This window comes from Cyprinodon tularosa, unplaced genomic scaffold (assembly GCF_016077235.1).
Source record: "Cyprinodon tularosa strain WSP-4 unplaced genomic scaffold, ASM1607723v1 ctg330, whole genome shotgun sequence".
Taxonomy (NCBI): domain Eukaryota; kingdom Metazoa; phylum Chordata; class Actinopteri; order Cyprinodontiformes; family Cyprinodontidae; genus Cyprinodon; species Cyprinodon tularosa.
Window position 1 is genome coordinate 75,216 of NW_024039042.1, and position 133,903 is coordinate 209,118.

The 133,903-nt window shown below is 37.5% G+C and overlaps 3 protein-coding genes across 6 annotated transcripts; all 3 read left to right on the top strand.

Annotated features, from left to right (window-relative positions):
- Nucleotides 1-5,355: 5,355 nt before the first annotated feature.
- Nucleotides 5,356-88,310, top strand: LOC119789080 (helicase ARIP4-like). Of its 4 annotated transcripts, XM_038293842.1 has the most exons (24): nt 5,356-5,488; nt 13,976-14,181; nt 25,882-26,017; nt 69,449-69,692; nt 72,427-72,560; nt 72,664-72,825; nt 77,702-77,910; nt 78,083-78,265; nt 79,406-79,539; nt 79,709-79,905; nt 79,991-80,194; nt 80,284-80,422; nt 80,501-80,678; nt 80,764-80,985; nt 81,068-81,186; nt 81,312-81,436; nt 82,216-82,315; nt 82,400-82,605; nt 83,247-83,422; nt 85,485-85,681; nt 85,800-85,999; nt 86,100-86,189; nt 86,415-86,510; nt 87,100-88,310. In XM_038293842.1, exons 3-24 carry the CDS (start codon nt 25,930-25,932, stop codon nt 88,161-88,163), a joined length of 4,467 nt encoding a protein of 1,488 aa, XP_038149770.1. In that variant the 5' UTR covers nt 5,356-5,488; nt 13,976-14,181; nt 25,882-25,929; the 3' UTR covers nt 88,164-88,310. The 4 variants fall into 4 exon arrangements, with proteins under 4 accessions (XP_038149770.1, XP_038149773.1, XP_038149772.1 ...); XM_038293844.1 differs by lacking the exons at nt 5,356-5,488; nt 13,976-14,181; nt 25,882-26,017 and adding exons at nt 54,864-55,136; nt 63,341-63,526; XM_038293845.1 differs by lacking the exons at nt 5,356-5,488; nt 13,976-14,181; nt 25,882-26,017 and adding an exon at nt 52,827-53,018.
- A 7,865-nt stretch (nt 88,311-96,175) lies between these two features.
- On the top strand, nt 96,176-102,226 carry tmem115 (transmembrane protein 115). The gene is made up of 3 exons (XM_038293851.1): nt 96,176-97,622; nt 99,062-99,426; nt 100,822-102,226. The coding sequence occupies exons 1-3, from the start codon at nt 97,131-97,133 to the stop codon at nt 101,126-101,128; spliced, it is 1,164 nt and encodes a 387-aa protein (XP_038149779.1). The 5' UTR covers nt 96,176-97,130; the 3' UTR covers nt 101,129-102,226.
- Nucleotides 102,227-107,304: 5,078 nt separating this feature from the next.
- rhoab (ras homolog gene family, member Ab) lies at nt 107,305-115,641 on the top strand. The gene is made up of 5 exons (XM_038293852.1): nt 107,305-107,461; nt 111,585-111,742; nt 112,083-112,203; nt 112,658-112,788; nt 113,368-115,641. Exons 2-5 carry the CDS (start codon nt 111,587-111,589, stop codon nt 113,539-113,541), a joined length of 582 nt encoding a protein of 193 aa, XP_038149780.1. The 5' UTR covers nt 107,305-107,461; nt 111,585-111,586; the 3' UTR covers nt 113,542-115,641.
- The last annotated feature ends 18,262 nt before the right edge of the window (nt 115,642-133,903 follow it).

Below are 133,903 nucleotides of genomic sequence, written 5' to 3' on the forward strand. Positions count from 1 at the left end.
TTGCACCTATTGGGATAACATCTATCCCCTGACCACAGCTGAGAAAAAGAAACCAATCTTTTTGAAAAAAGTAGCTGTGGCAAATTTCACCTGTGTAAACAGGACCGGAGCGGGCCCGAAACTAGGCACACTAAATGAAACACAATGTGCAAGTATTTTACTGGTATCCACCTTTTTTAAACCTCAATCCCGCAGCGACATCTGGTGGTGGTGTGGAGATGACAAATTGTTTGACAAACTTCCATGTAACACCACTGGATTATGTGCTGCTGTCACTTTGATTTTACCTGTTTCTGTTACATCACTCACAACGGATGAATTATTGACAACTGCAAACAGCATTTTACCTCACACAGAGCATACTAGAAGGAGGAGGGCATCTGAAAATGCATGGAGTGGAGATGATCCTACTTATATTGATAGCATTGGTGTACCCAGAGGTGTTCCTGATGAGTATAAACTAGCCAATCAGGTTTCTGCAGGATTTGAATCTTTTTTATGCTGGTGGTGTACTCTAAATAAAAATGTAGACAGAATCAACTACATCCATTATAACGTCCAGAGGCTGGGAAATAAAACAGAACAAGGCTTCTCCGCCGTCCATGAACAATTGTCAGCTACCTCTCTGATGGCTTTCCAGAACCGTATTGCTGTTGACATGTTGTTAGCTGAAAAAGGTGGTGTGTGCTCTATTTTTGGAGATCAGTGTTGCACCTTTATTCCCAACAACACCGCTGCAGATGGCAGCCTCACAAAGGCCCTTGAAGGCCTTCGCTCTCTTAACAGCAAAATGAAAGACCATTCTGGAGTTGACACAAAAATGTGGGATGGATTTGGAGACATTTTTGGTAAATACAAACAATTGGTGCTTTCTATTTTAATGTCTATAGCTGTATTTGCCGCCATCTTGACCTTATGTGGATGTTGTTGTATTCCATGTATTAGAGCACTGTTAAATAGACTAATTACCACAGCAATACAACCCATGAAAGCAGAAATGCATGCCCTCATGCCCACTGAAAAATACCCATCTGATGATGAAGACAGCGCAGAGGATGAAATCTCTTTGCATTTTCCTGCTTAATTCCAATGACATTAACAGTAACCCACAAGCTTAAAGTACCTCTGAGTGTACCCTTTACAGCTAAAACGTGATTTCATAGTTGAAAATCTGAAAAGAAGTGACTACTGAATGATAAAATAAATAGCTTAAAGTGAATAAACAGGGGGGAAATGTTGGATTAATTGTACAAGTTATTCTACTTTTAATCATATTACTTTAATCATATTATTATGCTTACACACTGAGATCATATTATTATGCTCACACATTTTGTTATCCTTATTTCACTTATATCATAAAGAGTGTTGAAGTATTTTACTTGTTTGTTCTGTACTAATGTTTTAAGTCTGTGCAGAAGGAGTGCTGATTATGAGAATTGGCTGCTGAAGGCCAGCCCCGGTTCAAGGAGAGAACACGGGGAACTGCACGTACTAACACCAGAGAAAGGAGTGAAAGTTCTTATCTCATGATAATGTATGATGTGATGCAGACTTCTGGTTCTGACTGGTTTTCACCCCTCCCTTAGCAGTCGGAACCAGCATTGTAGTTAGGGAGTTCCTTAATAAAAAGGCTTGGTAGAGCGGAGACTTTTTCAGAGTGGTTTGGAGAATTGTAACTGAACAGTCTCTGATCACTCTCCTTGCAAGTGAATCATACTAAAATTCTCTGTGTCATTCTTTGTACAGGTTACTGCATAAAATGTTTGGTGTTTAAACCTAACACATATCTCTCCTCTGCTATTGAGCCCACAGTTTCACATACACACACAGACGCTTCTGCACTAATAACAAATACACCCACTTCATCTGTACTGACATCTATTTTCTGGTCGGCAATCCTTCGATGACTTAGACTGAAGCTTCCATCTTCAGAGATATATGAAAATGGAACAAAATGCTGTCAGAATCAAAGCTAAAAACAAAGGCATGTCATGGATAATGGAATAGGAGTTTGTAAAAGGAGGGAATTAAGAAAAAAGACCGATACTTTTATACCTTTACACAGGCTACATCTAACATCAAACACTCAATTATAGAAAATCAACAGAAAGATGAGCTTCAGAGGAAGTTAAGATTATAGAGGCCTTCTGAAAACATCTTCCTGTTGATCAGTATAACAGCTGGTAAATACAAAAAAGGTTGAATTGTATAAAATGTTAGAAACAATTTCTAAACATCAGGTTGAGCAATCTTAACTTTGCTTGATGCACATTTTTCAATTAAACCTCAATCAGAAGCACTTATAAACTTTGCCAGTAAACCTCAGTACCATTCTAGAATTTCACTGCTAAAGGAGACTAAATGTTTTAGCTGCTCTTGTAGTTTTATTCTGGTATTTTTACGAATCATGTCGATGCATCACAAATGAACCACTTCAACCAGTTGTTTTTATTCTAAAACCTGTAGCAGCTAATAATATTACATGTATATTAAAATACAGAACAGAAAGATATTGCTCATACTGTTCACAATTATATAACCACATAGAAGATGGGAAACTATTAATTAGAGCTGAATCAAAGACATAACATATAAAAAAAGCACAGACAAGTTAAACAGGTGCATGTTTGCTGCCAAACTAACTTAGTCTTGATAAATTTCCTAAGAAGATGAAACTTTACAATGCAATTCTCAGATCTAATTATTTTCATTAAATCCATGCTGCAAAAAAATCAACAAAAAAGAGGACAGTAACAGGAATATAGTTAAGAAATTATACAAAAATCTTGAAAAGTAAAAATGATGTTTAAAACCTCAATAAGGACAATAAAATATGTCTTATATGATGTATTGGTCTACCATACATATTTACAGTATTAAACTAGTATTTATATGTAAAGGTTGAGGGTATTCTGTTTTTATATACCAAAGTTCAGCCTTTCATGAATAGAATAAAACCCCTTTCATTTTTCAGGAGAGATTCAATCTATAAAGCAGAGTAGATTTTGGTACTAAATGTTTTTTTTAGCAAACATGTTACGACGAGAATCTTCACACCTACAGAACCGCTCATTAACTTGTAGAGGAGTTTGCTATGTCATCGTTTGGCCAATAGAGGACAGAGTTTGAACGAGTAAGAGGGATACATCCCTCACTTGCTCACCTGTTCTATAAATATGTTATGTATTTCACTTTATTTTCACGAAATTAAATAGGCTACCTTCCACACAAAAATAAATAAATAAACTTGAAGGACTTCTGGAAAATATGAGAGTTTCTAGATAGAAAGGAGACACTGTCTTAGTTATGGTGCAGAGTCTATAAAGAAAATAATCAATTATTGTATGTTCTTATTTCATTCAGCACTTATTTTTACAACCTGTCCAACAAAATAAAATATTTAATAATATTTTCACTCATCAAGGCCCTTAAGAAAGCAACTTCCCCATATTAAGAAACAAAATTATGTGTCTAATTTAGTTCAGGTTGATTTAAATATTAACAAAATAAATTTACACACACAAAGAAAGGCAATAATAAATTCATAATGTCGGTAGAGACAATGTCCGGCCAAGAAGTGTCCTTATAATTTCATTTTAACGGAGTTCACAACCCTATGTAAGATATGAAAAAAAAACAATAAATACATCAGACTTCATGAACACAAGATACATCAAAGATTTTTCTTACATCAACTTTGGTATATTTCCCATTTCACAGTTTAGCTGGTACTCAACTCCTCTAATTTTTCGGGATAGGCCTACTATCACACTTCTTTAGAAGTTACCTGATTTTTAAATAAAATTTCTGTTTAATATTGGAAAAAAGGTCAGAATTCTGACTTTAATCTCAGAATTCTGATGTTAATCTCAGAATTCTGACTTTTTTCTCTTAATTCTGACTGTATTCTGACAGCTAACAAACATGTTAGCATCCAGCTGTAGCCATGTCTGTTTTAGAGACTAAACTAGCTCTCTTGTTTTAATCACCTTCTGCTCTTCCATTAATAATGCACTATCACCGGGGAATCCTGGGGTACGTAAAAAGTCACCTTATTCTGTAATTTTCCACCAATGAGTTACTAGCCTTCCCAAAAAACTCACATCTTAGTCAGTGAAGCTGAGTCCTCCCACATCTCTTCCTTCATGTTGCCCATCTACATTAAAATCCAAAATTCTGACATTAAAGTCAGAATTCTGAGAATAAAAATCAGAATTCTGAGATTAAAGTCTGAATTCTGAGATTAAAGTCAGAATTCTGAGGAAAAAAAAAACAAAATTCTGAGATTAAAGTCAGAATTCTAAGATTAAAGTTGGAATTCTGAGAAAGACATGTCAGAATTCTGAGATTAAAGTCAGAATTCTGAGAAAGAAAAGTCAGAATTATGGGATTAAAATCAGAATTCTGAGATTAAAGTCAGAATTCTGAGAAAAAAGTCAGAATTCTAAGATTAAAGTCAGAATTCTGAGATTAACGTCAGAATTCTGAGGGAAAAAAAAATTCTGAGATTAAAGTCAGAATTCTAAGATTAAAGTTGGAATTCTTAGATTAAAGTCTGAATTCTGAGAAAGACATGTCAGAATTCTGAGATTAAAGTCTGAATTCTGAGATTAAAGTCAGAATTCTGAGAAAAAAAAAACAAAATTTTGAGATTAAAGTCAGAATTCTAAGATTAAAGTTGGAATTCTGAGAAAGACATGTCAGAATTCTGAGATTAAAATCAGAATTCTGAGAAAAAAAAAGTCAGAATTATGGGATTAAAATCAGAATTCTGAGATTAAAGTCAGAATTCTGAGAAAAAAGTCAGAATTCTAAGATTAAAGTCAGAATTCTGAGATTAACGTCAGAATTCTGAGGAAAAAAAAAATTCTGAGATTAAAGTCAGAATTCTAAGATTAAAGTTGGAATTCTTAGATTAAAGTCTGAATTCTGAGAAAGACATGTCAGAATTCTGAGATTAAAGTCAGAATTCTCAGGAAAAAAAAGTCAGAATTATGGGATTAAAATCAGAATTCTGAGATTAAAGTCAGAATTCTGAGATTAACGTTAGAATTCTGAGAAAAAAGTCAGAGTTCTGAGATTAACGTCAGAATTCTGACATTTTTCCATATTAAACTAAAAATATATTTAAAAATCCGTTTTTTTGTTTTTGTTTGTTTGTTTGTTTTGTTTTTCAGTGGCCCTAATCCTCTTCCGAATATTTATGTTTGTTTTAGTTGCAGCTAAATAATCTCCGCGTTTCCTCTCTTCACCTCCATGCATGGCGAGGGACGCACATCACTTTGGATGCTCGTGCACTTCCGGGACTTTCGTAATATTGTGAGCAGGGCGCGTGCACGGCGGCAGGAGCGACCCTCCTCTTTTCAGGCAGAAACCGGTGAATCAGAGAAAGCGGCCAAGCCCTCTCTGCATCTCATTAGCGCTTTGAGCTTCTTGTATTTGTCTTTAAACTTGCAGAGTCTGACGGAAGAAACGCGGACGGAAGGTGAGAGATTCAGAGCGGCTGCTTATCTGTTGGTTTTTATCCATTTAAAAGTATTTTTTTGTGTGTTGATGTGAGAGTGCGGATGGTTATGAATTGCTCCCCCCCACAGCCACACAATGGAAGCATGCTGCACTCCGCTTCCTTCCTCCTGTCTGCATTGCTGCGTTTCAGCCTCCTTTCCTTTTTTATGTGACACCAGCTGTGACACATCTGTAGGGTTAGATATCCTCACCGATGACTCTGCTGACTCCTGACTGATTAAACTTGGAACTAAGTCATATATAAAGATATATCTCTATATATACTTTAATCTGGCTTATGCTGATTTGTACTTGGAGTGTCCTTATAGCCTCAGTGAACTCTAAGTGAGTGGATCTGGTTTCACTGAAGGTCAGAGGTTAAAGATCAGGTGGGGCTCACAGATGGAGCTGCTCTGTTCTAGACAGCCTCTGTGTTTTTTGAGGCAACCCGTTGAACCACCAACTGCTGGTTTAAAAAAAACATCACAGTCTGCCGAAATCACTTACATCCAATCTGGGATTCTGCAGGTTGAAGCAGTCCATTGAGAACACTGGAGTTCAGTTAAAGTTGGGTTCAAAATAGCAGCAGCATTAAGATCTGTTGTGGCTTTGCAAATTTTGTTATGTTTTAACGAAAAATAAACAGATGTGAAGTTTGGGTTAAGCTTTGACATAATGTAGTGTATGTTTATTTGTGTGTGAAAGATATAGATATAGCCAGATGCAAGACTTGGCATAAAATAGATTAGTTTATGAAACATTCATTCCAAATATGAATCTTTTTTGTTGATGTAAAACCCAATTGATACATGGCATTTGTTTTGACTATAAAAATGTAAAAAAAGGATCATGCCACTGATACTTTTAGTAAAGTCCTAGAGCAAATTAACTCCAAATGCACAAACCATTTTAATTCAGTTTATTTCTATAGCTCTAATTCACAACACATCATCTCAAGGCACTTTACAGTTCAACAGATCATACAGTCAAATTGATTCAAAGTTTTCTATCTAAGGAAAACCAGTTGAAGGCATTGACTCATTGACTCAGATGCAATCCCTCACACTAAGCATGTTTGTAGCGACAGTGGAGAGGAAAAACTCCCTTTTAACAAGAAGAAACCTCCATCAGAATCAGGCCATCTGCCGAGGCCGACTGGGGTTCAAGGATACAGAAGCAGGGATACAAAAAGCAGCTGTAAAAGGCGGCCCCGTCCAGGAAACACACAGCCAGGCCAGACAAGCTCTGAGCCAGCTCCCGTGTCAGAGGATGAAGAGAGCACATCCAGCCAGTCACAATCAGAGAAACAGGACTTCACTGAAAAACAGGCAGATCTCGAACATCTATAAACAAAGGTGTTGATGGCAGCAGCAAAGCTGATATTTCTCTCCAGGATGGTAGCAAACCAAACCAAATGCACTGTTGTTGTGCACTGCCGGTCAGCTGGAAGGTAGCAGACCAATACTCCTTCCCCCTAGCCTAAAAGAAAGGCCAATTAGACAGTTTGTTGTGATTTTCGGCTATCCAATATAATATCGAGGTCAGTTTTGGGTATTGCAGGCCAACAACAACCTCAACAACTCTCCATTACTAAGGGGTGGATCTGTATTTTTCGGTTCAATTTGCATGTTTTCTTAGCCATAACAAGACTTTGATTGGCTACTCTATAAAGCTTGGAACTCAATACTAATCCAGACATTTTGAATTGAGAAAGCTTCCTGGATGGGAAGTGAAACGTCTTCAAACTTGGAAAACAAAGTCCAGTGGATTGTTTTTTTTAAACTTTTTTTTTTTTAACTTTTTTTGGAATGACTATGACCTGCATGACTGAGAATGTTCACCAGCAATATTAAGCTTTCACTTCAATATATCTATTAGAAAACATTTTTTTTTTTTATCAAAACAAAGAGGGTAAAGGGGCTACATCTGCACCACCACTCTGGTAGATAGCGCAGTGGAGCCCTTCTGCTGTGCGCCGCAGCACCATTTCTTTAGTTAAGGGGGTGATAGTAGTAGATGTGCACTGATTCAAACCCCACAAAACATGGATTCTGGTGAACATATACAGCACTTGCTTTTTTATCTATGTATTTCATTTTTATACCTGGGTAAATTATCACAATATATAGTGATATTGCAATATCATGGTAATATCATATTGAGACATGCCAAAACTCACCCCTAATAATTCTAGGGAGAAAAAAAGCATGAGGAGTTTTTTAAACAGAAAGATTATCACTATCATGTACAATGGCTGAACATATGAATTGGAAAAGTTCTTGTTTCAAGGTGCTGTTTATTTTTATATCTGAACTGGAAAATGACACTTATGCATCAGGATTTCCCGTAGATCCTTTTGAAGATAATCCAGCAGTGTTTTTGAGTTTGAGTTGAAGAAAAGCATCATAGTTCTTCCAAAACAGGTTAGATTATTTTCTCTGATGTGTGTTAGCTATTGTTTAGATATAAATATGTGTTTAAAAAACATCCAGTTTTTTTATTTTAATAAACATTTTTTACCATTTAAAATATTTCCTTTACAAACGTTATAACTTATCATTATTAAACATAAACATCTGATACTAATCAGAGTGATGTTTCTCTTTAATAATTATAAACAATTTAAAAATCTGATTAACTATTGGTTTCATTAAGATCTTTACTCAGTTGCACAGTAGGAGCTGAGCACCAATACAAAAATAATACAATTCTAATGCTGGATCTTTATGTTTATTTGCCTTTTTCTTAGAAATTTGTAGAGCTAAACAAGTAGTTTTCTTTTAAGCTCTATTCTATTATTATGTTCTATCTTCTCCCTTTCAGTCTGGATAACCAGTTCTGTGTGGGCTTTTTTTTCATTGTTTATTTTTTTTAAAAGAGGATTTTCCATAAGCCTCTGACAATTTTTGTCTGTAAAGTTCTACATCTTGCCGTCCTCAGACTTGATTTGATAATTTTAATTTCCTATTTTTTTGCTAAAATAATGTGTTTGGTTTCAGGAAACCTAAGACGTAGACAACTTTTATTGTCATTTTCTAGAAACAGAGTGTATACAAATGGAAATTTCTTTTTGTACAGCTTTCAGACAGTAAAGGAGCAGCAGCTTAGCTAACCTGTCTAACCCTCTAGGTTTTATAGAAATGAACAACAATGTCATTACAAATATCTTGCATGTATTTATGATTTCGTTTAGTAGATTTTAATATAATTTATTCCTTTCTCTTTTATCTAATGTATGTTCCATCGGCAGTCTTGCTTAGCATGATGGTTGTCTGCAAACTCCTCTCTAGATCCTTTAGACCTAAATTGTAATTTCTGATCTTAATCAGGGACAGTTTTGTTTCCCTTTTTTACCACATGGGGAAAAAAGTTAAGCACCAGTACTTGGTTCTGCTTCATTAAATCATTTATTTCTTGGTGGTTTAGAGGCATTGTTTAGACATGCCTCTTTAAGTTTAAACTCTTGTGACCTTCTTTATAAGACAATCAATCGACAGCGAAAACATGCTAGAATGTGAAGGATAAAATTCATTCTCATTTTTAATATGTTTATTCTGCCATTTAAAAAAAATTAATCTTGTGCCTGAAGCATTTAATTGTATTTAAGTTATTTTTATCCAAAAATAAAACTTGTATTTAAGCACATAATCCAGCCTCATTATCAGAGGCAAAGCAAATATGTTTGTTTTACTCAAGAGCTCACAGTTATTTTTTTAAATCCTGGTCCAGTTTTACTAAAGTAATTTTTTTAACAAATAGGTTTTATTAAACCTGCTTTGCCATCTCACAGAATCCAAACTGTGCTCATAGGAATTTAACCCTACTCTTCTCAGATGCAGATTAAATATTAGTATTTTTGAGTGTGATACCAATTTCTTTAATTAAATTCAAATTACTAATCTTAAAGGAGAAGTCCTCATCTCCATATTAATCTAAACTTTAATGTTTATCTAAAAGTCTCTGTGACCTTTTGAAAAAAGGAGGAAGGATGAGATCATTTTGGTCTGACTTAGTAAATATTTAACTATACATTTTTGGCCTATGAGCACAACTGTTAAAAGTTCCCGCTGGTCGATGAGGGAAACAGTAATTTCTATGTAATAAAAAAAAACACACAGTAAAGTGATTTAAATTCAGCGCTTCAGACTGACAGATCAAAGTCAGTGCATGCATTTTGCAATTAACCCAGTTATCAAACAATGATGTCAAGTTCAACTTGCCATTCAAATTGTTTGCAAGTTTTCTATCTTAGGAAACCCAGCAGTTTGCATCGAGTTGTTGACTTGCAGGATGTTCTGCTCCTGGAAAAGCATGTATTGACAGTAGACAGTCACTTGATTTATGTCACTGCCTTTCAGCAGTCTGCTATACTTAGCATGCATGTAAAAAACAGAGGAAATAGCATTCAACAACAATAACAGGTAGAAATCTCCAGCATAAACCATGTTCAAGAAAAATAACCTTTAGCCATGACTGACCATGGGTTTGAGAAGAAAGAATCTACATGCAGGAAAAAATAGAAACACAGTTGATCTGATCCATGCTTTCTATAGGGAAGGAAAACATAAACGGTTAATGGTAGTTGTAGCTTCTATAGTGGCTTTATCTACAGGAGAAAAATGCTAAACAGATTTCTTTTAAACAGATGAGCTCTGAGCGAGTTTTCAAGTCTAGAAGATGAAATTTAGGCACAATAAAAGCTCAACTAAAAGCTCTTTCTACAAGAGCAACAGTGATGACCAATAAAAGAAAGCCTAGTGTGTCATATAGAAGTAGAGTGTAAAGTTGCTGACAGCAGTAGCTCCGCATGTCTCCCCCTCTAGGAAGGTGTCACAACTAAACAAAACATTGAGCTATATGTAGCTATTTTGAAGAGAAAAATATAGATAGAATATAAGATTAAAAGTGTGAGGGTAATAGGAAAGTGTAGCAGAGTAAGGAATAGAGTTTTGGACTCTTAGAAATAAAAGTAGAATAAAAGATTTCTGTGCAGCCTGTCACATAGTCACGCAGCTTGGAGGCATTCTAGGTGCAATCAAACCAAGACAACAAACTTTATGATTGAACTGAATTATTGTGGCATTAATAGAGTATGAAATAGAAAACAACCAATATTTACTTTTGTTGTAGCAATCTGAGATACAAAACTTTCTTGTTTTTCAAAATATATTCTCAATCTCAGAAGCCACAATTGCCACCTGGTCTCAAAGGGAGCATTTGTGATATTTATTTTTCATTTTTTTTTTGCTGATTTTACATAGTCTTAAATGCTATTCAAGAATTATATGAATGCAGCCTGCCAGAATGGGTGGTTAATGCATTTGGGGAGTATTTCATTGGAGCTGAATTGCTGCTAATTAGAATCCTCTTCCTGCCGTCTTGATGTTTTACCCACATTTTCATTAATAAGGTTGTAACTGTTCAAGAGTCTGATTTGATTCAAATCATAAATGCATCCCTTATGTCGTTTGTTTCCCCCCGAGCCTTAAAAACAGATATTATCAAACAATTGTTATTAAAAAAAAACTTGGACAAATTGGTCCTGCAGAACTACAGACCCATCTCAAACCTCCCCTACATCAGTAAGATTATTGAAAAGTTTAAATGCCTTCTTAACAAAGACCAACTGCTTTGATGTCAGAAATGGGGGATCTGTTGTCGACAAGTCATCTCTCTGTAATGTTTTTGTTCTACACAGCCACTGAGCCAGGTGAGTCCATCTACAAAGGATAAACCAGATTGGACTCACCGGGCTCAGTACCTGTATAGAACAAAAACATGACATAGAGATGATTTGTTGACCCTAGATCCCCCATCTCTGTTTGATGTCTTCCAGTTAGGTTTCCGTGCCAACCACAGTACAGAGAATGTCCTGATTAAGGTGTTCAATGACACCTGTTTAAATTCAGACTCTGGAAGAAGGACAGTGCTGGTATTATTGTAACCTCAGTGCAGCGTTTGATATTGTTGTTCCCTCAATTGTATACGAGCATCTGGAAAACTGGGTCGGCCTTTCTGGTACAGCACTGGACTGGTTTATATCCTACCTGAAGGACAGGGACTTTTATGGGTCAGTGGGGAACTATAAATCAGAGACCAGAAAAATCACATTTGGTGTTCCTCAAGGCTCAATTCTGAGAATTGAATTCTCAGATTATAGCAAACAAAAAGATAATTTACCATAACTATGCAGACGACACACAGCTTTAAATCACAATGTGACCAGGTGACTATAAAACCCATTATAGGGTTTGCTAAACGCTTAACACAGATCAATGTATGGATGCATCATAGTTTCCTTCAACTGAATAAAAACAGAAGTGAGGTTATAATCTTCGGGGCTGATTATGGCCGAAATGTTGGTGTTATGATGGACTCAGACCTGAAACTTGACGCCCCTGTCACACCTTGACGACTTTAAAAAATCCGGCAAAAACGCTGGTACAGTATACGTTGGATAACTTATGGGTCAGTTTTGTATCATTTATGAGCACACTGAAAGACACTGGCACATGTCAACATATGCTAAGAAATTTCGTAGAGCATGCTTAAAATTTCTTGACGTATTCCAGCGTATGCTCATACATGGGCGATAGGTAACAGGTATGCTATCTGATCGCTGAGATAAGTTACTCATAAGGTAGTGTCCAGCTTATCCAAAACCTATGAGTAGCCTGTGCATAACTTATGTGTAACTTATGAAGAACTTATCTCCAAGGCATATCAACGTATTTGAAGTGTTCCAGACGACCGTTGAATATGTTTCTAACTTACAGCTACTGTTTAATCCTCCAGACTTCATCCCCATCATAGGGTGAACGTGAAGGTAAGGTGTGATGGATCCTTCCTGCGTTTACACCCACGGTCACAACCAACAAACTGCCTAACAGACATGACACTGAATCTGCTGTGACTGCAAAATCTACTTCTTTCTTTTTCTGTTTTTATTTATGTATATATATTTTTTTTGTTGGCAGGCGCTAAACAGGAGCTAGGTTAATACCGTGATCAAAGAAATCTTTTTATGAAGGCCAGGCGCCTCCAGGCACATTGCTGCCCCCCTCAGGACACTGGCTTTATGCATAAGTTAGGCTGTCATTGGACATAGGTTCTGGACTTGAACTGAATACTCTATGTATACGTCCAAAATTGAAAAAAATACATAGAAAGTTCAGCATATGCCAGCGTTTTAGGAGATTCTGGGACATCAGGCATACGCTGTCTAAATCCTCAAGGTGTGACAGGGGCTTAAGTCAGCCTTTTATCACCTGAAGATCATCTCCAGGATTTAAGGACTAATGTCCAAGCAGGATCTAGAAAAACTCCTTCATGCATTTATCTTTAGTAGAATTGATTATTGTAACAGTTTCTCCACAGGCTTGTCTAAAAATCCATCAGACAGCTGCAGCTAAACCAAGAGCACATCTTAGAGCACATCAGCCTGGTTGTGGTCCAACTGTTTTAATTGCTTTGCAACCTCTTTTTAGCATGTTTTTATCTTTATTTTCTTTTATTCTGCTTTTATTTTTCTTCTATTTCAGTGTAAAGCACTGAATTGCCCTTGTAATGAATTTATCTATACAAATAAACTTGCTTTGCCTTGGAACAGAAATTTTTTGATACTTTTTTCTTGTAGTAAAACTTTTTATATTTAGTTTCATAGTAAATAGAACCAGATCTATCCAGAGCATCTAAATTAGGTTTTAAATATTTCATTAAACTTGGCCAAATAAAGCTTTTTTTTTTTCAAATCCTGCTCTAATTGCTGAAACCAGAATACTAATTTATCTTCATCCCCAAAATTTCATTTTTCTTCCTCCAAAAATACAAAACACAACTAAATACTTAATGTACTTAATGAAAATAGTCCATGCATTGTTTATATATAAAAATACCCATATAACGTTTTGTTATTTCAGTTTTTAGAAGGGTTGATTTCCGTACTTTTGACTGACAGATTTTGACCAATGTGAGGCAGCTGTTAGACAACTGAGGTTTATTTTAAATAAACCCAAAATCCCTGTGCTGAGGAAAAAAACCTGATAAGACAAGAACTTAATTTATAAAGATGAATATTGTAATTGGATTTCAGCACAGTGCAGCTATTTCAGAAAAAGTACAGCTATCTTGATTCATGCTCCAGTTATCAGATAAAACAAATTTAGAAATTAGCTTTTCAAAATGGATTTTCCACACATTTAACAAAACATGTTCTGTGTTTAAAAAACCAAACATCTCATTGCGAGGAAAAGGATTTCTGTGTAGAAACCGGATTGGATTTTATTTTGCTCCAAAGCAAAGTGCAGTTGATCAAACTCCTGCAACATCTCACCATCCTGGATTGTTTTAGAAGTGTTTCACCATTTGACCTGAACAGTTTTCCTACACTTGTTGTCTCTTCAGTCAAGGCAGATATGTCGCCCTCATGCTAAAACATCTCTCGTTTTGTTTTTCTGTTTTTATGAAGGTCGTTAGAAGAAAATGGTGTCAACACAGATAGCCGACAGAGGTGACCTTTCCCCTGCAGTCCCTGGTGAACCTAAACAACCCGAGTGAACCTGTTTAACCCTTTCTGATTGGCTGGACAGCTGCCAGCAACATCCAATTGGCGTTGGTCTTAGGTGGTGGAATTTGATCCTACTCCTGCTGCATCCCAGCACTTCCCCTTCTGAGGTACAAATCCCCATAATATAAAGGATAAGGAACATCAACAAAAACTTTTCATTGTTTTCTCTAACATTTGAGAAGTTGTATTAGTTTTTCGCACTGCATTGAACTATTTTGCAGATATATTGTTTTATTTTTATTTCTGTTAACCCAGGTGGGTGAGCATTACACTTCAGAAAGTTGGGATTAGCTCAGGATTGTATGTGTAACAATATCTGAGTTGTTGAAAGCAACCTGTTTCCGGTCAACAGTGTTTTCTTTTTGAGGTCGCCTACTTTTGTGTTTGTGTGACCTCTGGGCGAGTGATTGGAAGCACGGGCTAAATCATGTTTACTCTGTAGGGTTAATAAGCTCAAAGACATATGAATAATGCTCTGTATGACTGAGCTATAATTTTGTGGGGGTTTTCAAATACCAAATTAACTTTGACGCTGATTTCTCTTGGAGTAAATTAACTGATGTTTATATTTAAAAGTTATTCACCTTTTTTTGTCACAAATGCTTTAAAAAGATCTCTAATATACAACAGGCATTTTAAAAGATGTATCATTCTTTAGATGAGATACCATAGATACATTAAGCATCAAAAATATACATAATCGAATCAGGACGACTTTGCTATTTTTTTAACCCCTTAAATATTACCATTGTAATTAAGTCTCTATTGTATTTTGAAGCCAAAAATCAAATCTAAGTTTTATTTGTTTTAATTATTATCAACTTTGTGAATTAATATATGTTTAGAATTGAATAGAAATACTTTTGTTACCTTTGAAATTGAAATACCTCTGAGCCTTTGTTTTTCCACAATGGAGAGATTCTCGTGTGACATTGGCAAAAATATAGATGGAATACACCAATACTTCACAGTAGACATAATAGAAATATATATATTTAATCAAAAGTTAAGCTGTAAAGCAGAAGTGAAAAAATGCAGTTCAATGATTAGGCAAGGTTCAGATAATAATTCAGTGTTCAAGTTAAATAGAAGAAAGACAGCAGCCTGTTCCCAGAATATTGTAAAAAGGCAAGAAACAAGCAAAAAAAAAAGCTGTGTAACATACATGATTTTACAATTTAGAAGCCAAAGAAGAGGAACCTGTGGAACCAGCACTATGATGGTAAACACTTGCTGAATTTGTTGACATTATGAAGTCTAGCTGGAAGGGAGGACCTGAAGAAGCGCTCCTTATAGCATCTAGGATGCAGCACTCTATAACTGAAAGAGCTCTCTGCTCTGCAACAGCTCTATGCAACAGGAGAGACACTTTTTTTTCTTAAATTTTTTAAATTCAGCCATTTGTCTCCCATCGCATGCACCGTTTCCGGGGAGCTTCTTAGGACAGAGCCGGTCCTCCTGATGAGCTTATCCCTCCCCTTCCTCTCAGCTACAGATGTGGTTGAAATCTTTAACTTTATTTTGAACTTCTTTGCACTGGATTTTTTAACAGAGTAAAGGTTTTCTGTCACATAGAATCCTAATAAAAAAGTTCAATTGGTCTGAATACTAACTGTATATAAATACTTTTAAGAAGCACTTTATATCACAATTAAAATAAATGCAACTATGAGACTCAACACAGTAGTTTTCTTAAACATGTTAAGTAAAAATAGAAACACTTCAGTCTGTCAATAATACTGAGTTTCGTGTTAAATGAGAAAGTTCTCTTGTTGAAATGATCTCAGATCTCATTTAATACTTGTTTAAATGTTCCTTGAGGTTGCATATCTTGTAATCATTTTGTTTTTCACAATTTCACAACTTTCGGCATTAGGAAAACGCCTACAGTACTACATAAGAAAATAATTTCCATGCATGCAGTGAGGTTTTTTTTCTAACTGTTATGCTAAGAATTTGGAGATTTAATTAGCCAGACCTCCACATATTTAAAAGACTGTTAAGTATTTCAACAAGTAGACTCCCTGTTGGCAGATCTGTCTTTTATGTGGATTAAGAAAGTTGTTTTTAATCAGCTTCTCTTTTTTCTGTTTTTATTGTGTTGACATTATATCACATTTTTTAAAACATCTTGTATAACTTTTTCTATTCTGACTGAACTCTGGAAAGGCATTATTAGCCAGATATTATGTAAAGCAGCTTATATAAGCTGCTGCTTTTTCACTGACCTCTACTTTTATAATCAGTTTTGTCATTCTTTTCTTTTTCTCTGAGGGTTGCTAAGATGTAATTACATGTTTTTCTAGGTGCATATTTTTCCTGCATAGCAGTGATTTAGTCAGTGTGTAGGCAGAAAACGTTTTAAGTTAATCCAAAATCGGTCTTTTTAAAGGGAGGCCTACCAAACCCACCAAACACTTGACTGGAGATTTGATTTAAGGAAGCAATAAGCCCAACATATTGAGAAATGCATTTCACAAGAGATAACAATATCCATAGTAGTTTTATAGTTGATGTACTTTTTGTTTGTTCTTGTTTAGAAAACAATAGTATTGGTCTGAATAATAATGGAAATTAAAATAGAAAAAAGATTAAAGATAAAGGTTATAATAGCCCAAATTACGGCTTTTCTTTGTTCAGCAGTGCAGCAATAGCAGAGACAGTCAGTCCCTTCCTTCCTTCACCTGAATAAAACAATGAGCTGCTGTTGGAAGTTTTAAACTCTGCTAACATGAGAAGTAGTGCCTGAAAAAACACCTTTCAGCCTCTATGACGGACACAGAAGTATTAATTAGAGAAACATTCCCTTAAAGGCAGATGGACAGGAAAAAAAATTAAATGCAAGAAAACTAGAAGTTAATTAAATTATCAATGGAATTTTATTAAGAATTTATTCTGGGTTTTAACACTCCACTTTTCTTTTCATCTTATAACTCTTGCTAATTACCCATTTAGCTCATTTAATATGACTTTGAGAAATAAAATTGATAAAGGTGGCGTAATTAATTCATTAGTAATACTGAACTGTAATTTCTTAATAAAAGGTCTGGGCTAGCAGCAAAGAAAGTACTGCAACAATACTTGACTAAGAGTGTGTCAACAGAACTGTCTCAGACATCCATATTATATACCTGTACAGAAAATAAGAGCAATGGAGGCCAGTCTGCTTAAAGATGGGGTGACGAGTTAATTACTTAGATAAATAGAGCATTATTTTTTTCCATAATAAGGACTGGACGGTTATTAAAAAATGGCAATAAAAAAATATTCACTCTTTCTGATGCTAGTGACGTCTTCCACAAATGAGCGTAGCGCTGTGACTCTATACCATTTCTCTGCCACACTTACACTCACCGGCCACTTTATTAGGTACACCTGTCCAACTGCTCGTTAACACTTAATTTCTAAGCAGCCAATCACATGGCGGCAACTCAGTGCATTTAGGCATGTAGACATGGTCAAGACAATCTCCTGCAGTTCAAACCGAGCATCAGTATGGGGAAGAAAGGTGATTTGAGTGACTTTGAACGTGGCATGATTGTTTGTGCCAGAAGGGCTGGTCTGAGTATTTCAGAAACTGCTGATCTACTGGGATTTTCACGCACAACCATCTCTAGGGTTTACAGAGAATGGTCCGAAAAAGAAAAAACATCCAGTGAGCGGCAGTTCTGTGGGCGGAAATGCCTTGTTGATGCCAGAGGTCAGAGGAGAATGGCCAGACTGGTTCGAGCTGATAGAAGGGCAACAGTGACACAAATAACCACCCGTTACAACCAAGGTGGGCAGAAGAACATCTCTGAACGCACAGTACGTCGAACTTTAAGGCAGATGGGCTACAGCAGCAGAAGACCACACCGGGTGCCACTCCTTTCAGCTAAGAACAGGAAACTGAGGCTACAATTTGCACAAGCTCATCGCAATTGGACAATAGAAGATTGGAAAAACGTTGCCTGGTCTGATGAGTCTCGATTTCTGCTGCGACATTCGGATGGTAGGGTCAGAATTTGCCGTCTACAACATGAAAGCATGGATCCATCCTGCCTTGTATCAACGGTTCAGGCTGGTGGTGGTGGTGTCATGGTGTGGGGAATATTTTCTTGGCACTCTTTGGGCCCCTTGGTACCAATTGAGCATCTTTGCAACGCCACAGCCTACCTCAGTATTGTTGCTGACCATGTCCATCCCTTTATGACCACAATGTACCCAACTTCTGATGGCTACTTTCAGCAGGATAATGCGCCATGTCATAAAGCTGGAATCATCTCAGACTGGTTTCTTGAACATGACAATGAGTTCACAATGAGTTCACTCAAATGGCCTCCACAGTCACCAGATATCAATCCAATAGAGCATCTTTGGGATGTGGTGGAACGGGAGATTCGCATCATGGATGTGCAGCCAACAAATCTGCGGCAACTGTGTGATGCCATCATGTCAATATGGACCAAACTCCCTGAGGAATGCTTCCAGCACCTTGTTGAATCTATGTCACAAAGAATTGAGGCAGTTCTGAAGGCAAAAGGGGTCCAACCCGTTACTAGCATGGGGTACCTAATAAAGTGGCCGGTGAGTGTAGATTACATGTGTTAAAGTTGAGGTTCTGTTTGAGAGTCATTTTTATAAGAGGAAGTGTAATTTAAAGAGGGTATTCTGTGCACTGATCATCTCTAAATACAGTTTTGTACAACCCTTTGCCTTAAAAATTCAGTGTCAGAATCCACCTGTTTATAAGTTTATTTCAATAGAAATAAATACTTTCATTGAAGGCCATCTTTAAAGCATAAATCATGCACTAGTTTTTGTGGGGCAATAGCTTATTTTAGACGGTGTAGTAGTTACATCCACTTCTTTCAGATGACTAAATCTGAACTAATGCACTTTGTTCTTCATTCACAACATTTCTTCTTGATTATACTCAAGAAGTTATTTGATATCCATAAACCAAATAATATTTAAAGACTTCCATTCATCCATCCATTATCTGACACGCTTGTCCCAATTGGGGTCGCGAGGGGTGCTGGTGCCTATCTCCGGCTGTCAATGGGCGAGAGGCGGGGTACACCCTGGACAGGTTGTCAGTCCATCGCAGGGCAACACACAGACAAACAGGACATACAATTCTAAGGAGAATTTAGAATTAACCTCCATGCAGAGAGAACCCGGGCGGGGAATCAAACCTGCAAGCTAGCAGTGCTACCCACCGTGCCACTGAGCAGCCCATAAGAAAGACTTCTTACTTCTTAAGTTGTAGTACAAACCTGTCTCAATACAATGGAAACCATTTCCTTTAAAAAAACATTAGTAACTAAACCAAATTTCTTTCTTGTCTTAAAGGTATTAGGAAGGATTTTTGTGATGTTTTTAAAAGACCTGCCCACTTTAAAAAAAACGCACAACCCGGTACCCACTCCTGAGAGGGAATGCCTATTAAATGCGTGCGAGAGCAACCCATTTCTTCTAGTGCAGGCAGTTGCTGTGATCATAGCTCATACAAGCTTACTGTGTCCGAAAGTCCGCCCTAACCCCTAAATCCCTAAGTCACTAAATATAGAGCAGGGAATGTATAGTGGAGTCTATAGAAAACTCGGCTAACTTACCATTCGGCGAAATGATCACTCCTTTTTGCCCCCCGTTGGTCACGTAACTCCTTCTCCACCGCGCGGTGCCTGTGCCATCTTTGTTATTAGTTGTCACAGTCGGGTAGGGACAGCCATGGTGACAGCGGGTCGCTGTGACAGCAAATCCCATAATGCTCTGCAAGGAGAGCTCTCCGCGCAAAGCATTCTGGGATATATCTGTCTCTTCTGAGGCCTTCCTTTTCTTTTCATGCACTTCGTAGACACTTTTTCTCTTATGCGATCAAAGAACCACTGTGAGAAAGGTGAGCTTCAATGACTGTTTAAAACCGTAGCTGACCACACACAAATGCCTGAAAGTGTGCATGCGCAGAAAAAGATAGTAATCTGGGGACAAGCATGTAGGACGGCCTTACTTAAACATATCACCAGAATGATTGACAGTTAGGAGGACCGCTTTTTTAGATGATCCACCTTGAAATAAAAGATTGTTCTCTAAACCAGTTTGCACATGGTGAGTTTCACAGCAGCATTGCAGACTTTGGTTTGGGGCATTAAACTGTCATGAGTAACATCACTGTACCACAGATGGAGACATTTTTAAGTGTTACCTTCCCACTCCTACAGTCTTTTAGAGAAGCAGGATGGGCTGCATTGGCTGATATAAAACTGTGTTTCTGAGACATGTTTGTGAGAGAAAATTACTGCATGTCCTTAAATCATCATCTAAAACTATTATTTACAATGTAATATACAGTAGCATTGAAATAGTTCTCTATTTGCCTTTGATATTACAACAGGTTTGTCACAAGTCATAAATTCCATTTTGCAATTAAAATAGGAAAATGTTCATCTAAAATGCAGCTGTCTCTGTTTGTGTACGTTCAGTTGCATAAAGATAAATTTTTATGTATAGTTAAAGTTCAAGGTTTTTGAAAAATGTAGAAACTTTATGTTCATTTTTTTACTTTTGTTTTATTTTTTATATAGATTTTTCTTTTTTTATGGTGTCTAATGATTTCAAAGGCATCAGGGCTCTTAGCTTTTATTTAACAGATGAAATTTAGGTTATTCCCCCCCCCCCCACCTCCTGTGGTATTAGTACAATGTTATCTGGGACATTAGGGGGACAGGGTGCTACCCTCCCCCTGCCTCTTCCTAACCCATCATGTCCTTTTCTCTGTCATTTCCCCTACTCTCCATTACATTTTATTTCATCTTATATCTAACAAAATTTTCCCTTCTAAAGTGTATGTTTTACAGTTTTGTTTCAAAAAATATGCTTTTATTTTATCTGCCTTGTTAGTCCTTGGCCTTGTTAGATACAATGCAAGTGTGATAAACCAAGACTTAAATGAAAATCATTCACACATTCAATTTCAAATGAAGGGTTTTTTAATTTAAGCCACAGAAAAACAAAAACTAAAAAAATAAATAAAAGAACTCTACTTAAAAGAACTAGTAAAAAATAAAACCTTCAAAACAACAAACCAATTAAATGAGACAAAAGGGGAAACCAAAAGGAGATAGATACAAATTTAGCTGCTTCGGATCAGTAGGCGATTGACTCTCACTCTGTGTTCTTGTTCCAACCTTCAGTTCTCCTGCATCAGTGCCTGGTTTGCCAATGCTACTGCTTACAAAAGATTAGCATTAGCAAACATGTAAATTACCTGCCCAAGTGCCTGGCTTCTGAACCCCTTTGCTTCCTTAAGTCGGCACCAAGCTCACAAGCTTTTTTGTCTTAAACCTGAGATATGCAGCACAGAGAAGAAACCATTTCTCAGCACCATCACCGAGCTACTAGAATTTGGCAAAGCCTGAGCTCCATCTCCTGTGACTTCAACCAACTATTCCTATTGGTGCAAAATGCTTTTGTGTCGACATTGCAACCAGAGATCAAAATATATACCGGTACATTTATATACGTTTTTAGGCATTACAAAAAAAGTTAACTCCATTATTTATGTAAATTCGATTATTTATAGGCAATGTTTTATCAGTAAAGTACTTAACTCTAGCCAGCAGCTATACAGTCTGTAGCTGTATTTTGTTATAAATAATTTTGATGAAAACCTTTAAATATGAACTGATTAGTATATGGAGAGGTGTCAAACACAGAAAAACTTACCCCCTCAAAGCTGAAAATTTTTTGCATTCATTCCTCAAGATGCAATTTTTTATATTATATAAGCTTTCTTTTGACTACAAAGAAAAAGCCACTTGACTAGTCAAATGGCTTTTTGATGCAAAACTGTTGTGATCAATGCAATAACCTCGGTGAAATTGATGGGTTTAAGTTTCTTCTCCTCCGAATATGAGCCATTTTCTAATGACAAGGTTTCCCAAGTCATATTTTCAAAAAAATGTCCAAACGTACACTCAGCCAATCTCTGCTTTATTTGTCATATTTGTTTGTAGTTTTTTTTTTTTTTTACCCATATGCAGAATCACTCAGAACCAGTGGATTTTAACATTTAGTTACAAAAAGCAAAAAAAATCTGGAAGCGGAGAACTGCAGGAAGTCAGTTGAACTCTGGTTGATGCACACAGGTAAGACCTTTTCCATGAAGACTGGAGATGAACTGAGGTTCACTGGTTGCCATCGTGGGTAATCATCCAGCAAAGAGAGATTATCCCTCACCTCCTTATATCCAGCTAGTCCTCTTTATTTAGAAATGTTCTCTCTGTGACAGGAAGCTCACTGACACCAGAAAAACACAGAAAGAGACCCTAACAAGAACTGGGACCAAACAGCAGTCACAACATACCCATGGCTTTCTCTTTACCACGGACAGCTTCTCCAGTTCCTCCGAAGAAGGCCCAAGGTGTTCCAAGAGTGTTTGACTGTTAATGCTTTGCTTATAGATTACTTATTTGACCAGATGTGTGTAACATAACTCTTTGCAACATTTTTGATTTACTACAGGATTAACAAAATAATACATCTTTTAATTGATTTTAATTAGACTGTACTTAATTATAACCAAATTTGTATCTGTTTGGATATAACTTGAATCACAACTATCACAAGTGCAGAACATTTATATGTATGGCTTGCTACTTTAAGAAAAATCAATCCCTTGTTTCTCAGCAACAACCAAGCAGAAGTTCCAGAAAGATGATCTTCTTTTAAGTGAACACAAAACCAAAATGTTCTGCATAGCAATTACCAGAAGCCACTCTAAACTGACCCTGCAACATGTCCCCTTGAGGCTATACTGATTTGAATAGAAGCATCAAATTAAAACCACCTGCAGCTGAAGCAAATAATGAATTACAGTATATATCTCAATTTTGTGAGATGGAAAAATGTACCTTTAGGTAATGTATTATATAATGACTATGGGTCTCTCACTGAATGTGCAAGTATAAAAACAAGGAAGAAACTGTAATTAAACAAGTTCTTAACCCATAGCTGAAAAAACTACCTGTTCAATGTCCTAAAAACTGAAATGGGCTTTTGGGATATTGGGTAGATTAATATTGGGAGTGTTAAAGAGGTCATGTTTAAGAAGAAGGATTTATCCCGTGCTTAAGGAAATCACAGAGCTCCTCAGATCATCAACTGTACGCAGAATGCTATATGGCTGTGTTAAGAAATGGGTCGTTTAATGTCTCTCATGTACAAAATAGTTTTGCTGTCTTTTCTTTGAAGCATAAGGTCACATAAAGCTTCATTGCAGTGAGTCATGCGGTTTCTAACTGCTAATTACAAGCTATACTATATATCTGCCAGACTTGTTTGTGCCTTGCTTTTAAACATAAAAATTTTAGAGTCGGGTTGCTGTAAAATTTAACAGAATTTCTTCTCAGTACATTTGATGTTGTCTTGTTTCTTAATTCATACAACATCTGGTTATGTCATTGCAGTACTTTGCAATACATTTTGCATTAGACTGAAGTATTCTGCAATTTCAAGTGCCGTTAGTACTGTCTTTAGTATTTTCTAAGTCAAATAGTTTATAAATTGCCCCGTTGCATGGACGATTTGTAAATAGATACATTATTCACACTGGCAGTGAACACATCATCTTACATAGTACATTATTTATACTGCCACATTCCATTAATTAGAATGTGGCAGTATAAAAGTCCAACACATTCAACATGTATTACAAAATCTTAAAAATAAAAAAACTTTGATTTGGTGAAAGTTATGTAATCTGCTGCATAAAGTTATGCAAGGTGGTCAAGAATGACCCTGCCTGCGATACTGTCTATGCTTCTGTTAATCATTTTAATAAAGCAAAACCCTGAATCGATCATAAATGACACAAGATTAACAAAAATGTTGAGAATTTGTATTTTTTTTCAGAAATCAGTTTCTCTAAACACTTCATAATTCATTATTATTCCAACCTTGGTGCCTTTAAAGTGGTTGCAACTGCTTAATGGGTAAGATTTGTGATTTATGTATGACTTAGTTTTAATTCTATCTAAAATGAGCAATTTTTTTTTTTTTTACCAAGGCACACTTTAGTGTACATCTTGCTAAAATGTCCTTAAATATGGGTCCACTGTCTTTTATTACTTGCAGGAGTTCAAAGGAAATCTTAGTACTAAACTCAGTGTAATTTTCTATTGCTGAGGGTGAAGCTTTTATGCATCCTTAAACGAGAGCTCATTGCCTGGCTCTTTATGCCTCTTCCTGGAGTATTATTTTTTTTTTCTATCTACTCTGTAGCAGCGCCCTCAATATGTGGGTCATCTTGACCTTTTTTATTCTCCTTCAGAAACGGTCTTTCAAATCTTTCTCCAGGTCTGTTTATCTATGAATTTCTTCCTAAGCTGCAGAAGGCAAATTGAGATTAAGTTAAAGAAGAATAATTTTATTTCAGCTACTGATTGTTTGCTTTTAAAGTTGTAAATCGGTGTATGAAGGTTTGTCTCCGTGTTTTTGCTTCTTCCAGTTTTCTACCTCACATACAGTCCTTAAGGGGAAGAAACATTTGGATCATTAGTTCCAGCCATTATTTTTTGTAAAGAAAATCTGAGGATAATCAGACAGATATGGCAGCTGGTCTTTTTAGCCTTGAGTTGAAGCGACAGGCTTCATGTCAGGCTCACACATGCATGGTCACATGAGTTCAGCTGCTTATGATTGCACCCAAAATAAAATGTCTGTCCATATGTCTGATGCAAGTATAAACTTTAAACTTAAGTACAACTTTCATCTTCATTTGACGATAGCTTGTTAACTATCTAGTCTTTTGTAATGTGGTTCTTCTGGTTCCATTAGTCTGAAAGGCCCAGGACATTTACTTAATCAGCCTAGGAAAAAAACTGCACTACAGTATACCTTCAGTCCAGTGGGAAGCGGTTCAGAAGAACTCCCTTTAAATTGCACTGATCTTTTTTAAGTTTTTGTTGTTTCCACTAATAAATAATAGTTTCTTACCAGCTTCAATGTTATGCAGTTGATTAATTAAGTCACTCTGCATCCATATGCAGGAAATGTTTACAAAATTATTTTAACTTAATGTTTTATCGATCTGCATACGGATAGAGTTGTGGGGTTTGCATATGCAAGAATAATTGCATTGACTACTAAGTACTGTTGGCACACTTATTTTTCTTTTATTATAAAAACAACAAGGTACATTTTGTATCAAATCTTCAGCTTAAACAAAATAAGTAGTTTTTAGTTGAAATTGTAATTATTAGAGTTAAAACCTGGGTAAAAGGAAAATAGCATTCAGCCAGTTGGTTAACTAGTGAATCATCTGATCTGTCTGTTGGACTACACCACTTTGAAAACTAAGATCATATTTGAAAGTAGGCTCACAATCTTGATAATCAGCCTACATGTGAAGTTTTGAGGTGTACTTTCTCTCTTAAAACATCTTAAAACTTTGTTTTTTTCAAGAAATTCACAGCAAATGAATGAACGGCCAAACTTAAAGTAGCAGTGAAACACCACTCCCTACACCTGGCTAAAGCAGCAGCCAGTACAGAGCTCTGCAACTCTGCAAACTCTGAAAGCAGGCATCAATAAGAAGGCAAATTCTTGATAAACTGACTACACAGATGAGATTCTGAGGTCTATTTTCTCAATTAAAAGTAACCTATTTTTGTGACAAATTAAATGTGTGGAAAAAAACATTTGTACTTTGACTTTCTTCAATTACGGCCTCTGCTGGTGGCACAAAGCAACACAGCATACAGTAGTAGTTATTTAACAGATTTCACCCCGTACTACTCATGCTGCTTGTGATCTCTGTGTTGCAGGCGCATGCAGTGTGGCCATGCTGAGACAGCAGCCACCGCGGGGTTAGGATGTCTGACAGGAAAAAGAGTGAAAGCGAGCTCGGCTTCATCAGTGATGACGGTGAGGATTATGATAGTGATGAAGAAGGAATGCACGGTGAGTCAACATGATGGGTTAGATTTTTCTCATCTGGTCTTACAACTGTTAATAGGTTTAACTGAAAAAAAAAATAAGGTTTAAAGAAATAGTAAATGTTGCAAATATTAGACTGCAACGTTTAAAGTTTCATAAATTACCACAATAATTGTTTCCCCAAGGGTTTCTATCTTGTAGGATGTTTACAATAGAACGTTGCTAAACTCAAACAATTAAAAATGTTCCCTTTACTTTATTTTATGTATTTAAACGCCTCTATGCATTTATGTAATTATAGAATAAAAAATTTTGCAGCTTATAAGGTTTAGTAACTCATAAAAATCAAAGCCAGTATTTACCAACAAAAAAGTCATAGATACATGGTATCTATCTGTGGTTTAGTGGCATTAATGACCCACACTTTTTTTTTTTTTTTACAATTGTTTGAGGTTTGAGTCCTGGCCTCTCAACCTTTGCCCCAAGGCTTCCCCCCTTCTCTCTCAACCCTGTTTCCTGTCGGATTGTGATTGATTTGCGTTCATTCCGATTCATTTTTGCTTATGCCTTTTTTTTATTTCTTAAATTTAAATATATCATACAGAAAGCCCATATTCTGATCTTCAGCTACCGCAGTATACATGGTAGATTCAATTATACTACTTATACCTCAGCGATAGAATCAAGGTGTTAATTTATTGTATCTCTTATACTATATCTGTTGGTTGTGCTGTTCTTTTTACATCTCTTTACAGGTGATGAAGCACATTGCAGATCATTATCTCCCTTTTATCACCTCTTTCTTTCATCTTTTCTCCTTTTTTTCTGTTTTTCCTTACTGTTCTAATTACATTGCAGTGTCCATATAATCTGTAATACTCCCTGCATGAATTATAATAAAGATTTATATGCATAAATCAAGCGGAACACTATGGCGATAGCCGTACTGCTCCACTTGTGAATGCAAAATCTGTTGGGCTCTTTTTGGCATTAGGACAATTATTCTTATCGCCACATTGCCAAAAAAATGTAAATATTTCTTACCTTGATGCTTTTTCCCTGTTATGGTTTGGAAAGAATGTGATGCTTCTTTATTCCTTGATGCTCTGCTTGTGGACTCTTGAAAAAGATTCACTAGAACATCTGCTGCTGTAGATCGAATTGGTCTTGGACAATGCCAGCTGTCTCTTTGCTTTTGTTGTTGATACTGGAATTTTTCTGACAGAAGATGTCAGCAGAAACTTGTAGACATCAGGAGCTGGCTTTATTGTAACCAGACAGGCAGCAAATATAATCTTGTGTCAGTGCATGCATGGCACTGTACTAAAACAAGAGGCATTGCAGGACAGTTGGTCTCTATGAAGTAGCTGTGTCAATACTGCCAGCAGATGCAGCATAGGTTTTTTTTTTATGTTTGCTCATTGTGTAGGAATTCTATTCAGGCTGAAAAATGACTGAAAGCACACAGGGAATCTTAGTGTTTATTACCTTATTTTATCCGGATTGTAATTTTTTTATAGTCACAAACTAAACTATTACAATGTCCCTTTAACTTTGAGCACAATCCTGTCAGTGAATTGGCTGTGGTCTTAAAAGGGCAGCGGCCTTGTTGGTTTGGGAGGCACGGACCTCTTGAATAATGCACTACCAGCTAAGCAACAAAGTAAACACCCACCCAAAACATTAGGTTTGGGTTATATTTATTCAAAAGTGTGGTTTAAAATATATTGCATTCAGAATCCTCTCTTTTTTTAATTAAAAGACCAGATTCCAGCAGATGTAGCCACAACCAGTGTGTCCTTCCCCAGCAGACTGTGAGGGTTTGTCCTCACCTGTAAGAAAGCTAACTCTCATGTTGCATAACCACATGAGTCATCTCCACTATTAAGTAAATTATATATATATGTGCATTTGCATGTATGTGTTGAGTCTAAAGCTTTTTGTCTTAGAAAACAGATAAGATTTAAATTTTGAGTTGTTAATATAAATGTAAGTCATTAGATAACGAGAAGGAAAACTGATTTTTTAAAAGGCTTTATTCTTGTTAGGATCAGCAGATGGACCTCATAGTACATTATGAACATCTTCAGTTTATACAGTAAACTCACTTTTTTTTATTGTACTTTCCAGAAGAATGGCCAGCACAGGCAGTCAATTAAAGAGGCAGTGCAATGCACTAACATCTGTCCTTGAATTTCTTTATAACAATTCGATTCATTTTTAAAAACCATTTTTTACTTATTTTTCTCATTAAACATGTTCATTATGTTGGTTAACAGGAGGTTTGCTCCCACAGGGCTTTAATTGAAAAAAAAAAGTGCCAGTACTTCCCTTGATAATCTTTTCCATCTCCTGGTTGTATGTTTTCTCACAGCTGTTGTTAGGGATAGCTTTCTTTTGTATTTTCAAGCCACGATGAGAGATATTACAGAGGTATTTAAAAAAAAAAAAAACAATATGAACACTGGGCCTCTGAAATAACCGTTTGTATGTACAATTCGTTTCTAGATTGTTCATACAAGTGATTTAGGAGAAAATGTCGCATTCATCATTTTGTTCCTATTTCTAATTTTCTCTTCATTTTCTAGATTTCATCTAGGAGTCTTGCTCAATCAGTCAGCTGTTATCCAAATCCAGTTTTTAACCAAATTAAAATGTTTGTTGTACTTAGAAGTGTTGACTATTTTTAGCCTGCATAATTAAATGTTATGTTAATCCACAATTCTAAATATTTAATTTATCAGCGTATGATGTTGAAATGTTGGTCACTACGCCTGCAGCTTACATGTCAGTATCCAGGGGACACTGGTTTAGTTTTTGGTATTTTGTCAAAAGAACGAACCAGAGCTAGAGATCAAGCTACTAATGAACTAACATCTGGAACAGAAAACGGATGGAAAGTTTAGCAAAGCTCCGCTTACGGTGAGACTAATTAATTTCACTCCATATCAGCTCCTTGGTTTTGTTATTAAACTAAATACCGAAGGTTTGGGACTAACAGACTTTGGTAAATTACAGATTTAATAGTTTTTCGATTTATGTAAAAAAATCAACAGTTACAATTTGTGAGAATAGGTTAAATTACATCATACTGTTGCTGTATTATTACTCAACCTCCAAATGACACTGCAGACTCACCAGATGGAAAATAACATTTATCTTTGAGCACAAAAAAGAAGAAAGTCTGTTTCTCAATGATGCATATTTGTTTAAAACAACCTTGTTAACGCTAAGTGAAGTTACTCACAATAGAGGAGGTATACAGAAATTTTACTTAAGTAAAAGTAGTGATACATTAAATTATTTTTACTGAAGTAAAGGTAAAAAAACATAAGTTGCTGTAAAACTCTCCTAAAAGTTAATTTTATTACTGAAGTAAATGTAAATGTGACCCACGTCTGCTTATATGAGACCTAATATGGCATTATCAAGACAGTTATTTTATACATTTCCATTTTTTGGAAGGCCCACTGACTTATGCTACGTTCAGACTGCACGCTGCAGAAGCAGCACATGCAGCTGATTTACATGGAAAGTCAATGGTTGACACTCATCAAAAGTTCCTGCAGCGCAGGAGTAACGCATCTTGATGCATTTGAGCAGCTGAAGCAGCAACTCTTCAGCTTCTAAGCTTCTGAGGCGCTGGAGATGTTTTAGAAGCAGCAGCTGCTGGAGTAGGATTAACTTTTGCTGCTCGACGCGCCACGACCAATTAGAGAAGCTGTTGTGGGAGCTGGCAGGGAGACAGACACAGCACTGCTGATGCAGATCAATATGATCACTCCCCTGAAACAGTTTATTAAAGCCTAAATTAACTTGAAATGTTGAAACCTGCCAGCATAATATGTTCTCTTTTATTATTCTGGTGCCTGTAGTTTGAAATGCATACATGAAAAATGCCTTCCAGCACAGTAATGGTAGCGGAAAACCCACAAGAGGTGACCGGGACAGAGGCTGTCATTGAAGGGGATTTACAGGAACAGAGCACCGCCGGTGTACAGGGGTCTAAGCGGCTCAGACAGCAAAATAATATTTGAAGACAGGATCGTAATCTTGATGAACTGACTCCACAGATTAAGTTTTCAGGTGGACTTTTTATTAAAACTTGTTTTTATCCACTTATAACAGCAAATATAGGAAAGCCGCTCTCTGCCATTGCACACAGGAGCAGCAGAAGACGCATCTGAACACACTTTACTGGACGTGCTTCAGGAGCGTTAAAGATGCACTTTAGGAGCATCAGACCTTAAAGTGTACAAGCATAAAAAATTAAGCAACAGAAGCTTTTTTGCTGCTTCCAGCACTTGAGGCCTGAACATAGCATAACTCACAGGCGGACTCCGTCCCATTTAAGAGAATCAGTTACAATCATTTACTGACGTTAAGAACGTCTGTTGAATCTGATGTGGCGTGTACAAATGTTGCATGAGGCCAACTGTTTAGGTGTTTATTGGTATTTGTTTTGCTTATGATGTGATAGCAGAAACATGATGAACACAAGTCAGTGTATTGATAGTGATTACATTAATAATCAGAGGCCTCTATGTCACTATTGGTATTACATTTTCCAAGATAAATTTGTAATACAATTTTTCCCCATCACCACCTAATTGTATAATAGTAGTTTTTCGCAGATTGTCTTTTCTTCCATTTTGGATATCTGAGTAGTAAAATGTTTTGTTTATTTGCCAGTTTAAGAGCTGTTGGTTTCTTTTAGAGCTGCTTTACACCACTGGCCAACAGCTCACAGCAAACATTGTGGTAAACCCCATTTAGTCCTGGTGTTTACATAGCTGACTCAGACCTTATAATGACCATTCATCTTTGACATTAAAATCCATTCTGAGCGACCATGTCACAACCATCGTGCTTAAAATAAATACACACACAGCCCTGTCATTTAATGAGCTGGCAGCTGAGTAACTACCAGGACAGAAGCAGGTCTGCTGATGTTTCAACCACAGCTGCACTGATCCATTTTCTCCCAATCCAATCCGATACCTGTGCTGAGTGTATCAGCCCATATCCGATATGATGCAATTTAACAGTCGAATTAATGAACCATATATTATATAATCCAGCAAATTAGTCGATATCAGAGCCGATATCCAATACAGGTATCGGATCTGTTCATCTTTAGTATCAATTTACTGAAATAATGTTTTTGTCCCATTTATAAAGTGTTGCCTGTAAAAAATGGTCAGTTTATTGACCGTTTCATCCACTATTTTTATTTAATGAATACAGCTTAATGCAAAATAGACATTTAGAGAGATAATGTCAGTGGCAGTTCTAGACCAAATCTACTAGAAGAGCCAGGGTAGGTCTAGTGTTTTTTTCATGGGGGCAACAAAACAGTAACACAGATAACACACACACACACACACACACACACACACATATATATATATATATATATATATATATATATATACACACCGACTGAAGCTCTTTTGCTATAATATTAATCTTATAGCTGACTAATGCTGAGACTAACACACACTTATCATATGTCCAGATCTTCATCTGAGACTCCTCTAAAAGACTATCTACTTCATTGTAATATCCACTGACCACAGCTCCAACACAATGCCAAAAAGCACTCAGATAGCCAAAATGCAATTTCTGACGCAGTTTTGTTTCGGAGTGCCTCATGTCAACAACCTACGTAGCAGCGCTTAATGATGCATTGCTAATGAAATGAGGGCATTAGTAAAATTTGGATAATTTGGAGCTAAACACTGAACAAAGTTCTCCAAAAACACCAGCAAAACCAAGCAAAGCACATAAAATCTGTGCCATCTTTGCTTTATTTTCATCATAAGATATTTCCATCCCAATAAAAGTCTGTTTCTGGCATAAATCCAACCGCAGCTCATTATTCAGCTAAATGCATCTTATTCTCGCTCTATTACGGTACTGCAGCATGCTCATATTTGGAAATTGTAGTTGCGCGTAAGTCAGGAAGACCTTTGCTAGTCTTGCGTGTGATTCGCTGGAGGTTCTGTCTGTCTCAAATTTGTGCGTATCATTTGCTTCTGTAGAATGCGACCTTTTCTATCAAGCTCCCTTATTGGACAAACGGTTATTTATATACACCTGTGCATCTTCATGCATTTGCCTGCCACTTAGCTTTGTATAAATAGTGAATAATTAGAGTGTTGAAAAAAAAAATTAGTTGTTTTTTGATGGAATTTTAATAGCCAAATATATAAAGGCATTTCATATTTTAAATTTCAAAAATAAATTCCAAATTTCTGATCTTATGCCAAACTTTTTTAAAATGGAGACTGCCTTGATTTTTTTGCTTGATACGTAAATGTGTGTCCGAGATATTGTAGTTACAGTTTATTACGTTTATTTCCTCCGTTACAGGAAAAGTGAGAAGTTGTGTTGGCCTTTGTAAACATCTGTTGTTCTTTTAGGCTGAAGTTACTTTATTGGCCTTTAGATCTAATTAACTCAGGCCCAGAATAATTAACCTTAAAATTTTCACTTCCACTTTATCCTCCAGAACCTTTGTGTCAGTTGACTAGCTGTTTAGATAATGTACAAGCAAAGAAAGACCTTACAAAGTATGAGTATGTCTTTTATTTGGAGGTTTTAATAAAGAGAGGAATCTCTTAACATACACCATCATGGTATCCAGTGACCAATAAAATCCTAATTTGTTAAAATGAATTTTATAAATAATATAAAGGTACCTTGTATTCTGAAAGAGCCTGTGTTTAGAGTTTTCCACACAGATTTTAAACTTCTTTAGTTTAGATGTGCTATATTTTTTCACTTGCAGGAGGAAACGGCACTCTGCAGCATTATGATAGCTTTTGAAACTAACATACATTTTAGTGTGTGTCCTGAATGTGTCTTAAGTGCAGTAACGTCTGCTGATCAGAGTTAATCAGATTGCTCAGGATGAATAATACTTCTAGGTGTGAAGGCTGTTACAGAAACAAAGATTTAAAATGGATTAATGATTTGGTAAAACTTTGTGTGGTTTGGATAAAGTGACCTAGAAATTTACTCTGACACAATAAAGACCCAACACATATAGTGAATAAAATAGTGGGTTAATCAAAAGCACATTAACAAAAATTAATGTAGTGTTCAATCTTAATCATTTCCTTGTAATTTTAAGGTATTTATCAATAGTACCTCTACAATCATAAGCCATTCTTGATTAGATAGTTGTTTGCCTAGGTTGTAATAATGATCTAAAAGGTTACGGAAATTTAATAGATCTAGTTTACAGACTACTGAGACCTCCAGGCTTTAGATCATTATGAGTCAGAATTAGATAACCCTTTTAAAATCTGCAGATTGGTTGTATGTTTTCACCCAGGCTGAAGAGACCTGTGAACATCTCAAGTACTCCTAACACACCTCCTTTTTTCTCACTGTTCTCTCTCTCTCACATACAACCAGACCGGCATCCGTGCTCACACTGAGATCGTACATGTTGTCCTAATTACAGCAGTGCTCTGGAAGATGTCAAGTTGATGTGGTTGGGGATGTGATTACATGACCCTGAAACTATGTTAGTTTATGAGAAAGAGAAACTTAATTACGATGATTTGAAATAATGAAACATTAATTAAGTCCTTGAACTTTCCAGCTTGCTGTGTAGAGTTATTAAGCACTTCTGCAACAATTGTGCATCAATTTGTAAAACTGATCTGTTAAAAGAGCAGAAATAAGAGCAGCAATTTTTATTTTATATTGAAGATTTAAACGGCAACTGGCAGGTTAAGAGTTTGATTAATGGATGGCATGATCATATCAATAAGGGAGTGTTGGCCTAGTGGTTGGAGCAGCGCTCTGAGAAGGTTATGTGAGGTTTGATCCCCACAGCTGCACTCTGGGTCCCTGAGCAAGACCCTTAACCCCACACTGCTCCCCGGGCGCTGCACAGTGGCAACCCAGTGCCCCCCAAGGGGATGGATTAAATGCAGAGGTGAATTTCTCCAGTGTGAGAACAATAAAGTTCAATCATTCCATTATTATTATTTTGGTTTTTTAGAAGTCTGTGAATGAAAAAATGAAGAAATCAGTAATGGAATATTAAAAAAGGCTTAAATGATTGTAAAAACCTGTTTTGCCAGAAATTTCATCATGTAAGAAGGGATGTACAGATATGAGGAACACACCTGCATGATCAGGCCATGATGCATTCTCTTAGCTTAAAACCATTGGGCTCTTTGGTAACGATCAGTGGTGCTACCTGAGGATCTGGAGGATTCAGGTCGCTAAGCAGACTGAAGCGCAGATCTTTCCTACAGATGTTCGTGTGGAATCGGTCCCCTTTAGGTGCTGTGAAAGCTTTGTTCATGTTTTAACCCGCAGTCCTTGAAAAGCCTATAAAACGTTGACCGCTAAGAGCTCAGAGAGGGTTAGGAGGGGAGAGTGTGCTGAATCTGTAGCATAGGTCTTATTCTATCATTTTGTGCCATTTTGTCCACCTTAAACACCTCTAATGGACATCGTAGCGGTCCCACAACGTGGTCAAAACTTAGTATTTACAAAAATCATCAACACATCTGCCATTATGTGATTGAAATGTTGCCAAATAAGTGGCATTTATCCTGTTTGCCTCTTGTTTTTGATACACAGTTTGCAGCTTCCCCAGTGACTGCAGAAAAGATTGCAAATAGAATCTCAAACCACCTTCTGGTTGCATGCTAACCGTGGCATAAAGAGTAGACACTGCATTAGTCTTTAAATGCACTGTCAAAATACCTTTTTACCCCATCTTAAATGATGTTATGTCACCTGCTACATAGTTGATAGCCTCAAAGTGGACGCTGCAGCTCACAGAGTTTCTGTGATGAATGGACTGAGAAGTGAAGTCCTGGTGCTTAACTGCCATAAACTGATCCGACAACCATTGGCTCTCAGAGTAGTTTACCTTAAGTGACATCACAAGTGGTTCAGAGAGTCGCGTTTCTTAAGGAATGGAAATGCTACTATATTAAGTCTAAAAAGATCAAATGGAAAAAATTATTTGCAAAAACATTTATGTTGTTATGGCGGCATCTATCAGACTTTTTAAACCAACTTATTGCAGAAAATTCTACCTGAAGTTTGCTCTTTTAGCTCTACACTTTTAGAAAGAGATGAATCACTGCAAGTGAAGGGAAAAAATACTGTTTTGATCATTCAAAGTAATCAATTCATTGTTTTTATTACAAGTTAAATGGAAGAAGTTACTAATGGAAATCTAATTAGCATGATCAAGGCAGTTATTGTAATGGGACATTAATTGGTGTACAGTAGGATACTTCTTTGTGTTTTGTACTTCATTGGGCTGATTGGTGACAGATCAGCTTAATGAATCCCTGAAGCCTCAAGCGCCAACAGACTGCACCCTGGAAACAAAAGAGCTTAGACCCTTCGCAAATATAACTGAACTGCTCGGTTTGGTAGAACCCAGGAAAGGAGAAGAAAAACTTTAATAACTTTGCTTCTGCATCTTGATAAATGAACACGCCTACGTTACCTGCTCCTTTTAAAGGGCTCCTCAGAACCTGCACAAAATTTTGTTTTGTAACAATTTATTGCTTTATCTTCCACAGCTACTCTGGAGGCTCTGAAAGAGTTATAATTATTTCTACTTATGGAACCTATTAGAAATAATTTAACCATCATAGACTCATCCGGGGCTGCACGGTGGCACAGTTTGTAGCGCCGTCTGGGTACTCCAGCTGCCTTCTGCAGTCCAAAAAACATGACATTAGGTTAATTAGCATAAGTTGGGCTAAGGCATGAGTGCGTGGTTGTGTGTGTCTGTGTTGCCCTGTGGCAGGCTGGTGACCTGTCCATGGTGTACCCTGCTTCTCACCCTGCTGTAGATAAGCACTGGCCGCACCGCGATGGATGGATGGATGGATGGACTCATCTGTCCTTAAAAACAGATGAGATGGGAAAAAAAACAGTATTATGTATTTTAAACTAACCAATTGTGGATGGATCTGCCATCAGTGCTATCTCAGCTCAGTAAGTTAAACTGCAAGTTTTTTGGATGACAGTTTTCATTGCTGAAGGATTTTTATAACAATTCCTTCTGCCTCAAGTTTTTTCACATGCAAAGCTGTGGCTACTGGGATAGATAATTATGTTCCTAACCAGCTCCACATGTTCTGATTAGGCAGCTGCTCCACTTAGCAGCCAAGATAGGGGAGGACTTGTTACGTCATGCTATATAATGGAGGCTGCAGATATCATATAAGGACTTTTTAAATGGTAAGATTAATTTTGAAAAATAAATAAATGAATGAATTCTTGTGGTTAAAAAGCAGTGGCACCTTTTAACAACAACTTTATTCCTCTTATTTATGAGTCCCAGCTGTGTTGGCCTAGTCAAAGTCCTGACCTAAATCTCATTAAGAATTTGTGACAAGACTTGACAACTGAAGCTAGTAAATGCTTTTACTTGATAAGCTTGATCTCCTTACAAAAACCACTGCTGCACTTTTTGTATTTTTCTATAACTCGTGCCATTTGAAATATCAATGCAACGTTCATAAGCTGTATGTAACGCAATTTCGTTCTGTATGCACCCTGTGCATACAAAATGACAAATAAAGAAGTCTAAGTCTAAAAAGAAAATGCTAACATGTCCATCTGTGGATGCAAAGAAATGACCTGCAGCTTCTCCTGCAGTGCAATAGACCAACACAATGGCACTTAAAATCTAGCTGTGCAAAGCTAAGCTTTTGGCTTTATAAGCCATAAGAAAGCTCTTATTCCAGAGTCAAATGTCCTGAATGTTTAGAGGCCTCCTGCTACAACACCTAATTAAAATATAGATTTTCATTAACATGTAATCCAGTTTAGTAGATCTATGAATATAACTCCTTTTTTTACATTAAGTATATTGGAACGACATAAAGCGTGCAGAATAAACTGACTGATATTTGACATTACTGGAGTTAAAAGTAAACTGAATCATTTCAGGGAAAGTTTTCATAAAAGGTTTTGTCTTTAAAAAATCCACTTTCAGACTACTTTAAACTTCCTTTGAGTGACATTTTAGGGGTTATCCTTAGAGTGTCAAAAGACTGTGTACATGTTTATCCTCCTCCCTTTGAAAGTCTATTTTATTCCCATGACGTCATCCGCCCCTCACACGCTCCTACGTCTGTCCCATAGTTGCCATAACAACTGTCACCAGGATGGCTCCCCGCCTCATGGCAGTCTCCTCCTTCAGGTTGTATACCCCATTTCTATCTATGATCCCCTGTTTGTTTCTTCTTTTAATCTTACAACTTTAATTCTTCCAGTTCTTTATTATAAATATGCCTTCATGCTTCCGATAAGTGGTGTTCCAATCTATATTATTATGCTGAACTAATTAGGATTTCCAAATTTTCAAGTTTCTCTCAGTTTACGGTTAAAATGAAAACCAAAATAATTATATTTCAGAAAGTGTAGACTATGAACGTGAAAATTTAGCATTGTGAAATATAAAACTGCTGTGATAAAATGGTATTTAGTTGCCGAATTTTGAGAATGTTTAAAGTATTTATCATTTCGTCACTATATTTAATATCCAGTATTACTCTGATACACACTAAATAATCTGCTCTTTATGTTTTTAGTTTAGATTTACTTAAAACTACCAAAACACTCATTTTCATTGCATGATTAGTTTTTCCAAAGATGTTTGGGTCGTCATGGTTATTATTTGCACAAAAGCAGGTATTTTTCTTTTTTTTTAGCTTCTTTGTCACAAAAGCAACTAAAATTATTCAACCCACTAAAAGTTAGTTTATTGGCAAATAATACAAACTGCCTTCTGTTTAAATGTAGTAATATTTAGTTTAAAGACTGAGTTACACTTTTAATGACTGTAACATTATTAATCCTTTTCATTGTAAGCAAATATAGTATTTAGTAGAGCAGCTTTCTGCTGTCATTAACTGCTGCAAGCATGATTTCAGAGCAGACAATAGGCTCTGGCAGCATTGGTTTGGATTCGTTGTCCACTTCTTATGGACAAATGACCTCCATCCTTTTAGATCCAGCCCTAGTTTTTTTAAAGAAAGTAAGTCAGCTTTGATGAACACTCTAGCATCTTCCAGAGGTTCTTCTCAAACTAAGATCTTATTGCCTGGGATGTTGGAGATAAATGTCCTTTTGGAAGATCCAGTGATGTCCAAGCTTTGGCTAATATACTTTTCAGTTTACTATGATTATTATTTGTCCTTTGAACATTTTGGAAAATTCTCTGAACTTAGCCTTACTTCTAAAACCTGAAAAAATTCAAGCTTAAGATATCAGTAGATTAAACTAATAAGCCATTGATTTGCTGTATCGGGGCTGCAGAGACCACTCCTGATGCTCAAGTGCAAATCTCTCTCTTTTTTTTTTTTTTTTTTTACTATTGCAGCAGTGGGATACTTTTTAGATATTTATTGAAAGCAGGACTAAATATCGCATTTCTATAATTCTCTCCTAATTTTCTTTTGTTATCTATTATTTGCATTAAAAAGTGTCAAGCAATTCAAAATGCTGCTAATAAACCTATGATTTAATGATTTCAGGAGCAATTGTACATCTAGGTATGGGTTTGTAGAACAAATAAAAGGGATTAATAGTTGTTGGAAAAATCATGATGTTTCAGCGTCTTAAAAAATATATGGACTAAAAACCGTATCAACAAGTCTTTCCCCAAACAAGTGAGATGGAATCTATTTTTTTCCTTCACCTTTTGTGGTAATTTGCCTTTTTTTAATCTTCCATTTGTTCATGCTTCACTGATTATCTGCTTGTTTTGTATAAAGTTTGTTTCACTTCTTTCAGAAGCTAAGGTCCAACTGAAGATGTGATTAGCAGTTTCTCAGGAAAACATAACTTCCTATATCCACATTTTCCTTCCAATCATTTATCAAATATGTTGTTCTTTAATGTTTTGTTTATTTCTTAAATTCAGGTGATTTTTTTTCCTGCATAGGCATTTTTAGCCCATTTCTGGGAGGGCTGAAGCCCCTAAAAATAAACTAATTGAATCCAAGCACCCAAGTGTTTTTTAGACAGTCTCATCGTGGAGATTAGATTGTTTTTTGTGGAAAAAAGACTCAGATTGTGGTAAGAGTAGCCCAAATCATTGTTTATACCTCTTAATGAATTTGAAACACATTGTTTCGATGATTGCCCCCTTATTAAATGCTTTCCAGAACATCAAAAGCACTTAACATATCAGCAGACTTCTGCCTTAACAACACAACTTTATTACATTTTCCTAACCATCTTTATGCTTTACTACTTGCTTAGTTCCAGTAAAGTATCAAGGAGATGAGGCAGAACAGGGAAAGAGAAGAGGGGACAGAGAAAGAGCAGCATACAAGCCACCAAACCAAAGGATCTCAAAATCTACCTTTAGATTTAGGGGATACAACTGCTGGTCACAAACAGTTAGAACTGTTCTAGTTCGCACTGAGTTTGGCATGCAAAAGAGCCTTTCATGAAAACTGGTTGAAAAACTTTAAATGGTTGGAATATTCCTGTCAGAAAAATGCTGCTTTCTGCTTTGCTTGTCAGGTGTTTGGCAAAAATCTGATCTGATGCATTAGTGAATTATGGAGTTAGTCATTTTTTAAAGGCACTAAGAAAGATTTAAAATATGTAAAAATAAAAAAGAGTGAAAATTATCATGCCTTGCCAGACAGCTCTGAGGGTGCTAAGCACCCCTAAGCCTCTGATCCTTCAATCGCCCCTGGTTTTGCATTTTTCTTATGTACACTATATTGCCAAAAGTATTTGCTCACCCATCCAAATTATTGGAATCAGGTGTTCCAATCACTTCCATGGCCACAGGTGTATAAATTCAAGCACCTAGGCATGCAGACTGTTTTTACAAACATTTGTGAAAGAATGGGTCGCTCTCAGGAGCTCAGTGAATTCCAGCGTGGAACTGTGATAGGATGCCACCTGTGCAACAAATCCAGTCGTGAAATTTCCTCGCTCCTAAATATTCCACAGTCAACTGTCAGCTGTATTATAAGAAAATGGAAGTGTTTGGGAACGACAGCAACTCAGCCACGAAGTGGTAGGCCACGTAAACTGACGGAGCGGGGTCAGCGGATGCTGACGCGCATAGTGCGAAGAGGTCGCCAACTTTCTGCAGAGTCAATCACTACAGACCTCCAAACTTCATGTGGCCTTCAGATTAGCTCAAGAACAGTGCGCAGAGAGCTTCATGGAATGGGTTTCCATGGTCGAGCAGCTGCATCCAAGCCATACATCACCAAGTGCAATGCAAAGCGTCGGATGCGGTGGTGTAAAGCACGCCGCCACTGGACTCTAGAGCAGTGGAGACGCGTTCTCTGGAGTGACGAATCGCGCTTCTCCATCTGGCAATCTGATGGACGGGTCTGGGTTTGGCGGTTGCCAGGAGAACGGTACTTGTCTGACTGCATTGTGCCAAGTGTAAAGTTTGGTGGAGGGGGGATTATGGTGTGAGGTTGTTTTTCAGGAGCTGGGCTTGGCCCCTTAGTTCCAGTGAAAGGAACTCTGAATGCTTCAGCATACCAAGACATTTTGGACAATTCCATGCTCCCAACTTTGTGGGAACAGTTTGGAGCTGGCCCCTTCCTCTTCCAACATGACTGTGCACCAGTGCACAAAGCAAGGTCCATAAAGACATGGATGACAGAGTCTGGTGTGGATGAACTTGACTGGCCTGCACAGAGTCCTGACCTCAACCCGATAGAACACCTTTGGGATGAATTAGAGCGGAGACTGAGAGCCAGGCCTTCTCGTCCAACATCAGTGTGCGACCTCACAAATGCGCTTCTGGAAGAATGGTCAAAAATTCCCATAAACACACTCCTAAACCTTGTGGACAGCCTTCCCAGAAGAGTTGAAGCTGTTCTAGCTGCAAAGGGTGGACCGACGTCATATTGAACCCTATGGATTAGGAACGGGATGTCACTTAAGCTCATATGTGAGTCAAGGCAGGTGAGCAAATACTTTTGGCAATATAGTGTATATCCATCCATTATTCTACAGTTTATCTACCAAGAGAACAACTTACTTTCCCCATTACTTGTTTAAACCAGTCTGCTATCTTGGCATAAGGGTCTGCCCTTGAACCCCTGTCCTCCTCCACATCACAAAGCCAGTGCTCGACAGTTAAAGAAGAAAAACAAACTAAATCTTTGAATCAGGCAAAAATGCTGAACTGTAAGCTACATTTCAAAATCATTGAAAACGTGCGTCTAGCAGACATCCTTACAGATTTTTCTTTTTCTTTCTGCCCAAACAAAATTGAAATTTTTGTGCCATTTTACTTTATTTTCGAGGTTAGTCTTCTTAACTTCTGGGCTTGTAATAAAAACCATGTCTTTTTATTTATTGTTTATTTTCTGGATTTTTATAAAGTATGTTTTTTTCCCAGATTAACTGTAGCCTCTCTGAACTTCTAATGATCCTTGTACTAACTGATCAAAATGTAAAACAGTACTTTCCTTTCTAGAACTCTAAATATCTGAAAAAGTATCATGGGGATCTTGGTAGAATTGAATATGTTCTTTCTCTGTAGATATATATGTTAAATCTATCTATCCCTCTCTCTGTATGTATATATATATATATATATATATATATATATATATATATATATATATATATATATATATATATATATATATATTTATTTATTTACTGCAAAGCATAAAGAAAAAGAATCTAACAGATGAGGAAAAGTGTTGTAAGCACTGTTTCTCACGAGAGTCTGCTAATAATAGAGTGATGCTTAAATATTACAAAAATTATATTGTATAAAATAAAAAAAATGATGTTTTTTTTCTGTTTAAAACCATGTTATTTTACTTTCAAAGTACTGCGTCTGTGTACTTTAGACATAAACTGATAACCAAACCAGAGCATGATAGTTCAGGGAATTCATGCAAACTCTCAGCCTGCATTGATGAGGTAGCACTGTTTGCCCTTAGAAGGGAGGCCATTTGCCAAAAAAGTGACACTGAGAAATGGGCACTGGGAGATGGGACTTCTAAAATAAAATTACCTTTGCAACCTGCAACTTGATGCTGCTGTGATACTGGGTCAGATGGATGTGTCATACTGAGGGGGGGTGGTACTGCCTTCTGTTGTCTCTGTACAGCTAAAGATTGTCGTGAGGTTTTGTGTCTGCGCACATACTCGCATTGACTCCAGAGAACAGGACAGTAATAGTCTGTTAATTAGCCTGTTGCTCCCCAGCCTGCATGTGTGGGCGTCAATAAGCAGAGCACATTCACAATCGCTTCAGCTGAAGAAAAACAACTAAACATGTTTCCTCCCACGAATGCTAACGACACCCGGTTGTTTAATCAGCTCCGAATGCATCACCTTGTCAGTTTTACTTAAAAGTGGGAAAGCTGCTTCACAGAAACTTATTTTTGCAAAAGAATCTTATGAAACAATATCAGACTAATTTCTTTATCTGTCTTTAATTGATTTTAGCATTTTCTCTCACAGGTTTTAGCACTCCATGCCATTAATGGCATTAAATTAGTTGTCCCTTCTATCTGTTCATGTACTTTAAGCTGACATGGGGCTAACATAATATAAAGCTGATATCGTGGAACAACATGAGACATGGACCAGAACTCAGTGGTGTTAATTCACTTATGTTTTTATAAATTTTTACAGAGCTCTCTGTATTCCGATTAGTGGTTTAAAGGAGAGCAAGCAGCAGGTGGACTTCGACATCCTTTGCTCCCTCGGTCCTGTCATCATCTTATATAGATTATCATTTTAAATAGAGGCTTGCAGTGTTTTCTAAATAGTGGGTATAGAAACGGCTACATTACAAAGTTGAGGTTTTTGTGACAAAAGCAAATAAGATCACTAGAAAAATATTTGATGGGATATATATATACGTCTCAACTCAGCTTAGAAATGAAAAATGCCTTTGGAGACAAACATTTTATTATTCAAAAAATGAAAAAAGCTGCAATATTCCAGTTGCATATTCATAAACTGATGCTTTATTTAGTTTTATTTTTATGCCACTAGTGACCCGTTTTTTGGACAGTAGGCTGACAGGAAAGGGGGAATGATAGAGGGGGAGAGACATGCGGCAAAGGACCACTGGTCAGATTGGAACCTGGTTCGGCCACGTCGAGGACTAAAGGCTGATTTATACTTCGAAACTAGGTTGTTGTGTTGGTGTCGCAGTGAACGCAGGGACACCCCTGCCCCTTCTGCAGACACTCTGCTGCACCTCTCCAAAATGTTAGGTGACTGCAGACAGGAGGCCTCTGATTGCTGAAATCTACATCCGCTCTACTTGTGTATTTCGTGTTTGGTACCTTACCGGCTTGTTTTGTTTGTATGGCCGCCATCGTGGAAAACAACTCGAGAAGTTGGACCAGCTAGAAGAGTGAGGTGCGCAGGAATGCTGGGACCCTTTTTCCACCTGGATCCCCGCTCTTTTTCACCATCATGTCCCTCCGTTGTCCGAAAAACTTGCCCCCACTTCCTCGGCCTTATCTAGACCCACAGCTGGTTCGTGATTGTCCTTCTTTTCTTGTGCCGTTGAATAACATAGTGCAGATCACTCTTCAATATTGAGCATAAATCAAAAATGTCTGCGTCAAGCTCACTGCGACACACTGCTGCGGGACTATAACCTGCCCTTAAGGCCTCTATACATGGGTCATGTGCACTAACTACTGCACCACCAAGGCTCGTCCAAACGAATGCTTTATTAAAACAAATTTCAATTCAGTTTACAGAGTTTAGTCTTCCTTGGTCGTAGTGCAAGGGAGGATTTGATGCTTTCATTAAGGTTTACCTGGCAAAAAAAAACCAAAACGTTGGTTTTCGTTGCTTCCTTATGCCTCCCCCTACATTTTTCTAAATAGAGGCATTCCCTCATTAAGCTTCGGATTGCAGATTCTTAATTGAATCATGGATTAGATTCTTATGAGTCTGCTGGGACTAGAACGTGAATCATAAGATTTCATAACATAATTACTGTGTGTGCGTGTTGATGTGTGTGAGTGACCTGATTAAGGGCTGCACAGAGTGAAGTGTAGGAGGTGATACAGTAACACCAGCTGGTCCACATACTGACACACCAGACTGCCAGATAACCCGGTGTGTGCGGGGCTCTGTGTGTGCAGAGATCAGGTAGCAGCAAGGCGTCGTTTCAGGCTCATAACGAGTTTCCGTAACTCTTCAGCACAGCCACCTGTCATTCTGGTGCTAAGTCATGCATTTGCTGTAGCCGGCGAGCTGTTCTGATGTTTACTCACATTTTTATTACCCAAACTGATGCCGCTCAGAGGGATTTTTATTCTGCTGGAGATAGTCAGTCCAATCCTGAGGGGTAACTGTAAAATCACAGCTACAGACGGAAAAACTTTTGTAAATCTAAATAAAAATGAAAAAAAAAGAGATGGAAGATCATTTGATTTAATTAAAAATAGAAATGCCACAAAATTAACTATGACAGCAAAGGTCAATTTCTCAACCCTAGTCCTTCTTTCCTCCATGTTTTAGGTGAGTCCCGGCTTCAACACGCATCACAAATGAATAAATGACCTTTCTTGCAGGTCACGTTACCTAGGTGCGCTGAAGCAGGAAAGAATTAGAAACCATCAAGGGCAAAAAGTTCTGAAGATAGGGATCAACAAACTGTTAGACTGTCTCTAAACTAGGAAAGAAATGCTCTCACTGATGTCAGGTGAAGATGCAAACATCCTCTTTGACAGCAGGGTCTTTGAAATAATAAATATTGCTATCACCTCTAATTAATGCTGGATTTAATGTAATTTTCAGATTCAACAACCTAAAAATGAGTAGAAATTGCTTAGAATAAGTGTATTTACCCTTAATTTGTGTTGGTAGATGACAGGATCTGCCAGTTAAATTAGTATTTCTGACCTTAAAATAAGACAATTACATGATATAATTTTAAATAGTAAATAGTCTTATTCCATGATGTCTCACTTACATACTTAATTCAATAATGAAAAAATAAACATATTTTAAGAAAAAATGACTTACTTAGGTTTCAATTGTTTGCATTAGATCAGTTATGACAGGTGTTTGCAGCATTTAAATTTTTCAGTAAATACTACGTCTGCAAACATGATGGTGGCTTTTTTTGCTATGTCGCTTTTTTGGCTCAATTTCTATGGAAGGGTGTTTTTTGTCTTGGTTGAATATTTTTACTTTAAATCTGTACATTTAGTTAAAAAAAATGAAATATTTTTGTGAGGATCTTCAGTTCTAGAAAAAGTTCTGATCATTTTTGTTTAAGTTAAATTTGAAGTCACAATTTCTTTTAAATCGATAACAGAAGATGGAGAACAAATTATACAACAAATAAAATAGCAGATTATTTAAAAAGAAAATAGAATACAATATTGAAAAAACACAAAGTAAAAAATTGAGTCTACCTCAACAATCTCTGGAAATAAATTAAAAACCATATTTAAATAAAAACAACAAAAAAAGCATCCATAAATACATATCAAGACAAAAAAAAAAACAAATTAAGAATACATTGTGAGTTTAGCTCAAATATGTTTTTATTGTATTGAAACATTTGACAACATATTTCTTTATTTATATTTATTTCTGTCTCTAAAGTGCCTTGAGATGATATTTGTTACGAATTTGCACTATATAAATAAACTGAATTAAATGTTATATGAATAATACAACATTTGTGTAGTAATTGATAATAGATCCGTTGAAAGTTTAAATGTCCTGCGGTGGATTAGATTTGTTGTTAGCTACCGTATTTTGTTTGCTAAATATAGCCTCTGCTTGAATGGTTGAGGCCACAGGGAAGCCTTACTTTAAAACACTAATGAGGCATTATATCAGTCTTATTCCAGGTATGAAACGAGCAAACGACTCCCTCGGCTGTGTGATCTTTGACTCTCTCATCAGTTCTTACCTGAAGGGAACTCTTCGCTGCTCCTCCTCTTCTTCCTTTGCTAGCTCTACTTGCTCTCTTTTGAAAACAAGACGCCACAAGAGCAAAGTTTTAGTCTTTTATTGGAGGTTACGATTCCCTATATAAAACAAATATGCTGAAATGTTTCTTTTTCTATTCCATACGTAAAATAAATATTATGGATACAGTTGATCAATTGCACAGTGCAGGGTTTTTCACATTTTGAGCAGCTACAGGGTCTTTTAATTCCTGCTTCAGTCTAGGCACATTATTTATGATAGGAATCCATGAGTCACTCAAAGGAAATTGGTATAGTCATAACCAAATGTTTAGTAACCAAACAAGATGAGCTCATAGTCATTACCTACGTTGTTTGAAAATGGGTTCCTACTGTCAACAATTAACTACTGTGCTATTAAAAACCCTCTCAAATTGTTCAAAATGGTAAAAAAGATTAAGAAATGAAATGTAGGGTGAGTGAGGCTGCATACTACGATAGAAATGCATGATGGTTGGCCACATAGAAATACAGAAAGAATGGGAAAGATCACAAATATCAGAGTGGATGAAGAGGGATGAACAGTAAACGGTCCATTTATTAAGTCCTGAGTCGACGGCATGCTGGTCATTTGAGTCATTCTGTGTTCTCACAGACAGACAGTCTTTCAATGAAATTCTCCTTTAAAGATTTTTAAATATTATGGTGTTGCTGAAACATATGTTGAGATGTTTTTTCGTGTTTTATCTACTGATTGTTATCGCAGCTATGCGCATCAATATTCCAGTGATCAACATCTTGCAGGAAGCACCAAACACATTATGAGCAGTAGCGGTGATGAAGGGCTTAGTGGGGGGGTGTATATGCTTTAAAATAGAATATAATGGGTGTTTTATCTGTTATATATTTTCTCCTATTCCTTTTATTCACATATTGGGTATAAGATGCGATTGCAGTTTGGTATGTTGTGACGTTCTCCTCTGTACCACGAAGTAGAATCTTCAAAAGGAGTTTTCTAACTGGAGTTCTTGCTTCTCGCCGTTTGAAAAGTAAATGTTAAAAGCGAAGCCCACTCCTATTATTACTGTTGACGCACATCAAACATGCAGCTTTCAGTAGCAGCACGCACTGCTACAGATGGGTAAAGTCCTGCGCTGGCTGACTGACGGCATGTTGTTGAACAGCTGCTGTGATCTTCTGACAATTTAACCTCTTAATATCCACCTCATTTTAGGAAATCCTCGCCCATTCTGCATACCCAACTGGAAAAGCAAATAACTAAGGAACTGTAAACCCAAATTACATGTGTGATACATTATTTGAAAGCTAACACCTCCTAGTTTCTGAATTTACACAGGAACATTGGGTGAGTAAAACACCCAAGCTGCATCAAGCCCAAGCTGCATCAGTTCAAACAAGACTCAAAGTTGTTTTTGTAAGTCTCGAAAGCAATAGGTCTTTTTTTAACAGCAGTAATTAAGACATGCTTGCTTGTTGAGGCTGCTTTTTCATGGTACATTTTGACATGCTGCTATATCTGTGTTAATTGTGCTTTTGTGCTCGCTGTGTCCATAAAATGAACTAGATGATTGAATTGTGGACAATCTAAGCTTTCCAACGATGTCTAACATGTCTATATTGGTAAACATTTTACCTATGTAATTTTCATATACCGGTATTCTGAGATATTTTCTGATAACACCAGCTGATGTTTATCTTATAAACACATGGTGTTTCATCCACACACATTATAAATGTGGCTTTAAAATGTTTAAAACATGTTTCAAAATTATTTTTTTCACAAATACCTTTTGTTTTATAGCTGGTTAAACAAATAAAATGAGATTTAAAATTCCACCTGACATGTGCGACTCTGCGGGAGTAATGAAACAGCAGGTATTTATTTTTAGCCACACCCCTTAATGGCATGGCATCATTGGAAACTAGAGGCTCAGACCTTTCCAAACAGGGGTCAGAGGTAATTGTGCCACCATTTCAGGTGATGTTACCAGCATGCGTTACATAAGCTTGCTCTGGTATTGTTATTTTCTATTCAGTTCGTTTATTATCATTGTGTTCAGTGGTAAATTTCAATGAAACAACAACTAAATCTTAGGAGCCAAGGCTTTTCTTATGCAGAAGGTCTCCGATAACGTAAATCAGAAAATTTTTCTGACCAGATTCCCTTTTATGAGTTAAAAAAAAAAAATGCATTTTCACATAATTTGGTAACTGTGCAAAATTGCATTTCACTAAAACTTGTGCTCTAACTTATTCAGTCCAAATTTGCTTGAGTTATAGTCAAGATGTGGATCTATAAAGTCTGAGGGATCATCAAATGGGGTTTCATGGTGATTTGCAGTGTTTATTTTGGAAAAAATTTAGGCGATGCCTAATTTTATTTTATTTTTTTATTCATTTTTTCTTTGTTCAATCACCTATAAATCAGACATGGTGACATTTAAAATGGTGGTTCCACCTGAAAAGTATTCCTCAATGCATTTCTGTTATACAAATATAAACAACTGTATTTCCAATGTATAGTTTGGGAGCTGTACTTGCTTTAATTCACATATCTAATTTCAGGTGGAATTTGCTCCTAAGACCCTCTTGGCTTAAGGGGTTAATCATGTTATGCCCACAAAAGAAATAAAAACTTTGATAAAACTTAAATTTTAGATGTTTCTAAAGCAGCTGTTGCTTTATTGTATCAAGATATAGTTGCAAAAAAAGAACAAAATGCTCCCCTTTAACTATATAAAATACAAGTTAAAATAAAGGCATCAAAATGAAGTGTTTTATTGTTTACAATATAAACAACATATCAATCATGCTATTGATTAGCATTGACCAGACAAACAAATGAGCAATCAAACACATCTGGAGCTTAAGGAACGGATGAGCTTCGTGCTAACAGCACCCCTGGGATTAAAATATGGGAAGTGAACCATATTAAAATTTGCCGCTGCATATGCAACATTTAAACATGGACAGTTTATTTTAATGATTGTTTATTTTTTCACCCTGGTGTGAAAGAAGCTACCGCTTTAGTAATGCTTTATGGTAGTTTTTTTATTGTTAAATCTAATTTTGCATTAAATTCAGCCTGAAGTAATATACTCTTTAACAAGAGCTTGTAATATTAAAAGAAAAGAGGAAAGCAGGGCTTTTTAACTAAGTTGCTTATTGTTTGTTTTTTTGTTTTTATCTTTCCAGTGTTTTTTTATTACCAGTGCAACTAGAAGAGAACTACGTGTATAAATGAAATCATGTTGGAGGTGTTTTTTTTTTGCAGAATCTAATCACATACATTTCCTTTTTCATGTATTTTATGAAATAATGTTTTGTGTCAACAGGTTTAGTTAGTCAAAGGATTTTACTATTAACACAATACATCGCACACCTACATTTTTACCCCTTGTGTGATGTAATCCCCTGGCTTTGGCTGAGCCAACATCTTTCCGAAAGCAGAACTCCGCGGCTTAAATGCCATATTCCTACATTTCCATGTTGTCTCATTCCATTGGTCACTTTAGGTTATGTAAACAGTGAAATGTGAGCTCTTCTTCCTCGCAGGGGGTGTGGCTAAACAGCAAAAGTGTGGTAGTGTGGCAAAGGTGAATGTTCATGTGTGCAAGAATTTTTATGTTACCAGGCAGACTTTGCAGTCTTTGTTTCCTCCATCACGTCTTCTCCTCCCCCCTCCTCCCTATTTCTAACTTGGCTGACCCTCCCCCCACTTGCAGTGGGTTAGAGTGAAGTCATGTGAGACATTTACATCCCATCCTCCATGTTTGCCTGTGAATGATCATCCAACAACACCAACAAGGGTTTAAGGGATTTTCAGGTTCACACTCTGTATAGGTTTGATTTTTTCCCCAATGGTTTTATTCCTGTAAATGCAGTTCTTCCACCTTTTCCTGCCTCACGTTCTCTTCTTTGTCCCCTTTTTAATCTCAACATGCACGGTTAAAACCAAGGACCAGTATTAAAACTTTCTTCTTTTCATCACATCAGTCAACCCTTTTTTAGTAGTGATTTTTCACATTTACATGCTGCTCCCTTTTGCAGTAAATGTGGTGTTCATGATGTGTTTAATGGTATTAATGAAGTGCTATACTATTTTCTGAAGCCAAAAACGGATTTTCCAATTACTGGACTGACCACAAAACAATCTGCTCCCTCCTCCGACTTTGTATTGTTTTTTTTATTTTTTTAGTTTTATTGATTCCCTCTAGCCATATCCTTTTTGCTTGTCTCTGCCATCTGCATACAGTTAAAGGATGATGGTTTTTGTAGCCAATTTGTTCCTTCTATCCATGCAGAATATCATATTAGAAAACACAGCAAGACTTTCTTGAAGCAGATGAGCGACGGCAGGAGAGGACCACACTAGGTGCAACTCGTAACCACACGAATATAAAGCTGTTTTTTCAACCGTGTTAAATTAGTTTGGCCAAAAAATGAACAAAAACACGGATCCATTCTGTAGATCTAGGAAAATACTAACTGGTAATAGTTTCAACACCAGCTTCTGTCCTGGTATAATTCCTGACCACAGCGCTGTCATGTTCTGGTAGATGTGGTGAAATAGATGGCATTTTAGATTTGCTTTCTAGATGTGCAGCTAACTAATCTGCTGCCGCTGTTTGGTCCATTAAAATGTCAATATGGAGCCAAATCTGAGAGGGATGTTTGCAACACCTTGCTCATATTTTGCCCTTAATAATAATAATTAAATGTTATTGATCTCACATTGGAGAAATTTACCTCTGATTGTAACCCATCCCCTTGGGGAGCAGTGGGCTGCCATCATGGGGCGCCCGGGGAGAAGTGTGGGGTTAAGGGTCTTGCTCAGAGCCCCAGAGTGGCAGTCTTTGATAGTGGGGGTTGAACTCAGATCCTCATGATTCCAAGCTCTATGCTCTAATAACTAGGCTGCCACTTCACTTAAGAATTAAGCAATGGCAAAAAATATCGGTAGGCAGAGACCTCAGTTGCTTACGGGTCCATGACCTCTAAAGGGCAGATTAGACTTCAGCAACCGCACACATCAAATTTTTCTTGCGTCTGTTCGCAAACCAGTTTTGCTGGTATGCTTCTGCACAGTCAATCTGGAATTTCTAGGGACGCGCAGCACTTTCCCACCAAAGCGAAATGGGGAGCCTATTCGAGAAGTCATGAGAACTTCGGCGGCGCCAGCGGGAGTGTTTAACTTCCAAAACATCAATGACGCGTCTGCAAGATATCACGGTCACGGAGGTGGATCTAGAGTTGCTAGACCTCGAAGATTTTATATTTATTCATATAATTTGTCTGAGGCATTGTACAAGTGGTTGTACTTCCGAACATCTTCGAAAAACTTTTCGTCATAGTTGTCCATTGTTGCTCGGTTTTTAAAAATTGTGCGCCGAAACGAGAAGGACAACCACACAGACAGTCGGAAAGGCATACCAAGGACCAATCACAGCTGCTTTTTGTCTGCGCACTTCCGCTTTAGGTATGCGTGGGTTCTGACTTGTCAGGATTTTCTGAGACAGATTTGACAGTTGCAGAGGCTATGCGTCAGAAGCATAAATTGGCCTTTAGGGGCCCCATCACTGACACCTGACAGGCCCCCTACGCAATTGTAGATTAGGATGTCTCTTTGCAGATGCAACGGTGCAAAAAATTCCTCTTAAACTCACCTGATACTGAAGTGACGATCCGTACTGGAACATATTTATATCACAACACATGGCAGATTTCAACATGATGGTGAGCCGTTTAAACACGACACCAATAGCAAAGCAGACAGTGGTACTTTTAATTACTATGTTAATAACTGTGTATAGTTCATTAGACGGTTGGTATAAAATACACTCGTATAATATGTTTCAAACCGCAATAAAGATCTTAAATGAACATATTTGAATGTATTTGAGTATTTTATTTTTTACACTACAACTTGGAATTATGGGTAATCCAGAGCATAGATTAAAACCATAACCGTTATGTACAATGTGTTACCGACGATGGATACCAAAAAGAAAAGAAGAGCTGCTGGAAGAATGGAAAAAACTTCCAAAATAAACACGTTCTTTCAAAGACCTGAAGAGAAAGAGGTAGACGTTGCTGCTACGACGATTGCTATTGCGACCAGGAGATGAATGGAGAGAGTGTTGGTGAGGAGGGGGTCCTGTGAAGCCTGTGTTGTGCTAACATGTGGTGGTGCGCTGTCACCAATGGTTCCATTCAAGGTGCGCAGTCACTATTTTTCCTGGTGTGATCATATACTACTGAGAATTGCATAATGGTATCCTCTTGGCCGATTTATGGAACTGCCGCCGTATCCTGAACCTTTATCAGGTGTTGTACTTCATATGGGGCCCAGCCAGATAATGTTGCTTACAGGCCTATTGTTGTGTCGTTACGCCATTGGAATTAAGACCTGTCTGAATGTGGAAGTGGTCCCAGCTTGGAACAAGCAAAGTCTAATAAAGTGGTGGTGGATCTTTTACTTCACAGTCTCCTCAGATTCAGACAGATTTTCATACAGTTTTAGATCTCAGTATTTAAAATGTCCCTCATCTTAAAAGTTTCAGTTAAATAACCCCACAGTCATCTGCTGCCCCCTCCCCTCCCCAGTCCTCTGGCCCTCCTTCCCTCCATCCTCCTGTCCATCTTGTCCTGATTGAACCCGGTACCTCTGTTACCTAAGGCAGCCTTTCTGTTGTGGGCGTGGCTTACCAACGTCACTCCAGCTTCTGTGTCAGTTGACAAAAAAAAGGAGGGGGGAGGGGAGGAAGAGGAGGCGGACAGGAAAAGCAGCCCCACTGGAGGTGTGGAGGGGGGGCTCCTACAGCCGTCCAGCTGAGGCTCTTTTCAGCGACTCATTGTTTTGTAATTGTCCCATTGGCGCTGTGTCCTCGCCGGTGAGCCGGTTAAACTGTGAGACCAGCCTGGATGTTGGGACGCTCACACACACTCTGACACACTAGTGAGGGAATGTACTTGGAGTTTAAAGATGGAGCAAACAGCTGGAGTTAGTTTTTAAAGTGGATCATTTAGGAGGAGGTATGGATCTCTCTGCTCTGTAGGAGACAAAAAGTTTCAGCCACATGACATGGGTGAGTAGCTGGAGTTTCTTTTCACTCACTGGGTGTATGTCAGCTCTTCTGGCTTCAGGCTGACAGCTGTTTTCAAACTGTCCCCCCCCCTGACATCCTTAAGTTCATATTTCTGCCATGTGTATTTTTATCAGACATAAAGCAGGGGGAGATGTATCATACTGACCTACATGTGCTAAAGTGCCATTCTGCCAGAGGAGTGCTCACTGGTTTCATAAGCATATTATGAAATAGAAGCTAGAAGTTGTCCTTGTTCTCCCAGGGAAATCTTAGTTCACAAAAAAAGTTTTAAAGAACTAAATCAACTAGATGCAGATTTGAATTGTTTTCATCCGAATAAACTCTAAAAATGATTGTCTAAGTAGTTTTCATTTTTAGCCTCCTTTAATTTTTAATCTCAAGTAGTTTTTTTCTCTTTTTTTAAATATAGCTTTTAGCAAAAAGTAGTAAATTAAGAATTAAGGATTCTTGGGAGGTTTAAATACAGCAAACATGTGACAAATCTGATTAATAACTAAAATTGGATTAAGTCCCCTCAGGGATCAATGTATTTTCTTAAAATTTAGGTAAAACTGTTATTTATCAGTACTGAATTGATATGATCATTTAATTTAAAATAGAATATAACCTGGACCACTTTATAAACTCAATTAAATGGACACAAAGTTTGTCCCCTATATAGTAATAATAATAATAATAATAATACATTTTATTTGACACTCCTTTCTGGACACTCAAGGTCACTTTACAGAAAATAAAAAAATAAATAAAAAGAAAAATGAAAATACAAAAATACAAATACAGGAACATAGAACAGTATATAAAATGTCCTGGTCAGTTTTTCTATTTCTAAAGAAAATAGAAGACAAGAAACTGAATTTCACAGATTTAACATTGAAATTTGTTACCCTTCTACAATAAAGTTTATTAATATTTAAAAGGTCAATGATTAAATGCTTTAAACTCCGATGTATGTGCCTTTTGTGTTGTGGACACACAGATATTTGTAACCCCAACAATTACCTTTATTTATATATATATATATATATATATATATATATATATATATATATATATATATATATATATATATATATATATATATATATATATATATATATTATGCATTGGAAATTCCTTTGTTTGTGTTTTTAGAGTAAATTTACTGACGAAGAGTATCTTTATAAGAGGTTAATTAGCATTAAGTGAATTTTTTCCATCTATTCCTTGATTTGTGTTTATTTCCAAAGGTTTTTATACCACATTTTTTGTTCTGTAGGAAAGCTTGACCTAAAGATTTTAAGTTGAGAAAAGTTAAATAACTGTCAGTTTACCTTTATTTTCCAACACACATTAATGTTTGCTGCGGTTGCCGTATTGTGAGCATTGTGGTGTCATTTTTATAGGTATTTTCTGAAACCTTGACCCACATTCTTGCAGCCATACTTCTCATTCTTCTTACACAACACAATTGACAGGATATTAACTTTTCTGAGGCATGTGTGCAATACAATATGTCACTCAGATAATTATAACTTAATGTGCTCCAATGTGTGTCCTGCACAGCTAATGTAAATCTTACTGCATATTTTTTGCATTTAACGTATTAAAGTGTCTTGTTTAGTTTTAAGTTTAAGAAGCTTTAAGAAAGTCCACATTTACAGCATGAGTCTGCAGAGTGGCTCCTCCACTCTGCGTGTGTTCGTGGGTGTGTGTGTTTTTTCTTTCGTTTGTGTGTGTGTGTTGGGGGCGGGGCAGTGAGTTACTCTCAGACCCTGCTGTCTACATACCCCCTGAATGGGGCCCCAGCTCCAGCATGCAGCGTTATGTAAGCTTTCATCTGCCTTCCTCTGCCTCACATTAGTTGTTTTTTGAGTAGAGGGAAACATACAGATCGCTCAGCTGTAGCAGTCAGTCATTCACTGAAGCTGCTGATCAAAGATCTGCATTAAACCAAATTTAAACTTAGAGGAGGGTGATAAACCTCCCCACTTATATTCAGATTATTTTCCCCCTGAAACAGAAGGGGGTTCCAGTGTGACACAGACAGGCAGAGGGGTCTGTTTTTCTTTCCCCTGATCATCATGCTGCTTCTGGATGAATCCGAGTCATTTGCAGGTAGGTGGCTTTACTTCTCACACATCTCACATGGGCTCAGTGTTTATTTGGAGGATAATCTGTAGGAAGTTAGGTTTTAGAAGTAAAAGATTTTGCTGATAGAGCTGATAGAGAACAGGATTTGAAATTAGATTATTAAAGAGCAAAAACAACAACAACAACAAAAAAAATATATAGGAATCTTTAAAGGCTGTAGTTGATGAGGGAGATAATGATTGGTGCTGCTGTGGTGCAGTGCTTCTAGTATGCAACATCCTGTTTGCAGAAAAGCATCACCAATAAAAGGCAAATCAGGGCAATCAAAGCAGTAAAAAGAGAAATTTAAACATACAAACTATTAAATGTAGAGAAAATGTTTAAAAGTTAAGCAAGGAGGCAGTTCAGCACCTCAGAGGTGATGGTTGTTAAGTTACTTAACATTGTTGTGTAACAGCAGATTCATCCCTACTTAAGAATGCATGCTCTGTCCGATCAATAGTCCGCAAAAATCTTTAACTTTTTAATTTATTTTTCATACCTCTGATTCTCTCGGAGATTCTGTTTTGTTTTGTCTTCATTTTTTTCACTTTTCATGCTTTTGCCGGTGTTTTCAATTCACGTATGCAGCTTCTCTTGTCATCCGGGCCATGCCTCCTGATTGGCTGCTCGTTTGATTACCTAAAACCTAGCTTGTTCCTGATTGGTGGAGCCAGCCAGGCCTGAGCCATGCTTGAAGTGTGAGCATGTGGAAGCAGGAAAACAGATGGTTCAACAGAGCACTAGGTTAGGGGGCTAAACATGTGAGGCAGACTAAACTAAAAGTTTGGAGTGCATTTATGCCTTATGATTTTTTATTTTATTAACTCAGCCAAAAAATAAAAAATAAAATAAATAGAAAGACATCACTACTTTTAATTCGAATTTTCAAATATATTTCCAAACAAACTATTTTTGTGACATCAACTACTTTTGCCATATTATTTCCAATTTTATTCATTATCTAGTAGACCTACACCATAAGGACATGTTCAAATTCTCTGTTCAATTTTTTGCAGCATTGTTAGATAATGTTGGATGTTTTTGTTTCTTCTAGATTGAATCTTTCTAAACATTAGGGCTGAAACAATGAATCGATTATTGAAATGAATTAATCAATTAATCGTTACCTGGAGTATAGAGACTCAAAAATGTGTCTTTAGCTGACAGAGCAACCAAACCTAGAGCAGCAATTATACCAAAATTGTAAAAAAAAAAAAAATATATATATATATATATATATATATATATATATATATATATATATATATATATATATATATATATATATATTTATATATTTATGTATATACAGTACTTTTTGCATGTAAGATTAAAAAAAGTCTATGAATATGTTCAAATCAGAAATCCCCAAGTAGAAAGTTTTTTGTTTCACCTGGTTTAATTTCATTTAAATTCATTTACCATTATTAATTGATTAATCGAAAAAATAATCGTCTGATTTTTCGATTTGCAAAATAATCATTAGTTGCAGCCCTGATAAACATACAGATTATTACACCATTTAAACTTTTTTTCACTACATTTTTTTTTCTTTTGTGATGCTGTGGCTTTGACTAGCTGATTCTAGTGTCTCTACTATAAAGTATGTATTTATTTCTAGCCTTTCCGCTCTGTAACATACTCCAGTCCTTTACTGGTATTTGGGATAAGCAGATCTAACTAGAAAAGCAAAGTCTGTGTATTTAAGACAATGTAGATCCTACCTTTATCTAATACTTAAAAATGTCCAAATTCAGTGTGTGCAATGGTAGAGATTAAAGTGTTCAGATGGAAGACGCAGAACAACATTCCTCCACTCTCCTCAGGCTTCCTGTTACCGGCTGAACGTCTCGTTCTCTTGCGGCCGCAATAAGCCTTAGATGTGGAAGAAAAGTAAAAATGACCCAATAGCTGTTTCTTTTTGTTGGGTTGTGGAGACGGAGTAGTTGATAACATAGCATGTCTCAGAAAGAAAGTCAGTTTTTTTTGTGAATAAAAAAATCAGGAAAATAGTTGAACATTGTAAGTTTTTTTTTTTTTCTGGTTGTGGATGTATGAAGTTTGCATGTGATGCAAATGATTGTGTTTCCTCTTTGCACTGTTAGATGTTATTTATGGTATTCTTGCAAAAATGCACAAAGCTAAAAAAGAGAGTGCATATTGATCTGATGTGGAGAATTTATAAATATCCACATTTCTTTTTTATTATTATTCTTTGGCTGTCTGGAACATTTGATGATTTATTATCACTCAAACGAGTCGTGATCAGCAGTGATAAGGGCTAAAGAACGTTCAGTTCTCCTTCTAAACCACGGTGCTGTGGGTGTGTATCTTCATCACAGAGTGAGTACAGTCTGTCCGTTAGTGATGAATGGCTTTTTTAAAGAAGATATAAATTTAGTAATACACCTGGGCTATAATAAGAGGAAGGGAATGGTTTGATAAAGTTTAGATTGGTTGTTAATGTCAAATAGGGGCCAGAATCATTGAGATGGTACAACCTGAGAGTCCGAATGCTTTTCTAAAATTTCCTCTTTTTTTTCTTTCTTTGAACCATTTTTATTTATTGACAAAGTAGCATGTTGTTGTTCAGGTGGCAGTACATTTTTTTTTATAAGGAAATGGTTTAAATGTGCAGATAAAATGCCACATGTTAAACATTTGGTCAAATTTTATACACCAACATGAACCTGCTTGTTTTCTATCATAGAAAGGGAAGAAACTACAATAAATAAATCTCATGCCATCAAATATCCAGTCCTGTCGCAAATATTAACTTTGTTGTTTAAAAATGGGATAAAGGATGTAAACGCTGCATCTTTTTTCCCAGATGGGATAAAAAAAAGTCACATTTGCCATTAAATCACAATTTCAGCTTTCTTTTAATCTTCCCTAATGATTTCCTTACCAGCTTGTAATGAAAGCTATAAAAAAAAAAATCAAAGAGTGGCTACAAATAGTTAGATAATTACTGGCTTAATAAAGAAAGGATAACGTAACTCTTGTGTGGAGCAATCAGCAGGTTGAGGTTGAGATTATCTTCATCCAGAGAGAATTTATGCATAACCTTGAAAGAGATTAAGCAACATTTTGAATCGGATAATTCCTTTAACATTTAAGTAGAACTTGCATAAATCACCAAGCCAGACTTGTACACACTATGGCTGAATGTACCAGCATGTTTTAATTTGTTCTGATATTTAAAACGTTAGGTCTAAGAAATTATCCTATTTGAGTTTATAACTGATTATAAAGAGTTTTTGCCTTTTGCATCTATTTCTGTAGATTTTACTTGGCTGTGTTTTTGGTTTTCTTACCACCTAAAGTTATTTTGCATCTTAACCCCTTCTTGTTTTAAGCTAATTTACTTCTTTTAATTGCTTTGTGTATTTATATATATATTTTCCAAATGATCAAATAACTCTGCTGTCTTATTGCATGTTATCTAACTGTTGTGATGTGGGTGGAGAAGCTCACTGACGAGGCCATAATCTAGTCTATGAAGGGACTTATAGTTGGTTTATTTCAGCTATTGCCTGGATTAAAAATGAACGACCTGTGTGACACAGCTGGTTCTTTAGTCAGGGGAGCTTTAATGAGTTGCTGTGACTCAGCAAACAGGGTTCTGTCTGACTGGACAGTTTGTCATCCAATTTTCAGACGATAACATTCGCTGACCACCTCTGAGAAAGTATGATAACATGCATCTTAAAAAGATCTGCTGGTTCTTCTTGACATTTATTAGAGTTGGCCTGATTATCTAGTCACAAACTCGGACAGAAACTTAGCATGTTTTGATTTGAAATAGAGCAATAAATTCGGACACAGGTTTGTGCCAGTGTGTCTCTCAGTAGGTGGGATTTCTCAGACGTATCTTGCAGAGGCTGAGAACACGCTCTGTCTGCCAAAGGACATTACACAACAGGCTATAGTTTGACCAGCACACTGACAGCCAGTTGTAGCTTCCAGCGTTCGTCCTCTCCGCCTCTTTCCTCCTCGTCCGATCTCTCTCCCCTTCCTCCTCCTCCTCCTCGGCAGCTTTGACACACTGGCCTACAAATTGTTGGGTTCTACCTTGCCTCACCTCCTGCTTATTACATTGACTCCCTTCCTTATTCCTCTCCTTTCTCCTCGCTATGAGTTTCTCATATAACCTCATGGTTTTAGTGACGCATGTTGCCAGGAGGAGCGTTTCATAACCTACCTGCCTCGCTCTAATAAAGCAGCCCTTATAACTAATTCAGGGCAGTCTGTTATATAAGAGATGAATGTGTATGTGTGTCCATCTGCCCGGGTGAATCTGTGCCTTATTTGCTTGTTCAGCTTTTGACCTCCTAAACAATAAGTTTAGATTTAGATTTTCTGTTGAAATGTTTTCTTTTTTTTAATATCAAAATGAAGGAACTTATTGTAACTTCCATATACAGTTGAAACCAGACATTTAATCAATATATACTCTTTCTTTTTTAAGTCATGTGTACCAAAATCTGTCGATTAGCTAATTTACACAATGATTAGTTTTATTTTCTCTCCAGAAAAGCTTTCTTTCAATTCTGATGTCTTCATATAATTATAAAGAATTCAGTTAGTTAGAAACCCTTTTTTATTGTAGTCTCTATGATCTACGTCTTGATTTAATGGAGGAGGTGTGAATTAACCAATCAGAAGCTCTGGCATCACCATTGTGGCTTTTTTGTCTTTAAAGATTAAAAAAGAAAAAAAAAATATATATATATATGTATAAATAAAGAAATAGATAATAAAAAACAAATAGGAATAATGTTGGTAATCCTTAAATAGGAACAGTTTATGCCTATTTAATACCTTTGAAGTTCTCTGTTTCTATATAATGCTTTAGTTAGTTTCCGCAGTAAGTAAAATGTTGAAAACCTCTACAAGATAATCAATCTCACAGCAGGAATGTGACTGAATAAACTTCCTGTTTTTCTCTTTGTCTATTGATTTATTGATCTGTTTATCTGTTGTTTTCTCATTTCTCTCCCACCTATCACCTCATCATCCATACTGTCTGTTGCATTTTCCTGTTACTCTAATATCTGGGATTTGAGAGCAGTTGCTAAAGTATGAGAACAGCTTTCCAAACAGCCGAAGCGAGATGCAATTATCAATGCACTGACGGGGAAACGTCGGTAGCTCTGTGTTTTTTTTTTTAACCTGTAAAATCGTGCTTTTCATCTCGTAAATGTGTTCTGGATGTTTATGACCAGGTGCATCTTTGTGAGAGTACGCTACGCGCTCAGGACGTGAGGTTGGTGTGAACACGGCGGTTGTGTAACAGCCAGAGGCAGCAGTTATATAAGCGTCCCTTCTTGTCCGAACCGCCTCAGCAGCGGTGGCTCGTCTTTTTAGGAAGCAGCTCCCTTCTGATGTCAGACTGAGAGCTTATGCTGGTCTGTGTGTTAATAAGAAAACTAATTGGGCTCCTGATATGTGGGGTTGTCTTGTGTGGCAGTGTTTGGACATCTTTGTGGAAGTTTTGTAGGAGGCATACCTTTACTCTTATTCCAACCTACTGACCTGGTTTAACACATCTAGTTTGATCTGTGAGCTGCAGGTTGGTGTTAAATCAGATAAAGCTTCCTGTTGTCTGGGGTTTTTCCGTCACAGGTTATTTGTTGACAAAAATGTTAGATTCTTCAATTGAACAAAGAGAGCAAAAACTTTTATTTTTTCACTTGTTTTCTCTGAGTTAGCAGCTTTTATTTCCAACAGAATTATATTTTTCTGATTATTCGAGACAGTAGATACAACATTAATCAAGTATTATCAACCCACTGGAAAATAAAAGACTCATAAAGGTCACGTAAAAACCATAAGTTTACATGTAAATTCAGAGGAAACTGCTACCTTTAAGTTTATTTGGATTTGATGCATTTCATAATAACTCATTTCCAAAGGTTGGCCCATGATCCCAGTTGGGATCCTAAAAGGACAAAAAACAAAACGGGTCTGGAGGTGCTGTTCCAAGGTAAAATGTGTGTGTGATGTGTTTTATAGTGTCTTTTTTTCTTTAATTGTCTTTGTTGCATTTCATAATCCCAGCGTTACACAATTCCCACTCATGATTTCCAAATCATGTTGAATAACTATCATGGCATGGTGGTAGAAGGGGGGCATAGGGATGTATGTTGTTTGCTTTTCTCTTTTTGAACACATCAAGCTGAGAATCTGAGCCTTTTTTTTTTTGTTCAAACCTTATTTTGATAAAAGGATTAGAGAAACCATTCTAATATTGTGTTTCATTGACGTCTTCTATCCATTTCATTCCGGTGTATTTCTCAGAAACCTCCAGGGTTGAGTAATCAGTTTTTCCTGAGTGTGTGTGTTTTAGAAGGATTCTCCACAGTAGTAGTAGGATATATCTGCTGTCATCTGTAATCTGCTTACATAGACGGCAGCTGGAGGGCATTGGGGCATGACACAGACAGAATGCCCATTTCACTCCCTCTTTTTCTTCCTTATTTAATGAGATTTTATGTTTGCGAATAAAAAAAAAAGATAGCAGAAGCAGGAAAGTGTAGATATTAGAAACAGGATTTATTTAAAGAGGGAAATAGATATTGAAATGGTTGAAACTGAGGCAAACAGTGGGACCTTGGGTAAATGCTTTGCACCATTTGTCTTACCACTGTTGAGTCTGCAGAACTTTAAATGGGGTCAACGACTGAGGAGCTCGGTCTAGACATCAGTCCTCAGCTGCTTAGCTTCATGTTTTATAGATGCTAACACAGAAATGCTAAAGTAAGTGATGCAGGGATTTCCTTAACCTTTGTAAAGTTTATAGATTACAAAAATAGCTTCATGGAGAATTGCTCTTGGTGTAGAATGTTACCGTTCAGATTTGACTAGCCTATTTGCTGCAATTTTAATAATTCAAACATTGGCCTACACTTAACTAAGATGGGCATCTGCTGTTTAGGCTTGCAGTTTGAATAGTAATAGTTCTATAAAGATGGAAGTCGATGGTGACTAAATTTTTCTGTGTTTTTGTACAAATCGTTAAAAGTTAAACGTTGTCAAATCACATTGATTCATTACCTCATCACTATTCATCATTCAAATAGACACAGGGAGCAGAAATTTAGTTCAATCTAACAGCAATAGATCAGGTTTTATTCCAGCTATGTGCTGATCCTCATGGGAAAGGTTGTCTTCCTTCAGGCAAAACAATATAGCTTTCGTCCACTGGGTGGAGCCCAAAAATGCTGATTTGCATTTTTTTTAACCATAAAAATATTCTCTGATCAGTATAGAATTTCTAGATCCACTCTGAATGGTGCAATTACATTTGATTGCAAACTGGAAGCTTCTAAATTAAGCATCATTTTATCATTCAGTCCAAAAATAATAAAAACTGAAATAACTAATTTTCTTTTATATATTAATTAAGCTATAAATCAGATTCTGGCCTTTTATCTTGCCCATCAAATCCTTGCAGTACAAATGAAACATTTCAATGGAATTCTCTCCTTGAAAAATAAAATTTAAAAGAATAAAAGAGAACTAAATGGATACAAATTAGATCTTGTTTATAACTATTAGAACGTGTTTGCTCTACTGATTACTGAAATTTTGTACATTCAGACGTTTTCAATTAATGCAAAAACCATAATTTTAAGTTATTGGCTTCAACATAAGATGTTAGATCAGTAGCTGCATCCCTCTTTATGTTAGAGTATCTGTGTCTCACTTAAAACATTTAGTTTCATATTCAGGGGCTTGAAATAAAGGCTTACATTTATTTTGCCACCCTAATGTAATCAAAACAAACTTGTGAGACATCCTCGTCGAAAAAAAATTGTTTAATTTGATATAGAAAGGTTGTAAAACATGACATCTCATTAAACATGCAGGAAATGGACAAGCCAAGAAGTAATGTGCAAAAAAAATTATAATTTGTCACTTTTGGTGGACAGCGTGAGTGCAGTGGTTGAAACCAAGTTACCATTTCTAAGAGTAATGAATTTGTCAGGCAGATGAGATCTGCTCTTTTGCTTTTTTTTTAATGTAGTCCATACATATATGTTTTCAATTTATAGACAGGATAAACATAACTATCTTGCAGCTTTAAATAAACTCTCAGCATATGCCATTGATGGATTTATTTATTTAATCTTGTTGCAGAAGGAATCCCCGTAATAAACTTGTTTCATTGTTTTTCTCAGGTTTTTGCCTCAGTTGGTTGGAGGAGCACCAAGTTTGTTTTTCCCCCACACATCACTGACCAAGTTATTGAATTGGAAAACCTGCCACGGCTGCTGTGTTACTCAGTGACACTTCAGACTCCTGATGAGACAGCTCTTTATCAGGCGCTTACTCGCATGTTTTCTGCTGCTCTTTAGACATGAGAGGTCAGACCTTCCCACTCACCTTCAACTCATTTTGTTTTAAGATTTAGATCAAAACAGTTTTGTTTGGTTTTAATCTTTCAATTCGTGTTCTGCTGGTTGCAAATTGATGGTTTGATTCAGTCACCTAGCAACTGGTAGCCCTTACACTTGAATTTTCTCACTCCTAACGAGGTGGGCACGTCTCATAGGTGGAAATGACATGATGATTTGAATCATCACGTAGCTGCCTCTTACTCTAGAACTACTGCTGCTATTTAGCTCTTCACTTTGTTTCTAGTTTTTGATTAAGTCCAAGGGTTCTCTACTTTGTCAGATTAAGTGCACAGCGATCATAATAACAGGATTACAATTAGTGTGACAAAAACTCAGCATGTCAGAAATGTTAACAGCATTGCCAACATACCTTAGTTCATTAAATCCTTTAGTCACACAATGAAAGAAGCTGCCAGAATCCTAATATGCTTAAAACTGTCCACCTGAATGTGCAGCACTGAGAATATGTAAGACGTATCATCTATATCAGGATGTTTAGGCAACTTGGAAATTAGTCTAGGCTGTTCCATTTTACATTTTCACTCACAGCTAAATTCTTTGCTTACTAGACACGTAATTTCAGTCAACAAGCTATATTATTTTCAAAAAAACCTTTAATTTTTTCCCTTATACCCTCTGAGCTGTTTTTGTCCATGTTCGATCAGCAAACTTAGGCTTAACTATCAGCTTAGTTTTATTTTTATACTGAAGCAGAGCAGTTTAAAAGCATCCTAATGCATGCAATGGGTACATAAAAACTCCCACCTTAATTTAAAAGTTGTTTTTACAGAAAACAATTTTTCATCTTTATGTTGTTCGTGATAGTGTAAAAGCACTTTGCATTTGCTGATCATGAAACAAAATAACATTTTTTTTTTATTTCGCAGCAAATAGATTTAGATGGTTTTACTTTTTTAATCAAAGGACTCCAATTAAATCACATAAAAGTTTTTGGTACAGAGTTGATCATATATAATAAAACTCAGAACCCCATATCGTCTCTGTTTATAACTATGTTCTGCCAATTTGCGTCTTTAAAACAGCTGCTAAAACAGATGGTTGCAGAAGAAAGAAGCTGTTGGCAGAAGGAGCCGATTAACTGTAGGTTAGGACATGATAAGCTGACTTTAATATAATGAATCTCTACCTTATTATAATAAATTACATTTGTCTAAATGGGGAGTTTAATGGATCACTGCCCATCCTGTAAGGTGTTGAGATTTTGGGATTTGCAGTTTCTTTGGATCTCAGTAAGAGAAGCATAGATTAACCTTTTATTTATACAAGTAATTTAGTGCATTTCAGTGGATGGGTTGTGCAACCTTTTAGGTCATGAAGGGCTAATATTCCTCTGAAAAATACCTGTAATGTTTTTTCTTTCAGTCTTTGCCATTTGTTCTGCTGTTTTTAATGAATCAAAGATTTCAGCCCCATAAACACATATAGAGACAGCATATAAACGTACGCTGCCTCAGAATAATGTATAGAGCTTGATAAGCTGTTTTACTGTGAATTTCTTCTGGTTTATAATAATTTAGCTTCTCATAATGTTAAAAACTTTGTTTTTAAACGTAGACCTAAGCTTTAAAAAAGCTCTCCAATTATTTTACCGCATAAATGTGAATGTTTAAGCTGAGATAAAGCCCTTGTTTCAGTCATAAAACGTTCACAGTCTGCCTGCAGCTGCTTCCAACCTGTTAATTGCCTTAATAAGAGCATCCCACTCTCCTATTATTGGTAACTTCAAACAGGAATCTGGAGAGCAAACAAGACTCTGCTGCACTTACTGACTTTTATCTCTTTTATTTAAGTTTTCTTTGGTTCACAGTAAATGGTTGTCATTTGCTGGTTTAAACCTTTTAAATGAAAATGCAAAATTATTGCTGCAAACGAGATTTGAATCGTGTCAAACTAAAACTGGACTCAGTCTCAGCTGAAGTAAAAGGTGCATCTAAGAGCTTCCAAAAGCACATTTCGTAACAGATGTGAATAAAATGCTCTCTTTCTCTTAGTGAATGAATCTTTAACTTGTCGGCCTTTTGACCCAAGAGCAGGAAGCGGTCCTGATTCCCAGAATTTGCGTCTGCTTGGTTTGCCTATGTGTGCAGCTGCAGTATTTTTAATGGCTTTTTATTTGTTTTCCACATTTTCTCTCTCCAGCTTCGAACACTGACCTCGTTTTGATCTCTCTCTCCTTTCCTTTTTCCTTTGCTTGTCCTGCCTCCGCATTGTCGTCGGCCTGTTTGTGTGTGAGTCTGCGCTGATGTTGGGGCTCTGTGCTTTTCAGGAACTGTTATATAACCGTTGTGTAAGGTTGTGCTGGACAAATGGAAAATGGGGTTTATGATGGTTTCCAGGAAATGTAGCTAATAACATGAATAAAAAGATTGTTTTCTTTCTTTCTTTCTGTCCCTCGTGGGATCAGAGGATAAGGTTAATTAAACTGTTTTATTAAACCCACTCCATTTTAATGAGAAGAACCACAATCCCCATTCGTTCTTCTCTGGAAAATCTAAACCATCTGATGCACTAATGTTGCTGGCAGCTGAAACAAGGGAAAGCAGTGATTCATTTCTGATAGGATCTCATACTCTCTTCTTTTGTATCACATTTGCATTTATATACATTTAAAATTAGAACAAATTCAAAAGAAATTGTGGAAGTATGTATATGATATATTAAGGCTTAGTTAACTGTACGTTTGCTGTAAGGTCGATGATCCCTGCCTTAGACCGTATCCAGCCCATTGAGGTGTATTTATATTTTTAGATCCTGACTCCTTGATTGTTTTATAGTAGAAAACGTAATTTAATTTGTTCCGGATCTCAAATGCTACTATCTTTTGAAAGCATGTGAATATACTGTAATTATGGGGAAATGTCAGCCTTGTTAAAGCATTAGGAGAGAGCTGACGAGGGTCACAAAACAAAAGGCAAACAGCCATTGCATTTGCTCAGACATTTCAGCTAAAGACCAAAGAGTCTGAATGAGATACCAGAGCTGATTAGAGTCTAAATATGTGTGCTTTTATAACCACAAGCTTTCCTATATCTTGATTTCTTCTTAAGCCAAAAGAGAAGAAGGGTTCCTTTCTGAAACATAAAATGTCAACTTGTCAATCACACAGATATGTGGTAGAGCTGGTGTCATTAGCAGCCTGATTAAGAAGTTTGTCGCCATGTAGACAGGCTGTCGGGGCGTTTTATGTAAGTTGTTTTCCACTTCATACTGAGATCATCATCATCAACAGGCTCCGTGCCCCAAGAATTTTCTTTTTTAGTGAGTGCCACCAACCATATGTACGCTCTCATGCCAGGTATCACGCTGTGAGCACGTCTTCTGCCTGTGTTTCGGGGGGAGGCTTGTGTGCGTCTGCAGTATAATGGCTAATGTGTGTCCGGGTAGCATCCCACTGTGTCCAATCTTCCCAGTAGAATTGTTGGACTGAACTATAACCTTGACATGTGTGTTTTTTTTATACCCTGGGAGGGGTACAAAACATGTCAGCACATAAAGTTATGAAGAGTTTCTCTAAAAATATGGGAACAAAACTGCTGTCAGATGTATAAGAGACTTTAAAGAGGGCAATTTAAGCTTTTATGGTTAGTTGATTTATTTTAGATGGGGCTTAATGGAGGAAATCTGTTCCATCTCTAGTATGTTCCCCACAGAAATACGAACATGAGCTGGTTTACATGTGTGTTAGATATTTATGTATTGATTAATGTTCTTTTATGAGCGCTTGTCCTTTGAAATATGTCTGTCTGTGCGTCAGTGTTTGTGCCTTGTCTTGTGTTTCATAAGCCGTCCATTTTTATGATGCAGTTCTTACATAAGCTAGAGATCTGGTTCAGTTTGCTTCCAATAAAAAAACTGAGAGAAAGAGGAGCAGGAGGGCAGGAAGGGAAAAGGTTAGATTTAAGTATGAACGGATTTAGGGAAACGGATCAAAGAGCAGAATGAGCTGCAGAACAAGGTTAAACTGTTATTTTTGATGGAGGTTTTGGCTCAGAGAAGAATTTTCCCCATGCTGATATAGATAGGTTTAATTTAGGTTTGTGTTAGTTAGACCAACAGCTTCACATGCAGATGGAGAAGACAGACATTAAAAATAATAGAACACCATGAGGCTCAATTAAGATTTGGGTGTAAAATATTTCCAATTTTCTTTTTTTTTTCAATAACTGTTTCTTAGAAATGCATCCATGTGGTGGATTTTCAAACACAAGTGTTTTTTTTTTTGCCTCCTTATTTCAGATTTCTTTTTAATAGGTAAATAAAAGATATAAGAGCATGTTTTTTGTTTTTTTTCCATTTCTAACCCTGCTGCTATAAGCAGTCAATGGTTGCACCTTGATTGTACTCCATCCAACCTTTCTGTTATGTGCTTAAAATGTTACTCTCTCTCATCCTTAGTTACAGATCACTTTTTCACTCTTTCTGTCTTTATTTCAGGCTTACCCCTGATCAGGGATCAATTATTTTTGAGTCTTCTTTACTTGATTTTCACAATATAACATAAATATCTCCAGTGTGTCTTGATTGCACTAATGAAAGGTGCATTCACTGATTCAAAGAAGATCAGATCTGTTTGGTTCAAACCAGCCTAATGTGTGTTTAAGGGAATTATTCACGGCCCAGGGTCTTTATGCATGGAGTTTGCATGTTGAGCACCTGAGCATGCTCACAAAACAGTCAAAAAAAATGACTGTTATCCACACTCCTTAGGCGTGAGTGTGTGCGTGAATGGTTGTTTGTCCTGTTTGTCTCTGTGTTGCCCTGCGATGGACTCGCGACCTGTCCAGGGTGTACCTTGCCTCCCGCCCGTAGAAAACTGGAGATAGTTACCAGCACCCCTCATGATCCCACTTGGGATAAAGCGTGTCAAAAAATGGATGGATGGATCCATAAATACTGTTTACCAGCCGGCTCCAGCTAAATACTTGAAATATTCTATTTTCAGTCATGAAAGCAGACAAACTTCATAAAGCCACTCTACAGTGGTTTCTGAAAAAGCTCCTGAAGCATCTAGTCCTACACAACTAGTGTTAGTCCAGGACACACTGCTGTGTCACGCCTCGTCATATAGAAATGTCTGGCATCTCCTTACCATTCAGATTCATACTAACATTCATGTTGATCCTTAAGATATGAAACAAAAGGGAACTGGTAATAATTATGGACGGTGTGACCACGTTTTACCTAATTTAAGAGGGTTTCCTGTTTATTTAGAGTTGTTAATCTGTAACAGTGAAACAGCAGTTCATGCAATTTTCCCTGAGTCATCAAGTGTTATAAAACATTGTTATGCAAGCCTCTCTGCTGCTGCTGTTGTGACTTGGCAGAAAGCATATTTTTTATTCCAAATAACTCCTGATCCCCCTTTTTTCTTTAAAAAAGAACTTTCTGCTTTTTTTTAATGAAACATAAAAAAATGTTATACATATTAGTGCACATGTGGTTGAGGGTGTAAAGTTTGATTGATATTGTACATAAATGTCATCATTATATTAAACAATAGCCTTTGTATTTCTTGTATAGATCCAAAATACCTCCATCTTTTATTTTCTTTTTTAGTAAAGCTACAGCTATAGCTCTATAATAATGTTCTAGAGGAACTTTTCCATTAATAGCTTAAACACCGGGCTACATACAGCATGGATAGAAAAGCTTCTGTTTAAAACCTGAGCAATTTTATTCTTAACAGTAAAGAAACCTTCTTTAAATGCAAATGTTGAACCTATAATTGATTTATTCTGTGCTTCGGCTGTGTTTGTATGCTTTTTTTAAGTGTGTTAATGGTAATTATTATGATGGTTGATAACAACTGAAACTGATAGACTATTATTGTTATTGATCATTATCTGTGTTTCTGTTTTCCTTGCACAGACCAGTCCCACAGCGCCCCCTTCTGCTCGGAGAATGAGGCTCAGGGTGGCGACCCTGCTGTATGGCAGTGTACCCCTCCCCCATCTACCTCACCTTCAGTGGAAACGCCTGCCCACCCGCCCACCTCACAGCCAATGTCCAGACCCCACTCAAGGCCTGCAAGCCAAAGCCCCGCCCCTCCCTCTGCCACGGCAGGAACTAAGAAGAGAAGCTCCAAGCCGGCTCACATGAGACGCAACATCAGGTACTGAAGTTGGAGCCATCAGCTGAGATTCAAACACAGATCTGAGTCAGAGAGCTTAGAACAACGCCCCCCTGTTTATTCTGTAGGGATATCGAAGAAACAGCAGAAAAGGCAACAATTAACCCACATATTAAAAGGAGTGAAAATGACTACATGAAAGAACTGTAGCCTATTAGTAATGGACATTATTAAAGCCTTTGGCACGACCAATATAATAATAATAATAAAATGTGATTTTAGATTTTAGATGCTTTAAAAAGCTACATCCTACCACTAATACACTTTGCATTTTTTTTCTATTAGAAAAGCAAATGCAGCAGTTACCCATAAAATCTGTAACTGATTACAGATCTGCTGAGTTGGCAGCTTGATTCCTCCTTAATGCCTGCAACCATCATAAAGCTGAACTGCAAGAAAAGATTGAAACACAGCATTAGGATGAATTACAAACATCTATTTGTGATCTGGCTTTCATTTAAAGTTTCTGTCTCCTTTGTGGAATATCTCTATTTGAAAGGCTTAGACTCTGTTTTAAAGATATTTTAAAAGAATTCATCACACATGTATTTGGGATATGGAGGTAGCTAAAGCCTATTTTGATTTATTAAGGTAAAAAGGATTTAACCAAAGGATAAAACAACAATCAACAATAATACTGTCACATAAGACTTCTGATTACTGTCTTGATCAGTGGATTTGTTCTAAATATGATAATCAGAGATATGTGGCATATTTCAGATCCCAGCTTTTTGTTAATCTTCGATCTTTCTGTGTTTTTTTCAATATATCTTTCAAAACTAGGATTAACAACAATGCTAACAAAAATTTTTTAGCTTTATTAGCATTATGAACTTCAAAGGAGCATAGCACAAGTTCCAGAGATTTTAAAGATGTTTGCACTCTCTGGCGCTCAGTTGAAGTGACACCAGTGCTGTGCACGAGGCACGGGTCTTTAGTATAACTTATATTTTGGTTATTTTGAACAGAGCTCACCTTTTTAGTAAAAACAGGGCAGATTGCTGGTCCCTTTTTGTTTTCATTCAACAAGCTGCCTTAAATGCATCAAATTAACAATCATAATTCGTCCTCCTAATTGTCAATCATTCTGGCGATATGTTTACGTAATGCCGTTCTACATACTCATCCCCATTTTTACTTACTGTTGGTGAATCTGACAGTGAAAAAAAAATGCAAATCCTCTTTTGGAAAGTAAGCTTGTATGAACGATGCAAACAGCAACTTGTGCACAAGGAGAAACGGGCTTGTGCACGCTCTCGCACGCGTTTTATAGACATTCTCTCTCCGGAGAACCCGCCCTCTACACCTTTAAAAAAATGCACATGCACAACCCTGTACTCTCTCCGGAGCGAGAACAGGGTTGTGCATGTGCATTCTTTTAAAGGTGTAGAGGGCGGGTCTTTTCAAAAATTCGTAAAATTCCTCCACTATACCTTTGATATTTATTCTTATTCAACCACCAACCAGATGCCCTCTTTCATAACACTTACATTTATTTGTTCTCTTGTGTGGGATTAATTAGGGTTAAAGAACACTTGTGGCTGGTCTTTTATATCCATCCTCATCAACAGTCGGCCAGTTAATTTCTCTCTATAGCAGGGACTCGACATAGTAACCAGGTCAGCTGAAGTATGCGGCGAGTCACATCCACTCGCTCTCAAAAAAAAATGTTGTCCGACTGACTGATGGCGCTTAAAAAGGCGACTGTAGTAAATATAGGAACACTCATTTTACATGTAAGGTGATTGTGAGGGTATGTATGAAAAAGGAAAAATGACATTTTAAAGGCGGATAATCAGGTGTTGTAAAATGTTTTTAAATGTATGCGCCATTAGCTTAGTCCAATTTCATACAAGTTTTTCCTGAAAGTTTACTGCGTCCTGCTGGCATATTAATTCTTTTTGTTTTAAAGCTTTGATTTTGCTCTGTTATTAAAAAGCCTTTTGCATTAAGTTTGATGCAATGATAAAAATAAAAAAACTAAAACAAAAAATAAGATGAAGGCATTATTTGTGAAAAATAGTTTAAAAAAACAGCACAAGTAGGAATAGCTTGCATGCCCAGAAGCCTAGATCCTAAATAAAGAGCTAACATGCCTCCGTCTGAAATAGTTTCCCTTTAAAAAGCTGATTGCACTTTTTATTCTTGCTCTGAATTTTTAAACACCTGAATTTAGTTTGCTTTCATTCTTTTTTTTCCCCCTATGCACAGAAAATCATAAAATTCTTGTCACCAACAGATTTCCCTGTGCTTTCTTATTTTTTTTCTCCTCTTGGGAAGAAAAGAAACTGTAGCAAAGCTTTTAAACATTTATTGAACAGAAATGAACATGTCAGCTTAGTATATTATTGTTTTATTTTAACTAAACTATTTGCTAACCTTTTATTTGAGGTCTACCTCTTGTCTAAAAATATGAATCACTTTCCTTTTAGCAAAACCTTTTTTGAGATCATGCATTTATAAGTCCATTGCAGAACTCTTACAATTCACAGCATACAGCTCCCTTTTGTTCACTTTAAAGTCTTGCATTTATAAATGAAAGCATCCATAACAATGGATATGTTACATCAGCTTTTACCAGTGTTGCAAGAGCATTCCTGAAATTACAAGATTCATCTGTCCAAGAGCAAAATGTCAAAAAGACGATATCACCTCTCTGATTGTGTTATAATAAGTATCATTTCACCTAAGTCATGTTTCTTTGGCTATTTTACAGGAAATTGTTGAGGGAACATCAGTTAGATGCAGTGACCAAAGCCGCCCAGCAGGAGGAGCTTGAAAGAAGGCAACGCCTGGGAGAGCATCGAAATCAGGATTTTCCTCTACCTCTGCTGCCTGAATATACAACTGGTACAAAACTCCTCAGACAACATCGCCACTTTAAACTTTGCTCTTTTATTATTGTAATTAATTACAGTCTTACATGTTGCATGATTTTTGTCCGTCTCCTCAGGCGATGTGCCCTCACTGTCAGCATCGGTGTCATTCCAGCGAGATGCAAAGTCCATCAGACAGGATGCCATCTGTTTGGGGTCCAGCAGCACTGCCATCAGCGAAGATACCTGCAAAACTGATGTAACCACCTCTGCAGTTACAGCAAAAACACAAAAAACAGGTAAAACATCCAAGGTTAAAATGAAAGATTTACTTTGAAACAGTTAAAAAGGCTTCAAAATGAACTGTTTAAGTTTTTGATGGTAAAACTTGTTTCAGTTAGATAAACTAAACCACTTTTAAAGGTTGCTGTTTATGAACAATCTGTTCTTGATCAGGTTGTAGATCTAACCTGAAGTGAACAGAGCCAAACACCACAGATTTAGAAACCATAATGGAGACATTTACTGGAAGATTAGGTGCACTTATTAAACGCCAGAAATTAAACAAGATCTACTTTCATTTTTAAATGGATACATAAATAGTTAATTTTAAAGTGGTTTGTTTCTCTGGATTTAGATGAACATTTCAATGATGCCCCCCGCCCAGCCCCATTTAAATGTGTTTGATATTAAAATCTTATTATAAAAAATGAAAATGACAAAAATCTGAAAACAAATTTAAATTCTTATTGGTTTGAGTCAATATTTATATATATTGATGTTTACCAGCAGACTGAATAATATTAATATTGTTCATATCTGTTATTAATACTTAACAAACCCTCATACCCAAAATCATATCATATAACCTGTGTGTTGGCGCAGGCTTAAGAGATGCAAACAAAAAACAAAACAAAAAAATTTGAAACTTCAACTGCTTACTAAGATGCACACAAAGTTGTTCTTCATCACGCCACAGATGATATATTCAGCTTTTTAATTTGTGCCTTCCATGCGTCATCCATGAGATGAGAATATGCAAAATAATACATATTTCCCTATAAAAGATACTTGAGAAATTAATTACTTAGTGATACAGGCCCAGTTCTCCCTTTTACCCAAACTGTAGCTCTTTTTTTATGGTGGTAAAGCAGCAATAACATGCATTCAACCCCGCCCAATGCAGCTGGGAGATTTTAACTTGGATAACATGTGGCAAGGCCAGCCAGGAAAATTATTTTTACCTTCGTAATCCAACTGTGCAAACTAAAGTGTTGTTTGGAGGTGCTGTCTCTGTGAAGCAGGCAGAAAGGGAAAATAAGTGAATGCAGAACAAAGTGATCCTTCTAGCTAAGGCTACTACTGTAGAGTTTGGGCGTTTCTCAATTCACGAGAACGCGAGTACGTACTCGCGTTCTCGTCAAGTCCGTTCTTGGCGAGAACGCAGGAAGATCAGACTTGACGAGAACGCGAGCACGCAAGCACGTATGTGTATTGGAGCAGAAGCGTACTCGTGACGTCATCACAGGCAACGTTGTTTAGCATTTCTTTAACAGTCAAAACTATTTATTCCCTACACAAAACATTTTGAAAACAATATTTTTAATTTCTAAAGCTTAAAAAACATTAAAAAAAATTACCGAACCGCAAAAAACCGCCATCAGAACGAGCGGTAGTTCACACATAACTAGACCGAGAGAAGTGCACTACAGACGGGGTAAATTTAGCCCTGGCTGCGGTTACCCTCGGAGGTCGTAGTTTCGCACTAACTCTGTAAACAGACCACACAGGGAGGCTTAAATGTATAATGTTATCGCCTCAAACGATTTCAAAACGTACTTTTGAAGAACAACAGCAGCAGAAAAGGGAATGTTTAACTTAACACTGTGAGCGCTGTCTTGAATCAAGCTGCGGCCGCGGGGCATTCTGGGGAAGCGGTCAGTCTGAAGAACGCACAAGTCTGCTCTGATGCATGCTCGATAAAGAGGGCGGGGTGAGAACAACATCCGGGGATTTGATGCGTTCTCGATCTGACGTTCTTGAGAATTGGAACGGTACTCGGGCTGAGGCTGATGACGTGTCACGAGTACACGAGCACACGAGAACGCTCAAGAACGCATATTGAGAAACGCCCTTTGAGTGCAAAAGAAAAACGTCCAAAAAAAGCTCTTATACAGATACAGGATGATGACACAAGCAAGCGCCCTAAGTTTAAATGATGGCTTCACAAACAACAGCTGCAGAAAAGATTCTTCCATGTTTTTTTGCCCTCGGCTTGGGTTCTGAACTAAAAGGAAGTCAGTGTTAAGATATCAAAAATGCCATCAGGTTTCACGTTTTTTTTTTCTAGACATCAGTATTGAAATGGATATTTCAGTATTGTAACTACAGGTTCCTAACAGACACGTGGTTTTAGGAGGTTCTGGTGTTTTAACAAGCATCACAGTGACACTAATAAGCTGGGTGTTGTAACTTTATTAAATTCTCCTAATTTAAAACCATTAAGCTTAATTTAAGTTAATTAAGTGGTCTAACAGAGCCTCTGATTCAGCTGAGTTTGCCTAGCCTGTATGAAAATAATATATACGGTATATATTTTTTATCACAATTTAATACTCAGATTTTACCCAAATCTTTATAACCTTGAGCTCTTAGGCTTTTGTTAGTTTTTTTCCTCCTTTTAATATGTTTAAACTACCTGCATACTTTTAGCCTCACAATAAATCTGCAGCTCATGGAGGGAAAAAGGGGGCCATTAACAGTAGCTCGTCTGAGTAAAGATACCAAAGAGGTTCCTTACCACATAAAGTCTGATATCTTCCAAGTATTCGTTCCATAAAGCTCAAGAAAACCATCACTAATAGCCATTTGACATTTATTTATGAAATTACACAGCCTGTTTGGCATTGGCTTGGGACACAGACCACATAAAAGGACTTTTATTGCTGGAAATTTCCTGGAAGGATAAATTGTGTATTTACTTGAAAGACACCCTAAAGGATTTTTCTGCATTATATATATTTTCTTGTTTTTTATTTAGTTTCCCTCTCAATTTATTGTCCATATTATATAAAGGAAACCATTTTAAAAGACAAATTATACTAACTTTTATTTATTTTTTCAAAATAATTTCTATAGTTAAATGACTGTACAACTTATTTGTAACCATTTCATTTTCAGTCATAATTATCCAGCCTTCCTGTTCAGTGTCACTGTGTGTTTTAATTTAGGGAGAGGTTTTATATGACTAAGGTACAGCGCGTGCTCCTTTTCTGTCCCTGTGCTCAAACACACACCTCAAGAAAGCCCATCAAACACTCTAGGATAAAAATATACACACACATAGCTGGGATAAACACATTTTTTAGCGTCAAGATCAAGGCAAACTGCAGACACACACCTACAGTGCAAATAGGAGTGTACTGGAGACAGATGAACCAGTAAACACAGACACATATTCAAGAAGCAGAGGAAGGAAAGACAAAGAAAACAGAGGAATGGAGGGAAGAGGGATGAAATGAGAGGGGTAATAAACCCGCCTGATACTGGGGATGAAGCCAAACACACACTCATAAAGAATACACACCCACACCACAGTGGCACAGTGACATTTCCAGTTGGGGTTGCATAACCAGTCGCCCCCTCCACTAATCCTACTTGTATAACCAGCCATTCACTGCAGTTATATAAGCTCACTCTCCATTTTTTTCAACACACTCTCCTCAGAATCTCTCAGACAGCCAGCTTGTATAACTTTGATACCCTTTTCCGTTCTTCTTCATCTGACAGATTTTTCCCCGACAAACTCTGACACACTGAGTCTCTCAGTGTTTGTCGGGGGGAAAAAAACCAGTAACTACAAATGAGTGTCTCAAGGCTAATGATAATGAGAATGAAACACCTTATACTTGTTCTTCTGCCTTTACATTCAAAAATCTAGTATTTATTGTCCTCTCATTTCACCCATGTTGACGCCGGTGTTAAATTTAATACTTGGAAGTAAGGCTGAAACAATTGGATTAATCATGACTAATCAATTATTGAAACTATTGTCAACTAATTTAGTAATCTATTAATCTTTAGATGGAGTATAGACTGTAAAACATGCCATTAGCTGACAGAGCGACCCACTTAGAGCAGTAATTATATCACATTTGTAAAAATAAATATATAAACATTTTGCATCTAAGATAGAAAAAAGTTTTTGTCTGTCAGTATGCTCTATCCAGAACTCCTCAAGTGGAAAAGTTTTAGTTTTACGTGGTTTAATTTCGTAAAAGGCGTCGTTAAGGAACCTTTGGCTATCTGATTATTGATCTAAAAAAAATCGACAGATTTATCGATTTACAAAATAACCGTTCGTTGCAGCCCTACTTTGAAGCATTACTTTGTTTGCAGGGTAATCTAACCTTAATGATTATTGTAATGTATAATAATTATATAGTAATTGGGACAAGCTTGACATGATGCTCTTATCTTAATCAAGACTTTAAAAAGCTGTAAGTTTTAAACCACTAAAATGCGCTATTTACTGGATGCCATAGAAACTGCCAGAATGAGACACGTTTGACCAGCTTTACATACCACAAAGTAACTTCTGGTTACAAAACTGAGACTAGGGTAGTAAAATTGACAATAAATATTTGTATCGTTGCAAAGCTTAATTTTTCACACCCTTGTAACGCTACCACACAGTCCGTTTGTTAGAAGTATTAGAAGGCTTGAAGCCATAAGGAAATAATGCTCCCATTGCATTTCTCAGCATTCAACACACAATATTATCATGAAATAATCCTTTAAAATGGTCTTATTAGTGTAACAGAACTGTTCAATAATCAGAAATAAAACGTATTTGCTTCGGCTAACAGTCATCTGACCCCTTGAGACGCTGTTTTTTTCTGATGATTGTATGTTTCTTTTGATATGGAAAGAAGGAAAATACTTGTTACACCTCAGCAGAAAACATCAGATTCATCCTGATTATATTGAATTCAATAAATAAATTGTTATTTTTGATTGTTTTTATGGCAATACTTTGTTTTTCAAAATTGAGCCCTGAAATCTTTTTACGAACGGCTCATAGACCTGGTTAAAACCTGCTTTAAGAAGTTCTAAAGTGAAGAAGAATTACTTAAAATGTTAATATGATTTTTTTTTTTCCTTTTTCGTATTAAGAATTATTAGATTTGGGGACAGATGAGGGTGATACTGTTGCTCAAGTCTCCAAAGACGAGGAGGAGAGTGAGCCCAGCGGCGCCCATGCCAACGATGCCCAGAACCAACCCGATTCCCAGGGCAGAGTCCTCATCAACCTCAACCATCCAGCTACAGAGGAGGACATCTTCCTGTCTCCACAGCTGGCTCGGGCCGTCAAACCTCACCAGGTATCAGGACACGTTAAAAACAGGAAACTTTTCTCCGTCCAGACGATCGGGCTAAAAGATCGCTGCTTCCCTTAAACCTTAAAAGAGAATCTGTATATTTTTGGTTTTAGCTGCAGATTTCCTTCAGATTCTTGGCTCTGTCATTTCATCCTTTGTGTCATTCTGTCCTCAGATTGGTGGGATCCGTTTTCTGTACGACAACTTGGTGGAGTCCCTGGAGCTCTTCAGGAACAGCAGCGGGTTCGGCTGTATCCTCGCCCACAGCATGGGTCTAGGCAAAACGCTTCAGGTCATCTCCTTCATCGACGTCTTGTTCAGGCACACCGAAGCTCACACTGTGCTTGCCATCGTACCGGTAAGCATCCGTAGATTATATCAAGACCTCAGCTTTTGATGCTGTTTTTACACAAATAGATCAAATTCATGACCTGTTGTTTTTAAGCTATTTTAAATCAATACAGAATTACAGATCAACCCGAACATTAAGTCATTTACAGTTGAGCTGAGCAGATGCGTATTTATGTTACTCATTGAAAGGTCCATCTTTGGGAAAAAGAACTCTTCCTCCTACTGAATACTGAACATTATGATGGATTCACATTCCTATGAGTGAAATAAATTTCAAGATATACTCTGTCAAACAGGAGTCAGTAAACAAATACAACAAAACAAAACAATCCAATTAAAGGAGTACAAAAAAAAAAGTGGGTAGAAGCGAACTCTTATAAAATCCCACCCATTTTTCACTACTGTTGATCAGTCAAACTCACTTAACCATGGACACATTTGACAAACTGCCATCTATAACCAATGAGTTGAACCTAATATCAGAAGAATTTAATAAATTGTAGTAAAGAAGAAACAATAATCCAACATATCCAGACAGTAGTCATTATCTAGATGGTTTTAAACTGGGTCATGCATCTACTTTGTTTCAGTTCTTTCCTTAAGTTATTCCACAGCCGTACACCACATATGAAGACACAGAACGTTCTCTTTGTTAACATTTTTAGATTCAAAATACCCCTTAAATTATAACCTCTCCCTCTATCTTGAATCATTTCCTGTATATTAGCTGTTAAAGTATTATATTTGCTCTGACGGTTGTTCACCTTATTATAGTTATTAATGTTAAACATTAGAAAGGCTAGTAGATGGTCACTAGTATCAGTTATTAACACCCACTTACTGCTTTATTGTCAATAACATTTGTATATATGTGACAAATCCATCTCATTATTAGTTGGGCTTTCTCTAACCATTTAAATTGAAATCTGAATTTAAAAAAAGGAGAAAATCCTCCCCAAAAATTACTTACTTACTAACACTAACCCATTTTTATTTTGGTATTTTACTAAATATAAGGGGTTTATTTTGGAAAATAAAATGTTATGTGTAAATGTAAAGATCTTTCTTTATGTCAAGGACTCAATAATAACTATGAACGACAAAGCTTTCCCAGAAAAGTTGGATAAACATCCTTCTTTCCTTACAGGTGAATACTCTGCAGAACTGGCTGTCAGAGTTCAATACATGGGTCCCTCCTCCTGAAGCATTACCTCCAGACACCGATCCTGCGCTGGTCACACCGCGCGCATTTAAGGTTCACATCCTGAACGATGAACACAAGTAGGTGGACAAAAGAATCCTGTTATTTATATGAAAGACTGTAAAACCTGCAGTACATGCTATCATTTAATAGTTTAGTTAAGGTGGAATGGGGAGATGAAGATCTGTCACTTTTAACCTATAATGGATAGTTTGTAAGACCAACCTTTCATTTTGACCCAATGCATAGAAACACAGCATCTAGGGCCAAGGTGGTGGAGGAGTGGTCTCGGGACGGCGGTGTCCTGCTGATGGGGTATGAGATGTACCGTCTCCTGTCTTTGAAGAAGAGCTTTGTGGCTGGGCGAAAGAAGAGGAGCAAAAAAACTACAGGATCTGATATCATAAACCTGGATGAAGATGACAGACAGCAAGAACTCCTGAAAGGTTGGGGATGACACACAGTTGAAGAAAACAGATTTAAAGATGATGATGGAGAAAATTAAAATAAAAAAAATGTTCTTTGGTTCAGCCGTGGAAAAAGCCCTCTCCCAACCTGGTCCCGATGTTGTGATCTGTGATGAAGGCCATCGTATTAAGAACTGCCACGCCAGCACATCTCAGGCCCTAAAGAACATACAAACGCGGCGGCGCGTAGTTTTGACTGGCTATCCTCTTCAGAACAATCTCATCGAGTACTGGTGCATGGTCGACTTTGTGCGTCCCGACTTTCTAGGTAGGTGATGAGATGTGTTTAGATTCTCCGTTTCCTATTTCTCTCTGAATGCTCCTCATATAATCCCTTTTTTGATGTTTCCTTTTTAGGTACAAGACAGGAGTTCAGCAACATGTTTGAACGACCCATCCTAAACGGACAGTGTGTGGACAGCACGCCTCAGGACATCCAGCTGATGAGGTACAGGAGCCACGTCCTCCACAGCCTGCTGGAGGGCTTTGTGCAGAGGTAAGATCGCCGCTGCTCAGGAGATGAAACTCAATCTCTCTTTACAACACTTTGCTGACTCATTTATCTGTAATCCAGGCGAGGCCACGATGTCCTGAGGGACCAGCTACCCTCCAAGGACGAGCATGTGATCCTGGTGCGTCTGTCTCCCCTGCAGAGGGCGCTCTACACTGAGTTTATGAACCGCTTCAGAGAAGCAGGGAACACTGGCTGGCTCAGCCTGAACCCCCTGAAAGCTTTTTGCGTCTGCTGCAAAGTAAGAGGGTGCCGCTCATTATCTTCACTCTGCATCTTTTAGAGAGGAATATTTTCTTGACTAAATGCATTTTGTTGTTCTTTAGATCTGGAATCATCCAGACGTGCTGTATGAGGCTTTGCAGAAAGAAAATATGGCAAGCGAGCAGGATTTGGACCTCGATGACATCACGTCCACTTCACAGGGCAGATGTCCCACCGCAGCACCGGGTCCAAAGTCAAAGAGTTTGGACAACCCAGATCCTATTGGTGGATTGAGTCTAAACCAGCTGCAGGAGAAGGCCAATCAGGTCATCACGTATGAATGGGTACGCACCGGTTCAAGGTTTTCCAGCATTAGGTTTCCTCCATCTAGCGTCTGATCTAACAGCGTCTCTTTTACATGGCTAGGCCAAAGAACTCATGTATGACTACAAGCCTGGAATCCTGGAAAACTCAGCAAAGATGGTGCTTCTGTTCCACCTCATTGAAGAAAGTGTCAAGAAGGGAGACAAAATCCTCGTGTTCAGGTAAAAGATCAAGTAATTCTAAGTTTCATTTGGTAAAACAAAAACTCCTTCGGTGAGATTTCAATCTAACCTTGCCTTTGATTTTCTTTTTGATCTCATAATGCCTTCTCCTGCTCCTCTTGCAGTCAGAGTTTGTCCACACTTACGGTGATTGAGGAATTCTTGGCCAAAAGACCAGTACCTCCTTCACCATATACAACCAGCAAAGACAGACCCAACCAGAACTGGGTCCGTAACCTCAACTACTACAGTAAGTTATCACTCATGACTCTTTCAGCACATTTTATATTGATCATCCAGATTACACTTACATAATAGATTGCTCTCAAGCTCAAAGATGAATAACTTATCTGGTGCAAACACAGTCATGACTCAATGTTTATTCTGATTTTTCTATAGAGAATGTACTCAGTTAGAACAATCTTATACTAAACAACTCCTGAACTTGTTTACTAATTAATCTGTCTGATCTTTTGAAGAAGGGTTCATCTATCTGAATTAAGGGCTTCAGTTTAGCAGTTGAGCTTCCCTTCTCATTAACCCTAAATGAGTGCTGCCACCTGCAGGCATTTTTTGTAACATGCAACCTTCTCCATCTGGTTACTCAGCATTGAAATTCCCGAAGTTGTTGCTGGTTGTTTGTTTTATTAAACTTCAGAATTATTCTGAAAGCATTTCTTTTTGTTTCTTTTGAGAGAGAGTATTCCAAAAAAGTATAAAAAAAAAACAAAAACAAAAAAAAACAATCCACTGGACTTTGTTTCCAAAAGACGTTTCGCTTCCGATCCAGGAAGCTTTTTCAATTCAAAATTAGCATTGAGTGCAAGGCTTTTATAGTAGCCCAAAAACTTGTTTTGTCTTAAAACATGCAAATTGAACCAGAAGAACAGGTCCGCCCGTTAGCAAAGGGGAGTAATTTTGGGTTCTTTGTTTGATAGAGAGAAATTAAAAGATGTTTTTATGTCAGTTTAAACTAGGGAATTTCTTGCTTGTTATTTTGCACATGTTTAACTTTGGGATATTTTTAAGGACTGGATGGAAGCACGACGGCCTCAGAGAGAGAGCGGCTGATTAACCAGTTTAATGACCCGACCAATACCTCGGCTTGGGTTTTCCTTCTTTCAACCAGGTAACACAAACATACCATAATATTATATATTATATAACATGGCCCAATGTCAGAAATACAGTAAACTCACTGTCTGGACCACAGGGCTGGTTGTCTGGGTGTGAACCTGATCGGGGCGAACCGTGTGGTGGTGTTTGACGCCTCCTGGAACCCCTGCCATGACGCCCAGGCTGTGTGCCGCGTGTATCGCTACGGACAACGGAAACCGTGTCACATCTACAGACTGGTGTGCGACTTCACTCTGGAGAAAAAGATTTATGACCGCCAGATCTCCAAGCAGGGCATGTCGGGTGAGTTAAACAAAAATCTGATTTCTTTGGTTATAGAAAATAAGTATTAAACATGACACTTTTATTTGAGTTTGGTAAGAAGAACTTCACTTGAATTTTGTGTAACGTTGATGCTCTGCCACTTATAGAGTCATGTTATTATGATACACTATTATGGCTCTCTGTGTGGGTATCTAGCCTGCCGCTTCTAGTTTTAAAACTCACTCACTGGAATAAGAAGGATGAATGGTTCCTATTCAGTTTCCCCTCCATGACCAAAAGTATTTCAAACAAGCAAAACGGCAAATAAATGGACTGACTGAATTCACACTGTCGCCCTCCCCAGCCCCACTCAGATACCTAAACACATCATACAATGATACAACTCTGTTAAGAGTCATGTCCAGGGTTACATCAACATGTGTTGAAAGCAAGAATCCACAACTTCCTTCATTCCAAAATACATTTTTTCAACCAGCTCAAATATTTGTCCATATTTCAGAGATTCAAATAAAAGATTTCTTTGAGTTTTGAAAGATAAAAATATGTAATATCATGGAATTCCTGTCTTTGTCAAAATGTTTTCTTCTTTGTCACATTCTAAGCTAGTCTAGTTTAAATTACATGAATCCCAATCTTGCCCTGTTGTCTTCTCCCCATAGACCGCGTTGTGGACGACCTGAACCCTGTGCTGAATTTCACCAGGAGGGAAGTTGAATCCCTTCTCCATTTTGTGGAGGAGGAACCAGATCTGTCCCAAATCAGGCTGCTCCCTGGAGAAATTGTGGAGAGCGTCCTGCAGAGAGCGCTGCACCGTTACTCTCACCTCATCACCAAGGTAGTTGGATATAACACACCTTTGTCCTTCTACAACCTTTAAAAGGGAATTAAAGTAGAACAAATGGGGATAGAGTTTGTTATTGGATACAATACTATGCAGGTTTTGTTTTGTAAATGTTTTACTAATCAGTGAAAATAATCTCAGCCCAACAAGACCTGTTTTTAAAACGGAACTAGAAATATTTTTACTCAAGGTTTTACATACATACACTCTCTTTATTCACACCTTTGATTTTTTTAAGACAAAAAATCACAATAAAACAACAGATTCAGCCTGTTTTGTCAATTGTTTATCTGGTTTAATCATCTCCCTGAACCTGTTTTTATCGATGAAAAGAAAATTAAAAACCTTCCAATACATGGCTGTCCAACTACAGTTATTGTAGTCGTCCTTATGCTATGTTCACACCTAAAGCAGCAGGAGCAGCAAAAATGTGTGTGCTGCTTCGTTTTTGATGTTGTACAAGTTTAGTTCTGACGCGCGGCTGAAGCATCTTTTTCTGCTCTAGCTGCGCCGTTGAAAAATGGGTCTGATGCGCGATCGGCGGAGCTACCCTTTCCTCTCTTTCCTTGTAACAGTGGCAGCTATATTTGCTGTGATCAGTGGGTAAAAAGTAGTTTTTATGTTTGTTTTTTTTAAGTGAGACAGTCCACCTGAAAACTTCATTTGTACAGTCAGTTCATCAAGATTACGATCCTCCATACATCCATCCACTTATCTGGGGTCGGGTCGCAGGGGTAGCAGCTTCAGTAGGGAGGCCCAGACGTCCCTCTCCCCAGCCACTTGGGCCAGCTCCTCTTGGGGAATTCCAAGGTGCTCCCAGGCCAGTCGAGAAACACAGTCCCTCCAGCGTGTCCTGGGCCTCCTCCTGGTGAGACATGCCTGGAACACCTCACCAGGGAGACGTCCAGGAGGCATCCTAACCAGATGCCTGAGGCACCGCAACTGGCTCCTCTCGATGTGGAGGAGCAGCGGCTCTACTCTGAGTCCTCCCAGGATGACTGAGCTCCTCACCCTCTAAAGGAAAGCCCAGACACACTACGGAGAAAACTAATTTCAGCCGCTTGTATCCTGGATTACGATCCTGCCATCAAATATAATTTCTCTGTCGGAGCCGCTCGCGGTTTGCTGCTACTGTTTGCGGCGGCTGGAAGTAGATGTTTGCGTTTTCACGTACGTCATCGAAACTGCAGGCACCAAGATAATAAAAGCAAACATATTTTACACGCAGATTTCGGCATTTTAAGTTAATTTAGGTGTTAATCAGCTGTTTCAGAAGAGCGATCATAGCGATCTGCATCAGTAACGATGTGGCCGTCTCCCTGCCAGCTCCCAGATCAGCTTCTCTGATTGTTAATGTGGTGCATCGTGCACCAAAAGTTATATCCAACTCCAGCAGCTGGTGCTTTCGCAGTGCATCACGCATATCAGATGCTAAGAAGAGCACTAGGCGCTACTTCAGCTGCTCAGACACGCTGCTCAAAACACGCTGCAAGACCTTTTCCTGCACCTTGATGTGCGTCAACCATTGACTTTGCATGTAACCCTGCTGCCTCTGCTGCTTTAGGTGTGAACATAGCATAAGTTAACTCTGGAGGAGCTTCAGAGTTTCACAGCTCAGGTGGGAGAATCTGTCAAGGTAATAACTATCAGTTGTGCCTTCCTCAAATCTGACTTTATGAAATAGTTGACCAGGAAGCTCAAATGAGTCTAAAACTGATGTGTCTCGCCTAGATAAAAAAAACATAGTGGCATCATTAAGCTGCTTTTTATAGCAGGGATGAGGTAGCTGTTCAGAGATACTGGGAAGATGGATTTATCCAAATTACGGTGGAAATCTACTGAAAAAAAAGAAACTTAAGCTGTAAAAAACTGGGGCGAAGACTCCCCTTCCTTTACCAACTTCTACAACACCAAGAGCTACAGTGGACTGGTTATTTCTGTAACGAAATGTAACATAAGTAGGGGCTAAGGGGCTGAATACCTTGTAAGGGATTGTCTATAAAAACTGTAAAAAAGGTGATTAAAAGTAGAAGTCTAATCATCTTCCTCCTTTCAGCAACCCTTCCCCCATGAGTCCCTGCTAATAGATCGCAGAGAGTTAAAGCTGAGCAGCGCTGAGAAGAAAGCCGCTAAAAAGGGCTACGAAGAGGAGAAGAGGGCGTCTGTGCCGTACACACGCCCATCCTACGCTCACTATTACCCTGCCAGTGATCAGAGCCTCACTAACATCCCTGCTTTCAGCCAGAGAAACTGGTCAGTGCGTCGCCAGTCAAGGAAATATTTAGAAAAATGTATCCACATCTCATCTTATCAAGGTTTTGTTACCTTTCTAAAAGCCACATTTGTGATAACTGATCTGATCTCTGTTCAGGCGTCCTCCCACTCGTGCTGAGGAGAAACCAGTGGCCAGTGTTCGGCCCGTTCAGTCCGCTTCAGTTCCCACGATGCCTCGCCATGTGGCTGCAGGTTCAGCCTCAGATCGTGGCTCCTCTTCATCCAGCCTCGGAGGATTCCCTGTCAACTGCCTGCAGAAGGCTGGCGTGTTTGTACAGAAGATTGTCACCACTACTGGTGGGCAAGCTGCACTAACACTCGTGATCTAATCCTTGTTCCTTTTTTTAAATGATAATAAACATCAGAAAATGAATGTTTTGTTCTCCATCTGTTTCAGACATAGTGATTCCAGGTACCAACAGCTCAACAGATGTGCAGGCAAGGATCACTGCTGGAGAAAGCATTCATGTTATCAGGGGCACAAAAGGTACCAGACTTTAAATAGGCCTACATGCAATCTTTGGAACAATTATCTGTTTATACTTTTCTGTTTTTTACTTTTAAGTCAATCATACAACACAAATTAATTAATAGGATTTTTTCAGCTGCTATAAAAGATGTCATTTTGAGTCATGTGTAACTTGATTAACCTGTCTGCATCATCTGTCTGCAGTGGAAACTAAACACCTTGATTACTTTTGTTTATATTCAGGAACGTATATCAGGACATCTGATGGCCGGATCTTTGCCATTAGAGCAGCGAATAAGGCTAAGACGGTGGACGAGAACCCAGCAGCTCCTCCTAAAGGTAAAACTGTTAGTACATGGATTCCATTAAAAGCATAAAGCCTTTGCTGATTAACACAGTATTGTAAATGTATTCCATTTTCTTTAACTTTCCCATATTTTGTCAACACAAACTTGAATCCATTTCATTGAGATTGTATCCAATAGACCTGAAAGTGGTTAATGATTGAGAAGTTCAATGATTAATAATGCCTTCAGGGAGGTTATACTTTAAAATTTTAAATATGTGGAGCTTATTTGCCTTCAGCTCTGCCAACTCTGCTGCCTTTCGATGCACCTATGGCTGCAGATCTTCTAGAATATGTCTGTTCCAGCTCTGCATATCCAAATGCTTTTTTTTTTTTTTTTTTTGCTTTTCTGCAAAATCGCTCAGTAAGGCTAGATGGAGATTGTGTGCGAATAGTCATTTCCTAATTTTTCTTTTGGGCTCTTTTAGATTTCTGTCTAATTTCAAATTAATTAAAAGGTTTTAGATTTAGGTCATTAAGTTTGTAGATTCACGGAATTCTGTTTTCAGAGTCTAAAAACTGTGTTTAAAGTTATTAAAAACAGTATTCTTAAGTCAACCTTGAATGTCTTTCCTCTTTCAGACTCGAAGGTTCCACATCAGGAAGTTTCCTCCAGTGGCAGTAATGGTTGCATATCCCCTGACAGGAAGGTGGTGGTATCCTCCAAGTCTGTGCCCCGCCCTCTTTCCCCGGACAGCCCAGAGATCCTCAGTGAGTTGCAGCGCTACACGGCTGGCTCGGGGGCTGACGCCACTGCAGCCTCCATCATTCAGCAAGAGAGAGCCGCTGACAGCAGCGTCAGCAACAAGCCGCCTTCAAATAAGCTGCAGGACAAATGTGGCAGCAGTAAGAGCGCCTTTCCTGGGGAATCTATGAGCTGCCATGATGCCTCACTTTCTAATGTAATCCAGCCAAACGTGGACACCGGTGTTCCACAAGACTTGAGGATAAGCAGCAAACGTAAAGCCTTCAGCCCGTCCCTGGAGGAGAGAGTCAGTAAGCAGGCCTATGCAGGAAAACACTCCTCAGCCCCTCCGCCTTCAGCAGGGTTCCCCTTCCCAGGGGGGTATGGCCTTCCCCCGATGGGTCTCAGCTCTGCCATGTTGGGCAGTTCAGTGGGGCATCCGCTCTTCTTGGGGTCAAACTCGCACTACTTCAACCCCCCCAACACTCAGCTGGGAGACCCTGCTTACATGTATCGAGATGTCTTCGGCTTTAGCGGCGCCAACGCGGTTCCCTCTTCCTCCTCTCCGTCCTCATCAACAACAATCACCGCTCCTGCCTCATCGGCTCCTTCTGCTGCCAGTTCTCTTCCGGGAGCCCTCCCACCATACATGTTGAGCCCCAGTATGGCTGGGATGATCCCACCAGGCTTTCCCATTTCATACAGCCCATCGCTGGCTGGACTTTATTCTGGCTCCATGCTGCCTGGCCCGGCTGCCACTCCTGTTCCAGCCGAAGCCAGTTTTTTGTCTCAGTACCCCCAAACTGCTGCCTCAGGCTCCTCCTCCTCTCCTTCCTCAATTTCCCCCGCAGACCGCCCAGAGAACCACCAGGCCGCTGCCCTGGTGAACGGCAGGGAGAACGGCGCCGGCAGCAGCTCTGATGATGATGATGATGACATAATCGAGATGAGGGCCCAGTGAGACCAGAGAAAACGTTCAGCTTGTCCTGCTAGTCAGATACAGTTTTCTCTAAGGGGGTAAGGAAGAACAATGAAGAGAGTTGACCTTCAAAATCTTAATTTTGGTCACCTGTATTGCCTTGGAGAAACAACCTTAAAGGTGACTGAACACAGAGACACTGAGTGACAGATATGATGCTGAATATCAGAATGTGAAGCATTTAAAAACATCCCATTGGGAGGGAAGGGGTTTAAATTCAATGGACCGAGCTTCCAAATTCATTTGTCCAATCCTGGCATTAAAAAGCTCATCACTGGATTGAGACCTGCTGAGTGTGAGCCTGCAGTGACTACAAACGGCCGCCAGCTGAACTGTTGACTTTAGAGATTCTACGGTAGTTCTGCAGCTTTGCTAAATGTGAAGTGAAGACTGTTGCTTACAGCTAATAAAAAAGATCAACCAGAGGCTGGAGTTTCTCTTTAAATGACAGTTCAGGATTTTAAAAGAAGTTTCTGATAACTTTTCTTTGTAAAACAAATTACGTTAAGCTGGACCTAAAGCTGACCGTTAGTCTGTGGGAAAGCAAGATGAAACATTTAAATAAAATGTCATAGCAGTTCACTTTAATTTATGCATATATAAATCGAGTTTCCATATAGCATTTACTCAAACAGAATCTGATGAACACAAACAGGAAATGGAGGTTGGAGGCTGTGCACCACCAATTATCTTCCTGTGTGAAACGAGTGCTGAGAATGGACCATGGAAAGTTTATCTTGTCAGAGTAACTTTTTGAGATTAAAATAAAAGATTTTAAGAGGTTAAAAATATTTAAACATTTCGTATTACCTTACCATATTTAATGGGAAATTACTCTGACCAGAAAAGCATGCTCTGTCCTCTGCAATTCCTTTATAATCAATATATGCATTTTCCTTTTACCGAGCTTGTTTTGTAGAATATGTTGTTTTTGAAATTTTAAGATGGCTGAATTTGCTCTTTGCTTCTCTTTAACTAGCCATTAGCTTTATCCTCTAGCACAAACTGATTGGTAATTCTACAAAATGATAAAGAAAGCTATTTTAGTAGAATATTAACTGCTTAAAACCTGTTATTAGGAACTGACTTTAAAAATCCTGACCTTTCTCATTGGAGAATAACATCCTAACAGCTGAGGTAGCTTGTAGTACATTTGTTCAATAACTTTAAAAAGGTTTTGTCATTTGTTGAATACTGCTACTGAATATTTTCTGGAACATCTATTGAAAATGGTAAAAAAAAAAAAAAAATCAAATCATACAAAAGGATTGTTGTTGCGCTTAATAATTCACTGCCAGGAAAGGATGTCTTGTATATTTTTTTTTTTCAAAGGGTGAAATAATGTGTCATCTTAGGTTTTGGCAAGGTTTAAAACATTATACCAGTGCTTAAAACTCCAATGAAAGAATGTACGATAAATCGAATGCCTTCATATCGGGCCTTTTTTCTGTCAGAAAAGATTTCTTTCTTTTAGGCGTTTGGTGTAGGAAATCATTTATTCTATTTTTTTTTTATGTGTACTGTATTTTTATGTGATTTACTTTTTCAAAAAACAAAGCAGGCAATTGCCTAAAAACAGCCAGGTGGAAAAAAAAAAGAAAAAAAAAGCTAATGAGGTGTCATCCTTGTAGCGGAGAAACAACCAACAGAAAATGCCTTTATTTGCCTCCCATCTTTCTGAATGTTAGCTGTGAGAGAGATGAGGTAAGGGGAGACTGAATCTCACCCACAGTCTTACTGTAGCCTAGAGAAAAACGATGCAAAACACTCACTCAAGCCTATATATATATATACGGTATATATACATACATACAACCCCTGGAGGAGCTAAGCTTCGCAGCCCCTCCAAAGTTTTGGTTACACTCGTGTTGTTACTGTTTGTGTCGGCGGCTTGTCTTCTTAAAGGTTACAAAAGGAATCATTCTCAAAAAGTGAGGAATGCAAACTTTCGGTGTAGATTCACGCCTTCACTCTGGTGTTTTTGTTTTTTCACCCATATTCTGTTTGTGTCTCATCTTGTGTTTGAAAAGCCTAATCTAACTTCTTTTTGGAGAGATTGTGTGGCTCTTATGTTCAAACTCATATGAAACCTTTAAATCAAAGAGGATTGCATGTGATTGCAAATATTGATTGCAGATCAGAAACTAAGTTCACAAAAGGCATGGGCCAGTTACTGGTATCGAATTTCAAAACAAAGATGTACTGATTTTACCCCATGGCTTAAAACAGAGGTATCCAAAGTGCAGTCAACAGGACATCTATGGCATTTGAAAGGATTTCATTAACTTTTTAAATTTTACTTTTAAGGAATGGTACAACTTTGACCCATCATGCAGGCAGTGTTTTATTTTGGGAAAAGATTTTCACAGATAAACTAAATTATTCCTAAAAAGGAAAATTTTAGGTACAGCAAAAAAAAAACATAAAATTTACGTTGATTCATTTCATTACCTTTTTTTTTTGTGTGTGTGTTCTTCAATTTTGATTTCCCCACTGATGTGTTACAGCTGTTGCTTAGAGACAAACTTGGGTGCACTCTTCAGAGTGTAAAAAAACTAAAATGACCCGCATCTGGTTTCTTAAAGAAAAAATCAATAAAAAAATAGCCTGTTTTTTTAGAGCATAGAGTAAAGCGGTGCTGCCTCTTTTGCCACCTGTTGCTGCTCACTGCTGGTCAGATGGCTAAAAAAAGCCTAGTCCATTGACCTCATATACACAGGAATTTCTTGATAATTCTGCTTAATTTTTTTATTTCTGATGAAAAACACAGAAGCTAATTGCCCCACCGCGCTTACTATGCTAACCCAGCACTGAGGAGCTGGCTGGCAAGCTGTTAATATTTGTGTTTTACCTCAAAACTGTGGTATTTTTACTCATGGTTTAACCTACCATGAACATCTCATACCAGCCCATGCCTGCTCTGTTGTGGCTATGGTTGAGAAATACATATCCACGGCATACACTGTGCACCACTGTAAAATCGACATTAATTGTATTTTTAGGTTTTGAAAAAACCATACCAGTTTGTTTTTCGTATTAAACATAAATCAACCTTCGATGAGTTTTGATGAATTGTCTTTCTGTGAAAATTCCCGTTTTTCCAGAACGGCTGCAGCTACAGCTTTTAACAGCGACCCGCTCCTGAACATGAACATGAAACTCTGAACATCATCAAACCAAGACACGAATATTTGGTGTTTTTTTTCTTCAATTGATTTGTTCTTTGTTGTAAAGCAGTTTACTCATGTTGCTTTTATTTTCCTTCTCATTTGACAACTTATGAATTTTACCAAATTTAATTTATTTATGACTTTGCATATTTATTCATTTGTATTTTCATTTTTGTATTGTGCAATTTTTTATTTTATTTTTTTCACTATCATGTTTGTAAGATTTTTTTATGGTCCTGTTTGTGATGTTATCCCAGTCGGTTACCTCAAACCTATTTGAGGATTGTGTTTGCTTATGATGGATGACAGTTAACGAGTCTGATCCAACAACCAATTAATGGACCAACCAATTATTCTTTGCTGAGCAATATTCAGGATTTTAAGAAATGGGCTTTCCCTGAAAAATTTAATGGGAAACTTTTAAAAGCACATTGACAGTTTAGCATTAAAAATAGATTCATTATTTGGACATGCAGCTGCGATTTTAAAAAAATGTAAATTAAAAAGGAGGAAAACAAACAGCAGTAAAAGATGGCATCGAATGCTTCTCATTCCCTTTTGCGTGTTTCATCACCACGTCCAGGTTGTTTGTCGTACCATGATGCCAAATGAGTTTCCTCTGTGATAAACTTTCTCGCTCATCTGCTCAGCTTTTGCTGTGAAGACTGGTTTGTTCTGCAGTTTTACAGCTTTCTACTTGAATTTACATATTTATTTATACAAAGCAGTTTGAATGAGTTAGCTGAGCCGTCTGTCTGAATTCCAATTTAGGCAAGAAGGTAGAGTAATCTGCTGACTTAAAGGATGTTCTCTATTCAAAGCCTGTTGAGCAGATGATCAGTGCTTAAGGACAATGGATTAACATTTTACATATTTTTTGTTTGTTTTATTCGACTTTGTAAATAAAAGAAACTGTTCTAAAAATTATTTTTTCCCATTTCTTTATACTAATTGTTAGATACGAGTAGTTTATGATTAACCACACAGCACAGACACTGAATCACAGGTTTTGGAGGTTTTTGACATTATTACATGGTTTCTTACCCAGGGTCCCACTCTGTCATTGGATGAGTGGTTACTTATTGCTTCCACACTTGTTTTCCCCATATATAAACGATAATTTTGCAGATTTATTGTCAGTATTTTATTGACTTAATCTGATTATTATCACCTAATATTATAAAGGAACATCTACTATAGAGATAGCAGCACTATATAGTAGATGTTCGATATATAGTAGTTATACTACTATATATAGATGTATAGTAGATATACTAAAATGTAATAAAATTACTAATAATGAAAAATAAGATGATTCATAGATATCAATGTCTTTCTAAAAAAAAAGACGATTACAAACCTTTTGAAAAAAGGCTTCCATGACATATGAAGAAAAAAAAATAAAATAAATTGACCTCTAAATAAATTTTTTTGCACTCCTACCTATCGGTGCTTCCATTTAGTCCTCCATCCAACCTACATGACTCGGTAATGCAGAGGTAAAACTGCTAGATGAGGAAACAGAGTGAAAAGTATCTGTTAATAGTTTCCTTTAGGTTTGCTGTAGCCGACCTTATTTGACTTTATTTTTCATTAGAATTTATGTGGAAAATTATGCAGACATGTGCATATCTAATTGCAGGTCTTACAAATATTACAGGAAGACATAGAAAATCCCCTTTTTTCATTTTTTTTTTGTTAATTTGAAGGTTAGTTTGGTTTAAAATAGTTCTATTTTAAAATACTTCAGTTTTACTTTATGTCTGCTTAAGTTAAGAAGGTACAGTATACATTAAAATAGTCTAGTGATGTTAAAAATTATAACTGTTTTACACCCATTGCTATTGCTTTGTAGTGTCTAATTACAATAGAAACTCAACTTATACCTGCTACTAGATGTAAAAACTAAATTGTGCCTAAAACCAGTCATGTGCTCAAATACATGACATTATCATCCATAATAAGAATTTTTCAGTTTGATTGCATATCATTGAGTGTGCTTGTGTTTAGCTTTTGGTTGTATCTTGAAGCACAAAGCATAACCTTTTTTTTTTTTTTTGTAAGTCTGTCCATTTCTGCATGTTGGCTCTCTTTCAATTTTCCTAAACTAGAAGGGAAGATTGCTGTTTAGTCCTTATTAGAGTCCCCCCTGTTCCAGTGAGAAACTGTTTATATGTGGTGTCTTTGTCTGTTAATGTGATGTAAGTGCTTCTTTGTTAGAATAAAAGAAATACATGCACAACGTTTTTGGTCTTCATCAGAGTGTAATTGAGATGAAATTACGCCAATAAAAAAAAAAAAAAGACCAGTTGGAATATAATATGATGTTACATGTGATGTAACAATTGAAATACATTTCATTTGTGTGGATATTGTACAGCAGGACCGGGTAGACTAATTTACCTAATCGTCATTATTTTCAAGTTTCTGTTATCCACAATAATTTAAGTTATCGAATAACTTAGTTAGGTTCCAATTGCATTTTTACAATAATTTAGATCGTTAAACAATAGATGCAATATTTTTGATGATATATGGCATTAGTAAACGGTAAAGACAACCAACACAAGGGAACATATTTGCTTTTATATATATATATATATATATATATATATATATATATAGTGAGCAAAATAAGTATTTCAACATCCTGCCATTTTTTTTTTAAGTTCTTCCACTTAGAAATCATGGAGGGGTCCTAAATTGTCATCATCGGTGCATGTCCACTGTGAGAGACATAATCTAAGAAAAAAGTCAAAAATTCACAATATATGATTTTTTAACTATTTATTTGTATGCTGCAGCTGCAAATGAGTATTTGAACACCTGTCTATCAGCTAGAATTCTGACCCTCAAAGACCTGTTAGTCTACCCTCAAAATGTCCACCTCCGCTCCATTTATTATCCTAAATCAGATGCACCTGTTTGATGTTGTTAGCTGCATAAAGACTCCTGTCCACAACACACAATCAGTAAGAATCCAACTACTAACATGGCCAAGACCAAAGAGCAGTCCAAAGACACTAGAGCAGAGCTCTTCAATAGGGGGTCCATGGAGGTACTGCATGGGGGTCGCAAAAGTTTTGGTTGATTAGACTTTTTTTTTTGTATTCCCCCCCTGCCATTTTTTCCACAAATTGAAATGCCCTTAAATCGAAATAGCATGAATTCAGCACACTTTAGTAAACAGATAAATTGAGGTAGAAGATGTCTTTCAGTCATCAATGCACACATTCAATGACACACAGGAGCTCTTTCAAGATGGGCACCGTTTCATTCACTACACCTGTCCCATCAACCAGGAATCAGAATCAGAAATACTTTAATAATCCCAGGGCGAAATTACTTTTGTTACATTACTCCATCTGTAATAGAGTGACTATAGGACCAGTTTGATATAACACAGTTTCATATGATACATGTAATTAGGGGTCCCCGCTCCATCTCGCCATCAGTTTGGGGATCCTTGGCCTGGAAAACGTTGAAGACCCTTGCATTAGAGACAAAATTGTAGCCCTCCACAAGGCTGGAAAGGGCTACTGGGAAATTTCCAAGCAGCTTGGTGAAAAAAAGCTCCACCGCTGGAGCAATCATTTGAAAGTGGAAGAAGCTAAACTCGACCCTCCCTCAGAATGATGAGTGCCACCATCCCAAGAACACCATCCCTACTGTGAAGCATGGGGTTTGTAGCATCATGCTTTGGGGTGTTTTTGCTCATGATAATTATTACATTTAGTAGTCTTTCAAATTTATTTTTTTTGACTCTCAAATATAATGTCTTTCTTAGAAAATTCAGGTAAGTTTGGAATTTTAAAAGCTAGTAGTGCACATCATCCCACAAAGCTTCGCAACACACACATTCATTGAAAAGATGTTCAGTTGATTCAGTATCACTGTCACAAAATAAACAAGTTTTCATCAATAGCAAATTGAAGTCTAAGAATTTTTTTTAGAGAGGTAAAAACCTGTAAAGATTTTAAAGCGACTTTGTTGGGTTTTGGAGGAATGGGAAGATTTAAATAAATTGTTCCAATTTTTACCCTTTCAGACTTGGAGAAGAAATATAGAATTTGAGTTTGATGCAAAGGGAAACAAAGAACTAGTAAAGCATTCCCCAAATTTTGAGTTTTTTAGTTTATTATCTGTAATACTGTGCCCATTAATCAGAAGTCCCCATAGCACATGGGGTTCTGTAAAGAAGGTTTTCATAAAAACCTTTAGCTGTGCATAAAATATTTGGGGGAATTGCTCTAATAATTTATTAATTCACTTTTAGTTATTTGCAGGTTATATTTATTACTAAAGTCTTCATAATTCCTCCATTATTCAATAAATGCATCACAGACCAAACATCTTGTTCCAGCCAATTACGAGCAAAGATTGATTTATTATTAATTTCTGCCATAGTGTAAACATGTTTTTGTTTATACTAGGGAAGAGAAATAATGATACTTGTGAGGGTTGTTAAAGAAAAGAAAATGTGGATCATGTTTTGATGGATTGCATTAAATGTGCAACTGAAAGAGAGATGATGAGGATATTAATTATGGAAAAAGGGAGAGAATGGAGTATTAAAGGAATTGTAGAGACGGATGGAGATAGGGATGAACAATTAGGTTATTTATAAAGCATTTTTTTTTTTATATATATAACACAAAAATAAAAAATGAATATAGTAGGTAGAACTATAGATCTACACACTCATGTACAGTAGGGTGCGGTATGCACCTGTAAGTTCTTTGCAGTCCGCCAATTTCACAAAGAAGAAGAAGAAGAGTGTGTAGTAGGCCAGATAACTCAATTACCCAGCATGCATTGGTCTGAGGCAGTTACGTGACGTTTCCACATCCACTGCTGATGACGCTGGTAAATGGCTGGAAAGCGAAGGTGTCTGATTAAACAACACCATTTTACCCTGGCAGAATTTCTTTCTAAGGACAAAAGACCAACAAAAAACAGAAATGAAGATTAAGGACATAACATTCGGTGAAGTTTATTGGAAAATACGGAGATACTGAAGCGTCTCTAACAGTGTTTTCTGGGCCTGTTGCTAACGACGGGAAATCCTCGGGCTGTCGGCAGGCAAACACCGGGGCGACGGAGAGCAGAGGACCGAAGACCGGAGCTCCAGGCTGCTGCTCGACCGCCAATAGTTTTCATTGACTAACTTCTTCTCATTTTCAGAGAAACTCTCATTCTCAAACTTTGTTGCGGTTATAGATAAACCACCGCAGTTTGACAGTTTACCAAACCTTAGCAGTCCGATGTTTACCTTTTAATACAACCAGAATCCCTGAAGATAGAAGGCTGGTTTGTTTCAGCTTAAAAAAATAACATTTTTAACTCCAAGTTCATTACGAAAAGTTTTGAGAGATCGTTTGTATCTTTGTGTATCTCAGTGAAAGTTGCTAGCTTGGTAGCTAACCCATAAAGCTGCCCAGTTGGCGCACACTTCAGGCTGTAATGCGAAGTTTGTTAGCCTGATGGACTGTCCTGTGATGGCTTGCTCAATAATCCAGTGTTTGACTCCGAACTTATGATGCAACTTGCTTTATCTTGAAGGCAAACCCCTGATATGAAGGATTGCAGAACCTGAATAGCTTTATTCAGCCTGGATGAATGCTCACAGGAAAGGTTGGAATTTACAGTTGTCTGAACTCGCAGGTTTCTCCTGTTCTGCTAGTCATCGTTGACCCTTCAGAAACATCTGCTTGACCAGAAAGAGATAATTTCCTTAGATCTATTTGCTCCAGGAAGATCCTCATCCTAACATATTAAAATGAATCGTTATCTGCCTGTTGCACGGCAGCACTTCCTGGCTGCCCTTGCCAGCACCAGTGTGGTGGTGAAAACCATCAGTGCTGTGGTGGTCCTCCTCTACCTGCTCTCCTGGGCTGCTGACACCTCCTATGCTCTGGGGGTGACTCCTGGCTACCTATTTCCGCCTAACTTCTGGGTGTGGACTCTAGCGACCCACGGGCTGGTGGAGAGGCATGTGTGGGGCGTGGCAGCCAATGTGGGGACAGTCATGGCCTGTGGGCGCCTCCTGGAGCCATTGTGGGGTGCTCTGGAGCTGCTGATCTTCTTTGCTGTGGTAAATGTGTCTGCAGGACTCCTTGCAGGCCTCTCCTACCTCCTCACCTACGTCGCCACCTTTGACCTGGATTACCTGTTTGCCGTGCGCATCTATGGAGCCGGGGGTTTCTTGGGAGGTGTCCTGGTGGCTCTGAAGCAGACCACGGGGGACACCACCGTGCTCAGAGTTCCACAGGTCAGACTGAACGTTAGTCACAATAAAGTGTCTTTACAGGCAATGTGTATCTAGAGGGAGTGTAAAATGCTTTGCAAGTAAAACAGAGCAGAATTATCTGATCTGTAAATGCAGAAGAAGCAACACAAAATTGTTTTAGAGCTGAATTGGAAACATAACTCATTTTTAGTTTGTTGATAAATGGTTACAACAAAACCTTTATTGCAAAAAGCATCAAAGCTTCAATTCAGACCAACACATTTTAACACCTCGTGCACAAATATTAAGCAAGTTTTGTTGTCAAGGATTAGCTTAAATGTTGAACTTTATTGTGATCCAAGTCAATTTTAAAATATAAACAAACCTCAGAATATTTATGTGCGCAATTATTGTGTAACTATCGATGTGCCGAGTTATAACAAAAGGAATAAAATAGCATCTCACTTAAATCAGAATAGTAATAGTAAACGAACAACTCAAATTTTAATGATAAACATTTTGACACTTAAAAAAAAACTGAACAGTAACCAAAAGGGGTCCAATAAAAACCACAAGTCTTCCCTTCATGAACTCTTGTCAGACACATGATCAACCTTTTATGCAGCACTAGCCACAGCCACCAGGAAGCTGTTCATCATAAATCGCCTATCTAAAAACGGCCCTCCCAAGTTCTCACTAGGGTTTAGTTTAGTAAAGGATCGGGGAAATGTAATTATTCTGTACACTTTAAGTCATTTACTGCCTAGCCACACTGTGGAGAACTCCACACATGCTATAGAGCATTGTCCTGTATAAAGATTTGGACTTTCTTTAAAGATTATTTTCACAGATTTTCTCATAAACCATTGCTGGAAGAAATTGTTTATTAGAATTTAGCATTTTTTGTTTTGTTTTTTTAGTCAATTATATATACATTGAGACACTGGCTGACAAACCAAAATAGGGGATAATCAACACTTTCATCCATTCACCTGTGTCTGCAGCATGTGCATAGCAGTTGATACATAGATGTTGCAAATGAACATTTAAGTCTACATGCCTAAGTTTATGCACTGAATTATTAAAGTTATTTAGAAGTTTGTTTCACTGTCAGGAATAAGCAAGTGCGTTTTTGGCTTGTTTTAAATTCTTGAGACCCTCAGGAGGATATTTTGGTAAAAATGTACTTTGAACTGTCTTCTAGGTTCCTTGTAATGTACTTTTCTACTTTTCACTGATAATTTTGTGGGTGCTCTCCCTTTCCCCTCTCAAAGAAACATTTGAATATAAACCCTTCAAATGACTTGATGAAAGTAAGAAGTGTTGGTATTTATGAAATGTTTATGTTAAACTGAATTTAGTTTCTTTTTATCCCTGACGAGCTAGAAATAGTTTATTCCTGGTGTTTTATTTTGACATAGAACTGTTAGGAGTCTCATTCCCTGCTCCTTTCTCCATAAATGTTTTTCTGTTGCTTTCAGGTGAGACTCAAAGCTGCTCCAGCTTTGGTCCTCCTCCTCCTGGCCTTGTTGCGATTGTCTGGTTTGCTCGACACCTGTGCCCCGCTAGCTGCCTATAGTTACGGTGCTCTGTCTGGCTGGGTGTACCTGCGCTTCTACCAGAGACACAGCCGGGGCCGCGGGGACATGTCAGACCACTTTGCCTTTGCCAGTTTCTTCCCTGAGGCGGTTCAGCCGGCGGTGGGCCTGCTTGCTGGGCTCGTGCATGCCGCTTTGGTGAAGATAAAGGTGTGCAGGAAGATGGTCAAGAGATATGATGTGGGGGCTCCCTCCTCCATTACTATCAGCCTGCCAGGGACGGACCCACAGGATGCAGAGAGACGGAGGTAAGTCAAGGACAAACAAGAGTATTTCACATTTTTAAAACAGTTTTACACCCTCTGTTATTCAAAAAACCACCTGGTCCGGAATAAAAGGCTTCTTTAGGTTTTCTTTGTTCTGCAGCTGTGCTGTTTTTCCAGTTACAGCTTTCTGTGAAATCTCTCTCAGCATTTACTGTCAGGTTGTCAAACCATTTTTTCCAGCCTGAGGCACATCTGCAAGCTGCTTTTAGATATAGTACATTTGAAATACCATTGGAAACACTCAAGCATTTAGTTTTTATTGAAGGTGTTAAATGAGCTCTGAGCTAAAGGTGTTCAAAAGTAGCCTTTTCTATTTGCAACCACTGATTTAACTGTTTTTGCTTCTTTTGGGGTTTTTTATAGTTGAACTTGAAAAATATTGTGACATAAATGGATAAATGTAAATCATTAATATGCTTATATATTTCATTTAGCTGTATTACAATATGTGGGATAAATGAAAACATTTCTGCCGGTTAGAAAACACTAGAACAGACTGAATAATGTTTTATAAATGTGTTATTTTTGCTGACTCTAATACCTTTATTTCTAGTATTTGCTTGTATTTAGCTTTATCTATCTTCTTATCAACTCCAAAAAGCTTCACTGTCCCTGCTAAAGAAAATCATGGCCACAACATGATGCTGCCACCCCCATGTTTTACCAAAGGGATGCTGTGTAGTCCTAGTCTTTTGCCAACTAAGACTACACGGTGTTTTCCATGTAGGCAAAAAAACACATGCCTTTCTCTTCTAGTTTTTTTTTTTTTTTTTTTGCCATCCCTTCAGATTGATTTGTTGCTTTTATATATGAAGTTCTTTATGGAAGACCACTTTTTAGATGCAGTATTTGATAAGTTAAACATAACCATCAGGTGTATTAAGCTTAGAATATCGTTGTATAAGCTAACATGGCTATAAAGCATCCTGCTTCTTTCTCCCGGTCCTTTCTGCAGTGTTGTTTGCTCTTAATGAAGCTCTTTGTTCTCTAACAAACCTCTGAGAACTTAACAGAATAGTGGCATGTAAACTGAGAGTAAAGAACACACAAATGGTTCTCCATTTTCCAAACGAGAGACTTCTAAATGCCACAATGGACAGAATTCATGTATGCAGGGTCTATACAGTTGGCACTTTTTTATTTTCCCACCTGTTTATTTATAGAATTGTTTTTCTAAATGATGTAATGTAAAGTAAGCTCTCGAAAAATGTCTTTCCGCTAGACTGTGGGACTTTAAAATGCTTTTTATGGAAATGAGGGTTTTCCTCAGCTTTACATCAGTTTTTGATGTTTGTTTTCTATTAATCTAATCCATGCCCAGTTTTGATCATTATGCTTCAAGCAATCATTCTTTTTCCCGTTGCTTCTTCAATGCAGACAACTGGCCCTGAAAGCTCTGAATGAACGTCTAAAGCGAGTGGAGGACCAGTCCGCTTGGCCCAGCATGGACGACGAGGAAGATGATGAGGACGACGAGGTCCGAACCGACACCCAGCCGCTCCTCTCTGGTGGGCGTGACGCCTCGTCCTCCTCACTGAGAATATCCGGTGGGCCCGCAGGTGCTTCCCTCTCCTCCGCCTCCCCGTCATCGGCATCACAGAGCGCTGGGACAGCATCTTCAGGCGGCGTGCAACACCCCGAGTCCATCATTATCACCTTTGAGGACGCAAGCTCCAGATCATAGCAAGATGAAGCCTGGTTAATGGAGATGCACGCTCTGGTCGGTGTCACAGACTAGTATACTGGCGCTTCAAGCGCCCCTGACTAGTATACATTCAGTAACGATGGTTAGATGTCGATATTTCACTCTAAACACAACATCTATGATGAGTTAACATATAAAATTGTGCTCTCGCAAACTCTCAGACTTTGAAGTGCTTTCAGTTGGGAGCAAACGCTCAGTGTATTTTCACAAACTAATAACTTAGTCCCTATTCTCCTTTCAAAATAAAATACATCTGTATGTTAGGACCAAGTCCCAGCCTGCAGGACCCCGATCACTGCTACATGTGTTTCACCTTTCTAATATCTCAGAACTATTGTGCAAATCTCTTTTTCCCTGTCTTTTCTGAACAGCCATATTTGTTGTTTTGCCTGCTCTGCTACAAGAACATGATTAACACCAGAGACGAACGCTGAAGTTGGTGTTTCTTTGAGTGCAGACAGAATGCTTTCCAGTGACACAAGACGCTGGTTTGTTGGTTCCAGATGTACCACCAGCTAAGTGACGCAATGTACGGACAGCGAAAAGGTGTCGCCAACCTGCTGAAACTGAGCAAAGATGCTGCTATTGAACGGCCACACCAAACTTAGAGACTCGAAGACGTGCCAGATCCAACGTTTTCTCTCCCAGATGAAGGTGCTGTGGAACCACAGAGAGAAAAGGAAGACTACACCGGCTTTTATTCTGCACTGTTTAGCCCGAACAGTAAAAAAAAAAAGTTAAATTTTTCTTCTGGTTCTGTTCAACTCTAAATGAAATTAAAATGTTGGATTTTTTTTTCTGATCTAGAAAGAAGTGTTGGCGCTGTCACACTCGCTCTTCTGCAGAGCAACGTTGTTTCAGGAGTTACAGTTTAAATTGTTCAGCTCTGCAGGTTATCTGAAGCTATTCCATTGTTTTACTTATAAAACAAGGTGATGTACAAGACAAGTGGAGAAAACTGTCTTTTTTGGTATAAATAACTGCAAGTTTTACGATTCCATAATGTTAAGTTTAAAGTTTTGCTCTTTTTCTTTGAGGTTTTTGGCATTAAAGCCTGAAAATGCATAACGCCACTCACACCGTTGCATTGACTCATATTCAGTCTGTCAGAAAATCGCATCAGTGTAACAGTTACCTTTTAAAAAATCAAAATGCAAGCCATCAATATCAACATGAAATCCATACAGAGCTTAAGATCTGTTCATTTGCCTGCAGTCATTTTATTGTGGCACCAATCCTTTACTTAGAGGCGCCATGTTCTGTGTGTCCTTTAAAAGTAAAGACATAATTGGTCAGTTAATGATTGGAAGTGATCACTTAAGTTTGATTTATGCGTTGTCCTTGGATGTATAATTCTATATCGTAATAAAAGAAAAACCTTACCCCAGTTTTAGCGTGCCACCTTAAAGGATAAAGCTTTGAATGTAAGGTTTATCATGAGTATAATGTTGGTTTCTATTACCAATCATTCTGCCTCTCATTGGTGGCCTAGGAGTTGTAAAAAAAATATGTAAAATAGATTAAAAAAGAGAGAAACTTTTAATAATTGGATCAATTAAAATTTGGTAGCAGTTCTGAAGAAAGAATCTCCTGTTTTAGGAGCATCCTGTTAAAAATTATGTTTACCCTTTTGTTGTGTTTCAGCCTCGTGTTCCACCATATTCATTTCCTACCTGGGCACAAAAGTTGTTTTTTTTTCTTTTGTTTTTTTTTTAAGTGCTCTTTATGAAGAACTGTCCGAACTACTTCAGGGTTATATAAAAATAATCCCCTCCCTTTTGAGATCATAAAATAATTGTGATTAACCAAGCAGAGTTGAGTTTCCCCAGTCACACCCTGATCACTATCTGATCTGTATTTTCAAAATTCTGGTTCTATTTCAGGAATTTCTCGTCGGGCAACATGAAGAGTTTAAAAAAAGAGAAAAATGTCACACCAAAGATCTAAGATTGATTCATAGCTGTCTCTATGCTGCTGGACTTTCACCATTTTCAGTGAAAGGAGAAAATGTATACCTTTGATTAAACTTTCCCAGGAGTGTCTGGACTTCAGAATTACCCCTTAGTCATCTAGCAGGACATGAAGGAACCAGGAACAAACCATTGAGAACATTTGATTCCTTTTCTAAATATCCAGTGGATTCTTTAGAATGGAGCTTAATGGAAGCTGTGTTTGAGACGTTACATCTAGTTTAAAACTAACCGTATTTCACAAAAAGATTGTTACACAGGAAAATATTTAGTATGATCGGGGGGGATTTGTCATAGATTTGGCTCAACTATCTGTAATGAATTGAAGTATGATTTCTTTTTGCTTCTAATCTTTTCTGAAGCTAATGTCCAACTATCAGATACAGAATTTAAGTGCATTTGCTTTTGCTGCAACATGATGATCTTTTGAAAAAAAAAACAAAATGCACTTCCAATTAGCTCCAAAAAAAAAAAAAAAAAGGCTCAAAAATCCTCCTGCATGATTTTTATTAACAATTTCACAAAGAATAAGTACAAATCCTTCTATTGCCAGTTATCACCATGCTTGTTTGCAGAGGGAGACACTTTTTCACAGAGAACCAGGCTGGTTTGGGAAGCTTTTCTCTCCTAATGAATAAAATCATAAAAAATAAAATGTTTTTTTTCTGTTTACTTACATTGTTCTTTTAAATTTCTTTACAATCTAAAACTTCTTAGAAAAATAAAAGAGAGCTTAGAGGTTTGGAGAACAGGAATAAAAAGAAAAGCATTTGCTCCAAACTGGTGAATGGATAAAGGTGGGTTAATGCTTATGTTTTCATGTCTACTCGCTTCTTTTTAATTGGACAAAATCACAGCTTTATATAAATAAGCGTTTAAACTGACAAAGTAATGAGACCTTGTCTGGAACATCCTAGATGGGCCTTTAGGATGCAGTATTTCGAGCTCCAGCTGGTGACACGTTTATTTGAAACTCTCCCCTGTTGCAATTATTTCCCATCAAAGCAACCTTTTTATGCGTACTTTTCAAATGCAAAGAAAACAACTTAGTGTTTCATTAAACCTACCTGCCAGTTCCCTTCTGTTTGTACTGTAACATGAACAGCAGTTCAGTGAAACTGTTCCTGAAATGAATAAAGACTGAATTTTCAGACTGATTCTAATTAGCTTGGTTTTAAGCCTCCAACCTGGTTCCGTTTTAGATTGACTGAAAAGACAAAAAAACAAACTAAATCCAGCCCAATATTTCCTCGCCTGTTTGATGTGTTCCTAAATGATTGCATGAATTAAAGAAAACTGATGATTGGATTATTTCACATACAGTATTAATGGATATGAGGTATAGTGTGTTTGGCATCTACTGGGCTTAAAAACTAAAGCTTCAGTAGATGTGTAAACTAGAAGTTGTCATATTTTTTAGCCATCATTCAAATATTTTTTTTTCCTGTTGGATAATAATCTTTCAGATAATACTGGCCTTTATGACTCATGCGTGGAATCTGGTATCATCTAAAGATTCTTATATTTCCTGAACAGCCTGGACAGGTCAGATTTGTTTTTTATTCTCCATAAACCTGCTCCTTCTCGCTTTCACTCTTTTTCTCTCATCTAATTTTGTCAGGTGCATAAATGTCTGTGTTTCAGTTCTTCAATGCTTCACCTCAAAATGAATAAAAACAGGATTGTAAGTCGTTTCTGGTATGGTTTCGTCATAATTGCTCACCTGGATCTGTGGGAATAAAACTGATAGTTCTCTGACAGTGGACACTTCTGGCTGCATGTTTGGGGTTCTGTTAATGCTAAAGCGTAAACTTCAGCTCCATTCTCAGATCCCTCACAGCCTCTAAAAACTTTTCTCCCTGTCCTGTATTTAGACATTCACACATCATAATGCTGCCACTACATTGAATGAACTACATTTTTAGTTGGTCCACCAAATATGTTTTGCACTCAGCTAAAATTTTTTTATTTTAATTCCAATCTATCCTTATTTCCGTTCTTCCTGCACTCTGTCTATTCTTTGAAGCTGCAAACAGGACCTATTTATGAAAATCCCTTCAGCATCTGTCTCTATGCAACTCTTTCTTTAAGCTTTCAATTTGGATCTCTGTAGTTCTGCCAGAGATGCTTATATCTGCTTTGACCGATATTCTCCTTGCCTGGTTTGTCCCTTTAGACTGATGACTGTTCCTTTGTTGTTTTTTCTGTCGTGTTAAAATTTCAAGTTGCAATTTGCTTTAAACTTCCCCATTCTCTATGCTTTCTCTTGATCTCTATGCTATGTTCCATAGATCTTCAAGATGCTATTTTGTTTAACAAAATTTGCCAAAAAACCTCAGAGTTCTGTTTGTTTGGAAAAAAAGGATCTCTGAAGGTGAGCTCAGGGGACTTTATTTAAGGATATTAAATAGAAGACAAACAATGCATATTATTTTAAGAAGAAACTATTCTGATAAAAAAATTACTTCTTTTCAATGCTGTCTCTGTAAATGTGGCTCTTCATCTGCCATTTAAATAGAGCTGATCACCACTATGGGTCATTTGCTTTTGTAAAAAGACTTATTTTTACTTATTCTCTTATTTCTTGAGGTTATAATACCAGGGGTCTGCAACTTGTAGCTCTTTAGACTCTCAGCAATGGCTACTCATCACTTTGGCTTAAAAAATGATGAAAATGCAGCTAATATTTATTTATATTTAGTTACAAACGTGGCTAATATGCTGGTTAGTATTTTCTCCATTCACTAATTGCATTGAATTTCTAAAAAAAAAAAAAAAAAAAGCCTATTAATATGTCAGATATACATATATATATATATATATATATATATATATATATATATATATATATATATATATATATATATATATTTATTTATTTATCTTTTTAAGTTGGAATGTATTTAGCCTCTTTTCCATTTTTTTTAATCATAAACCCTAAAATTTAAAATGGCACTGTGATGATTTTAAAAAAACAAGGTCAAATCTTTGTTAGGTATTCATTAAATATAAGTTATATATGTTTGTGACTCTAAATAAGTTTTATTGGGCTGAACATAACAATGGCCGTTTGGATTATAAAGGCTGCAGACCCCTGATATGTACACTTCTTAAATTACCTTATGATCATACAAAGTCCAGTTATCCAGCAGTCATCTGTCACCCCAAAGCTGCAGACCTTGGTGTCAAACCATCCTGGACCTCGCTGTTACATGTTGGAGGGTTTAAATGGTTTCTTTCCAAAACTTCCATAAAGCCCTAACTCTTTTTTTTTCCCTTTCAGATTTTTGATGGCTATATTAAAGTCACACCTTATAATACATAGAATATGATCATTTGGGTTAACATGTTGGTTCATTTATATTTGGGGCATCAATGTTTGCGGTTGTGCTGGGAGTTTTCGATATATATTCCCTAAAGGTCTTCGACGTTCATATGATGCTCAATAATCATTTGAATAAAAATGCTCGGTCTCACCACAAGATGTTTGCAAGGTTTTTGAAATTAAACTCTGCTAATGTAGATATGTGTGTAATGTAAATATACATATATGCAATGTTTTAAAAAAGAAAATAGGATTATGTGTCTTTCTGTAAAAGAAAACACGTTATTACCTCAGAAAAAAACATTATCCGTAAAATATTTAGAACAAAAGGCATCAAAGCAAATTCTGAAGTAAAAAATACTGCAATAAAATATCAAATGAAACAAAAAAAAAACTCACAATAAACTTAAATGTGTATACTTCCTTACATAACCGCTAGATGGCGCAAGAAGCTTAGATTCCAAATCACAGGCAGGGGAGCTTAATTTGTCCTAAACTTTAATTTGGCCCTGTGTACTTTGAAAATAGTATGATGCCAGTAAAAAACTAAAAACATTCCTGCTCTTTGCTAGACGTTCAAATTAAAAGGACTATGTGAATTTAGAGGGTCCAAAATAATATAGTTTCAAAACCTTCCAGTAAAAAAGTTTTATTCATGGTGACAGTAAGAGTTTTGGTGTGAGGTTGAGCGTTTATCATGATAGTTATTACACAAGCGTTTAGCAGATGCCACGCCTGAAAACAGTGTTCATAGCTAAAATCAGTAACATTACATATTTCTCTGGAAGTGCTCGTTTGCAGTCGTGCCCGCGCAGGCGTGGCTCCTTCGCTCGTGCCCGCCACCCCTCCCCCATCTACAAAACCCAAGCGCGTTAGCCTGCCGGCGCGCGCTCCCGTCAACTAATTCATTGTATCGGGCAGAAAGAGGAGGAAGCAGCGAACGACTGGGGCTGACTGTAAAGCCGCTTAGCTTCGACAAATACTGAAAAACCCGACCGCTCGACACGTAAACTGAAGGTAAACTACTTAATATGCCACAAAAAGACACAGAGAAGGAACTTGTTTCGTGTTGCTTTGTTTAAAAGTTGACGACTTAATTTTTGAAAGTTGTCCTTGGATTTCGGAGGCCAAGGCTAAAGGCTAGCTCGGTTAGCTTACTGTAGCTAAGTTAGCTCCCCCCACTGTCCGACCTCGGTTTCTTTGCTTCTTCCGCACTTTGCCACATTACTTGTTGGGGGGAAAAAATAGACGGATGTCTTACTAGTTAAGAAATTAACAGTGTTTAAGTTTATTTTGCCTGCAATCTCCAGTCCTGGGAGTTCAAATTGGAACTGATGAAGGATTTGTCGGGTTTTAAAACTGAGCCTGAAAGACTGGCCTAGATTGGCGAGCCGTAACCAAACAATGAGGTCCTTTTTTCCGTACTTACCTCTGCTAATCAGAGGGCTTCTTATCTCTTAATCGCTCGTCCTTTAGTCATGTTTTTTATCCCCATTTGTACGGTGTTTACGATACAATTGGACTAACAGTAAAGTTACTTACATTCTCGTATTAAACCTTTTTTTTGTAGATTTTGGGGCTCAGTTGTGATTATGCACCACATCTTTATTAAATCAAGTTTATTCGATATTTTAAGTATTAATTATAAGTAGTTCAAATGTTAATGAATAATCTATGGACTGTATTGAGTTGTGTAGTTTAGTCTATGTCGGGGCCACCCACCCATTCTTCCACTGCGGACACACTAGCCATCTGTTGCCTCTGTGATGACGCCATCTTTCTGGTGACCCACCCAGTGGCATGCCGTTTAAGGGAGGAAAAAAAAGTTTATTTTAACACTGGTTGCTTTCTTTCTATGCACAGATGCTGTTTTTATTTTCCATGCCTTGCATGTAGTGATTTGCTGCCCTTCATCAGCAGATGTCAGCTATACATGTTTTATTCACTTTAGGCTTTAGGACGCTGTGATAATGACATCCTTCATGGTTTTTCATAATTATTCCTATTAATTAATACTGCGTTGAAGCTCTGGCTACTTGCATATCTTAACTCTAAAAGGAAAGACTATAAATGGCTGCAGTCTTTGCTTCCCCTTTCTGTTTATATCTGCAACTGGCATTGTGAATATATTAAAGCTTTGTGTGCATTTTAGTAATTATTTGTTATTGCACTGTTGTTGATTTGGGGCATATCTTTTGTTTCAAAGTTAAATGAACCCACACTTGCACTAGTTACCATGATATGCTGGTTGATCTTGCCAATGAATAATATGTTCACTATTTGAATAGAACCATGGTGTTTAGTGGCATCTATGACGGGTGGGTGTGTGCTGGTTTCACTGCAGTTTTTTTTTTTTTCATGCCATCAACCTCAATGCTGTGGAGTACATTTATCTTCTGTCCTCTGAAGAAAACCAGTGTCCTCTTTAACAAACCGTGGATTAATTCAGCTAGTTTGCAGAAGCGTTCCTCAGTACGTATAGTACAACAAAATCAAACTGTATGCGTTTATGCCAATTATAATTTCTCTGATGCAGTATACTGGAAATTTTAAATCCAGTTTCGGAAGCTAATGATGCCAGATGACTTGTCATATTTGTTAATTTATCTATTGCTACTGCCCTGCATCAATGTCTGAAGCAGAGCATGCATACTGTACACTGACTTAATTCCACTTATTGAAAGGTTACGTCATATTCTCGGGGATATTCTCTGATTGTTGTCTCTTCCTCAGACCAAGAATAGACCTCTATTTAAAGCGCAGCAATGTCATACGCAATGATTTTCATTCCACAGGTTGACTTTGGAAAGTTTTGGTAATTAGTTAGGGGATGATGTATTGGATGTAAATTTGTTTTTGTTATTTGAAATATTCTAAGACATGAGAAACATTTTTGCTGTGTTGACATGCCTTGATATCCTAGCTTTTGATCACATGTACTTTATCATTTCTAATAAGATTTGTTCTCTCCCATATATTTGTTACATCTACAAATCCAGTATCTATTTAATATTAAAAATATTAAATAAATACTTATTATACTTGGATATTGCAGATATACAGAAAAAAGAGGAACTGTGTTTACTTTCTGGAACAAAGTATTTCATCAAAAGTATTGTTTAAGCTTTCACAAACTGCATGTGTTTTAGTGCAATTGACATCCTGCAAACCCCCTTTTAAAAAAAATAGACATTTTCCTTATCTTTTTTTTTCACACGTACGATATTAAATGTAATTCAGTAATTTTATTGCATGTTGGGCATCTGATATACTCCCCCCACAAGAAAAACACCTGCAAACTTTCTGTCTGGCTGAGGACTGTGGTGTATTTCCTGCCGGTTGCCTGTAAAAGCAACCTCATGTTGTGTGAAGGACGAGATGATGAATCATCTTGTAAACGATAGATTCTTCTGTAACATGCCGACAGCTATGTCATACCAGGCAGTAATGCATATTGAAAAGTTGCACCTAACAACTCTTCAACACCCCAGACATCTGTGTTTTAAAATAACTTATTATTAACTTTAGTGGGTTTGGAGTGATGGCTACTTGTTAAAATTGTTGATTGTATCATTGACTTGTTTTGGGGATTTATTTTGATAAACTTTGAATCATTTTATTTCTCTGTCCTTTCTGTTAGACATAATCCATTTTAAAAAGGTTACAGTCATATTTTTCTGATTGGAAATGTAGTTTGGAGTCACATCTGACGTGGTGATATATATTTAGCCCCAATGTTTGTCAAAAACCTTTCCCCAACATTTGACTGCTGTTCATAGTCTTACATAATTGTAAAATGTCCTTTTTCCTGTCATCAGGTTTCACTGCTTTTGGTGGCTTTTATTTTCTTTAGCATTTAGATATTTTTGTATCGATGTCCTGGGCGAGCGTGTAAAATTTATACACCAAATAAAAACTCCCCTCTCCGTTAGAAACATGAGCTGATGGACAGTGTCAGTGTTAAGACTCCTGCTCATGGACGACACCTGAACAGCCTCTGTTAAAAGCAGGTCACACGTCTCTTGACCCACTGGCTCTTTTATTCAAACCTTGACCATAGACCCACCTCTAGGCTACAGCTGTCCCCACTTTCTTTTCTTTGTATGCTCAGTCATAAAGGGAATGATCTCATGTTTTGGCACTGCTGTCCTACTTAAGACTATTCATGAACCATTGTAGGACACATGCAGCACCTCACTGAGCTTTGGTGCTTCGGAGATGAAATCTCCTCTGACTTCATAAGGAAAGACTAAGTGTACTGTTAGCATTTTGGGTTCTTAACCTGGATATCCTTTCCAGGTTATTGAATATTTCTCTAGGGCTTGTTTCCTTTGTCGGGCATTAACAAAGACTAGACATTTCACTGGCTACCGCATCAGATCTGACCACTGTTAGCTGTTGAGTCAGTGTTTTTTTTTTTTTTTTACACCTTTATTCATCTAAGGATGAAAAAGCAGAATGACACCAGTGTATTAGCCTAGATTGACATGCTTTTTATAAAAATAGGTCTTGACAGTTTAATATTTATGCCTTGTGAATAACACCCATCAATGGCATATTTGTTTGGTCAGAGGAGAGTTACTGCTAGCTAGAGGCTGTGTCTCTTTTTGCTCTGTCTTCCTTTAACTCCTTTATCTGCCCACATATTTGAGTTTGTCGCTATCCTCAATAACTGGAGTCTCGGATAAATGTGATTTACTGACATATTTTTCTGCACTGTGCTGTTAATGTTAAGTGTTGAAACAGGAAGCTCCTGATATAGAAAGATCTAGAGCTATGTTCATCAATCTACAATTCAAATGTATTTTATAACTTATAGCTGCACATAACAACCAAAGTCTTTAATTTAATGTAATCAATTTATTTAAAAGCAATAGTTCACTATTGTCGATATCATGAAGTAGTCTGAAACACTCACAGGGTGGTATTATTAGAACCTAAATATCTAAGATTTATTTCCTTGTAGCTCAGGACCCCTGTACCCAAGGCTGACCATGAACATGGTGTTGCATTTTACTTCTGCACGTTGAAGGTCTGCAATGCTACATGCCTCAAGTTGCAAACATGAAACTTATCTTTTTTTTTTTCTTCTTTCTTTTACCTTCTTGTTGTTGAACCTCTCCTAATCCTCCTTCTCCAGGGATGGCAGCCATCCGTAAGAAGCTGGTGATAGTTGGAGATGGAGCTTGTGGGAAGACCTGCCTTCTTATAGTCTTCAGCAAGGATCAGTTCCCTGAAGTCTATGTTCCCACAGTGTTTGAAAACTATGTTGCTGACATCGAGGTGGACGGCAAGCAGGTAGGACATTCTCATCCATTAACCTAACTGAGTGCTTTTTTTCCTGAGGGATAACTGACTGCCAAGCCTCTCCATTCACAAAGTTCTGACCTCATTCTGGGGAGCTTTGACTGAGTCTTCAGTGGCCAGTTAATTTTTAACCCTTTCCTTTAAAGAATGAGACACACACCACTTCATGTGGGTCAGAATGTTATAAACATGTTGATTAATCATGTCTCTTCTAAGCAGAAATGCAGTCAATGTTTTAACACAGAGTACCTCAGATCCATTCCATCCTGTTTTTACTTGTTTCATCTTCTTTAAAAAAGTAGCTTTGGTTTCATGTTGATGTTTTCCTCAGGTGGAGTTGGCTCTCTGGGACACAGCAGGTCAGGAGGACTACGACAGGCTGAGACCCCTCTCCTACCCAGACACTGACGTCATCCTCATGTGTTTCTCCATAGACAGCCCTGACAGCTTAGGTGATTATAAACCACAGAGCCACATAAGTGTTTAAGTGTAACATAAAACTCAACACTTCTATTTTTCCAAAGCACTTTCCTATTATTGCAGTGTGATATTTTTTTGTCGATCAAGATCATCAAGCTGTGACTTTTAAAACTTTTTGAAAAGGAATATTTGGCAAACCCTCAAATAAAATGTTTAGCTTTCACATTTTTCAGCTGTAACATGAGTCATGTTCTTCTTTTTTCTCTTATAACAACATGCCTTCTCTTGTTTTGCACACATTAGTTAGTACCCAACAGGTTTTTAATTGGCAAATCAGAAAATTTAGTAAATCTAATATCTGTTGAAAAGCTAATTTATACAAAAGCGGTCACATTATTGAGGGTTTTGTTTAATTGTCCATCTAGAGTACATCTTCCCTCATTGATCAGTCTTGCTATGAGTCAATAATCCATTTCTTTCTCTCAGAAAACATTCCTGAAAAGTGGACCCCGGAGGTCAAACACTTCTGCCCAAATGTCCCCATCATCCTGGTAGGAAACAAGAAAGATCTACGTAATGACGAGCACACACGCCGAGAGCTGGCCAAGATGAAACAGGTATCCCTTGATTGCTTTAATGTAGGGATTAGATTATCATCTGAAATGATGCTCTGACTGATTTAATGTCATTTACTAAATGTATGATTTTTACTTGGGGCTGTTGTGGGAATTTAGTCTCTGAATCTTCTGAGGTAAAATTAGTTGAAAATCTAATAATCATATCCTAAATATGCATGTGAGATTTTTAGTGAAATTAAAACTTCTTTTTTTTTAAAAGTTCGTCTTTAAAATATCCTCTTTAAAAACTGTCTGAACTTAATTAATATTTAATAGGTTTCGAATTTTTTTTCCCCCCACAAGATTGGAGCATTCAGTGTGATGTTTATTAGACGGGTATTGAACGTGATCTTATCATTCCTTTTTGTTGAACTGTCAGATTGTTGTATTGTTGTCCTAATTGGTGCGTAGACGTGTTTATGAAATATTTGCGAATAACGTACACAGTTGGCCCTAAATTGAAGATGAGATTAACAAAGTCATTTTGCTTTGGAAGAGGCAAAGAACTGTGTCTTTCATCAACTTTTACAGTAAATGTGTTTTATTCCTAAATTCCTGATTTGTCTCTTCATTCAACAGGAGCCGGTAAAGTCGGAAGAAGGCCGGGACATGGCAGGGCGCATTGCAGCTTTTGGTTACATGGAGTGCTCTGCAAAAACTAAGGATGGAGTACGGGAGGTTTTCGAGATGGCCACCAGGGCAGCGCTCCAGGCCCGTCGTGGGAAGAAGAGCAATAAATGTGCACTGCTGTAAAAGGGCAGACATATTTGGACTGTTTTCGTCCTGGGCTGTTACACCCAGGGATAGGGCTCAGTGGGGAAGGAGGGATTACTAGAAAGACAGGGAGGGAAGGGGAAATAAAGACTGCAGTACATGACTACCGCTGTAAACTGGCTGTTTGTTGGACTCTATTTACCCTAGGACTTGGGTTTAGGAAGGAGGGAGCAAAGGAACTGACTACCGCTGTAAAGCATCGGGCTCTTCACCTGTGTGTGTTTCATTGGGGCGGGAGATTAACACCAGCTACCAGCCAAGAGTTGGTTATATTTGGTCTTTTTTTTCTGTTTTGCAAGCCACTGACACTGATTGAGAAATCCCAGTCCACTGTCAGACTGGTTAAACTTGGTTTTTAAGCAGACTGGAGTTAAATTATTTACTAGGAGACGAATATTCAGGTTTTAGTTTGGATTTAGGGCTGAAATTGGATCGCCCCAAAGATTTCAGATGATGCAGGCAGCAAACCAGAGCAGTAGTTCTCAATTTGCTTTTTGAATGCAGTGACAAAATTACTTGAACTGGGTATAACACCAGTGAACATTAGCTGTCAACAGGACTATCCCAGATCTTTCTGTAAGATACCAAATGAGCAGACTGGCTAGTTTAACCTAGCGTGCTCCCATGCTCATACCTCTGTTGCTTGATTCTCTCACTGGGTCTAATCCTGTGCTCATAGACTCTGAGACAAACACTTTGAGGTTTAGCCTGGCTAGGATAATCTACAGGTGACCTGTTAATACATGCTTCATCCCAAAAAAAAAAAAGCAAGCTCCATGCTGACTGTGTTGTTTCAAGCTGTTGGCAACGTCCAGAAGATCACTGGAAAATTACTTGTGGCCATGCATCGCAAGTAAACACATGCTGGCCTTTACTGCTCCTGGTGTATTTACTTAGAGAATGTATTCAGCCATTATTTGCATGCTCTTTTTACATTTAAATCTGTTCGCCTGAATCAGTGGAAGTGGCAGAGAAAACCTTGTCCCGATGGACAACAAAGGTGGCTTCCTGCCCTGCATAGCGGGGGCCTGACCGGCTTCAATCCCTTCCTGTTCCACTTAGCTGACTGCTGGTGCTCACCTTGCCCTGACTTTTAGACCAGGACAAAGAACAAGGCGAGGGAGGGAGGGTGGGTGGGTTATATTGTTTACATGCACAAAAAACTGATTCTCTGTTTTGGGATGAACACTGAAATCCTTGTGTGTTGGCATGTAAAAAGGTTGACCGTAAAATGACAATTCATTTTCGAGAGGAAGTAAGGTGCCTCTGATGGACGGTCATTAACATGTTTGACTTAGATTGGTAAACCGCTTCCATTTTTGTTTTTTGTTTTTTTTAGCACAGTGGAAAACGATGTGTAATAAAAAGCAAAAAAAAAATGTTTATCTGTAATATTTTATATGGGAGCGTCAGCGTTGTTGGGTTGGCCAGCCAGATGGATCTTGTTAATGCCATCTTAAGTGTCTGTGCAGTTAAAGAGTTAACCGTCTGCAGTCTATTTTATTTTATTTTTTAGGACCTTTTCTGAAAAGAGGTGTGGCCAGTCTTTATTTGGCTTAATCAACAAGGTTATTTGTGTTTTTAACTGGCAGATTCAGGGTCTCTTGGCAGCATTATACCCTCCTGTTCTTCTTCCTGGCCTACTGGGTGGAGCCTGTTCCTGAAACCAGTCTTGTGTTGAATTATAATTTTATTTCCAACCCCCCCCCCTTATTTTTTTTAAGTCATAAACATGTCTATCAGTATTTAAGAAAATAGGAGGTGGAAGTCTAGGGAATCACTCATGTTGCTTAAGTTGTTTTTTTTTTTTTCCCCTTCTTGGCGCTTTACCGGTATTGTTCTGATGATTTACAAATCATTTTTCTTTTTTTTGTTAGATTTTACTCTTGATTTTTAATTCCTGATTTTTCGAATGCTGAAGCAGTAAACAAAGGAACAGAAAATAAAAAACATGCTGTATGCAAAGTCTGTAAATATGAAAAGGGGTTTGTTCATACTAGACTATACACACGCACATGACTGGAATCTATTTGTAAACTAGCTTTGGTTTGTGTAATAAATTACTTTCTATAACACCCATCTCATGCTCATTGTGGTTTCAAGGGTCTTTATATGTCAATAAAATGTGACCAAAACATCAAAATCTGATCAGTTACTGTATCCCACCAGGTATTTTGAATGAACAAGTTACTCAAACATGTTATAATCCAGCTTGTCAATGTCAATCTCCAGCTGTTCCATACGCATGCAGAAGAATCCACTTGATGTAAAGGCATAGACATTCCCTGTTCTTGCACTTCCTGTAAAATGGCTAAAAGGCAACATACCACCACAGGCCAGGCTAGGTACATACCTGGGTAGAGGCCGGGTTCGTTAAACCAACATATTAAACAGTGGAGAAATGACACAATCGGCACTGATTACATTTTCATATATAGATGCGAGGTTTAATTTTCATTATACAGTGAAATATGTATTTGAACACCCTGCTATTTTGTAGTTTCTCCCACTTAGAAGTCATTGGTCTGAAATTGTCAAAGTAGGTGCATGTCACTGTGAGACACATAATCCAGAAATACACTATATTGCCAAAAGTATTTGCTCACCTGCCTTGACTCACATATGAGCTTAAGTGACATCCCGTTCCTAATCCATAGGGTTCAATATGACGTCGGTCCACCCTTTGCAGCTAGAACAGCTTCAACTCTTCTGGGAAGGCTGTCCACAAGGTTTAGGAGTGTGTTTATGGGAATTTTTGACCATTCTTCCAGAAGCGCATTTGTGAGGTCGCACACTGATGTTGGACGAGAAGGCCTGGCTCTCAGTCTCCGCTCTAATTCATCCCAAAGGTGTTCTATCGGGTTGAGGTCAGGACTCTGTGCAGGCCAGTCAAGTTCATCCACACCAGACTCTGTCATCCATGTCTTTATGGACCTTGCTTTGTGCACTGGTGCACAGTCATGTTGGAAGAGGAAGGGGCCAGCTCCAAACTGTTCCCACAAAGTTGGGAGCATGGAATTGTCCAAAATGTCTTGGTATGCTGAAGCATTCAGAGTTCCTTTCACTGGAACTAAGGGGCCAAGCCCAGCTCCTGAAAAACAACCTCACACCATAATCCCCCCTCCACCAAACTTTACACTTGGCACAATGCAGTCAGACAAGTACCGTTCTCCTGGCAACCGCCAAACCCAGACCCGTCCATCAGATTGCCAGATGGAGAAGCGCGATTCGTCACTCCAGAGAACGCGTCTCCACTGCTCTAGAGTCCAGTGGCGGCGTGCTTTACACCACCGCATCCGACGCTTTGCATTGCACTTGGTGATGTATGGCTTGGATGCAGCTGCTCGACCATGGAAACCCATTCCATGAAGCTCTCTGCGCACTGTTCTTGAGCTAATCTGAAGGCCACATGAAGTTTGGAGGTCTGTAGTGATTGACTCTGCAGAAAGTTGGCGACCTCTTCGCACTATGCGCGTCAGCATCCGCTGACCCCGCTCCGTCAGTTTACGTGGCCTACCACTTCGTGGCTGAGTTGCTGTCGTTCCCAAACACTTCCATTTTCTTATAATACAGCTGACAGTTGACTGTGGAATATTTAGGAGCGAGGAAATTTCACGACTGGATTTGTTGCACAGGTGGCATCCTATCACAGTTCCACGCTGGAATTCACTGAGCTCCTGAGAGCGACCCATTCTTTCACAAATGTTTGTAAAAACAGTCTGCATGCCTAGGTGCTTGAATTTATACACCTGTGGCCATGGAAGTGATTGGAACACCTGATTCCAATAATTTGGATGGGTGAGCAAATACTTTTGGCAATATAGTGTACCTATGATTTAAAAAAAAAAAAAACTGATTTGTATGATACAGCTTCAAAAATGTATTTGAACAGCTGCCTTTCAGCTAGAATTCTGACCCTCAAAGACCTGTTAGTCTGCCTTCAAAATGTCCACCAATACTGTTATTTAATATCCTAAATCAGATGCACCTGTTTGATGTCGTTAACTGCATAAAGACACCTGTCCACCCCACACAATCAGTAACAATCCAACATAGCCAAGACCAAAGAGCTGTCCGAAGACACTAGAGACAATTTTACACCTCCACAAGGCTAGAAAGGGCTACTGGCGAAATTGCCAAGCAGCTTGGGACAAAAAATGTCCACTTTTGTAGCAATCATTAGAAAATTGAGGAAGCTAAACAATGTCAGTGTTGATCTCCCTCAGATTGGGGCTCCATGTAAGATATCACCTTGTGGGGTCTTAATGATCCTCAGAAAAACGAGAAATCAGCTCGGAACTACAGGAGAGGAGCTGGGATCAACATTTCCAAGGTTACTGTTGGTATTACAAGAAGTCATGGTTTGAAACACTGATTTCTATTTATTCACTACATGGCTGATGGCCCGTTGGTAGTATGGGGTGAAGTGAAGCCAACGGCCGCCATATTGATACTCCTTAGATAGACCGGTCGCAATATAAAGAATACGTGCGCTACAGCATCAAACAAGGATGATCCCATTTTCAGGGGGGCTAACGACTTTCAAAATAAAGATTCATTCATCACTTGGAAACACACTTTCTGTACTGTAATTTAGGATTAAAAAAAGGCACATTTCATTGCATAGCCGTTATGAAGTCAATGAAGCCTTAAATCATGTGATATGACATACAAGTACATCACAACAAAATGTGTTAATGGATCATACTGTAGTAATACGGATGTGTCAAAAGTGCTAAACCGACTATGAAGATGTAATATACACTACCGTTCAAAAGTTTGGGGTCACATTGAAATGTCCTTATTTTTGAAGGGAAAGCACTGTTCAATGAAGATAACTTTAAACTAGTCTTAACTTTGAAGAAATACACTACATGCATTGCTAATGTGGTAAATGACTATTCTAGCTGCAAATGTCTGGTTTTTGGTGCAATACCTACATAGGTGTATAGAGGCCCATTTCCAGCAACTATCACTCCAGTGTTCTAATGGTACAATGTGTTTGCTCATTGGCTCAGAAGGCTAATTGATGATTAGAAAACCCTTGTGCAATCATGTTCACACATCTGAAAACAGTTTAGCTCATTGTAGAAGCTACAAAACTGACCTTCCTTAGAGCAGATTGAGTTTCTTGAGCATCACATTTGTGGGGTCAATTAAACGCTTAAAATGGCCAGAAAAAGAGAACTTTCGTCTGAAACTTGACAGTCTATTCTTGTTCTTAGAAATGAAGGCTATTCCATGAGAGAAATTGCTAAGAAATTTAATATTTCCTACAACGGTGTGTACTACTCCCTTCAGAGGACAGCACAAACAGGTTCTAACCAGAGTAGAAAAAGAAGTGGGAGGCCGCATTGCACAACTGAGCAAGAAGATAAGTACATTAGAGTTTCTAGTTTGAGAAACAGACGCCTCACAGGTCCCCAACTCGCATCTTCATTAAATAGTACCCGCAACACCAGTGTCAACATCTACAGTGAAGAGGCGGCTGTGGGATTCTGGGCTTCAGGGCAGAGTGGCAAAGAAAAAGCCATATCTGAGACTGGCCAATAAAAGAAAAAGATTAAGATGGGCAAAAGAACACAGACATTGGACAGAGAAAGACTGGAAAAAAGTGTTGTGAACAGATGAATCCAGGTTTGAGGTGTTTGGAAGACAAAGAAGACAGGTTGTGAGACGTAGAACAAATGAAAATATGCTGGAAGAATGCCTGACACCATCTGTTAAGCATGGTGGAGGTAATGTGATGTTCTGGGGTTGCTTTGGTGCTGGTAAGGTGGGAGATTTGTACAGGGTAAAAGGGATTCTGAATAAGGAAGGCTATCACTCTATTTTGCCATGCCATAGCCAGTGGACAGCGCTTGATTGGAGCCAATTTCATCCACAAACAGGACAATGACCCTAAACACACCTCCAAATTGTGCAAGAACTATTTAGAGCAGAAGCAGGCAGCTGGTATTCTATCGGTAATGGAGTGGCCAGTGCAGTCACCAGATCTGAACCCCATTGAGCTGTTGTGGGAGCAACTTGACCGTATGGTACGCAAGAAGTGCCCATCCAACCAATCCAACTTGTGGGAGCTACTTCTGGAAGCGTGGGGTGCAATTTGTCCAGATTACCTCAACAAATTAACAGCTAGAATGCCAAAGGTCTGCAATGCTGTAATTGCTTTAAATGGAGGATTCTTTGACGAAAGCAAAGTTTGATGTAAAAAACTAAATCTTATTTCAAATACAAATAATTATTTCTCACCTTGTCAATGTCTTGACTCTATTTTCTATTCATTTCACAACGTATGGTGGTGAATAAGTGTGACTTTTAAGGAAAACACTAAATTGTTTTGGTGACCCCAAACATTTTGAACGGTAATGTACATGTATTAATGACATTGTTGTGGTAATTACACATTACATATAATTTCAAGATTTTACAAGTCTGTTAATGCTATAGTATTTTCCTATTTGGAAATTGTGCATGCATGATGTGTATTAGCCTTTAAAAATTTTTGAGTTGCTTTTTTTCATCAATATAACATGCAATTTATTTAATCACAAGACTTTTTCCAAAGAGAAATACAACAAACACTACAAAAACGACAGCATCACCCACTTAATAAAGAATTAGAACATTGACATTTTACTGTGAATTACTTTCTATTTACTCTACTTTTTACCTTTAGACACAATGTCGATGGCTAACTCAGTCAATATCTTCGAGTCGGTCTGAGATAGCCAGACTAAAGTCGGGCATACACTGTACGATATTTTCAATCATTGCTCGCAGTTACAGCTCAAACTGTATGACGAAACCGCAGGGCTCAAAAGTTCACAGCTCATAATGCATCTTGTCACACTGTGTGACCCGACACTCTGGTGCGACCTTACGATGGCCGACTGGATTTCAAAGATGTTTGATTTTCTTCGATGTTACGATTCCTTATCGGGAGGTGGTCGTAAGAGGTTGATTGACCCTCGTTACCCCCTATACACTGCACGACGCATGATCAGGCTGAAAGTCAGCGCGACCAAAAACAAGACTAGAGAATCAGCCCGAAAAGGGCAAAAAATCGTACAGCGTGTGCCCGGCTTGATGTTTAGCTACATACTATACTCTGGTATACATCAGCGTATATATGGATTTTCTTGGTTAGTAAGTCCACTGACTGTGAAACAACCTCTGAAACGTCTTCCCACAGCCAGCAGACTGCTTGTTTTTGCAGCCAAATGCGAAACACGTAGGCATTATTATGGTGCGTCTCTGTGGGAGTACCAGTATGGCGGTCTGTGGCTTCACTTTTTTTGGGCTATCAGCAATCCAGTGTAAAAATAGAGATCAGTGGTTTGAAATCACGCATGGCACTGAAGTTTCCTCTGTTTAAACCAGCACCTATCAAGGCCTGAGAGCTGAAAATGTGCTGAAAAGGACACCAGGAAGAAAAGTAGACCTGTGCCAACCTGGAAAGAGTGAAGCTACAATAAGCAGCAGGTTGGTGGGAATAAATCCCAGCAGAATGGTCAAGTCAGTTTCTAGTAGAATCACCTAAAGTCCTGTTATCCCATGCATACTCATCCCTCCACATGTGGTATTGCAGATTCTGTATAGTATGCTGCTCTTCTTCTCTTCTCCTTATAAAGGTGCATGATATCGGTTGCACTTGCTCTTTTCCATTTGACAGATCATCGCTCCATAAAGGTGGTCTAGACAATTGTATCTCTCTTCTATATCAATCTACATGTGCTGGTTCTGATTCTGTATTATGAAGCCCTGTCTCCGTCTGAATGCTCTTATTATACTTAGAGGAGCTGTAGAAATCCTGGTTGTGGTCCATCTGCTTTAGTACTACCAAACATTGGAGAATGTTTTATTTTTTTACACTAGGTTGGAATAAATACGAACTGATGAGTCATGGCTTATAAATGGAGTTTTACTCTATGTCTGATTTATTTTATATTAGTCAGACATTGTTCTTTTTTTATAATTTATTTTCCTAAAAAAGCGCAGTGAATATTTGCAACAAATATGTTCAATTCAAGCCTGGAGCAAAGAAAAAAAAAAGAAAAACATGAATGTGATTCTAGCTCTGAAAAGGACTGAAATCTAAATAAGTAATTTTTTTCTTAGAAGTGCATTTTTGTTTCTTGAATTGAGGAAGTAAGTGTGACACTTTGCCAATGGAACAATACAATTTACATTTAAAATAAGAAATAAAAATTGCATTGTCTTATTTCAAGTGCATATTGTAATTATCTCATTTTAGGAGTAAAAATACTCATTCTATTGGTAAATCATCTCATTTACCTACTTAAATTAAGGGTAAATACACCTAATACACATTTTTTGTAGTTGTTATTTGTAGGTCACTTTTTCAGTGTATTTAGCATCTCTCCATACTCAGAGACATGGTGGCGGTGCAGCAGTTTTACACTGAGTGGCCCGTGCTAATGCGATTGTGGGATCCTGAGGTGAGGCAGTTACAGCCTGTGTGGGATGATTCTGGATGCTTGAGAAGCTGCAGGCTGTTTCTGCAAGCATGCAGCTTTTTGGTTAAAGAGAATAACCTTAGAATCAGCGAATATAGATAATATAAAATGTGAAATGTGCTCATGCTTTCTTTTGTTTCTGGGAATGGCTTATTGGATGAGATTTCCAAAGTAACATCACTCTACACTGATTTAAAACGAAAATTAACCATACAAAAGCCAAAAATAGCTGGCAGCCAGTCTGACTGACTGACTGGTCTCTGTCGGGGTTAATAATACCAAACTCAAAAGGAATCATTCTGATAAAAAGGCTTATTTAACCAGATGTATAGTTGTCCTTCTTGTTTTAATTAATAGTAAAAACACACAGGCCTTCATAGGGAGCTCTATTTTTATCATATAAACATGTCTCCAAAACACAAATATTACTGGAAGGAAGAGGGATTTACATGAGGGTGCTGTACCACTTTTTAACCTTTATCTTGACAAGAACATCTTTTTTTAAAGGATCTTTTTTCTCAGTGTACAGTAGATGGATGTTCATGCTGCTTATCTTGTGTGTTCATATTGAATCATTTTGGTAAATATGCTGGTGGTAGAGAGCTGGCCTAATGCTCATTTTATTCACCTGCATAACTCTGCCCGGTTTCCAAATACCATTCATCCAATCCGCCTGCTCTTGCTTATTTATATATATATAGATAAGCACACCCCATAGTGTGGTGTACGAAGCTGCAGTCCTGGAGGTCCAGCAGGAGTATGAGCCAAGTCAGGGAAACAGAGCATATATTATAAATATATATATATATATATGGTTCAGCCCAAGCCATCATGGTCAGATCATTGAAGCTTAGATCATTGCTGATGCCATAGTTGTCGTTCTCGGGGGCCAGTGGTGAGAGAGCTTTAGCGTTTTGGTAATGTTCCTGATCCGAACTGCCTCTTATACACTGGGCGTGCCCTGTTCCTGTCATGGCTCAGTGGAGATAGCGAGTTTTTAGCATACCGCAGTTTTCCTGATATCCTGACCTGTTCTGCCTCTCAACTACTGGGCTTTTCTTTTCCAATCTGAACGTTCTGCCTGAACTCTTGGTTGGACTCCTGGACCCCTGAACCAGCCTGTTCCTGTTCTGATCTGTTTCCCTGACTTGGCTCAGACTCATGCTGGACCTCCGGGACTGTAGCATCGTACACACTATGTATGGGGTGTGCCCAGTTGGCAGCCCATTACAGATCCATCCCCATGCCAAATACCATGTTACCACTTTCAACTCATTCAGTATTTTAAACCAGAGTCTGTTCAATTATGTTCTCAGTAGACCCTTCCAGTGTTATCTGACAAAACCCAGTCCTATTCAGGTCAACGATGCAATTCTGCCACACCTGTAAAAGTGGCCAAATGCTAGAAAAAAAAAATGAATTAGAAAATGCCCCATTCCAAAGAAAGCTATACCACTAGTAACATTTGACGCCTCAGAGTCCTTGATGAAGATCGAGCATTTAGCAGATCAAGTCATATAAAGGGGCCATCATACACACTCCATTTTGTTTTTAAAAGATATAGATATAAAAAATATAACCACGGATGTCTGGAGACAGTGATTCGCCTACATGTTATGTATGCTGACGCACCATAAATGATCAATTATGAACAGTTCCATTTGTGCCTTCAAGTCGTTTGCCCATAGGAAGACGTTACTTGGATATATCAATATCTTCAGAACAGCTCCAAATGACACAAAACTCATACGGGTGAGTAGAACATGATGTAATATAAAATTAAGGGCCCAATGTAAAAAAAATGGCGTTCCCCTTTAATAACTGACAGGGTACAACAAAAATAATATGGTGTGTGTCAAAATAGCCAAAAAACATCTTTGTCCCCAACACTTATTTTGTAGTCAAAACTGTAAACTAAACTCTATAATTGTGATGTAAAACCAACTCAGCATGTGGGGGGGTCATACAGACATTTCAACAATATGGTGGTGGTAATGTGATGGTCTGGGGCCGTACCTGGATTCTTTAATATCTTCTAGAAAAAAAAAAAAGGAGGAGCAGTGCGCTTGTGCTCTGAGAGGATTGCAAGAATCTGGTTCATTCCCCACAGCCTGCACTCTGGGTTCCTGAGCAAAACCCTTAACCCCTGATTGCTCCCCGGGCGCCACACAGTGGCAGCCCTCCACCCCTCAAGGGGATGGGTTAAATGCAGGGGTAAATTTCTCCAGTGTGAGATCAATAAAGTCCAATTATTATTATAATTTATGAAAATATAAGCTCTGCTCTGTACAGTCCTGAAGTGGTGACTTAAAAAAAAAAAAAAGTAATCCAGAATTAATAGTTTTTGTTTTTCATCTTAAAAGTTTTTTTTAAAGTAATACATTAAATAATATAGAAGAATACATATTTTTATGTATGTTATTTTTGTCAAAGGTTTCAGATATTTTATGATCTTAAAAATTGAAGGGTGAGGAAAAGTAAAAATAATAAATCTTTAAGGAGGAAATACTTTTTAACCTCTATTATAAATTGTATCTTTCCCGTTGAGCTAATAATTTGTGTGGTGCACAGGGGGAATGACTGGTTGTCTTTACAGAGATACTGAGAACAAAACCCAAGAGTGAAGAAGGAAGGAAGTCCGTCACTGCCTCCTCCACCCAGAGCTCAATAAGACATAACCCTGCTTCTGGTGCAACACTTGTGAAGAAATGAGCAACAGAGAAGGAGGGGGGTTTCTGCTGCGCGTGATAAGTGATCCTTCTCTCTTTTTTTCCACTTTCTTTTTTCCTCCGTACCTCCCCGTGACTCACAGCTCCTCACCCTGCTCCTCCGGCAGCCAGCAGAGGAAAACTAGCGCACAAAGCTGTACGCCCGCCGTCTTTATATACTGCTCTATTTTTAGCCACTCACGAGCCCAACTATTTTTAACCAATATGAGCTCATTACCGGGCTGCTTCGTCCAATAGAATTGAAGATGATAAAAGCGATTGACCAATGAGAGGAATTGGAAGGAGTGAGGGGGCGGGTTACATAAGAGCCTATTAACTGAAGTGTTACATCCAAACTAAGATTTTACAAAAAAAGAAGACAAACACATCACTCTGACATTTTTATAAATTATCAAAGACATCGGAGTTTGCAAATACCTGGTAAGGTAAAACCTTACCGTATGCTAATGCTACTCGCAACTCATTTGAGGCCAATTTTGTACAAAAAGTACAATTTCTTTAAAAAAATTTTATTATGACATTGCATAAATTAAAAACAAAGTAAAATGAAAACAAGTAAAAGAAGCTTTTGGTAAACATACTTTCCTTTTTTTTCTTGTCTTCATTATACCTAAAATTGTGTATTATATATATATATATATATATATATATATATATATATATATATATATATATATATATATATATATATATATATATATATATATATATATATATATATATATATATATATATATATATATATATATATATATATGATTGCTCTTCCTTCTGTGATACATTAGAAATAAAATAAAATACAAACCAATCTAATAAAAAAAAATAGTTCTAAGTATAAAATGTTAGTTTGTGATACATAGGACCTGACACAAATCCAATTATTGTAAATAAAGTCCACACAAATATGATACAGATCCAGATGATTCTAAACCGGAAGTTATTTTTTAGTTATCATTAGGGTTTACAGTTTAGATTTAGAGCTTCTTAAAATTAGATTCTTGTCATATTTACTTTTTTTTTTTTTTTTAAATAATAGCCTCAGAACAATGGATTTCTAAATCCTCTGTTTTGGCAAGAGATAGGTTTATTACAGGCTTTAATTATTTAGTACCAGATACCCAAATATAAAAGTTGTCAATAGTAACATCTGTGTATTGTAGTTTCCATCATGTTATTTTTAGGAACTCTAGTATATCCCTTGAATTGTGTGAATCTTTATGAAACTGTGAAGGATATGAACCTGGCACACTTTCTTCTGCCAAATACACCATGTTTAGTTTCCCATTTTGCCTGGTGTTGGATCCATTTTTATTTATATTTTAAATAGCTGTTCCTTAATAATCCGTACAATATGATAAAGGGCAGAGAGCTGAACTTGAAATTTCCTCTGTAAAGCTAGTCATCTTTACAATAGAAGATCTCTGATTCTGACTTTCGACAGCAGGACAGGCTTTTCTGTCCTCTGTCTGTCTAGCAATTATTTTCTGTTATGGTTTCGGACAGATGCTGTGACAGGGATTGCCCAGTGGTTGAGTCATCAGCACACCCACCTATTCTGTTGTTTCCAAAAGTTTTATTTTTAGTTGCCCCGCATAGAAACTCAAAGACGAAGTGACTCATCTGTCTGAGTTCCCGAGGTTGGACAAGTTCTTCTCCTTCTCATATGCTCTAAATAAGTAAAACAAAAATACAAATAACCAACAATTAAACATAATCTACATTATTTCAGATGCAATAATGTGTTTTCTACAGTCGTTTTTCTTCCTCAACTACTGCTTAACATCAAAAGCGCGCTCCCTTCAGCCGCGCTCCCGAACAAAAGGTTCCAACACATCACAGCGGGAGCGCGCAAGGCGTTCAAAAAGTCCACCCCTTGAGATGCCCATATATATATATATATATATATATATATATATATATATATATATATATATATATATATATATATATATATATATATATATATATATATATATATATATATATATATATATTATAATTGGAGACAATTTTAAAGTAAACAAGTATGTGATTTAGCCTCAGTGAAAAATATTCCTAGATTCCTAGATTATGAAGGTAGATTTGTGGTACACTGGAATACTGCTATTCTTTTATTAAAATGGTTTGATACGTTTTAAATAAATTATTAGAATAATGCATGAAGTATATCAAAGCTTGCTTTAAAAGTTTACTTGAAAATTTATATAATTTATAAATGTATTTATTTATAATACATATATATATATATATATAAATTATTTATATGATAATTTATATATATATATATATATATATATATATATATATATATATATATATATATATATATATATATATATATATATATATATAGTATCGTATGAAGGCTAGATGTACTACTAACAACAATAACTTAGAAGAAAAAAAAATATTTCTAGAAGCGAAAAACCTGCAAAAGTTGCCAAGTCGACTTTCTACTATCTCCGTCTGACCTCTAGTGGTGAAAATATGCAATTACAGTACCAGTAGAACAAGCTTTAAGAAACATGCATATGTAGTTTTTTGGGAACAAGAGATGCTGCTCCCTTTTCTTGACTCTGTATTTTATATTCTTTTTGTGGTCACAGATTTTTTAGATTTGAATTTTCAAATAAATAAATCACACGTCTAAGACCAAAAAAGATCGCGAGAATTGGAACCTGAGCAGAGTTTAATTTACACTAGATGGCAGCACAACCTCATCTTGTGGGAATTTAATTTAAGAAAAAGTAAGATTTGGTAAGATTATGCTCCTATATGATATATAGTAAAACTTCTAGAGACATTCTGTAAAGAGAGAATGTCTTTACACAGTGCCCCATTCATCATCAAACGATCGTCTTGATGTCTTAACAGCTAAATAATAATAATAAATACGAACAAAATGAATAAAAATGAACAAATAAAAAACATTATATTTTAGTTACTGATCAGGCAAATTTAAAATATTTTCTTACAAGGTTACTGTGGAGAATAATAAAAATTATAATATAAAAAAGAATGGTTTCTAGATTATGTTAATGTTTTATCCATCCATCCATCCATCCATCCATCCATCCATCCATCCATCCATCCATCCATCCATCCATCCATCCATCCATCCATCCATCCATCCATCCATCCATCCATCCATCCATCCATCCATCCAACAAGATTAGGAAAGCTGAATCCTTGGGTGAGGAAATGACTAAGGTTAAAATGTAGAAAAAGCCTTCAGTTAGGAGGAAGGACACATTTCACAAGTCTATTTATATTAAACTTTGTAAAGACTTCAACATGCAAGAAAAAAACATTAATCCGAAGAAACATTTTCATTTGTGCAACTCTAATCTTAGACAGCATGAAAGATATGTTTAAAGTATGTAACATTGAATCCAGCAAGGAGGGCTGAAAAAGCTCTCTGTGATAAACATAACCTCATGGACTGGGAATGTGTTAAAGAACAATGAGGGTTCAAAATGATACTGTGATTGTAACATGTTTTGTAGCAGCCTAAGAGAAAAATAAACAAATTTATAATCTTTACTAAGAGGCTTCAGAAAAAGTGAGTCTGTATTTCAGATTTGTTTGTGTAGTAAGAATTAACATTTGAATCTATATATCCAAGATAAGAAAGATCAACCATGCTTCCATCAGTAAAAGGTGCTAAAACGAGCATCTGTGTTGTTATGGGGGTGCATCAGTTACCATGGGTAACTTGCAAATGTACAAGCATACCACTCATGCATGTCCACATTTGTTTTTGGCATACTTTTGAAGCTCTGGATAGAAAATGCTTCCATAGAGGTGGCATCTCTTTGTAGCTTTTATCAGAATAACTCAGCAAAGCTTTGCTTCATAGACCCTTTCTCCCTGCAGTGGATGCGTATGACTACAGTGCATATTTGGCCTCCTACATAAATCTAATGTGCAGCACAGAGAAGATATTCAGAGCTCCTGAAATTCAATATTCTATCATAATCATAATGTCTTCCTTCGTAATTCAGTAAAGAGCATCCAAATTCCTGAAAACATTTAAATGATATAATTAAGATAAAGGATGATAAAGAATAACTCAACAGGAAACAAAATTGTGGCACATTACTGTAATAATGCACTGTAAAAATGATCTTAAAATAAGCAAAAAATAGTTAAAGTAAGTGTATTTGCCCTTAGACAGGTAAATTTAATGATCTGCTATTAGAATTAATCTATTTTCTCATAAGATACATAACATAATTAGATATTATGCACTTCAGTTAAGAAAATGGATTTGTTTTTCTTATTTCGAATGAAAAGGACTTTATTAAGTTGCAAAATTATGTATTTGCCTCAAATTATCAAATGCATTTATTTTAGGAAAAACTTACTTGGATTTGAATTTTTGAAGTGTGTTTCTGTTGGACAAAAAACTAAATAATAAAAAAGCACTGATTAAGATATTTGTCTTAATCATTTATTACTCTTAATTTAAAAGCATTTTTAAATTTAAATCACTTACAACATCAAAATTGTTACTATAAAAATATTTACCTCCAAGAACTGTAGTACCACTAATTGAGAACTGTGAATTGGTCATGTAAGGTCAGAAAACAAACAGAGCAACAAGATAGCATTGAAGACTCATTAACTGTCCTATTCTGCCTTTATCTATGAAACACAGGGGATGCACATGAGCTAATGGAAGTGAGTGTGTATGTTTATGTGGTTATAACAGAAAAGCAGCGGCGGGATCTGAGACTCGCCACAACGGGAACAACAGCTACGGCTTCAATGCTAATTGACTAATTTAGGTCACTTGTTTGACCAGAACCAGAGGCTTTTTTGTTCATGTTCACTGGGCATTCATTGGCTGTAATTAACAAGCGGACTGATGAGGTTGGCAACGAGTTTCAAATTATCCCCTCTTAATGGCCTGCGAGTTTAACAGATTTCCATCAGTCTGTTGGGGCCGTTGCACAAAGGTGGACGTCATAATGAGTGTTTTTTTTTTTTTCAAAATTTCCCAAAAGTTTTTGAGTTTTATTCAGGTTTAACTATAATTTAGGTGGCGCTTTTTAAGTAAATGGTGAAATTTTTTATTGAGGTATTATTCAACCATTTGAGCTTGATAGGGTTCTACTAAAACAGCCCTGTATAGTTAGAGGAGACTAGCAGGTTGTTAACCAGATGTTCAATGACTGATTGAGTCACATTATACACTATCACTCCAGCCATATTTCTTGTAACACTACTCTATTATTGCACGATGTCATGCAATACCACAAGTACTGCTTTAGCGCTTATCAGACTGGGCTAAATAGTTTAGAAAAGAGTAACAACCTAAAGAGCTCTTTAAAAAATGAATTACCTGCAGTGACTGACAGGTTGTTCTTGGCTTTTATTACCAAGAGACAGGTTCCTATTTTTTCTATAAAAGTTTGCATTTTGATTAAAGCCTGTATCTCCTTTTCAAGTCTGTCCACATATATTGTCAATCCATAATCATATTCTGCATTTAAAGCCTGTTCGTCTGGGAAATGAACTCCATAAGTCAAGATTTTCGAAAAAGATTTAGCCGATGGACAAAACAGACTATTTCAGCTTAATGGGTTCTAACAGGGACCGGCCAGTTATAGTTTTCCTGATTAGTGAGTTGGTGTAACAAAAACACTCTTCTATTTGGAAGCTCTTACTGAGAGAAAAGTCGTAATCTTAGCCACTGAACTAGCTATTTAAGATCAATGTGCAGAGATTTAGCAAGCAAGTTTTTGTCCAGCTTGGCTTCAGAGCTGATATTCAATCCAGACATGGTATGTTATTTTAAAAAAAACGTGAATGAATTGACAAAATCCAGGTAGAGGCAGGTAACGTCTAAAGAGGAGCAGAAGGCAAAACATGCAGACACAGCTGAAGATGACAGGCTGGCAACCTGTCCAGGGTGTACCCCGCCTCTCGCCCATTGACTGCTGGAGATAGGCACCAGCACCCCTCGCGACCCCAATTGGGACAAGCGTGTAAGATAATGGATGGATGGATGGATGGATGGATGGAACAAGAACGCTGGACAGCTATTGGCTTTGTGGCTTTCGACAATCTGGCCCAGACAGACTGCGAGAGGTAGGATAACAGCTGGGATGAATGAGAGTGATTAGCAGAGATCAAGGTGTATCTTCACTCTAATTATCTGAGAGGAGCATAGTAGAGAGTGGAAAATTTGCCTCGTGAGATCATCCTGATCTCGCGAGCTTTCAAGGTTTCACTCGCAGATCAGTCTGGCTACTTTCCGTTAAAGAAAATTTGGAGCAGTTCACCAAACGAACGTCCAATCAGCGTTGGCTTTGAGGCAGGTTGAGGTGTGACGCAACGAGAAGCGCGACAGTTCAGTCTAAAGAACGTCGGAATTACAGAGTATTTCTTCACTGAAAGAAGAGCAAAACACTGCTCTGGAGGCTTTTCTCAGAGGAGCCTTTACCTGCAGCAGCAAGAGTAGCCTGGCTTGTGGTTGTGTTTTCGTTGTCGCTATGTTAGCACGTCATATGCTTCATTGATCTGATTGGTTTATTTGGCCCGTCCATCACCAACATAGGCCAATCAGCTAACCAGTATTTTCGCCCCTTCCCAAAATTACTTCAACGGAAGGTTTCCAGATGGATATGCGGAGCAAATCCATCTGGCAGAGTCAGGTTGGTGGAAAATAGCCAGACAGTCAAAAAAAAACCCAACAACCCAAAAGACAGATGACAGACCAAAATGCCAAACAGTTTTTGAGAAGTTGAGAGTTGGAAGACATCTTTGCAGTTTTCCAGGATGTGAGGGAGAAAGAGGGAGCTCTAATAATTTTGGCTTTCAGACTCTGGTATAGTTTATATCGGAATTTTTAATGTTAACACTAGGTTGTTAATTTACAAATTTTAGGACAAAAAAACAATGTTTTTGTCCCAAACTGGGAATACCAATATTAGCAAACAGGAAACCGGGCATGCACATCGGAGATTACATCACTCCGACTTCCCAGTTCTGAGATCCGAGGTAAGTAGCACACACCTTTATACCCGAATGCCGAATTGTGACATAGACATGTAACAAGCTGTTCTGTTTTAATCAGGAAATTCAACTGCAGGTTCCAGGTTTTCCATGGGTTTGGGTAACAAGTTAAAATAAGTTTACTCTAAAATGTCATAATCTGCACAGTATCAGAAAGATAACACACTTAATGCTCAATTTATTCAGTCTCTTTGCATAAAAATATTTTATTTTGGGTTTAGTTACTTTTTAACTTTCATTTTTCACTACTCCTTGTTCCAATAGTGTGTGTTTGCAGGAATACTGAGATACATTTCGTTAAACTGACCCCATGCACTGAGATCGTGAAAAAACAAAGGAAGGAATCAAAAATTTACAACATGAGTTGGTGATGCAGTTATGTGACTGACTGGGCTCTCTGTAAACCAAACCAACTTTCAGATCAGAAAGGCTAAACAATTTGGATTCAGCTTTTATATTGTCCTTTAATATACTTTAAAAGACAAATTAGAATGACCTTATTACTGTTTAAAGCTTAGCAGTTTAAAGATTAGCAGTTTAAAGCTTGACGAAAACCTTTAAAAATGTGGAATATGCAGCAGGTGAGACTGCATCAGACGTAGCAGGAGGTAAGCACTTCTAAAATCATTAGTTGGTTGCACAGATCACAGCGATTCTGTAAATTATACAAAACTACCCAAAAGCCCAAAGAGATGCTTGACTTTAACTGAACTGCAATTGAATTCCCCCCTCATTACTGCAAAGAATATCATTTAATCTCAGTTACCAAGGCAAGCAGCTGCGGCATCATCCAAAAGGTCACCTTTAAACCACTGAGCTCCTTCCCTGGGGGAGCGTTAGTTGTTCTATTGGACCATGTGGCAACTTATTCCCTTGCATAGTAATTTAATTACTCCATTAACAAGCAGGTTTAGCTGCAGTTGTCAAAGTGACCAAAAACCCCTATAAAGCTCTGAAAAAGTTAAGTTAAATTTTAATATTCATATGAATTACATATTTACATATTAAAAAATAATCTCTAATTACCCAATAAAAAAAAAAAAAACTGCAAAATAAATCATTTACAAATCCATAACTCCTCAGTGGGGGCGTCTGCTTCATTTGCAGGCAACCTAAATTCATTATTTATTCCAGAGAACGAATAAATTGTTCCCACTAGCCTGTAACTGAACTTCAGTTGGTGAAAAATTCAGCCTGAGATCAAGTAACCCAAGTGAGCTGGTATCTAAAGAAAACAAGAGAATGAGAGAAAAGTTTTAATGAATGCATGTGGGTTAGCAGTGGAAGGAAATAATTAGAAACATAGTGTGGAGCTGAAAGAAAGACACAGATCTTAGAAAAGGGATTTTGCTGTAATTTGGGAGCAACCCATGAGTTTTCCTATTCTTTTACTTAGAAAGGTACAAACCAACATAGATTATGAGGCTGATTTATTTCCTTTTTACATAAAAGTAAAGTATTCTGCTATTATTATTATTTTTTGCCATGCAAAAAGCTCTGAAATAAAACTAGTGTCCTAAATAACATAATAAGTTTTCCTACGACAGTGCAAAACTTTATACTTATAGAAACTTATTACAAATCCAGTTTGTACAGTGATAGTAATTTGTTTATGTCTCTATATCAAGCTTTTATTTTAAGCACATATATTCATTCGTATCATTATAGATAACACAGAGAATGAAAATAATTAATAAAGAGAGGTTGAGTAAAAGAAGTGTAGAAAAAAAAGCAGTAAGAGAGATGTGAATAAAGATTAAAGCTAATTTGTCTCTCTCATTTCCACTTTAACTAGGTTTTCCCAGAAAACTGAATAGCCAAGCTTGTCCACATGAAGGGGTGTGTGTGTGTGTGAGTGTGTGTATGCTGGGTGGTCACAAAGATCTGGGATCTCTTCATTCTCCGCCTTCCACAGAGAGAAAGAGAAAAAGCACATGCAGAGGGGAGCTTGGGCAACACATGAACAGCAGAGAGCTGTCAGGCTGTGAGGAGGCAGCGGAGAGACGCCTCAGTCTTTTCTTGGAATACATTCTCCTCTTCATCTCTGAAGCCCACACACGCATGTAAACACAAATACACAGACGGGTGTGGGTGCCGTTCGTAGAAGAA

Bases quoted from the DNA above. Each gene is read 5' to 3' on its own strand.
- rhoab (XM_038293852.1), top strand. From the start codon at position 111,587: ATGGCAGCCATCCGTAAGAAGCTGGTGATAGTTGGAGATGGAGCTTGT. The intron at 111,743-112,082 runs GTAGGACATTCT...TGTTTTCCTCAG, and splicing joins TCGAGGTGGACGGCAAGCAG to GTGGAGTTGGCTCTCTGGGA. The intron at 112,789-113,367 runs GTATCCCTTGAT...TTCATTCAACAG, and splicing joins AGCTGGCCAAGATGAAACAG to GAGCCGGTAAAGTCGGAAGA.
- tmem115 (XM_038293851.1), top strand. From the start codon at position 97,131: ATGAATCGTTATCTGCCTGTTGCACGGCAGCACTTCCTGGCTGCCCTT. The intron at 97,623-99,061 runs GTCAGACTGAAC...TGTTGCTTTCAG, and splicing joins CCGTGCTCAGAGTTCCACAG to GTGAGACTCAAAGCTGCTCC. The intron at 99,427-100,821 runs GTAAGTCAAGGA...TCTTCAATGCAG, and splicing joins CAGGATGCAGAGAGACGGAG to ACAACTGGCCCTGAAAGCTC.
- LOC119789080 (XM_038293842.1), top strand. From the start codon at position 25,930: ATGTCTGACAGGAAAAAGAGTGAAAGCGAGCTCGGCTTCATCAGTGAT. The intron at 80,423-80,500 runs GTAAGATCGCCG...TCTGTAATCCAG, and splicing joins CTGGAGGGCTTTGTGCAGAG to GCGAGGCCACGATGTCCTGA. The intron at 81,437-82,215 runs GTAAGTTATCAC...GATATTTTTAAG, and splicing joins CCGTAACCTCAACTACTACA to GACTGGATGGAAGCACGACG.